Genomic DNA, 120,513 nt, shown 5'->3' with positions numbered 1-120,513 from the left:
TGTCACAAGGCAAACCCTTTCTGGTCAGAGGGACAATTATATGACATCATGGGACCTGTTGTCTTATATCTTTGTCCCGGCAAGGATTAAATGTCAGCATCACTTTTGCCATGACAGGCTCTGATGACTGCTGGACTGACATCCACCTACTCTCCTCTAATTTGTCCTATCTCCAAAATGTTACTGTTGCCAGAAGTGCACCCCAAAGAACTTCAGTGTCAACGTTTTTAAACACCCCACCATGCTGGATGTTCTAATACAACATCTCAGTCTGTCAATTCCAAGCCTACAGAAACCGCAGAATGTTCACAGCTTGTGACTTGCCCTGATGTTTCCAGTACTCGAAAGCATGAGCCATATGTTGGGCAGGCTAAGACTTTATTTCTTGTAGCGCAACAGGCTGAACAGTGAATTAATAAAGGTGCATAAAATCACAAGAGGAATAGATAGGGTGAATAACCATTTTTCCTGGGGTAGGGAAATCAAGATCAAGATGGCAGAGGTTGAACGAGAGTAGAATTATATAATAGGAACACGAGGGGCAAAGTTTTCCACACAGAGGGTGGTTTCCAAATGGAACAAGTTACCAGAGGACGTAGTTGATGCAGGTACAATAACAACATTTAAAAGATATTTGGGTAAATGTCATCAGCATCTTGTTTGGCATGGACAAGTTGATGTGAAGGGCCCGTTTTGTGCTACATTTTACTTTGATTCTATATAACTGAACAGTTCTAATCAGGGGTATTCCCGTGAAGTCTTGTGCTTTTCCACCTTGTGAAAAAGTAGTTTGTTATGACAAAACTAGGCATTTCTTAAGGCGAAAACCTGTTAATGTTAACTTTCCATGCTTACTCTTTATTAACCATGCCCTACTGAAAGATTTATGTTGTTTCCAGCCCTGGCATTGAAGCTATCTGGAGGGTCAATTTGTGTCCTTCTGCAGACAAGATTGCAGTAGAAGTCCCCATGGACTCGTGTGTAGTTTCTAGGGTTGGGGTACATGCTGATGTTCATAGCAAATAGGTACAATGCTGGTATTTTATTGGGTGAGCCAAAGGCTCATGAACTGTTCACTCAACAGGAAAAGTCACTCATTTAATCCAATGTGCCTGCATTCGGTCCTTACCCTTCGAAACCCATCTGATCCATATATCTATCCAGATGTATTTTTAAAGTTGTGATTGGATTTTTTTTTCTGTAGTTTCATCAGTCAGCTCATTCCAGACACAATCTACTCTCTGCATGAAAAAGTTGCCCTCAAGGTCCCTCTGAAATATTTTGCCTCTTCCCTTAAGCCTATGCTTAAATCCAGCCTCTCTATTCCCAGTAAATATAAGACCTTCAGTTCAGGCAAAGTTCTTGTGAACCTTTTTTGCGTTCTCTCTGTTGCTGCCACATTCTTCCTGTTGTGTAGCAATAAGAATTGTACGTGAAACTCCAAGTGTAATCTAACCAATGTTTTGTACAACTGCAACATGATGTTCCAACTATTATACTCAAAGCTTCAGCCTATGAAGGCAAACTTATTAAATGCCTTCTTGATTACATCATCCACGTGTGTCACTACTTTCAGCAAGCTATAAACTTGCACCCCAAGTTCCCTCCAAACATAAATGCTCTTGTCCCTGCGATTTATTCCACATGTCCCACCAGAATTTGACTTCTCAAACTGTGATACCTCACATTGGTCTGTATTAATTTCCACGTGCCCACCCATCTACCCAACTCTCCAGCTGATCTATGTCCTGCTGTATCTTTAAACAAACTTCTTCATCATCTATGACTCTACCAATTTCCACGTTGCCTCTAAACTTACTAATCAGACCACCTACACTCTACTTATTACAGACCCAGTACAAACAACGCCCATCCACTATTACCCTCTTCCTCTGATCTCCGGTCACTGAGTATGGATGAGCAATGGATGTTTGGACACGGGAAGTCTGAAGGCAGAGGTTTATCTAGGTAAAGATCAGCCAGGTTTTGTGCAAGGGTAGGGCAGGGCAGATATGTGGCCTATTGCTGTTTCTATTTTGTATTTTCTTATGTTTCAGTCATTCTTCCTTTACATCTAAAGTATTATCATTGCTGAGATTATTACTTAAGAGTGCACAGTGCCAGGGAGGTGGTGAAATCGGCCACTCCCAGTGCTGGGTGGAGGGGTTTAGTGAACGCTTGCTGCCGAAAGGTGTGTAACAGAGATAATTTCTTGTCCACTACACTGTAAAAGGAAATAATTCCAGCTTCAAAGTCCACAAACACACCCACCCTACTGGGCAGGGGAACAGTCAGCCTGGTAACGTTGTCATCGTACAAGGCTGCAAGACTACCAGGTTCAGAGTACAGGCACCATGATTCCTTGTTCTGTCCCAGAGAACATTGTTTCCCCTCTCCCTTCCGGCTCAGGCTCTCGTAACACACTCCGATGTCCCAGCGGCGGCGCTCTCCGCCCACCTCCACCTCCCAGTAGCAGCGGCCACAGGTTACTCTCTCCGTACACATAACCTGCCACCAGTAGTCAAACCTCTTGGGGCTGTCCGGGTAAGGCTGCCGGTGTTTGGAACCCGACACAGAGAGGTTGCCAGTGGACAGGATCAGGTGTGGAAATGCCGTGCGGGGATCCATACTTGGCGTTTGTCCATCTGTGAAGCAAAGGAGTATCTGAATGAGCTCCAGCTGTCTGCCTCTGTCAGAGTGAGGGAGAGGCTGCTTAGGACAACATCAGAGCATCTACATTGCAGAGACCAGATAGCAGCTCTCTGGGCACCTCATCATGCCTGCCCCTGGACCATGGCTCCACCAATGAAAACTAGGCATTGTCACAGGCCTCATCACATCAGGGGATCTCCCCACCACTGCCTGTAATCTGATAATTAGCCCATACTCTCCCTTCTATCACTTACAAGGTCTATCATTGGGACTTTCCTAGCAGACTCACTGTTTCTGCCTGCTGTTGCCCTTCTGAACATATGAACATCTCTTCATATCTTGATTCTATCCTATCTCCCCTTGTCTAGTCCCTTACAAACTGCGTGAAGGAGACCTTGCATGGCTTCCACCATTTTCACAACTTCTGATTCCCGGCCCACATAGCCTCACCTTTGCTGTGGACGGCCAGTCTTTCTACACCCCATCCACAAGGTCCTAAAGCCCTCCACTTTACTACGACAAAAGATACAGCCAGCTCCACTCTACCAACACTCTCATCCTCTTGGCTGAACTTATTCTTACCCTGAACAACATCTCTTTTGAACTTCAACAAATCAAAGGTGTAGCCATGGGCATTCACATAGGTCTGAGCTACACCTGTCTTTTCAGTGTCTTTCAACCATCAGAGCCCTTCCTGGCTCACGTTCACCCTTCCACTGCTGTCGTGTCACCGGCTTCAAGAGATGGCTAACTCTCCCCTTGGCCCCACATAACACATCAACGTGTATCAAGAAACTCTGTTTTAAAGCAACTGCTCCATTAAAATATCAAAACATGCCGAGATCTCATGACACATTGCGAATCAGATTCATGTAGGTTCAGGTCAGGGAGGCAGGCTCCTTGGTGACTACGCTCAAAGACATTGCTCCGACTGCTCGTTGGGAATGTCATGAATTTACGGGAACAGGCCCATTTATTGCCTGTATTTCTACTCCCCATACTTCCATCCATCTTTTACCCCATCATTTACTTGACCAGAGGTAGAGTCAGGTTGACAGGACTCCGCTAACAGGATCAATTTATGCACAGAATCACAGCATGGAAGGTCTTTTAGCTCGTCATGCCTTCAGCCCCTCCATGTCATAACAATCTACCCTCTCCCCCCACAATGAGTAGGAAGGGTGTAGAGGGATATGGGCCAAATATAAGCTGCCATCTTTTGAGACAATAGGGATCACAGCTCTGAGAACATCCAAAACTTCAACTCACATCGCTGTATAGAAACCCATCCCAAGGAATACTTAAAATAGGAATTGCAAAATTTACTGATTCTTGAAATATTTCTCCCCAAGCAGTTAAAGTCTGGCCTTTTGAAATTTTGCCCTATGTAGGGAATTGAATATTCAGTACTTCGGACATGATGGCAGAAGAATGAAATGTACATGTTGGGGTGTGTCATGCTCTTTGCACATGATAAAATCATTTTATTTGCCTAACATTTTCAATTAGAGTTTTCCCACTGTCAACATGCAGTGCATCAGAAACCTCACATCCTCTCTGCTGCTTACTATATGAAAATAATGCTACACAGGTGTGCAAGTCCCTATAATCCATTGTTCCAGGCATAGTGCAAGTGGGCAGGACTGTGAGTGCTCTCTATCCAAATATTTCTATAGGTACTTACACATACTGACCAGGAAGTTACTCCCCAGAGTTGGTGGAGGTGCTGCCACATACTGTCCCTGGACCCAGTCTGCAAGCCTTTCCACAACAGTTTTACCCAGATCAAAGGTAGGAGTCTCTGCCACGAACGGTTCAGAAGCTTCCTTCAATCTAAAGATAAACAACTTGTTTCATAACATTCCAAACTACTTCACAGATGATGAATTATATAATAATAATAACAATAAACTTTATATCGGACTCAAGGTCCAGATAAGGGATAACATTACATAAGAATGTATTGCATATTAAAAACATCATAAAGTACATATAAAATCCTAGTACATTATTTATAAAAGCATCATAAATTATATACTTAAAAAAAAAACAATACATGAATTAAAATTCAGAATAAAAAGAATGATAAATGTCCTACAACGAGACAACGATACCCGTGTCTCCACAACTGGGATTCGTAGCGTGTAGTGCTAAACCTTATGTTTGACAGTGCCACAATAATTACATTTTTATAGTCATTTATCCTGCAGATGCATTTATACATATGATTTCTTAGGATAGCTTCTAAAGTACTGACTCCTGCAGCCACAAACATGTTACTACATTTGAATTATGATTTGTTTTTGTAATTTGGAAGATCTAACTGCCAAGATGCACCCAAGCTTTCCAACTACAAGATAATCTTCCCCAGTTGTATTGATCAAGGGACAAACAATAGCTACAATAGCTTACATTTTAGAATTCCGGTCTTTGAATAAACCCCCGAGATGTTTTCAGTCTGAAAAAGGGTCCCGACCCAAAACGTCACCTATCCATGTTCTCCAGACATGCTGCCTGACCTGCTGGGCCTAAGGGGCTGTCCCACTTGGGCGACCTAATTGGCGAGTTTAGAAGAGTTTGAAAAAAATACCATGTTGAAGACCTCCTTCGACTTTGTAGAAGACCAGCTTCGACTAGCTATGACTAACTTAGGGAAAATTGGACACCGAATAGTGGAGAGTGAAGACGACCTACTTCGATCTCCTTCGACCTCCCTTCGACTATGATGAAGACTACCTTTGACTACCCTCGATTACCTACAACTAACAGGTCGACCTACTACGACCTTCTACGACTAAACCTACGAGTAAAAAAAGTATTGATTTTTCCATGGCGACCTTTTTTTACTCACAGGCATTTTTTAACATATTGAAAAAAACGCCGCGCCGCGACCTAGCTGAGGCCACTCTCGAGCATGAAGGAGAGTTACATAGACCTCCTACGACCTCGTGTCGACCATGCTGCGAGTATGAGTCGAGGGCAAACTTGCCAGAACTCGCGGATTAGGTCGCCCAAGTGGGACAGCCCCTTTACTCCAGCACTTTGTGTCCTGAGATGTTTTGTCGATCAAAGGAGAGAAGAAATCTTGGTCTGATGTCTCATACAAAAGGGCCCTCCTGGAACAGGGCAGCATTAACCTTGTATTTGTATAGAGGGTAGAAGCCCGTATCCTCAAGTCTCAGGAGAGAGACCCACGCACTTAGCTTTGGCTGACATATTCTGGCCTGCCAGTCCAATTTCAGCCTGTAGTTGCTACATTGCCCTTAATGTCACTTGTCTAGTGTCTACAGACAAAATGCTATTTGGAAATGCTTTGATGTAAGTGACCATGTTACTTTAGTGAGCACAATACTAATCTTAATGTAATTATTTGCATTTTAAAGCGATTACTGGATACTCATCGATACTCAACCACAAACAAACAAATGTCGATAAGTACTAAATTACAAGCACAAGAAATGCAGAATTACACGATTTCAGGAGAATTTCAGGAGAATTGTCATAGTGAAGTACATAATGTTTCTGCCTGTTACCTGTCTGCCATCGAATTCAGTTGCTGAAAGGAAACACACATTGAAAATGGTATAAATAAATGTATCAGAACCATGTGTTTTATAAAATATCCTGTCTGGCGATTTAAATACTGAACATTTAAGGTAATTTCCTGCTGTTTGTTATTCTTGTTTATTTAAGGCAGAAATGACAACTCTGCACTGAAGTAAGCAAGATATTTATTGATTTTCTAACATTTCTCAATTCTTCCAATGTCACAACATTTGTGTGCAATTGACTAACCCAAAGAAAGAGACGTGCAGGCTGCATGTTGTCATTTACTGCTTTCCCATATTTCCCTTTTCCTTACAATGTAAGGAAATTAATTCTATCAGGTTTATGCCAACTCTCAGTGCAATCCCATCTCCCTACTTATTTATTGTATCTCTCTCTATCGTCCACAAATTTGCTTCCCCCGCCCCACCCCGCCCACCCAATTCCCCTACCACCCGAGGGGTAATTTGCAGGTCAATTAACCTACCAGCACATCTTCGGGATATGCAAGGAAACTAGAGTATCTGGAGGAAACCTATATGGTCGCAGACAAAACGTGCAAACTCCACAGACTGTACTGGAGGTTAGGATTGAATTTGGGTCTCTAGAGCTGCAAGTTAACAGGTGATTTTATTGTTTTTGTTGCCACTTTGCCCACTTCTCAGAGTTGCAAGATGCATTTAGACCTTTATCTTTTTCATTAAACATTTTTAATTTCTAGGCAGTTTATTGAGTGGGTTAAACTACCAGATGCCCATGTTATTTTATAAATCATTAATGATTTGGAAACATAAGTATCTATAATCTGTTAAATGTATGAATTTAACATATTTCTTTACAGAAACTCCAGAAACATGTGAACCAATGATTTTGGCCATCCTAAATTCATAAACTCTTATCCTTTGGTCAAATATCTATCAACTCCTGTGAAGAGATTAGACTGGTAGGACATTACCTGGATAAATGAAAGCTCCTCATTGTGCTTCAGAAGTTCACCGAGATCAGAAAATGACTTTTCAAAGTCTTTCACTTTCCCTTCCAGCTCAATGATTTCGCCATCAATCTCCGTAGCGAAGCAATTATGTTCACTTTCCAGGAACCGCAGTACTCTCCTCTCCTCCTTGTCGATGTGTTTCCTCAGGGTCTCATATTTCGCTTTAATTTTCACTTGTACATTTCTTTTTATGCTCTTAAAAAATGCAGAATACATTTTTAATCACCCATTGTTGAAAACTTCCTCAGAATAATTGTTGAAAATAGACGAGTATTGCAGGTGAGAGAGTTGTGCAGTCCTGCTACAAATGAACATCTCTTGATTATCCATAGCAGCTCACCAAAGGTTTTGGTGCCGAGTGGCACGTTGTTCTCAACTATTTTTTTTCACTTTGCAGCCGTCTTGAAAAACAACAATGTTATTTACTTAGGTAAACACAAAATGCGAGTGTAACTCAGCAGGACTGGCAGCAACCCGAAACGTCACCCATTCCCTCTCTCCAGAGATGCTGCCTGTCCCGCTGAGTTACTCCAGCATTTTATGTCTTCCTTCGATTTAAACCAGCATCTGCAGTTCTTTCCTACACAGTTATTTACTTGTGATTCTATGGAAAAATGCTTACGTATCTCATTTGAGTGTCATTTGGCAACTCAATGCCAATATGGGCCAAGTCCACTGTTCACTTACAAATGCCATCCTCTTTATGGATATTGGATACAGAGAGGATGGAGAGACACCAACTGATTCAGATGAATTACGGCTTATTTTTGGTTCCCCCAACCAATTAGCTCAGCACAATGCATACACAATACTTGGGACCTGAAGTCTAATATGGCTTCATCATGCACAGCACAAGTTTGCTGAGTAATCAGGGAAGATTTAGTACTTGCTATGACTGGATAGGATCCTACCTGTGCATTCTTCTTCTCTTTGTGAAGGTTGCTCAGAACTAATTGAACAGCTTCAACATTATTTCGGATCTTCTGGAGCTGATGTTGCAAATGATTCTAAAGTGAGGCATTGAAAACACAATGAGAGTCAACTTTATAGGCATAGGATTCTTGTTAGCAATTTCACACACACACACACAAAATATGTATTTAACCAAAGCACATGGAGGAAAACATAACATTGTCACTGACATTGCTCACCACTGAGCAGAAACAATGTCTGGCATCGAATCTGCAGGTGAGAGGAGCAGTGTGCCCAGGCAATTCAATTAGTTCACAAAATGAGCAACCAAGTCATTCGGCAATGACACACCACCCGAACCATTCAGAAAAAGAGGACCACGGTCCCTGATGAAAGTGACTTCCAGGAGGACACATGCATACTTGCAGCAAAAACATCATGCAATCTAGTCTTCAATGGTGATGGAAAATTAAACAGCTCACAAGAAGAGGAAGCTTCTGAAAACACCCCCATTCTCAACAATGGCAAGACGGTGTGTGTCTGCTAAAGACAAGATCAAAGCATTTGAAAGACTTTCTTCCGAGATCCACATGAAAAGAAAACCTAATGGCCAATCAATTCAATGCAAAAAGTAGCTGAGACCACTGAACATAGATTCTGGAGTAGTTCCTGAGGATTGGAGGGTAGGTAATGTAATCCCACTTTTTAAAAAGGGAGGGAGAGAGAAAACGGGGAATTACAGACCAGTTAGTCTAACATCGGAGGTGGGGGAAATGCTAGAGTCAGTTATTAAAGATGGGATAGCAGCACATTTGGAAAGTGGTGAAATCATTGGACAAAGTCAGCATGGATTCATCAAGACTACTGGCTCCAGGCGATTACAGCTCTGCTTAAAATATGGACCTAGACATTGAATTGCAGAGATGTGATGAAAATTACATCAAGGCAACATTTGACTGAGTCTGACATCGGGCATTTGGTGAAACAAGTCAATACAGGAAACACATGGAAATTCGCCGGGCAGTTGGAGTCATACTCTGCACAGATGGCTGTGGTTGGTGGAAGCCAATCAACACATTCCCAGGACATCAATGCAGTTCATACATTTCTGGTAGTGGCTTTGCCCCCGTGCTAAAGGTGCTCATCAGCTCCTGTAAATTGCCCCCTGGTGAAGCAGGACATATTTGGGGGGGTCGTGGGGAAGGGGTAGTTAGTTAAAAAGCACGTGGAAATTGGGATTGGATTTAACGTAGAAAGATGCTTGGGGTCAGTGCGGACATGTGGCTTGAATGCTTTGTTTTCGAGGTGTGCAAATATCCACAACAAAGCAATCTGCACAACTGGCACCCCATCGACTCCCCCCCAACGCTGATTGAGGGAGATGTCTGCAGGCACAGAGATGAAGTAGCAGGTGTGAACCCCCTCGTTATCTGGGACACATCCTTACCCTCAGCTCCTTCTCTCCCTCACCGATGCTCTCGCAGCTGTGGTCCTTGTGTTTGCCGATTAAAGTGCACAGGGTGCAGACACACACTTGGTCATCTTTACAGTAAATCTTCAGTAGCTCCTGGTGCTCCGTGCACTTCCACCGGGATACGTCGGCAGTGGGGTCGACGAGGAGATGGTTCTTGAAGACAGCACTCTCGGTGTGATGCCTCAGATGCTCGGCACACATCGAGGCTTCGCACTTGAGGCAGGTTTTTACAGCCGGTCGCCGTTTTTGAGTGCAGTAGTTGCATAAAATCGCATTCCGGGAGACCTCCAGAGCCAGGTATCTTTGAACAATATTTGCCAGTTTGAAGTTCCTCTCCAGCACTGGCCTCTCGCTGTATTCCGCCCTGCATTCGGGACACGAGTAGCTGACTATGTTCGTCTCATTCCAAGTTTCCTCGATGCAGGCACAACAGAAGCTGTGTTTGCAGTCGAGTACCACAGGGTCCGTGTAGATCTCCAAACAGATCGCACAAGTTAATTCTTCCCCTAAAGCGTCCTGGGCTAAGCCGGTTGCCATCTTCAAGGCGGAGATCTGTGAAGTGTTGAACGCGATTGTGTTTTTGGCATTTGTTCGAATAACAGCAGATCAGCAAAACATCCAGTGATTGTACCCCGGGGGGATAAGGGCGTGTAAAGCGCAGCTGGTGACACCGCTCCTGGGTTGACTACAGAGTTTTGTGTGCTTACGCCCAGATCTGAAAACAAAATACTCACAAATTGACACATGTTAAACAATTAAATGATGTACCATTTTATTGACGAACCGTCAAGTTTAATTGTTCAGATGCAAATACAGTCAGAACTGGAAAATAATCAAATCAAACACCTATTGAGGAAAAAAAGTTAATTATTCGAGAGTACACATTGATCAAACTGTAAACTGATGGACAGCCGTTTGCAATGGCAGGAATAACGGCGAGATTCCGAATCATTGTGAAAATGGAGGATTGTGTCCGTCTAAATGTTCATCTCAATAAATTGCATCGACATAGGTTGTGATTTTAGCGTTCGTGCAGATGCGACCACTACAGAATGGATCATTTTATGAACACCAGATTTTTTCCTTAAAACATCAAATTCATACGCTTGGAAACTAATAATTTGACACGAGCATGGTGTCCAGTTTTTAAAGAGGCAATAACCATCGTTTACAAAAGGATAACCACCTATCTTTGTTTGGTATCCAAGACATGGTCATCCCCCAGTCCTCTACCTTCTTCTTCTTTCGTGTGGCGTGCACAGCCTAAAGTTGTTGGACAACTTGTTCTATTTGATCCTCCGTTTGTGCACGTCGAGTTGATTGCATTAGTCTAAACAGGGCGGACCATGTGAAGGTTGCAATCTCCCCCCTCCCCTCCCCTCCTACCTTCAATGTCCTGGGAGTCACTGATGACAGAAACTGAACTGGATCTGCTATATAAATACCATGACTACAAGATCAGGCGGGGCTGGGCATGACCCACCTCCTGACTAACGAAAGACTCCACCATCCTAACACTGCAAAGTGATGCTCCATCAACACTCAAGAAGTTTGATACCATCCTGCACAAAGCAGCCCACTTGAATGCCATCCTACCCACCGCCCTAAACACATACCCCCTCGACCATGAAGGCTCGGTGGCCTAAATGTTTTGGGTCAGGACTCTTCAAATTGATGGAGAGGGGAAGGGCTGGGACAACATGTGCAGCATTACTCAGCCAGACTACTCCTGCACCCATCAAACCCACACTCCTCATCAATACATGGGCAAATGGGTCAAGAGATTTACAGGTTCACCTGCAAGTTGACATGGAAATGCATCATGTATTCATTTTCGTCCTGGCACTCTCTTCCCAGCAGGACTGTGGGGATACTATCGCCAGGATTGTCGGGGTACAAGGTGGCCATTCATCAGTTTGTTAAAACAGTACATAAATACAGCTGCTAACATTATTCCAGAGCTGGGGTAAAGAACAGCAAAGGAAGGCCCACAAATGCTGGCCTTGTCAGCAAAGGGCAGATTCCTCAAAACAAGAACAGAAAACACTGCTGGAGAATCCCAGAAGGCCAGGCAGCACCTGTGGAGGGAAATGGGCAATGTTTTGGGTCGAGACCCTTCTTCAGATCGATGGAGAGGGAAAGGTGGGTGGTAGAAAGAGGTCCGAAAAAGGAGTGCGCAAAAGCTGACAATAGGAGTATCCAGGTGGGTTGTGAAATGTAGAACCAAAGGGAGGATGATGGGTAGAAGGGAATGGGGGGAGGGAACGGGACGGTTGGTTAAATGGTGGGATGGCCGGAGTAGAGAGCTGTGGGTGATGAGTGGGTGGAGACAGGAAAAGGAATTGTGTTGGAAGATGAACAGGGAAACAAAACTGGGTTGGAGGATATAGGAAAGGAACTTTCCTTTCCCCCCCCCCCCCCCCCCCCTCCTCCCCCATGTTCCCTTCGACCTACCATTCTTCCCTCAGTCCCACATTTCATTTGGTGCACGGAAGAGAGCATTCTGACAGGTTGCGTCGTGGCCTGGTTTGGCAACTTGAACGTCCAGGAGCGAAAAATACTACAAAAAGTTGTGACCACTGCCTAGTCCATCACCGGCTTTGACCTCCCCACCTTCGAAGGGATCTATCGTAGTCGCTGCCTCAAAAGGCAGCCAAAACCATCAAGGACCCACACAATCCTGGCCACTCACTCATCTCACCATTGCCATCAGGAAGAAGGTACAGGAGTCTGAAAACTGTAACGTCCAGGTTCAGGAACAGCTTCATCCCCATAGCCATCAGTCTATTAAACACAACAAATAAGCTCTGAGCTCTGAACTACAAAATACTATATTATTATTTGTTATTTGCACTATATTTGTATTTATTGAACTTTTTCTTTTTTTTTCTTGTTATATACAATGTTTACATATTCACATATTCTGTTGTGTTGCAGCAATTAAGAATTTCATTGACCCGTCCGGGACATATGACACTCTTGACATTTCATTCTCCACCTTATTTTCTCATTACAATCCACCATTTACACCCTTTGTCTTTCCACCTTCACCGCTTTTCCCCTCCAGACTTGATCATTATCCCCTCCTATTCCTCACCTGACACATCTGCCAATCAACCCTCCTTACCTGGATCCACCTATCACTTCCACCTCTTACTCCACCTTTTCCCATCACCTCCATATGCTTTCTCTCCTTTACCCCCATTATGAAGAAAGGTCCTGATGAAAAACATCAGGCAGGTGGTACTGTTGCAGCTGGGACATATTGGCCAGCGTGGGCAAGTTGGGCCAAAGGGCCTGTATCCACACTGTATTACTCGATCGGCCATTTCTCTTAACAGACACTGCCTGACCTAATGAGTTCCTCTAGCAAATAGTTTTTTTCATTGCTCAAGATTCCAGCATCTGCATCTTGTGTCCCCAAAGTAGAATTATAAGAAAATAATTAACAAGAGCCAGTGGTTTGGTCCAAACTGTAACATTGTAAATTTTCTAAATGAGGTAAAGAAGCTTGAACGACAATTATACAAAGTGTGGGATTCAATATTGCAGGAAACATGTTCCCAATGTTGGGTGAATCCAGAACCAGGGGCCACAGTTTAAGAATAAGGGCTAAGCCATTTAGAACAGAGATTCTCTCTGGAAACTTTCAAGAGAGATAGATAGGGCTCTTAAAAATAGCGGAGTTAGGGGATATGGGGAGAAGGCAGGAACGGGGTTGTGGATTGTGGATGATCAGCCGTGATCACATTGCATGGCAGTGTTGGCTTGAAGGGCGTCCTGCACCTATTGTCTATTGTTCTGCTGCTGATATTTGACGATAGCAAGTTGAATTGTCTCCTGTTGGAGAGTCATTGGCCATCACAATTGTTATATGTCCATGTTCAGCCTGATCACAAATGCCTTCCAGATTTGAGAAGCTGCAAATAAAACTGAAGGCTATGCAATTATTTGCAAACATTACTTCTTTTGATTTGTGATGGAAGATCTTCAAAGAACCAACTGAAGATGGCCAGACCTAGGACACTGACGATAAAATAAGTGCAGCAATATCCCGAGGCCAAGATAACTTAGAAGCCTCGAACAGTAATACCCATCTTCCTTTGAGTTAGCAAAACGTCCAGGCAATAGAATTTGCTTTCTCTCTGACATTTATTGACTTTGTTTTAAAATCAGTTTTTCTTGAGGATGTTGAGGAGTCAGTCTTGTCTCTGGAATTTGACTGTTTTGTCCACACTCAACCATGTTTTTTTAATGGTACAACCCAACCGAGCATTGGTGAATAAGTTACTGGTAAGTGCTGCTTCATAACACCATTGATAATTCTCGGGATGGTAAATGATCGGAATATATTTGGTTTTTTTGTACATAGTTCTTCATTTGAGTGAATGATGTAGCATATCAGATTTAGTTGCCATCTCTTAATCATAAGAGGTCAAATGGGCTGACCACCACGTTTTGCCCTTTTGAAATATTAAATGTCCTAATTATATACCAATGTAATACAATACGATTTTAAATATAGTTAAATTACACAGAACTAAAATGTATTAACACAATAGTTAATCTGATAGGAATGTTTGGTGAGATATTCTTTACTGCACCTTCACAATATGAATGGAGATGACTGGCACTAATCTTCTGGAATAAAAATCATAGGCTAACTTTAAACTTTACTTTCAAACAGTAAAATCACAGAGAAAAGCTGGCAATCATTTCTATACAAAAGCACACATTTCCAGCTTTGAAAAATTATTCAACCTGTAAACTGATCTTAATTTCAAGTTACTGTGCTTCTGTCCACAATAGTGGGAGAAGATGAGACCCTCTTGATGGCAATGAATAACCCATTACCTGGAGGCTGGGGCAGCAGCAGATACTCCTGCATAGACGCGTGTTGTCGAACTGTTGAGATTCAGTATTTCATCCATTTCCTAGACTCACTGAGCCTTGTTGACAATCACCGGAAATATTGATGTAGACACAAAAAGCTGGAGTAACTCAGTGGGATAGGCAGCATCTCTGGAGAGAAGGAATGGGTGATGTTTCGGGTCGAGACTCTTCAGATGTTGTGGCTCATGAACACTCATACATTTAATACTGTTGATGTGTACAAATCAGTCCATTGTCAATGCCAAAATCCAGATTAGCACGGTTCCATCAACTGCTTGCTGGAGGTGTAGCCTCCAATGCCAAACTCACTCCTCCCAAAATGGCGGGTCATACTTTAATGATCTCCCAATAGTCTAGCCAAATTGGAGAAACCTTTTAATAAGCTTTTAATTCACAGCAGGCGCACAATAGATGGTACCATTTATATGTAGCCCTGAAAACTCGAGGTTGAGGTTTAATTACCCTCAATTATCAAAGGAATGGCTCCTCTCAAGTCTGCCGTATCTTCAGAGCAAGTGGAAAATACATTTGCTGTCAGCACCATGGCTGCAGACTTCAACGTACAAATAGTTACAATGGAATGACAGTTCACTTTACTGTTGTTCACCTCACAAAACATGGATACTGGCTAAAATCCACATTTTATAACCCCACTGGGAATACATTGCTTTGTGATTACCTGTAGTCATTTAAAATTCACCACAGTCTAATTAAGGCTAGCTTTCCCATCCCATTGATAATAGAGCTATAAAAGTTCTAAAAACCTCAAGGGAAGTCAGACGTTTGCATCACGGTGGGACTACAGAACAACCCAGGTGTCTCAAGAGTCTGGTCAGTGTCCAAATCGGTCGACCTTTAGATTCAAAGCACCTTTCAAGAGAGCACATTCCCTCAAGGACCCACCCAAATTCTTCAGAACAATTTCAAACCACAACAACTAATGTTATGTTCATGAATTATCTTTGGTTAATAGAGTGCCCTCCATAATGTTTGGGACAGAGACCCATCATGTATTTATTCAGGGATTAATTGTGGATTTCAACTGGCTCAAATTGGAACATCCGATCAGGTGGATGAGAATGATTATCCCAGCCTCCTCTCCCTGCTGTAATGATGTCTAAACTCATCCCCTCGCAATGCCAATGTCAGGCTGAATGATTAAGAGCTCATTTAATGACATTCCAAATATTGAGTTGGCTTCAAACTCAAGAATGCCACTGTACAGACCACACCGTGCCTCTCTTTCAAGGTGATTTGTGACCGCAAAGTATACGCAGTTTTTGACAGAACTCTCCGGAACCCAAGATGGTTTTATGTGAAAGTCACTAATAAGGAAATCAGTCAAACTAAATGTTACAAATATGTTTAAAATAAGGCTTGATCAAAACACAAAGGTAAACAGAATGATATGGCATGTGGAGTGAAGAGGCTGCAAGAACCAGGTGGACCAAACTACTCAATTCTACAGTATTGATTCCCAGACAAGGGCGGTTGAACACACCCATCACTAGTCCTGGTCAATATTTAGTTCTGTTGTAATTAGGCTCTTCAACTGTTCAAGGGTCTTATGACATCCCTAATGTTCTAAAAAGGATCTCAACTGCATACTAAACTAGCTAATATTTATACATTTGTATAACACAATGTACTGGAATTAATGTGTAGCCCAAACATCCACAAACAAGCCACCTCTTCAAAACATTCAAAAATTGGATGTTGAAAGATTTTAGAAATGAGTTTACTGCAGGAAGACATGAACATTGGTGAAGTTGCGGTTAGTGGTGAAGTCTATAGCTCCCTGAAAGCAGCACAGATAGATTTGTAAAGAAGCCTTATGGTATGCTTACGTTCATCAGTCGGGGCATTGAGTATACGAGTCAGGAAATCACGTTGCAGATTTATTAAACCTGATTAAGCCCCATTTTGAATATTGTGTGCTTTCTGGTTGCCCCATTTAAAAAAGGATGTGGAGGCTTTGGGGAGGATATAGAATTGGTTTCCCAGGATGCTGCCTGGATTAGAGGGTATTTGCTCTAAGGGGAGGTTGCACTGACTTGGATTATTTTCTCTGGGAACGTCAGAAGCTGAGGGGAGACCTGATAGAAGATTATTCAATTATGAAAAGCATAGACAGTCAGAACCTTTTTCACCCAGGGTGGAAAGACAAGAAGGTATAGCCTTAAGGTCGTGAAAATTTAAAGGTCCTGTGTAAGGCAGGTTTTGCACACGGAGAGTGGTGGATGCCTGGAATGCTTTTCCTGGGTGGTGGTGGATTCTCCAGTGGTGTTGAAGAGGTTTTATATAAGCCCATGAATATGCAAGGAATAGGATCATGTGCAGGCAGAAGGAATTAGTTTAATACAGCATCGAGTTTGACACTGGCATCCTTCAAAGGGCCTGTTGCTGTGCTGTATTGTTCCGTTACATAAAGGCAAGTTCTGTAAATTCATCATCCTCCTGTCATACAAATTAGTTTGTTTGAGGTGGGCTTCACTATAAGCTGCGTTATCAGTTTGGATAAAATATTCCTCAGCATCAAACGCAAAATGCAAGTGTTCACAATAAACATAATGTGTTTAATTACGAAGAAATTACCAATCGAGAAACTTCTGCAGTTCCGGTGAAAATATTAAAATGATCCACAGAAGTTATTACATCATGTCTAATCTAGATGATGATCAAACAAGAGACTATTAACAATTCAGATACAACTCCCTGTAACTGAACACAAAAGGGCATGTGAAAACACTTCAAGAGTTCAGAGTCTTTCCTTTGAACATCACAGAGGACACTATCAAGGTGTCCTATTTTAGGCCAACATAAACATTACAATTCGTCAGTATAAAAATTCTCATCCTATCACTGATGCTCACAATTTCACACTGCTTCACTTAAAAAAAAAAACAGGGAAAAACACATCATTGTTAAGCAGGTAACGCAATTGAAAGGGAGTATATTCAGATCTACAATGAGATTCTTTAGGAATCTAGTCCTTTGCTCCTGTCTCAGCCCCTCAAGCATGAAAGGCCCTACCCCGTCCCCACCCCTAAACCCCAGCCCTGTGATCAATCAGTCCAGCTTGGGTGTTTATGTCCTTATTGAGTTTATAGGAGTGATGCCACCATCTAAAGCAGAACAGCTTTGTCTTCTCTTGCAGACTTCACTCCGGCGGCGGCGGCTGCTCCTGAATCTCCTTCTTCACTGCAGTGACATGGAAAAATAATGCAAATATTAAATTCCCAACAATGGCTTTATAAATGGTATGTGATAAATTCTTATTTGAAAATAGGTTAAAAATCTTCTGCTGTCACAAAAGGCAAAAGTATACTCCCAATACATTTTTTTTGAAATAGCTCATAACCCATATGTTAATTTTATAAACATGTAACAGAGTGGCACAGAAGAACTGTAGTTAGTACCACAGTTCCAGTGAACCAAGTTTGATCTTTACCCCCTGGTGCTGTCTTTGGGGAGTTTGTACCTTCTCCCTGTGACCAAGTGTGGTTCCTCTGGGTGCTCCGGATTCCTCCCACTTCCCAAAGAGGTAAACTACCCTTGACGCAAGTGATTGGGGAAATTGGGAATATCAATGGGAACGTGTGCGAGTAGGATGCAGGGAAATGAGCATTCAGAGCCACCATCAACTAGATGGGTCAAATGACATTATTTTCTGTTGACAGGAAACACAATATGTAACGTAATTAATAACAAAGAATCTCCACAATATTATCACTAAACACATCAGTAAATAAGTGAGAGTGGATAAAATGAGAATTATGTTGAAAAGTAACTGGTAAAGTTCAAGTGAAACCATTGGCCAACCCCAATTTGTCTACAACATTAGGCACACCAATTCAAATTGGACATCAAACCGGATGAATTCCCAAGAGTAGGAAACAGTCATATTTCTTACAAGTCCCATTCTTACTGCAGGAACTTAGTATGATGATGATGAAGGCATTCGAGAGTGGATAGCTAAGTCATCAGTTTTCTTCTGCTCATTCAGGACCAGAGAAGACCAGACTCAAACATCAGGGCCATAAAGCGCAGCTTCTAATCAAACATCATACTGTTTGAAGACACAAAGGGCTGGACAAACTCAGCAGATCAGGCAGCATTTCTGTAGAATATGGATAGGTGAGGTTTTAGGTCAGGATTTATGTTCTCCGGAGATGCTGCAGACCCGCTGAGTTATTTCAGCACTTTGCGTCTTTTGTAAACTCGCATCTGCAGTTTCTACCAGACTCTTTGAATATGGGGGCTTGCTAGGTAAAGAAAGCATCACATCGGACAGCTCGTGCTGTAGAAGATATTAAGAGATATGAGGACATGTCACTTGAAACAAAGATTCAGCAATATTTACAAATGATGCACTAAACAAAGCATCAGCCTGTATTTATATTTTGCATGTTGTGTCGCTAAACAAATTAATATCCAACATAGGTGTATTCATCAAAATTTAACAGAGAACTAAGAAGATAAACAAAAACTTGGACAAAAATGTAGCATGAAGGAAGACAGAGAGTAGACAAAGGATCACTGGCTGTAGCAGTTGAGACATGGTTGCCAATGGTGATGTTATTAAATTATGGACAATAAATAGGCCAAAAAATGAGAAGCACAGATAGATTGTAGGCTGCAGGAGATTACAAAATCAGGGAGTTGTGAGGCCATTGACATATCTGTGAAATCAAAGGTGGAAATTATAAAATAAAGGCATTGCTTAATTTAGAGCCAATGAATGTTCAGAGGTGTCAATGAACGATATTCGTGGATGGTTCAGGCAAGAGCAGCAGAGTTTTGGATACAAAATCCTCCAAAGTTGACAGTAGCACAAGCGGCAGCTCAGTCACAAACGTGGGACTCAATTCACTGATCCCACTTACTTTCATCTCTTGCTTTCATCCGAGCTATGAAGGAGTAGCTCTTATTTCTTCGATAATTCTCATACGGATCGTCGAGTGGGACCCCTACTCCTTTATACTGGTCCCACTTATCACGGATTTCTCCTCCTTTAATTGGGTCCTGGATACCTTGCTCCTTTGCTCCAAGTCCTCCTGATCCACTCCAACCTGGAAAAGACCAAACAATCTAATGACTCTCAAGTATGGAGCACTTGTACGTTCACATGCATTTTAGTTCTAGTGACTTCAATTATCTGGTGGCTTATTTAGCATTGCATTTCTCATCAAGCACAGTTTGCCATTTTTAATTAATTTATATATCTCTCAGAAAATTTAAAGTGGGTGATTCAAGGTCTAAATACTCAAAAATGTATTAAAAAAAAAAAACTTTACAGTGTCTAATTGCTGACTTACATTGTTATCCGACTTTTTGGAGCACCCTAGTTTAGCTTACCAGAAATTAACTTTCCAGTTCAGAAGTAATAACATGGGAACCTCTGGCCCCTAAATAGAATTACTGGGAAATTCATAATTGAAAGCAGAGTCAACCATACCCATCTTCATTAACAGCTGATGGCCTTTGTTTTCCTCTCCCAGTCTGTAATCAGGTGTGAGAGAGGCAGAATCACTGCCAAGTCCAGTGGTGGTTCTACAAGAGAACACATTAATAAATTAATCCAAATGCACAGTTTACAACTCGTATATGACAAGAGCTAGAAAGATGCTAAAACACTTTTTACTTGTGAACAAAGGCACATGGCTGGTTCCCCGAATAATCTGAGACCAAGTCACCAAGAATCACACCAGAAGTAGATATCGGAGAATTTTGGATGAAAGCACAATGCACAAGATATGTGATGGGACATGTTTGGACAGATTTCCACCTAAAAATGTATTGATTACGAGTGAATGGGAAGTGTAAATTCAAGTAACAGAGTACCTCACATAACTGATGAACAGTGCAGTATTTTAAGCCTGCACTTTGGTTATACACTTTGGTGGCAAGAACAGGAAGGCAGATTATTATTTGAATGGTGTCAGATCAGGAAAAGGGGAGGTGCAATGAGACCTGGGTGTGCTTGTACATCCGTCACGGAAAGTAAGCATGCGGGTACAGCAGGCAGTGAAGAAAGCTAATGGCATGTTGGCCTTCACTGCGAGAGGATTTGAGTTTAGAAACAAGGAGGTCCTACTGCAGTTGTACAGGGCCCTGGTGAGACCGCACCTGGAGTACTGTGTGCAATTTTGGTCTCCTAAGTTAAGGAAGGACATTATTGCTATTGAGGGAGTGCAGCGTAGGTTCACCAGGTTAATTCCAGGGATGGCGGGACTGACATATGCTGAAAGAATGGGTCGACTGGGCTTGTATTCACTGGAATTTAGAAGGATGAGAGGGAATTTTATAGAAACATATAAAATTCTTAAGGAATTGGACAGGCTAGATGCAGGAAAAATGTTCCTGATGTCAGGGTCGTCTAGAACCAGGGGTCACAGTTTAAGAATAAGGGGTAGGAGTTTTAGGACTGAGATTAGGACTTTTTTTTCTTTCACCTAGAGAGTTGTGAATCGGTAGAATTATCTGCCACAGAAGACAGTGGAGGCCATTCACTGGATGGTTTCAAAAGAGAGTTAGATTTGGCTCTTAGGGCTAAAGAAATCAAAGGATATGGGGAAAAACAGGAACGGGGTACTGATTTTAGATGATCAGCCATGATCATATTGAATGGCGGTGATGGCTCGAAGGGTCAAATGGCCTACTGCACCTATTTTTCAATGTTTCTACATAAGATGGGTGCCTCACTCCACACAAGTCACTGGCGTATTAAATAAACAGTAACATTTCCTGTAAAAGTAGAAATAGGGAATAGGAAGAATTTTTTGACAATGTGTCGACAATAGATTATGAACAGTGAATTATTTTGAATCATGAGAAGCAAAGGAAACCACACAGAAGAACACACCAACTGAACACAATAATTTTCTCCCAAGTGTGAAGTACTTGTGATCAAACTGTGTCACGTGATTTCTCTGCTGGACAGACTACCTGGGGATGATAATACCCGGGCGATAACTCAAGGTTACAGATGTGACAAGGAGCGTACATCTTGGACTGAAGATCTACAGGGGCAATCAGCTATCTTTATTGCAATGTGATCAGCATAAAGATCAACACGTAACCTCGTGCTCTTTCACAAGATATCCCTACTAAGAAATTAATTAAAGTCCAAGTTTTGCGAAATAGGAGGTGGTGCTCCTCCAATTTACGGTGGTCCTCACTCTGGCCATGGAGGAAGCCCAGGACAGAAAGGTCAGAATCGGAATGGAAGGGGGAATTGAAGTGCTTGAGCCACCGGGAGATCAGCTAGGTTAATGCGAACCGAGCAGAGATGTTGGGCGATGCAATCGCCAAACCTTCGATTGGTCTCACCGATGTAGAGCAGCTGACACCCAGAGCAGCGGTTGCAATAGATGAGGTTGGAGAAGGTGCAGGTGAACTTCTGCCGCACCTGGAAAGACTACTTGGGTCCTTGAATGGAGTCAAGGGGGGAGGTAAAGCGCTAAGTGTAGCATTTCCTGCGGTTACAAAGGAAAATGCCAGGAGATGGGGTGGTTTGTGTGGGAAAAGTTACGGAGGGAGCGGTCTCTTCGGAAAGCAGACAGGGGAGGAGATGGGAAGACGTGGCCGGTGGTGGGATCCCATTGGAGGTGGCGAAAATGTCGGAGGATTATTTGTTGTATGTGACGGCTGGTAGGGTGGAAGGTGAGGAGGACAAGGGGGACTCTGCCCTTGTTACGAGTGGGGAGTGAGAGCAGAGTTACGGGGTATAGAAGAGACCCTGGTGAGATCCTCATCTATAGTAGAAGAGGGGAACCCCCATTCAAGCACCTTGAGTATCTAGAAAGGCGCTATATAAATCCCATCCATTATTCCTTGAAGAATGAGGACATCCCTGATATCCTGGTGTGGAACACCTCATCGTGGGTGTAGATGCGGCGCAGACGGAGGAATTGGGAGTAGGGTGGGAAGAGGTGTAGTCCAGATAGCCATGGGAGTCAGATGGCCATGGGAGTCAATGAAACAATGACTCTACCTGTCCCCTGGGGATGATAAGAGAGATAAATATTGGCCCGGACTTGAGGGATGACTTTACCAGTTGCAAACCCGTTATTTTTAAACAAAATATTTTGATCATTTGAAGTCTCCATTCTCACATTGTCCAATATTTTAATAACAAATAGCTTTATTTTTCTCACAAATTAAAGCCTTGTTCAAAATGTTTGTGATCACAGGCCACAGATTACGTGGAAATGCTTGTTACTATGGTTTGTGCCTATGATTTTGTTACTGCACGAAAGCACGTGTGCAGAACAGGAAACACGAGCATAGGTGCAGACCGCTGTAATAACGCACTCTTTCTCAATCACTCAAAGAATGTTCTGAACATCCTACATTCTCCATGGTTTATTGCTAATCACCGAGAAGTCTTGCTTCAAACAACATACATCATTACACATACTTACGGTGGAGTCTGGCTACGTGACCTTGATACCCGCCTCTTCCCCGGTGAGAACGATCGTGACCGTGAGCGAGATCTTGAACCCGACTGACTGCGAGACGAGCCTGATCTGCTACGACTTAAAGAGGAAAGCATTGAGACTGTAGACACCATTATTTAAGATTTAAAATTTGAACATAGTTTATGGTACTTCACAGCAATGTATTGGGATTAGTGCAGCACCAGGCTTACTGGGTGATGTTTTCCACATCCATTAAACTCAGTTAGCAGGGCCCCTTCCCCACCCTCCCTTTAAACTCATTGGAATACTATTCCCATCTTTCCTATACAATTCCAGAAACCATGCTTCTGCTTCTTTTAAACTGACTGGAACTCCATTTACCATGCTCCCTTTAAAGTCACAGGGACCGCATTCCCACGCTCTATTTAAACTCATTGGGTTTTGTTTCCCACCTCCCTTTAAACTCAACTGGTTTACTGAAAATGTATTACACTACTGGATAATACATAAAAAAAGTAAATTAAAAGTGAGTCGAAGTATTAATTGGAATCCTATCCAACTGTCCAGAAACTTTGCCAGTCCTGCATTATCCCAAGCGCGCAAGATTATTGGAGCTTTTCTGCAGGTTTTCCACACACATTAGCAATAGTGGCTAAATACCCTGTATGTGAATAGGGAAGAAAAAGGTACCTTGATTAGAAAGCAATTTCTTTGCTCTTACCTGGAACGTGAAGCAGAATATGAATGAGAACGTGAGCGGGATCGAGACTGCGATCTCGATCTGGAATAAGAGCCAGAGGACCGTGAAGATCTTGAACTGGAGCCAGAGGAAGAACGTCTGCTCCGTGACCGACTGCGGGACTTCGATCGTCCACTGGATGAAAAACATTACCTAATTTAGGTCTCAATTAGTCATATAAATGGAATTACAGCTCAGGGATTGTATTCCCTACCTAGCAAGACAACAGGGTAAGACACAAAGTGCTGGAGTAACTCATGGGTCAGGCAGCAGTTCTGGAGAACATGGATAGGTGATGTTTCGGGTCAGGATCCATTATCACATTAAGAAGGGTCCTGACCCAAAATGTCACCCATCAAATATTCTACAGAGATGCTGCCTGACCCGCTGAGTTACTCCAGCACTTTGTGTCTTTCTTTGTAAGCCAGCATCTGCAGTTTTTGGTGTGTCCAAGACAACGGTATTCAGGTGGCAAAGCTTTTAAATTGTTAATGTCATTTGGAAATCGCAAACTTTGATGATAAACATAAATCAATGATTTTTCATTGCTGACCCGGAAAAGTTCCCGACTCTCCTGATGCCTAATCTCATACCACAACCCACAGTGGAGGTCCCACAAGGACTCCATCAGCTCAGAAGGCTATTATCTTTTCTGATGCCAGGCAATACTGCTGGACTTGCTGGTATGCTTCAGATAAACTTAAATTGTGTCAGAAGTCTTCAGTCACCACTGTGGACAACTCAAGTTGTCTGCTGTCATTTTTCAACATCTCACTAAAACCACATCATGTAATTCTATAGAAACCTTGCTGCTTCTGGCAAGGATTTCAAACATGAAAATGTTTCCGGTCAACATCTTAGATATTCAAGCCCCAATTCAGAATAAACAACTATCAGAAAGTGCATGCATAGAAACATAGAAAAATAGGTGCAGGAATAGGCCAATTGGCCCTTCAAACCAGCACCACCATTCAATATGATCATGGCTGATCATCTAAAATCAGTACCCCATTCCTGCTTTACCCCCCATATCCCTTTAGCCCTAAGAGCTAAATCTAACTCTCTCAGAAAACATCCAGTGAATCGGCCTCCACTGCCTTCTGTGGCAGAGAATTCCACAGATTCACAACTCTCTAGGTGAAGACGTTTTTCTTCATCTCAGTCCTAAATGGCCTACCTCTTATTCTTAAACTGTAACCCCTGGTTCTGGACTCCCCCAACATCAGAAACATTTTTCCTGCATCTAGCCTGCCTAATTCTTTAAGAATTTTAATTTTCTAAAAGATCCTCTCTCATCCATCTAAATTCCAGTGAATCCAAGCGCAGTCGGCCCATTATTTCCTCAACACAAGTTCCTGTGCTTTATTTGAAAGACGATTTAAAATATCTGTAAACCCCCACAAAATATGCACATCAGCAACTGCTAACATCATATCCATGTGAGCAATGGAATTTCCCTCTAATCAGAGGAGACAAATGAATTCACAACGTATTAACTACTGGAGTCACATAAATCTATCTCCCATTTCCATTTTTGTGGAGGTTGATATTTGTCCTCAACGTAAAGATGAGGGAGATGGGAAGCAACAAAAACACTCAGTTCCAGACAACATCCCATTATCCCCTGTTTAGTGTACATGGACATTGAGCAGTCAGATTCTAGCAACACAGCACTGGCGAATGTATAAAGAAATGCAAATTGGGTGAGATACAGACAGGCATGTAGCACCATGATTTCAGTCAAAGAATCATAGATGTTGTGAGAACAGGACGGAAGGTGCAAAAAATTATGAAGAAATAAAAATAAAGCTGCTTGAGCAGACACAGCCAGCTATGAGGCATTGCACCATCAAACATCATTACAGGTGAACTTCAACATGCTGATTGACACAATCTGCTCATGCCCGTATTTCCTTCATAATTGCAATGGTCTCACAGTGAATGTAATAATTTTTGTCTCTTTAGACTACTTCCTTTCAACCAGTTACTAATCAATTCCTGATGTGATCTCTATCTCACTCATTATGTCGAGCCATGCATACCAAAGCCTCATTACTGTGTGTACAATGTTCCCAGTCATAAGTTTCTTGTCCAGACTTTGATAAACGCAGTTTCTACTAACCGTTTCTCCACTTTAGGTCCACTAGGTTCATGAGGTTCTGAACGGGCTCCTGGTTTTAACGTTCCGGGTGTAGCTGTGTTCGGACCTCTGCATCACGGAAGATATGGGAAATTAGAATCATATTTTGTCAATTAGAATATCTCTCAGCTGCACAAATTCAGAAATCTTTCTACTATCTTTTCATGAGCTCCCACAACTGCCAGGAAGAAGAGGAACTACTTATTAATTACAAATATTGCAGGAATTCTAGACTTTTTCAAGACACAATAAAGGAGGAATATCTCAGGATATTACTTTTATGAATTTCTGGTAGGCATTTGATGACCATGTTCAATAAAGCTGAAGTTGATGTAATTGGTGGCAATTTGTTGACATGACTAATATTGGCTGAGCAGCAAGCAATAGAGTAGGGCTGATGGGAAGGCATTAGGAAGGATGAGACACATGGGATACTTTAAGGACGTTTTAGGGCTGAAATTCTTCACCATATTTTAAGTGAGTCACATGATAAAGAAATCCTTATATTTAACACTTTGACTTCACGAGAGGTGATATTCATTGTACAGACATCAACATTAAATCACAACATTAATAAGTGATTGGTCAAATGAATTTCATAACATTAGCTAATGTGAGGTCAGAACCTTTGGACCATGAACATCCTTACAATGTCAGACTGGTACGGAAAAAATATTGAGAGTGTTACTGGATTTTGTTTTACAGACATTATTATAGCAAGTTGATGTTATGCTACAGTTTATAAAGCTGTAGTTCGACATTTAGATCACCAAGAGCAATTCTAGATATTGGATAAAGTGGAGCAAAGAATGTTGACTTCAAGGGTTAAACTTCAAGAAGAGATATCAAAGACATGTTTTGGATTCCTTGGAGAAAGATGCAGTGACTCGAATGAAGTTTAAGATAAAAGTGAGAACTAAGTGTAGATAGAAATGATTTTTGTTGGTGGAGAAATCCACAATCAGTAAGCCTTTCAGAAGTTAGGAAACAATTTCAAATACAAATGGTAACAAAAATCTGGAACACTATCACATGTAATAATCATTCATTTTAAATGTGAGATTTGCAGACTTTTGTTCATCAAAGATATGTTGAGAAATGAGAAACCAGCAGCTATGTAGAATTAAGTCATAAATTAACTATAACTTTATTGAATAGTGGAAAAGTCCTGAGGTATTAAATGGTCATATCTTGTTCTCAACAATGAAGGTATCAAAGTTTGATAATGACACTAAAATAGATGACAGGGCATGATGTGACGAGGGCATCTAGTCTCAATATAAATAGAGTGTGTGGGCAAACTCGTGGCAAATTAAGGTTAGTGTCAAAAGGGGAGATTGTGCAGTTTGGTAATAGGAAACAAAGGATAGACTGTTACCTCTATGGAGAGAGGTTACCAAAGGTGAGTACAGAGTAATCTAGGTAATCTTATGCATCAATCACAAAAGGTGAGCAGAAAGATGAAGTATGGGCCTCAAGAAGATAACAAGTATCATCATAGATCCTCACCACCCGGGTCATGCTGCTACCCCCAGGGTGGAGGTATAGAAGCCTGAAATCCCACACCACCAGGTTCAGGAACAGCTACAAATAGAGCCAAAACATCTCACGATACAACTGACATAATGCAACTATTAGCTATTACAAGTTTAAAAGAATTGTTTACATTTGATATTTCGAATGGCTTTCAAAGCAATCTCCACTTTCACTCTTATTGCTTCCAAATACTTGCCTGTTTCTCTTATCTTGCCCCTTTTTTCTCCGTGCTCGCATTTTGGCTCGGAAGAATTCATAGAGTCCATTTTGCTCCCAGCCTTCACTGCACATGGAAACCAGAATTTAGCACAGTCCAGGCAACTGAACGACCATCCATCCAGAAATCAACAGAATGGAGTTTTGCATTTCTTGCATGTAAACAAGTTGTAAGAGGCACAGAGGGATACATACTGCAAACTGTGATGAGGCCTGTGACTAATGTATCTCTTTGGGTTCACTGCTGCCCATTGTTGTTTGCATTCTATATCAATAATTTGGATGAAAACTTACATGGCACATGATAAGGAAGTTTGCAGATTCCACAAAAGTGGGTGGTGTTGTAGATGGTGAAGATGGTTGTCAAAAATTGCAGCAGGAACTTGATCAGTTGGGCTGAGGGAATGGTTGATGAAATTTAATACAGGGAAATGTGAGGTGTTGCATTTTGGGAAGTTTAACATGGGCAGGACTTACACAATGAGTGGTAGGGCTCCAGGGAGTGTTGTGGAGCAGAGGGATCTATGTGCAAGTGCATAGTTCCTTGAAATTAAAACAGGTAGATAGGGTGGACAAAAAAGCTTTGGCACATTGGCCTTCATCAGTCAGTCATATAAGATGTTGGAGCGGCCACAGTTAGAGTATTGTGTTCAGTTTTGGTCACACTGTTATAGAAAGATGTTGTCAAGCTGGAAAGGGTGCAGAGAAGATTTACGAGAATGTTGCCAGGACTCAAGCTATATGGAGAGGTTGAGCAGGCTAGGACTTTATTCCATGGAGCGCAGCAGGATGAGGGGGTGAACCTATAGAGGTGTTCAAAAGCACGAGAGGAATAGATTGGGTAAACTCTTTTGTCCAGAGTAAGAGAATCAAGAGCCAAAGGGCCTCTGTCACGCTGTGTAGATGGGCATGTTTCGTCACCGTGGGCAAGTTGGGCCGAAGGGCCTGTTTCTACACTGTATGAATTTATGAACTGCAGGAGAATGGACACAGAACAAGGCTGGGCAAACAAATTGCAAAAGCAGAGTAATGAGCCTAATTGTGAAGCATGATTTGTAGAAATAAAAACTGAATGGAAATAGACTCTTGACAGTGCAAATAAAGTTCTCTGTTGGATGGAGGTACTGAAAGGTTAATGAGGTAGCACAAAGAATTGCGTCGCACAAAATAATCCATTTGACTCATTATCACTGTGGAAGTTCTTTTTCAGATGTAGCCATTTAATCTCACTCCTTTGGTCATTTCCTTTCTACTGCAATTTAAAAAAAATTAAGAAAATATCCATGTTCGCATTTGCTACAACATTAACTTCCGCATTAAATTCCACTACCTGAGCAGATGTAAAGCGGTGGTCGCCTATGTAGAGAAGCACTAAAACAAGCATAATACAATGGTATTGAATAGGGGTATAGTAAAGACTGGAGCATGTGTGTAAAACACTGGTTGGAGCCAAAAAAGACATTACACAGAAAGGAAAAAATTGGTACAAGAAAAACAGGATTTTGTGCACAAGGAAATGTAAGGATTTACTAAGTGCTTGCTTACTATCTGAGTAACTACTGCGCAATTAGTAAAAAGGTATTCCAATTTATAAATTGTAGTAGAGTACGCAAAATATTGTCACAAGCAGTTTTTGAAGGAGAATCATCCACACCCATTACAAAAACAATATATACGTGAAGAGGAATAAAATTAATCAAGGGAGGAACAGAGCTCAGAAAAAAAGTATGACACAATGAGCAGGTGGCAATAGTATTGATACAATGGTCTCTTTCTGTGACCGAATTTCTACAATGCTAGAAAGACACAAAGTCCTGAATTTATGAGAGACTGTGGCGTATACTACTTTAGCACATTATTATGTGAAGCAGAGTAAATTATGGGTAACATTAGAACAGGCTGTAGTTAATGAAATTGGGGTGAATTATCAAAAAAAAAGATAAAAATGACATTTAAGATGGAAATTAATATGCACCATCTGAGGGTGAGGATGAATAAACCAACCAAACACAGACAGAATAAACTCTCTCTGCAGAAATACACTCACGCATGTTAAGATACAAGGATTTATTTCTAAACCTCTGAGGAAAGAGAAAATTAGGTTAAATCAAAAAATATATATTTACATGATGGCATGAGAGTAATTGGCCAAGAAAGGCACAGAGGTTATGCTGAATGAAGACAGTGAAGAGGTAGTTACTTTACATCATGAATACTGATATGGTGCATTTGAGAAGAATGGTCTGCTTTAATAGCGTTTTCCTTTTACTGAACCCAGTGCATGATCACCGATAATAGTAAACATTTCTTACCAGTCTGCCGGAAGGGCAATGACGATATGTAAGCTTTACAAGACTCCTACCTATTTCTTGGTCTGTCATGAGATGGCGGACTATAAAATGCCTCAACTGCAGCAAGCAGCCTCTCATTAGGTGGCATTGGAGGTGGAAGGCGCATATCTTTAGGCTCCAGAGCCTTGTAGTCATAGTCTTCTAACTATTATAAAACAAATGATAAGTAATCGACAATCCAAAGTTAATGGCACGCTTGTAGTCAGTTTAGTCATTGTGTGTGTGTGTGTGTGTGTGTGTGTGTGTGTGTGTGTGTGTGTGTGTGTGTGTGTCTCTGTGTGTGTATGTGTGTGTGTGTGTGTGTATGTGTGTGTGTATATATATATATATATATATATATATATACACACACATATATATATCAGGTTGCTTCTCAGCTTCACACGTGAATGATTTTTGTTTTAAATAAAGAAAGCAAAAGAAAAACAAATGGGAGCTCACTAACACATTTTTAATTAGGAAATCATAATCCATCTTTTAATAATGTGTGTGCAGTTCAGGTCATGGAACTATGGGAAAGCTATTTAGACAAAGTACAGAAAGATTCACACAGACATTGCCTAGATTGCAGGGCTTGGGTTATCAGGTGAGATTATATAAACTAGGACTGTTTGCAATGGAGTGAAGGAGGCTGAGAGGTGACATGATTGACGTATATACAATTATGAGAGGCATAGATAGGGTGGAAAGCTAGTGTCTATTTTCCATAGGAGGTTAGAGAGACCATATGTTTAAGATGAGAGGGAGAATGTTTAATGAGGATCTGAAGGGCATTATATTTTACAAAAGAGTAGTTGGTACCTGGAATGAGCTGCCTGAGGATGTGATGGAGGCAGGAACAGGAAACATTTAGGAAACATCATGACAAACATTTGAATGAGCAAGGCATAAAGGGATATGGAATTAATGCAAGGAAATTGGGTTAGTATAAATTGGTGTGATGGTTGGTATAGACACAGTGGGTTGAGGGCTTGTTCCTAATACTATACAACTCTGACTATAAAGTCAGCCATGAGCAGGAATTATTTTACACTTTGCACTCTGTGTCACAAAACCAAAAATGAGTCTAGTGTGATTTATTATAATAATTTGAACCCAGAATTTAAACAACATTTCAGTACACAATAATATCTATAACCTCATCACTTGCACAGCAGTCCATGGTTAATTTGTGGGAAGTGAACACATAATTCAGGCGAGCATGAATGCCGTAAAGGAAGTACTAAGTGTTTTAAAGAGAGATCAAATGAAGTCCTAGTTTGTCCTGATATAAAATGTACACGTTACCATTTGGAGAGATCTCCAACATCATGTAAGAGATCAAGACATCTCGACCAATACTGCCATTCCAACATGACTGAAGAAGGGTCTCGAAGCGAAACGTTGCCTATTTCCTTCGCTCCATAGATGCTGCCTCACCCGCTGAGTTTCTCCAGCATTTTTGTCTACCTTCGATTTTCCAGCATCTACAGTTTCAGAACGGAAACAGGCCCTTCAGCCCACCAAGTCCGCGCCAACCAGCAATCCCCACACATTGACACTATCCTGCACACACAAGGGATCATTTACAAATTGAAGCCAATTAACCTACAAACCTATATGCCTTTGGAGAGTGAGAGGAAACCAAATAACTCAAGAGAAAACCCACGCAGGGAGAACGTACAAACTCCGTACAGTCAGCACCCATAGTCAGGATCGAACCACGTTCTCTGGGGCTGTAAGGCAGTAGCTCTACCGCTACGCCACCGTGCCGCCCTTATTTATTTTACTGCTGTTTGTGGAATTTGCTGTTTCACTGATTAGCCATCTACATTTCATCAGTGGTAATATTGCAGGTTATTGCATTGTTTGAAAACCACTTTGGAACATTGTGTGGTTGCTAAGGATCTTAAATGCAATTTTAGAAGAAAAATTAGAGTGATACTGAAATCTAAGATATACCCGTCTAACTATTATAAAACAAATATTAAGTAACCTACAGTCTAAAGGTTAAATTAGTTAAGCAATTGGTAATCCTATGCATACCACAGCCAGTCCTTGCCCATGACGGTCATTTCTATCTACATCAATCAATTCCGCCCTTCTCTCAATTCATCTGCTGTTGAAACTCTCACACAAGCCTTTTTTCCCCCCAATCTATAGAATCATTGGAGTAATATCTTCTGTTCTCTATCTACTTAAAGTTTACTCACAATTCTGCAGCCCTTCTCTTATTCCATTACAAATTAATACTGTTCATGTTGACCTGGTTTAATTCCTGGTCTACCAACATCTCCGATTTAAAATTTTGATCCATGTTTAAATCCCTACCTGGTTTTACCTCTCCCTACTGAAGCATATTTTAACCCTATGAGCATCCAAGAAATTGGTGTTCCTCTAACTCAGACCACTTACATATCTTCACTTATGCCACCACTGATCGACATGGTTTCAGTCAACAATGCCTTAAACCTTTAAATTCTTGCTCAAAGACTCTCTGCCTTTCCCTCACCCTACCTTTAAGACCATGCACAAAAACAAACTTTCAATCTCCTTAGATCTACATTAACGTTTGACTGAAATACTTCCTGTGAGGCATTTTGTGATTATTATTTTGTGCAGTTAGATCATTCTAAAGATGGAAGAACAAATGGCTTACCTTCACCAGAGGTGCCATTAATCCTGCTGGGAGATCAAAATATGGCACATTGGGCACCAAACTAGGGTCATCAGGAGTGATCTGAGGTGGAGGTGGCCCTTGACGTCGGATATGTGGCGGCTGTCCATTAAAACCTGGGGGAGGACCACCAAAATCCTGATGCTGCGGTCCACCCCATGGAGGTGGTTCTCCCATGCCAGGTGGAGGCAATCTGTGTGGAGGATGGTGCGGGGGGCCCATGTCTAGAAATATATGCAAGAAGGTGTTTAAGTCAAATGTTGCAAAGGAATGTTCGCATTTTCTAACGTAGATTGGCAAAAATCACTAAGAATTTGGTTGATAGTAAACAACAAGGTTGTATTGCTACAAAACAGATCTCATATCCACACTAAAATATTGTCAGCACCTTAAAAAAGATTTGTTTTTGAAGCACACATATAGTTCACAAAGTAAATATGAACCATACCAAGGCAATATTCTCCCCATAGAACCCAGCTCTGCTTTCTTCTGTATCCAATTTGAACTCCTCCCTTATTCAGGACTGTCCATGGCCATTTCAACCAATCGATGCCAGCTCATAGAGGACTCCTATTCCACACTAATTTCCTCCAAAATTATTATTTCTACATTCCCAACTTCTCGCAGGTTTTACCAATCACTTGTACTCTGGAGGAATTCTCCAGCAGCCAATTTACCTCTCAACCTATGGAGATGTGGGAGGATACCATATCACCCAGTGGAAACCCATGCTGCCACTGGAAGAATATGCAAACTCCTCAAAAACAGCGAGGCCAACTTTGAACCACTGGAGCTGTGAGGCAGCAGTTCTACCAGTTGCATCACCCTGCTGCTGCCCGCTGTCTGTATTGCACAAGTAAAACTGGAAGGTAGACGTCAGCCTCGCCCAGAATTTCCTCCAATTCTGTAATGATGTGGCTGCAATGTACAGTGCCCTCCATAATGTTTGAGACAAAGACCCATCATTTATTTATTTTCCTCTGTACTCCACAATTTGAGATTTGCAATAGAAAAAAAATCACATGTGGTTAAAGTGCACATCGTCAGATTTTAATAAGGATTGCTTACCTGGTGGAAAGTCTCCCTGCTGATAGTCGAAATGGTGGGGAGGATAGGGGGGACGATCAAAGTGGTGCCTGGGAGGGAAGTCATCCTGCATGAACCGCGGCGGGATACGGTTGAAGTTGTGGGGATGTGGTGGCTGGTTAAATGGTGGGTGCTGTTGGTGTTGCTGGAAGGGCGGCTGCTGGCGGAAATGGGGGGGCCGTTGCATTCTAAATGGTGGATCCCGCTGGCCTCCCCAGGAGGGCTCATGCTGGTTGTTCCAGGGGGGCTCATACTGGTTATTCCAGGATGGCTCATGTTGATTGTTCCATGGAGCATCCCGCTGGTTGTTCCAATTTGGTTCCCGCTGGTCATTCCACATTCCTTCATGGTTGTTATTCCAGGGCTGGCAATGAGGTGGGCCCTGGTGTGGAGCATTAAAACCCTGGTCAAACTGGCAGTGGAAAAGAAAAGACACACTCCAATTATTAACTGAACATTAAACTTACATGGATTTAAATGCAATTATTGACTGTTCTGCATTTCTTTTAACTATAGACCTAGATGACAATTAGCAGGAAACATCATGGTGATGATAATTAATATCATGGCTGCATTCACTGAGAACATTTTGGTCTAATACAGCTAACAAGAGTGGACATATTTGTGTTGAACACCCAATTTATATTCTTGCCCAATTTTATGCTGCGATTAATGACTGCTACACCATTACAGCTGTGGTCCTAAAACATAATTAGGGCCGGAACCAGTGGCCATGTAATGAAAAGTTAATCAATTGACAATGTCGGAACCCTTCTTCAGACTGGGGGGGGGGGGGGGGGAGTTGGGACAACGCCTGGCATGTGGTAGGTTGAAACCCCTCTCCTCCAACTATCTCTTACTGTTAAAAATGCAAGATCTTTCTATTCATATCTTTAATTGACTTTAACAGTTATGAACCCTGGAAACTGGTTGCATTGGCACAGAATGCTTTGTTATGAACAAATTTCGAGTTAAATACATTGATGTGCTCACATGGCTTGCTATCTAAACAGTCGTCAGGGAAAGTTGATGAATGGGAAGTAACTCATCAGTGGTTGACATTACATGCTGAACATTTTGGAAGCAGCAGAAATATGGTAGTCATTAAAGACAAATTACACAATATATTGAAAAAAGTCAAATAGACCAAAACAAATTCATTGCTGAAATGAGCAAAGAAAACAAAATCGGCAGTTGCCAAACATTGCCAAATGTTACAAACATTGCCAAATAGACCAGTGAGGAAACCATTACCATTGGGCCCCACCACCAATTCCAGAAATATGCTTTTCCTAAAGCTTCATCTCATATGGGCAGAACTTTGGAATAAAGTTTGGCAACAAAGGACATCAAACAAACTTGATTGGAGCACTGCTTTGCTGGATGGTGTGCAAGATAAGAAATCTAGTCATTTGTCTCCTTCCTTTCAAGATCCTGATTGGGGTGGGACACATCTTGGCAAGTGATATGTGCCAGATGAGCCTCACCTGTATCTATCTATAAAATACTGCAAAATCAGAATGGAAGCAGGCAAAATTAAGAAGATCTTGCTGAGTTCTGGTTGTTGGTCACATTTCAATAAGGAATTGTGGAAATGTGATATAAGACAATGAAGAGGAACACCTGCAGGGGCTCTAAGATGATAGGATGGTGTGAATAAAGACCTGAAAATGAATAAAGATAGGAACAAATACAGTTCATGCATTTTAAAATGTTTTTGTATCTCTACAATAACTGTAAATGATTTGAATATCTATATAATTAAAAATATAATTAATATTTTGCATTGTAGATTTTATCAATTCAAGAGACCCTGGGAGTGAAAGAAGTGCTCCAGCCAACTTATGCTTTATTAATCTCTTTCTGCAGTAATTACTCCTATTCTATCACGCTCTTCTTAAACCACTGTTCTAGCAATGCATCTCCCCACTGCTTGCTATCTTGCAATAAAGGTCATACAAGGCTCCCCCACTGGTTCCATATTTCCATATGTGCACAGTCAAGTCAAGTCAATTTTATTTCTATAGCACATTTAAAAACAACTCTCGTTGACCAAAGTGCTTTACATCTGTGCAGGTACTAACGTGCTACATACAGTGGTACATAGATCTAACAATACATACATACATACATACAGCGCTCCCTCACAGGACCTCAAGAAACGCTTGTGAGTAGAAATAAGTTTTAAGTCTAGACTTAAAGGAGTCGGTGGAGGGGACAGTTCTGATGAGAAGACGGATGCTGTCCCACAGTCTAGGTGCTGCAACCGCAAAAGCTCGGTCGCCCCTGAGCTTATACCTGGACAGCGGGATAGTCAGTAGCCCCAAGTCGGCCAACCTGTGGCACCTGGAGGTAGAATGGTGGGTTAGTAGATTTTGGATGTAGGTTGGGGCAAGCCCGTTAAGGCCTTTGTATACATAAAGGAGGAGCTTGAAATTGATTCTGAAACGCACTGGGAACCAGTGGAGAGAGGCCAGAATCGGGGTGATGTGGTCCCTTTTCCGGGTGCCCGTCAGGTCTCGCTGCGGTGTTTTAGACCAATTGTAGGCGGGACAGGGATGATTGGCTGTTGCCAGTGTAAAGGAAGTTGCAGTAATCAAGGCGGGAGGAGATAAATGCGTGGATGATCTTTTCAAGGTCGACGAATTAAGAGGAATGGTTTGATTTTAGCTATCGTGCGAAGCTGGAAGAAGCTAGCTTTTACCACAGCCTTGACTTGTTTGTCAAACTTCAATGCGGAGTTAAATAGTTTTTGACGTGAGGTTTCAGTAAGGAGGTTAGGCTTCTAAGGCTGCTGGAGATATTCCTTCAATCAATACCTGTTGTTGTTGCTGTTGCCCCCAGAGAGGCATTGCAGGCCGTTCAAACCAAGGTGGCTTGGAAGAAGAGTGTTCATGTTGCCCTGGTCCTCGCTGTCCCACTGGAGGCGGCTCCTGCCCTCCACTTGGCACATTGTCAGGAAGGGGATGGGGCGGCTTGGCCTCCTCTGTAATACATTCAGTAGCTGTTAAAAATGGTTTTCCCACAAACTTATATAAACACACCTCCGAATGCTCTTGTGAGCTTACATTCCTTGCCACAAAACATGAAAAGCTAGCAGCAAGAGATTCTATATTCAACCAAAACTTACCAAGACCAGCTTACATGCTATAAACACTCCTGCCCAATGAAAATAAAATCACAACTGGAATGAAAACACTTCAGGGTCAGCTGAGATCACAAAGTCTATGATTTTAAACAAATATTTTCAGGAGAATTACTCATCCTGTGAGGGGATAAATGTGGGTCCTTCAATCTGATGAGTTTTCAGCCCAAAATGCCCCATCTACACAAGTCCTTCCTGCTTGCATTTGGCTCATATCCGTCTAAACCTTTCCTATAGATGTCCCTGCCTATTAATTGTTGTTATAATACATGCCCAACTACCTCCTCCGTCAGCTCGTCCACATACCTACCATCCTTTACGTGAAAGATTTGCCCCTCAGGTTCATGTTAAATCTTTCCCCTCTCACTATAATGCTATGTTCCCTGATTCCCCTACTCTGGGCAAAAAACTCTTCACCCTATCATTCCCCTCTTGACCTTAATACCCCTCATCCTCCTGCACTCCAAGTAATAAAGTCTAAGCCTGCCGATCTATATCTGTTTCACCTTGAGTATATCTTAAAAACATTTCACTGCCACAAAAGAAAAATGCCGTTTTGTTCTAACACAACTTCCATTTGCGACAACTGCAAAATTATTCCATCTGTTGTCTTACTCAGAAGCAGAAAATTAAAAGCCCCATGTCGGAATGCAGAGTACAGGTGCTCGCAGATTAAAATGAACTTAACTGGTTCTCACTCGTTTCAAATTTAAGTTTTTGAATGGTCATTGGAAGATATGGACTGACGAAATGCACTTAGAAGCTACAATAGAAAGGATATACATCTAAACTTCATTTTTCATTCGGTTCTCATACGTTTTCAATATAACAAAGAAAGAACATTCTGTCCACAAATTTCCTCCAAATTCCGACTGTTACCGCACCTGGTGAGTCTGTTGGTGAGAGGTCCGGCAGATCCTGATTTTGGGGCATTGGGATGTGTGGCGGTGGTGCCTCAGGTTCCAATAATGGCTGTGGTTGCGGCTGTGATTGTGGCTGGGGCGGTGGCTGTGGAGGAGGCTGGGCCTGTTGATGTTTGGTGAGACTGTCAACAAATTCCTGATGTTGAGCCTTCAGGGTCTGGATCTGCTGCTGGAATGCCATTTGAATAGGCTGCACCACGGCTGCAAACTCTGTGATGAGAGAGGCCTGTAGGAAGCAATTGCACAAAGACAAACAAGATGTCTTTAGATTCTTGTTGACATTAGATGAGATCAAACCAGAGTAAGGGCCTCTCTCATCACGGAGATGAGAGAGGCCCTGTGATACATTCTCAGGATAAAGTTTAGTTTTAGTCCAATTTCGGAAACTCTCAGGTCATTTTAAATAACAGATTCACAGTTAAAAATACAAATCAATTGTCCCCTTCCCAAATCTGACAAAGGCTTTAATAACGGAGTTCAGCACGATGCAGTTTTTGATCTATTGAAGCATCTCTCAATTTATATCTTTAAAACAGATACAGTGCCCTCCATAATGTTTGGGACAAAGACCCATCATTTATTTACTCCACAATTTGACATTTGTGATTTTTTTTTAAATCACACGTGGTTAAAGTGCACATTGTCAGATTTTATTAAAGGGTATTTTTATACATTTTGGTTTTACCATGTAGAAATTACAGTTGTGTTTATGCATAGTCCCCCCCCATTTCAGGACGCCATATTGTTTGGGACACGGCTTCATGGGCGTTGTGTTTAATTGCTCAGGTGTGTTTAATTGCCTCCTTAATGCAGGTATAAGAGAGCTCTCAGCACCTTGTCTTTCCTCCAGTCTTTCCATCACCTTTGGAAACTTTTATTGCTGTTTATCAACACGGGGACCAAAGTTGTGCCAATGAAAGTCAAAAAAGCCATTATGACACACAGTCAGGAATATGGAGTCAAATGGGGTTAGAGACTACTTATACAAATATACTAAACAAGCTAATGGAGCAGCAAATGAATGGAGAAAGTCTGACGGAAAAAGGAGAAAGATATAGAGAATAAAGACTCAATGAGGTAGGGCTGGATAAGGATTACTAACTGTACAAAGACGTTTGATAAGTTTTGCAGAAGAGCAGGTTTGGTTGGTCAGTTGAAAACCAAATACTGCTTAGTTTAAAAAAATGACTAATATTTATTATATGGAGTATTCTTTAGATAATATGAAATTAAACAGTGGTTTTGTTCAGAAGGATGTGCACTAATCACCGAATATTGGCTTTTATTGCAAATGGATATAAGTACAAGAGATATATAATTATTCAATTATATAGGGACTTCATGAGTATACATTTGATATATTGTGAATACATCTGATCTTCCTTCCCCCAAAGAGGATTTATTTATGATATAGGAAGTGTTAACAAAGTTTCACCATATTAATTACTGGGAAGGTCTGTCATACGAGGAGATATTCACAAAAGGATTTTAGAAGAGTGAGAAGTATCTCCATTCTTCCAGGGATCGACATATTGGGTGTGGTAATTATGTTAATGCTGGGTAAGTATATCAAGATAAGGAAGATAGACACAAAAAGCTGGAGTAGCTTAGTAGTTTAGGCAGCATCTCAGGAGAAAATAAATAAGTGAAGTTTCGGGTCGAGACATAGTTGGCCATTCATGAGTGAATTGAGGGTACAAATTCATTTGAATTATCTATCTGAGTGGGCGGTGCAAAGTTATTGAGTATATCCAGACAGATTTAAATATTTTTTAATATTAAGGGAACCAAGAGATAGGGGATTACTACAGGAAAGTGGCACCAACGTAAAATATCAACTATGATCTTACTGAATGGTGAAGCAAGCCTGAGAAGCAAAATGGTCTGCTCCTGTTTATTTTCTGATACTTTAACGAAAAACATAATATGATCCACAATCCTTTTTGGAAAAAAGCCCATTCAGTATGTTCAACATTTAGATTTTCCTGCTCTAACATTGCCTCTTCTTAAGTTACAAGTGAATCTTCAATACGTCTAGACCTTTAGTTCCAACCCAATAGATGGAGTGATCTCACGTTACAGGCATTCTCAAATGTGGCAACATGCCAGGTTATTTTAAATGGTTGTTGGCTATACCCTTGATATTTTTGCAGCAACCATAACCACGAGGACACATGTAGCCAATGAAGGTTAATGTGACAGATATTTTGACATTTGAGAAAGCTCTTCTACTTTAAAAGCTAATGTTACTCTCTGTGCCATCAGCAGGCTGGCAGTAATACATATGGAAAGCATTATTTTCATTGTCGCTTATTTTTCTAGATTAATATATTTTAATCAGGATATAGCATATGAGAAATTTATGTCATCGCATGCAGCAGCTGTAGCAGGCTTAGGAGGAAAACAGGACCTTGGACTCATGGTTCCCATAGTACTCTGTCACTCTGGGGTTTGTAGTCCCAGTAGAATAAAATGATGAGTCAAGAATTCCATTATCATTGTTGTTACATAACTAGCTCACCTGCTAGCAACTACCAAGTTGTTCTGAGGTGTTAGCTGGATTATTTTATGGCCAGCAATTTCAATGTTTTTTTCCTGAAATTGTGTGAACTGGGGTGTTATCACCAAAACACCTCAAGGCTTTCGAGAACACTGCACTATAAACTAATTTCAAGGTTTTATTCTTGCCTGCCACTTGAAAGGAAGGTTTAGGCAAGAGTCATTTTCAATTGAATAGTGAGACACAAAATGCTGGAGTAACTCAGGACAGGCAACATCTCAGTAACACTATTCAATTGAATAGTGTTTAGTTACCCCACGATGTAACCTCTATAGAGCAAAGACTTAAACCCTTTACTTTATGATCCCACAATTGACCAGTAGCTCAGTAAACCTGTGTAAACAAATAAGGGTCCTAGCGATCTGCAATCTTCTGAGGACCAGATCTCAGATGTTGATCTCAAGCATTCAAGTCTGGCGATGTGGATTCATTTTAGAAGATCAGATATAACCTTGATAAGGCAATCAAAAAGACTAAAAGGGACTTTTGCTCTAAACTGGAGTATGAAACCGAGGTTCAGCAGCCATGGGAGGGCTTGTACTCCGTCACTTCCCACAAGGCAAAACCATGAGGCAGCCCAAGCAACAGTGAGGCATCACTTCTGGACAGGCTCAAAGCATCTCAAAGCATTCTGTGCACGCTTCATTGGGGAATTACTAATGCATCTTCTCAGACAATCATAGCCCCTGATGGTATTATAATCTCAGTTTCCGAAGCCGACATCAGAAGATGCTTCAGGAAGGCGAACCCTTGGAAAAAGTCTGGACCTGATGGTGTAACTGGTGACTTTCTCAAAACCTGTGTGGACCAAATGGCTGGAGCGTTTGTGGACATCTTCAACTTCTCATTACTGAGGTCTGAGATTCCCATCTCATTTAAAAGGGCATGAATAATAACAGTGCTCAAGAAGAATTAGCTGACATGCCTCAATAACTTCCGTGGTGATGAAGTGCTTTGAGAGGTTGGCTCTGGCATACATCAACTATTACCTCAGCAAGAATATGGACCCACTACAATTTACCTATCAACAAGAGATCAACAGAGGATGTGATCTTGCTGGCTCTACACTCTGCATTGGACCACTTAAGACAATAAAAACACACTCATCAGGCTGTTCATCGGCTACAGCTCAGCGTTCAACACTATCATCCCCTCCAAACTTTTACCAAGCTCAGAGAACTGGGTCGCTAAGTATCCCTTTGTAAGTGGATCCCAGACTTACTCATCAATAGAACATAATAGGTATAAATTGGCAACACCACCTCCTCCGCGAAAACCATCAACACAGGGGTGCTTCAAGGCAGTGTGTCCAGCCCCTGATCTGCTCCATACCCATGACTGTGTAGCCTAACTGACACAGTTTCACAACTCAATCTTTAAATTTGCTGCTGACAGATTAGTTGTTGGACAAATTACAAATGATGAGTCAGACTATAGTTTAGTTTAGTTATTATTGTCATGTACAGTGAAAAGCTTTTGTTTGGCTGCTATCCAATCAAAGAAAAAACTATATGTGAATACCATCAAGCCGTCCAGAGCACAGATAAAATAAAGGCTATAGCATTTAGTGCTAGATACAGTGCCCTCCATAATTTCTGGGACTAAGACCCATCATTTATTTGCCTCTGTACTCCACAATTAGAGATTTGTAATAGAAAAAAAATCACATGTGGTTTAAGTGTACATTATCAGATTTTAATAAAGGCCAATTTTATACATTTTGGTTTCACTGTGTAGAAATTACAGCAGTATTTATACATAGGCCCCCATTTTAGGGTACCATAATGTTTGGGACACAGCAATGTCATGTGTCTATACACTTCAGAATTCATTATGCTACTACCATCATCAGTTGTTTCATCAATGAAGATAAGTGAGCCAAGTACCTTCAACACCCATACATGCCCAGACCAAAACACCCCCACCACCGTGCTTCACGGATGAGGTGGTATGCTTTGGATCTTGGGCAGTTCCTTCTCTCCTCCATACTTCGCTCTTGCCATCACTCTGATATTAGTTATCATCTCATTAGTTATTTGTCTCACCTATCCACAACTTTTTCCAGACCTATGGTTGCTCTTTTAAGTACTTCTTGGCAAACTGTAACCTGCCCATCCTATTTTTACAGCTAACCAGTGGTTTGCATCTTGCAGTGTAGCCTCTGTATTTCTGTTCATGAAGTCTTCTGTGGATAGTGGTCATTGACAAATCCACACCTGACTCCTGAAGAGTGTTTCTGATCAGTCGGACAGGTGTTTGGGGATTGGAAGAAGCAGCTGTGGAGGTCTTCCTGGGCCTGCCAGTCCCTTTGCGATTAGTAAGCTCACCAGTGCTCTCTTTCTTCTTAATGATGTTCCAAATAGTTGATTTTGGTAAGCATGTTTGGCTGATGTCTCCAAGTTTGATTCTTGTTTCTCAGTCTCATAATGGCTTATTTGACTTTCACTGGCACAACTTTGGTGCTCATGTTGATAAACAGCAATAAAAGTTTCCAAATGTGATGGAAAGACTGGAGGAAAGACTAGGTGCTGTGAGCTCTCTTATACCTGCATTAAGGAGGTGATTAAAGACACCCGAGCAATTACAAATACAAACACCTGTGAAGCAATGTGTCCCAAACATGATGGTGCCCTGAAATGGGGGGGGGGGAAACCATGTATAAACACAACTGCAATTTCTACACGATGACACCAAAATGTATAAAAATACCCTTGAATAAAATCTGACAATGTGTACTTTAACCACATGTGATTTTTTTTTCTATTACATATCTCAAATTGTGGTGTAGAGGCAAATTAATAAATTATGTGTCTTTATCCCAAACATTATGGAGGCTGCTGTGAGTCCCTGTTCATTTATTTCAATCGAATAGGACTTTGCCATGTGCAACAGCACCTCATATTCCGCTTGGGGAGTCTGCATCCTGGTGGCATGAACATTGATTTCTCACAATTCTGTTAACCCTTGCTGTTTCCTCCCCTTCCTACCTCAGCCCTCGGGCTCCTCCTCCTCCTTTTTCCTTTCTTCTCCCTGCCTCTCCCCACCCCCATCAGTCGGAAGAAAGGTTTTGGCCCTAAACGTTGCCTATCTCCTTCGCTCCATAGATGCTGCTGCACCCGCTGAGTTTCTCCGGCATTTTTGTGTACCTTTGCCATTTACAAATTGGCAGCGCCATTTGCTTATGTTACAATGACTTGCTCCCCCTTGGATGAAAATTGTGAGAGGCAACCAGAGATCACGACAGGAACAGCACAATTCCAGCCTTCCTTACATGCACAATTAAAAAAAAAATGTCAACCTGTAGATTCCATTTATATGTAGTGCAATCTTGCTTCATTCTATGACAGCAGTATTGTTCCAATTTATTTTTAGCATTTACCGTAGTTGGAAATTGGCCTGACTTTTCCCCCCCAGAAAAACCTTATTAAATGAAATGTGTCTGATCTGCAATCTCTAATTCCCTGCTCGAATCTGCATTGCTGCCAGGGTTGGAGGTTGAAGCAGACATGAGACTGGCATTTAAGAAGCTTTTGCATTGGCATATGGATATGCAAGGAATGGAGGGATATGGATTATGCGTAGATAGATAAGAAATGGTCTTGGCATCATGTTTGACATAGACACTATGGGCTAAAGAGCCAGTTCTTGTACTGTACTGTTCTATGTTCTATTTGAAGAGCTCAAGAGACATGTGGAAAAGGCAGAAACGTCTGCTTAACTAGATATCAGGCATGATCATGTTGAACGTTTTGAGCAGGCACGAAGGGCCTATTCTTGCTCGAATATTCGGTCTCTAACACCACAACTTCTGGTTTTCAGGAATGCCATTGGTTACTAACTTGGTATTGCCCAAGTCCAAGAGCAGGGCTTTGTAACTGTTGAATAATGGATTCATCAAAATAACCGTTCTTCTCCCACAGTTGTAACAGCTGCAAAAAAACAACAAAAACAATACTGTTAGGAGCTCAGTGGAGAAAGAAAATGCAATATATTTTGTGACATAACATGCACATCACATCAAAGTAAATGCCCGTTTTATGACTGTTTTTAGAGACCATGGACTCTGCAGCATTTACCCAGTGCAGGTAGTGCCATTTCACTGGATATTGGTGCAGGCCTTTCATTGAAGGTCATCAGCATTACTTTGCACATATAATGCAAGCAAAACATGCTGCAAAAATACAGCAAGCTTGTCAGCATTCACAGTGGGGGGAAAAGAAAATGGTTGACACTTGTATGGGCACTGTTTACATTTTCTCCTTTATCCTCAAATTCTGACCACTAGTTGTGCATTTTGTAGCATATTCCAATTTAGCCTCATACTTCCTAAACTAGTCTTTTACACTTAGCCGAAAACTGAGATAGTATCTTGTCAGTTCCAAGACAGTTTGCTTTTGTCAGATCATTTAAATAGTTAAAACATAAAACAATTTAATCCCCTTCGACTTTGCTCACTGAAAACCATGGCCTTCTACAGTAAAAGGAACAGAATGGTCAAGTGCATTTTGATATATGCTTCATGGCTGCTGCCTAACAGGATGTAAAAGCCATGTCTTGCTTGCATTCCTCCCATTTCTGAGGGTAACAGCAACAAAAAACAACTTAAAGACAGATTGTCCACTGTGAGCAGCTGCATTTTCAAACCCACATAATATCAACCTGTAGGATGATACTTTGATATTATGACACTTCATACCAGCACTACAGCATCATGGAATGTTTTCCTCATATAAAGAATTGTTTTGTAGGAAAAAGACAAACAGGACAATCTGCTTCCCAACAAGTCTGTGGGCTTGACAAACAGATACAGGGTGGAGGTAAGTACACTCAAGAAAGACTTGCATGTGATTTTTTTGTTTGCCTTTACCATCACCCTATTAAAGATAATATTCCCTCGTCACCTTTCACTTAATAGTGTCACCTCAGAGTGCTCAAAGTTACACACAATCTGAGGCAACAGGAATCATGTTATTTATACAAAAGTACAATATGAAAACAATCCAACTAAGTTTTTCCTTGAAGGTACACAAAAATGCTAGAGAAATTCAGCGAGTGCAGCAGCATCTATAGAGCGAAGGAAATAGGCGACGTTTCGGGCCGAAACCCTTCTTCAGACTGATGGGGGGTGGGGGGGAGAAGGAAGGAAAAAGGGAGGAGGAGGAGCCCGAGGGCAGGGGGATGGGAGGAGACAGCTCGAGGGTTAAGGAAGGGGAGGAGACAGCAAGGGCTAGCAAAGGGGGTCAACCTCCTCTGGACTCTCCTCCAAGGGCTTGTTTTTCCTTGACATCGATTGTCCCGATTCTGCCTTTTCTGCTCTCTTTATTTTTCTTTCCTTTAATTGCTTTTCTAATCCAGGCATATACATTTTCTCTGCATTCATCTCTATTTCTAGTATTGCATTCCACATGCTTTCAGCTCCTGTGAGAACTTTCCTCCTGTTCTGCATAATAGCTTCATTTTGTATCTGAACTAATCAATATCTGGGTAAACTGGATATCGATCTTGGTCCATCCTTTTATAACTTCACTGCCCCTTCCAATTACACATCATCTCATGTTAACACAGAATTTCAGTTTCTCATATTGTTCCCATTTATATTATCCAGAACCTTGCATCTGAACCTAAAGCAGTAGAGGTTGTATTAGGTTGAGATGCCAGGTACTGGATAATATAAATGTATATTAAAAAGTTCTCCTGTCTTCTCTCCATAAGCCTGGATACCCTTACTATCAATCTCCGCTTTAAAAATACCCAATGACAGCTTCCACAACCGTCTGTGACAATGAATTCCACAGATTAGCCACCCTCTAGTTGAAGAAATTCCACATCTCCATTCGTCCTTTTATTCCAAGGGTCTGCTGTTTGGTTCTAGACTCTCCCATTACTGGAAACATCGTTTTCATATCCACTATCTAAGCCTTTCATTATCCAGTAGGTTTCAATGAGTTTCCCCCTCATCCTTTTAAACTCGTAAGGCCAGGATCAGAGACATCAAACACTCATCATGCATTAACACAATCAACCCCAGAATCATTCTCGTAAACCTCCTCTGGACTCTCTCACAAGCCAGCATATCCATCATCAGATTTATATTTTATAAAGCCGTAACATTACATGCTTGCTTTTATATTCCAGTCTGCTCAAAATGAATGCAAGCGTTTCATTTGCCTTTCTTACTGCCGAATCAACCTGTAAATTAACCTTTTGGGAATCGTGTACCAGCACTCCTAACACCCTTTGCACCTCCGATTTCTGATTCCTCTCCCCACTTAGAAAGTAGTCTACACCTTTATTCCTTCTATCAAAGTGCATGACTGTACACTTTGCAGTGCTGTATTCCATTTGCCACTTCTTTGCCCACTCTCCTAACCTGTCCGTCCTTCTGCAGACTCCCTATTTCCTCAACATTACTTGCTGCTCCATCTATGTTCATATCATTTGCAAACTTGGCCACAAAGCCATCAATTTCATCATCCAGATCATTAACATGTACCGTGAAAAGGAGCAAACCTAACACCAGGCCCTGTGGAACACCACTAGTAATCATCAGCCAACCAGAAAAGGCCCCCTTTATTTCCACTCTTTGTCTTCTGCCAGTCGGCTAATCTTCTATCCACACTAGTTCCTTGCCTCTAATACTATGGGCTCACGCTGTGAGCAACAAAAAAGAAAATGAATTTGACTGTCATAAATAGCTATACTCAAATTTAATTTCCAGTCGTTTGCTGTAATTTAAAAAATAAAAAACAACATAAATTCCTACCAGGAAGAGAAATTAACAAGCATATGTTGGGAAAATTACCCTTGCAATCTTCTGTTGTTTGTCCTCTTCCACAGCAAGAAAACTGGTGCAGTAAATGGGAACCACAACTTTCTGCAGAGCTGCGAGCAGGTCTCGAGCTTGTTTCCGTTGACTGTGTACACAAAACAGATAGGAAAGGTAAGTCATTGAAGCCCGAGGAAACAATTCTGTTATTTACAATAGAATTGGAAAGTTTCTGTTGATACATACACATTATTAATAATATTAAATATGTAAGAAGCGTCACACTAATCTTTGCTCTATCGTCATCTGGGAGCTCAAAGAAGCGTTGCAGTCATCGGTAGGTGAGTAACAGCCAGTATTTACTGGCAAAGTAGGAGAAGCAGCACATGAAGTATTTGTTTCTACCATAACTCACATAAGAACTTCAGAATAAATACTCACCCAGAACTAATTACTCAATAAAATGTCAGCCTGTATTAATGTAGTCCTTAAACTTTTTACATAAAATTTATACCTTCTTAAGTATGTAAGTCCAGAAATACATGCCGGCAGCAGGACTAGGCATCCTTAAAAATATGCCCAGTGAGGCTGCAATATACCACCACGTGTTCATTAAACAATGCACAATAGATGCACCAAAGTGATGTAATTGTAATTGTAATTGTAATTGTACTATTGATGTTGATACTACGAATGGATCAGATCAAAGCTACTGTTGCAGTCATCACATAACTGTGAACAACAGTGGACATATAAACAGCTAATTACAGGTCATGGACTCCAAGTATGCCCCAGTCCTCTATTTGAGGGTAATGCTTTTGAGTGCTACAGAAAAGGCTAAAACAATTGCAATTATGTTTAACTAGAAAATCCAAATTGATGAAGGCAGCCTGACAATACAAAAATTAGTGCTGCTGTCTCACAGCTCCAGGTTTAATCCTGACCTTGGTGTCATCGATGCGGAGCTTGCATGCACATCCTGTGACTGCCCAGACCTTTGCTGAGGCTCTGGTTTCCACAACCCAAAGACATGCTGATAGATAACTGGCTATGGTAAATTGTCACTTAAGAGTAAGTGGGAAAACAATCAAAAGGAAGGTGAATCTCAGTACATGGGACAATAATAAAATACTGCCAATACCCAAGGTCACTATCTGATGACTGTAATGCAATTTTGAGCTCCGAGGTACCGATAGAGCAAAGCTTAATTTGATGACTAGAATGCTTCTTATATGTTTAATATTGTGAATAAAGTGTGTGTATCAAGGGCATTACCACCAACTCAAGGACAGAATGTCAAAAACTGCAGGCATAGGATTGCTCTGTTGGGAACAAACATGAACTTCTGGCTCAAATGGTTACCATCTGTGTCATAATAATTAATCAATAAAGTCTTAAGGGAACTGGAATGGAATATAAATGCTGGCCTTACTAGTGACATCCAGATCCCATATATGTACACAAAGGATCCGTATGACTGTTACCTATATCTACACTTCTTTATATACAATGCCTTCCATAATGTTTGTGACAAACACCCATCATGCATTTATTTGCCTCTGTACTCTACAATTTGAGATTTGTAATAGAAAACAAAAATCACATGTGGTTAAAGTGCACATTGTCAGATTTTATTAAAGGTTATTTTTATACATTTTGGTTTCATCATGTAGAAATTACAGCTGTGTTTATACATAGTCCCCCATTTCAGGGCACCATAATGTTTGGGACACATGACTTCACAGATGTTTGTAATTGCTCAGGTGTGTTTAATTGCCTACTTAATGCAGGTACAAGAGAGCTCTCAGCACCCCGTCTTTCCACCAGTCTTTCCATCACCTTTGGAAATGTTTATTGCTGTTTATCAACATGAGGACCAAAGTTGTGTCAATAAAAGTCAAATAAGCCATTGTGAGGCTGAACAACAAGAATAAAACTGTTGGAGACATCAGCCAAACATTAGGCTTACCAAAAGCAACTGTTTTGGACATCATTTAGAAAGAGAGCACTGGTGAGCTTACTAATCGCAAAGGGACTGACAGGCCAAGGAAGACCTCCACAGCTGATGACAGAATAATTCTCTCTATAAAAAAGAAAAATCCCCAAACACCTGTCCAACAGATCAGAAACACTCTTCAGGAATCAGGTGTGGATTTGTCAATGACCACTGTCCGCAGAAGACTTCGTGAACAGAAATACAGAGGCTATACTGCAAGATGCAAAGCACTGGGTAGACGCAAAAATAGGATGGCCAGATTACAGTTTGCCAAGAAGTACTTAAAAGAACAACCACAGTTCTGGAGAAAGGTCTTGTGGACAGATGAGACGAAGATTAACTTATATCAGAGTGATGGCAAGAGCAAAATGTCGAGGAGAGAAGGAACTGCCCAAGATCCAAAGCATACCACTTCTCTGTGAAACACGGTGTTGGGGGCGTTATGGCCTGGGCATGTATGGCTGCTGAAGGTACTGGCTCACTTATCTTCATTGATGATACAACTGCTGATGGTAATAGCATAATGAGTTCTGAAGTGTATAGACACATCCTATCTGCTCAAATTCAAACAAGTGCCTCAAAACCCATGGCGGTTCATTCTACAGCAAGACAATGATCCCAAACATTATGGTGCCCTGAAATGGGAAGACTATGTATAAACACTGCTGTAATTTCTACATGGTGAAACTAAAATGTATAAAAAATGGCCTTTATTAAAATATGATGATATGCACTTTAACCACATGTGATTTTTTTCCTATTACAAATCTCAAATTGTGGAGTACACAGGCAAATAAATAAATGACGGGTCTTTGTCCCAAACATTATGGAGGGCACTGTATGAACCAATGATAATTCATGATCTTCGGTTTCCTTCCACATTCCAAAGACTTACAGGTTTGTAAGTTAATTGGCGGGGATCGCTGGTCGGCGCCGACTCGGTAGGTCCAAGGTCCTGTTTCCGCGCTGTATCTCTAAACTAAAACTAAACTAACATCAGAGTAGCACTGTAACTCATACCTGAATGCAGACACATTTTTGGATTGCCCCCAACTCAATTTCCATCCCCACCTATATCTCCAATTTTGGATATCTTCTGTAAAGTACTTAAGACACTAACCAGTGATGAAGTACATCATTTATCAGGTAGATCAGATGGAGCCGCAGTTCAAAATGGGCTCCTTCAGCTGTGATTCGGTTCCTCAAATGACCGGACATCAGCTCACAATGCTGTGAGGTTTTTGCATTGTTAAACATCCAGTTCTTACCAGCCTAATAAAATAAGGAATAAAATAACAAATTATAGAGAGGCTGTCTGTGCAAATGTGAGAACCAACTTAAAGGACCACCTTCAACATCACGCTTGAAAAAAAAATGAGATTGTCAATATCCATATGGTTTTTTTTACACTAGCTTTTGTTTTATTTTAACTCAGGAAGTGAATGTAATAAGCATGGAGCTGAGTGATGCTGCATAAACAAGAGCTGCAACATTGTGATGATTCCCAGGGAGGGTGGGGGAAGGAGGTTGCACTAATGTTCTTTGTGTCAGTTATTTTAATTTGACTCTATTCCAAACTGAAGACAGAGTTTTATTGTGATAATTAAGATATGTAAACAACAGGCACAATTCCCAGACAACATCATGAGAATCAACAGATGTTTTGATTTGATCAACCTATTTTAGCATTGACATTTTTTTGGTATAATGAGAGAAAAGTGAGGGATCAGATTGGTGGAGGACATTACTGATTTTAGTCCAAATAACAGTAAGTCGCAGGCAAGACAATATTCAGAGCAGTATCTGAATTTCAAGCACTGCATTATTATCATGAATAATCTGGTTAAAGGACTATATGTGTTCAGTACATTTACCTAAACTGAGAAATATACTGTTTCAGCATTCTGGATGTTGTCTCACTTTGGGAGAATGAGAGAAGTCACTTTGAATTATTTGACACAATGGCCACAGTTTTTAGTTGTGATAGTAGTCGAAGCCGATATGAAATAAAACAATATAACATTAGAGAACTTTTTATAATTAGACCAATTGAATGCATTTGTGTACATGCCCTGTGTTTGCTATTGTTTAAATTACTTTTAGGAATGAGGAGTGGTGGGGGCCATTGCTGTAGTGTAACGGAATCAATCCAAGTATCCTTTTGCTTTTTACACATTTTTCGTGGTGAGTAAAATCAGGGCGAGGGAGCAGAGCATTCTATGTTTTCTAACCTTTTTTCACAAGCTTCTTTCCCCAAAATGAGGAGGGAGATAAGAAAAATCAATACAATACAACAAACTCACTCATTTGCTTGGGTAATGTTGAAATAGTGGCAATCTTCAAGAAAAGTCAAGTAATCATGACTATCAAAATGGCTACAGTGGAGGTAATTTCATTATATTTTCTATTCCGATCTGTTCTGTGCCATCACAGACTGGAACATGGTTAGAACATTTGGCAAATTACCATAATTGTTCATATGAGAACCCATTTTGTAACTGTAGACATGTAATTACTGCTAACTTTGAACATCCACATAAACATGCATATTCTGGCACTGCTGATCAATGATGGAATTCCAGCCCCCAATTACTGCCAGAAACACAGACCAGGGATTGAACTTTTACAGCCTGTTTGCCTTAGCATCATTACAAGATATGATGGAAGCAACTTTAAATCGCTCACTGGGATACAGCCCATCAACTTGAATACCTAAAAATGCAGTGTTTAGCCAAGTTGTAATTTTCATTTCATAGCTAACATAAATATTGATGTTGTTTCTACAATATAAATGCATGTTTCAAAAAGGTAACAAGAGGCATCATACAGAAATAGCATCTTTGGTACAGGTGTCAATAATTGGCTGCAAGAGATTGTCAAATTCAGTCATGTCCAGTTGTGTCTCGGATAGAAGTTTCTGTATTTGTTGCTCCATTGCCAAGGCGATCGCTGCTGTTATCTGCTCCTGGGGAAAAATAAACAGTTTCATTAGAGATGGAAAAGAAATTGTGGGATAAAAAGGGCATTTCTGATGTTGGGATCTGCTCGCTTCCTAATTTTAAATATCTGGAATTTTGACATCCCTGCTGTTCTGTTTCTCTGCAACTCGCATTGTTAACCGCTCTGCACCATACTCCTACCCTCACAAATAATTGCTATCGTGTCCTAACCTTTCAAATCTTGTGGTGAGCAAAACAGGACAATAATGACATAAAAGAGCGGAACTTGGACATTCTACTGGTCTGCGACTCAGATTCAATTTAATTGTCATTGTCAGTGTACAGTACAGAGACAACGAAATGCATTCTCGCCCATGAGCTTTGTTATATACGTTGAATGCAGAGTTTTGTGAAAGGCCCTAGGACACTGGAATTCATCAAGGTGTTACAGACATGTGGTTTGTTGATTCAAATCCCTCAACACTGTTGCGGATCAAAATCTATTGATCTCAATTTTGAAGGTTTTCATGCATGCACAACCCTTTTGGGGAAAATAACTTTAAATTCCTGCAACAATGCATGTAAAATGTGATTTTTAGCTTTAAGATCAAAATGTGCCTTTTTGTTTCGGATGCCCCCATGGGAGGAAATATTTTCTCTATCAAATCAAGTTATGATTTTGTCCTGACAATCAGATCATCCTAAGATAGCACAAAAAGCTGGAGTAACTCAGCGGGACAGGCAGCCTCTCTGGAGAGAAGGAATGGGTCTTGACCCAAAACGTCACCCATTCCTTCTCTCCAGAGATGCTACATGTCCCGATGAGTTACTCCAGCTTTTTGTGTCTATCTTTGGTTTAAACCAGCATCTGCAGTTCCTTCCTACACATTCAGATTATCCTTCACCCAGATTGTTTAGAACATGTGTAGAACTATTGCCTGAGTTTCTAATTGGTACACCGTTGAATGTGGCTGATAACACAAAGGGCTTGTTCCATTCAACTGACTTACTCTCTTGTGTGAAGCCGAGACTTGTGTGAAGCCGAGACCACTGCAACTGTGGTAACTCACCTGTCTTTGCATGAGGAGATGCTGCTCCTGTTGTTGCAGATTCCATAGGCTCTGTTGTATCAACTCCTCCAACTGTGGCTGGCCTGGACCTGGAGGTGTGGGAGGCTGGGATAGGGCTGGAGCAGTAGCTGGGCCTGGCATAGTGGTGGAAGGTGGTGCAGGGAGTTGGCCTGGGATTGGGGCTGGCACGGGGACCTGAGTTGGTGGCTCGTTTTCTTGTCCTGACGGATTGCACAACACTGCAAACAAAAAATAGAACATTGACATCAGATATTCACACATTCATTCATTTACTACAACATTAAACAAACACTCAATTATACTTTCTATAACTGTATTTGTTCTACATTTCTTCTGCAAACAAAACAAAACAGAACGTTAACATAAATTATTCACACATTCTGGCACTCATGACAACATTATACACTCAACTATACTTTCTATCACTGTATTTGTTTGACATTTGTTCTCCAAAAGCTTTTTCAAATCCAACTTGCAGGACACTGCGTGGCTTCTCAAACTCCAAACAACATGAGTGGGAACTGTGATCACACTTGAATAATTTAAATCTCAGTAACATCAAAGTTTATGCCTGACATGATCTCAGGAATCTCTACAAATTTCTAAATACGCTAAGGGCACTATTTTCTCCAGAGATTAGTTAACTCGGAAATGTAACTGCAAAATGCTTGAAATTCTCAACAGGTCAGGCGGCATCTGTAGAGGGAGGAAAAACTGGTGATGTTTCTGAAACAATTATAAGAAGCTATTCCTAGTATTATGAACTTAAAAAATGGGTTTTAGTTCTTTGCTGTCATATTTGCTAATTCTGTAATGCTACAGTGATCTCACGACAATCAGCCCGTATCAACTGAGCTGGCTGGAAGTTTATTATTTCTCACAAATTAAGGGAACTTCAAAAACACATCCTGAAATAATTGTATTCTGGTTCATATTGCATTTACTAAACAAATGCCCCGACTTAAAATGAAAAAAATCAAAACAACTTTGGGCAATGCTACAAAATGGATAATATTGTTTAGCCATATTTTTTTATACACAGGTTAGCAGCAAACAATGGGCAACTGATTAATGTTAAAACCACATCCAAAGAAACTTTTAAAATTAACTTACATATAACAGAGATTACAGTTATGCAGAATTTTGTATTTTTTTCATTCAGCCTGTATCGTCGTCAGGCTTAGATATCACTAGCCTTTTCTATTAAACCTGCGAGAAAAAAGGCCATCAACCTGAGACAGTGGTCACTCAGGATTACAGCTAAATTAGGTCACTGGGTCTGAATATGGGAGAGAGGCCAATAGAATTTTGCGGCAATGTGGCGCAGTTGATAAGAGCACAGCGCCAGAGACCCGGATTCATCCCTGGCCTCAGGTGCTATCTGTGTGAAATTTCCATATTCTCACTGTAACCGAACAGATTTCATCCGGTTGCACTGGTTTCCTCCCATTTACCAAAGACGTATGGATTTGTAGGGTAATTGGCCCCTAGTATATAGGGAATGGATGCAAAAGTTGGATAACAGAATTAGTCTGAATGGGTGATTGATGATCAGCATGGACTTGTTTGGCCGCAGGGCTCGTTTCCATGCTGCGTCTTTCAATCAATCAATTCAACCAACCAATCAATCATCTATCACTTGTGATATCCGTGTTTCAAATGTTTAGAAGGTGGGTGCCTTATGAAATATATTCATTCCTGTCAACATGAAGTAAGAAACATACTTTTTCCAATGTGAACCGAGAACACTGTGTACTGTTTTGCACAATAACCATTAATCTAAAATAATTATGTTTCATTGAGAAACAATTAACTTGCCATTAAAGTGTAAATGTTTGAGTTGTATGGTTTTCAATAATGTTTTTTTTTTTAAGGTTAGCGTAACTTATTTTGTGTTATCTCGAGACGTTACAAACATTATATATGTTTACACAATTAAAGTCTTATTGCTTTCAAACAATTCAAGATTTGATGATAAATCATAACTGAATTAATCACATTTTTCATACCCAGAAGGGAATTTGTTCAGCTTTGACTAAACTGCTTTTGGAAATTATACAGAAATTTTAGCAATATGGACAAAACAGTAATGGGTACGTGCATTGTAAATGGATAAAATTTCAGACAAACTTGTCTTGCAGCCTCAGTTTGCCTTTTCATTAACATCAAATTTAATTAACTATAATATTTATACTGTCCTATCTTTTAGTTTGACTAAGAGCAAACAACTTTTCTAGCTTGTTACCAAACAGCTACACAGTTATTGCACTGACAACACTTGCCACTCTGAGGGTGAAGATTTTTTCCTCATCTCAGTCCCAAATGGCCTATCCCTTATTGTTCGGCTGAATCTAGTTTCTGCATCTAGTTGCCCAGTCCCATCAGGATATTAAAAGTTTCAGAGGTCATCTCTCACATCTTCGAAACTCTGTCAAATGTAAGTCCCATCATGCAAAGTTTATTTATCTGTCAGTGCTGCCTACCCAGAAATCATTCTAGTGAGCCTTTGCTGAGCCTGCGGAGTCAGAGCATCTTTCCTCAGATAAGGAGATTGTTACTGCACATAATACCCATGTTGTGGTCTCACCTATAACCCAGCCCACTAACCCATGAAGTATGTGCAATCGAATATTTTCGGCACCAGCAGGATTGATGTTCCAGCTACTTCAGGGCTACAGACACCTTCTGCCATGTGAGAACTTGTTTATGGACGCATTTCCATTAGCAAATTATTTGGGTTACAAATAGTTCTCAGGAATGGAATCCTGCTTTAATCTGGGGACATCTGTATTGCTATAGTCAAGTCCTCTTGCCTTGAAGACCAAAATACCCTTACATTTCTTAACTGCTAATGCACTTACCTGCATGCTTACTCTAACTTACTAGTGCAAAAGGTCACCTGAATCTCATCTCCCCCTAGCCGAATCCCTTGTCACTCAGAAAATATCTGCCTCTCTGGTTTGCCAAAGTAAATAACCTTGCATTTATCCACATTATACTACTTCTGCCATGCCCACCCACTCAACCTGTCCAAATCACTGCATCCTTATCATGGCTCATACACCCAATCAATCACCGACTTGGACAAAATATATATAAATCTCTCATATAAAGTACTAATATATATTAATGGCAAATACATGCCGACCAAGCACAGCATCCTGCATTACCAAACAAAGCACACTTTGCAATTTGGAAAATGAGTCATTTATTCTTATCATTGCATGGTTTGTTATTTAAGGAATACATGCTACAGAGGGTTTACATTCATAGGAACCATCCACATTATGATTTTCCACAACTTAAGACTATTTATCTTTAAATCCCCAAGTTATAACAGGAGATGCACGTCTCAGGGATGTTTTTCTGCACAAGCATCAAGGAATGCAAGTTGAGAAATATAAAAATTGACACATTTTTTTGTTTCTTTTAGATTTTGTGTTTATTTAATTTCCCTTCACATAAATTCAGTAAAATCAAATTTTATTCAATATCTTGGATTTTTGGATGGTGACTTGGGCATTCCGTAAGGGCGAATATCTCTAACCCCAGCGGCCGTAAATCAGAGATTGCCTATCTTCAGACGTGGTCTCACCCAAACTCTGCAGTATTATTACAAGACTTCCTTCCTTTAGTATTCCATGCCCCTTGCAAAAATGGCTAACACTTATTTGACTTCTAAATTACTTGTTATGCCTACTTGTTGACTTTATGTTTGTTGTGCAAGAACATTCAGTCCTTTCTGAAGCGAATATTCAATAGCTTCACGCAATTTATATAATGTTCTTACTTTTCGATACTTCCTATTGAAGTAAATAATCTTTCATTTCTACTCGTCCTCACATACTCCACAATCCAATAGCTAATCTCTGGGACTGTACTTTAGATTGGACAAAAGGAGCCCCAACCAGTAAGGTCCTACAATGATATATGGCAGTGCATTGTCATATGTGGCAGAGACAGGTGTCTCTCAGATAATTCTGAACATAAATAATAAAAGACTCAACTTCCTATAGTATGGACGTGAATGCTCATGTCTCAGCTACACTGTAATATCATACCAGTTATCTCATAGATACTCTACACTATGAGCACACTGGGCTTATACTTACCAAAGGTTAGATGTTGTAATCATATTGAACCATACACAATTTCATACCTTTACAACTTCACGTTGGACCGAAGCGCCTGTTTCCACACTGTATCACTCTTATGAAAATTGTTATGGGGCCCCACAGGATAGAAGCAGAGATGATATTTCCTCTGGTCTGAATGTCCACAACCAGGGCTCATCTCAAAATGAGGGGTTGGCCACGCAGGACCACAAGGAGACAGTTTTTTTATATTGAGGGTCGGCAATGTTTCTACCCAATTTGAGTGCAGTCTCAGTCATTGAGTAGATTTTTGAATATCAAGGAAATTGAAACAAGGAAATAGAAAACATAGGCCATTCGGCCCTTCAAGCCTAGCCATTCAATAATCATGGCTGATCATGCAGTATCCCGAGTATACCCCCTGATCCCCTTATTCAGGGGCTTAAATATAGCCAATGAACTGGCCTCATTCAGAGAGTTCCAGAGATTCACCACTCTCTGTGTGAAAAATGTTTTTCTCATCTCGGTTTTAAAGGATTTCCCCTTTATCCTTAAACTGTGACCCCTTGTCCTGGACTTCCCCAACATCGGGAACAATCTTCCTGCATCTAGCCTGTCCAATCCTTTAAGAATTTTGTAGGGATTGGACAGGCTAAAAAGGCTGACATCCCAGGAATCAGTCTGGTGAACCACATCTAACTCCCTCTTGGCAAAATCCTTCCTCAGATTTGGAGACCAAAACTGTAATGTGGTCTGGACCCTCAACTGCAGTAGAACCTCCCTGCTCCTATACTCAAATCCTTTTGCAATGAAAGCTAACATACCATTCGCTTTCTTTACTGCCTGCTTCCCCTTCACTATATACGGGCAAGCACAGAAAAGGCAAATGGGAGTTCATCAACAAGGAAAAGGTAACAATTTCATACTCCACAGATGTTTCACAACTGTCTATTATGTTTTAATGCAAAATACTATTATGCTCTGTATATCTTCTATCATAAGATAATGTTATCCATTACATAAACATCACCAACTGTCCTTGTTTCCTTCCCGTTTTTTCAACGTTCTGCTGTTGCTGAAATCAAATCCTACCACTGCTTTCCTTTTCACACTTCAAAAGCAGCTCAGAACCATTTCCATTTTGAATGTGATGCAGGAACGTGGAAGATAGAGGCAAATAAATAAATAAATAAATAAATAAATAGACAAATAAATAGGAGGAAACAGATAACAAAAACAAAGTTTTTAAAAATGCCTGTGGCAATGCTTCTGATGGGGAGGGATAGGAAATAATTATCAATGCGAGTTGGAATTGTGATTGAAGGGAAAAAAAGATCAGTCAAATGGGGTTAGAGACTACTTATTCAAATATACTAAGGTTAAAGCAGCAGCAAATGAACGGAAAAAGTCGGATGGAAAAAGGAGAAAGAGAGAGAATAAAGACTCAATGAAATAGGGTTGGATAAGGAAGTCCAACTGTACAAAGACATTTGATATGTTTTGCAGAAGAGCAGGTTATATCAGTTGAAAACCAAATACTACTCAGTTAAAAAAAAAGACTAATACCAATTATAAAGTAATTGTCTATGTATCAAAAACACTGGCAGAAGAAAACTAGAATGGAGTATTCTTTAGATAATATGAAATTGAACAGTGGTTTTGTTCAGAAGGATTATTGTGCACTAATCACTGAATATTGGCCTTTATTGCAAATGGATACCAGATAAGAAATTATATATAATTATTCAATTATATAGCGTCTTCATGAGTCTACATTTGATATATTGTGAATACATCTGATCTTCCTCCCCCAAAGAGGATTTATTTATGATATAGGAAGTGTTAACAACGTTTCACCATATTAATTACTGGGAAGGAGGTTTGTCATACGAGGAGATATTCACAAAATTATTTTAAACGAATGAGAGGTATCTACATTCTTACAGGGATCGACATATAATACCTGATGGTATTATAATCTCAGTTTCCGAAGCTGACATCACAAGATCCTTCAGGAGGGTGAACCCTCGGAAAAAGTCTGGACCTGATGGTGTAACTGGTGACTTTCTCAAAACCTGTGCGTACCAACTGGCTGGAGCTTTTGCGGACATCTTCAACCTCTCATTACTGAGGTCTGAGATTCCCATCACATTTAAAAGAGCATCAATAATACCGATGCTCAAGAAGAGTCAGCTGACATGCCTCAATAACATCCGTGGTGATGAAGTGCTTTGAGAGGTTGGCTATGGTACATATCAACGATTACCTCAACAAGAATATGGACCCACTACAATTTACCTAATGACAAGAGATCAACAGAGGATGTGATCTCGCTGGCTCTCCACTCTGCATTGGATCACTTAGACAATAAAAGCACACTCATCAGGCTGTTCATAGACTCGAGCTCAACGTTCAACACCATCATCCTCTCCAAACTTTTTACCAACCTCAGGGAACTGGGTTGCTGAGCATCCCTTTGTAAGTGGACACTAGACTTCAAGGCAGTGTGCTCAGCCCCTAATCTGCTCCCTCCATACCCATGACTATGTAACTTGACAGTTCCACAACTCCATCTTTAAATTTGATGATGACACCATAGTTGTTGGACAAATTACAGATAATGACGAGTCATAGTTTAGTTTAGTTATTATTGTCATATACAGTGAATAGCTTTTGTTTGCCTGCTATCCAATCAAAGAAAAAACTATATGCGAATATCATCAAGCTGTCCAGAGCATAGATAAAATAGAAAGAATATAGCATTTAGTGCTAGATATAACAGTGATGTCCAATAAAAGATAGTTCATAGATCTCCAATGAGGAGGATGGGAGGCCAGAACCACACTCTAGCCGATGAGAGGATGGTTCAGTTGCCCGATAACAGCTGGGAAGAAACTGTCCCTGAATCTGGAGGTACAGTGCCCTCCATAATTTTTGCGACAAAGACCCATAATTTATTTATTTGCCTCTGTACTCCACAATTGGAGATTTGTAATACAAAGAAATCGCTTGTGGTTTTGTATTGTATTCTTTGTATTGTATTCAAATTTATTGTCATTGTCTCAATTTGAGACAACGAAATGAATTTCCCTTACAGGCAGTATCATTAAAAAAATCACAAAGAAATAATAAAAATAAATAATAAATAAATAATAAAACATATTAAAAATAAAATTGAAATTGAATTAAAATTAAAAAAAAAGCACAAACACAGAAGGTCCACGACACAACATAACATATATGGCACCAAGGTGAGGAAGGCACCATAGTCCAGCCAGCCTCCCCTCCGTGTTCATCCGTGGTCGGGGCCTTCCGAGCACCCGCAGTCGCCGCCCCGGGTGGCCCGATGTTCAGGCCCTCACGCCGGGCTGGTGGAACGCCGACGCCGAACCCCGACGGTGAGCATCTTCCTCCTCAGCAGCCCGGACCTCCTGATCAGCCGCCTCCCGCTGCCGGAGTCTGCAGCTCCTGAGTCCACAGGTCGAGCCGGGCAGAGTCACAGGACCCCGCGTTGTAGTCAGCGCCGCCCGCGTTGGGAGCTCCGCAAACCGCAGCTCCATGATGTTGGTGCAGCAGGTCCAGCACTCCGGGCTCCAGACGGCGACCACCGGTAAGGCATCGCCAGCCCCGCGATGTTCCAGCGCTGTCCCGCCGCTGCTGGAGCTCCGGTCGATCCCGGCAGGAAAGGCTGCGCCAATCCAGGTAGGTAGGCCGCTGTGGGGGGGGGGGGGGGGCGAGGACGCGACTCGAATAATAGTCGCGTCCTCACCAGGAAGCGGCTGAAGGACGGTATCCCCCGCACCGTGCCCTCTTCCCCCACATAAAAACACCAAAAAAACACAAAAAAAAACACTTTTACATAACTAAATAAACAAAAAAACAAAAAGATACCGGGCTGTAGGTGGAGGCTGCTGGCACCAGCGCCACCGGAAGTGCACATGGTCAGATTTTAATAAAGGCCATTTTTATACATTTTTGTTTAACCATGTAGAAATTACAGCAGTGTTTATACACAGTTCCCCCCATTTCAGGGCACCTTAATTGTTGGGACACAGCAATGTTATGTAAATGAAAGTAATCATGTTTAGTATTTTGTAGCATATCCTTTGCATGCTATGATTGCTTGAAGTCTGCGATTCATGGACATCACCAGTTGTTGGTTGTCTTCTCTGGTGATGCTCTGCCAGGCCTGCATTGCAGCCATCTTTAACTTATGCTTGTTTTGAGGGCTAGTCCCCTTCAGTTTTCTCTTCAGCATATTAAAGGCATGCTCAATTGGGTTCAGATTGGGTGATTGACTTGGCCACTCAAGAATTAACCATTTTTTAGCTTTGAAAAACTCCTTTGTTGCTTTAGCAGTATGTTTGGGATCATGGTCTTGCTGCAGAATGAACCTCCGGCCAATGAGGCATTTGTTTGAACTTGAGCAGATAGGATGCGTCAAAACACTTCAGAATTCATTATGCTACTACCATCAGTTACTACTAGCAGTTGTATCATCAATGAAGATAAGTGAGCCAGTACCTTCAGCAGCCATACATGCCGAGGCATAACACCCCCACCACCGTGTTTCACAGATCAGGTAGCATGCTTTGGATCTTGGGCAGTTCCTTCTCTCCTCCATACTATGATCTTGCCATCACTACGATATGTTAATCTTCGTCTCATCTGTCCACAAGACCTTTTTCCAGAACTGTGGTTGCTATAAGTACTTCTTGGCAAACTATAACCTGGCCATCCTATTTTTGTGGCTAACCAGTGGTTTTCATCTTGCACTGTAGCCTCTATATTTCTGTTCATGAAGTCTTCTGACAGTGGTCATTGACAAATCCACACCTGACTCCTGAAGAGTGTTTCTGATCTGTCGGACAGGTGTTTGGGGATTTTTCTATATAATAGAGAGAATTCTTCTGTCATCAGCTGTGGATGTCCTCCTTGGCCTGCTAGTCCCTTTGCGATTAGTAAGCTCTCTTTCTTCTTAATGATGTTCCAAACAGTTGATTTTGGTAAACCCAACTGTCTCTAACAGTTTTATTCTTGTTTCTCAGTCTCATAATGGCTTCTTTGACTTTCATTGGCACAACTTTGGTCCACATGTTGATAAACAACAATGAAAGTTTCCAAATGGGATGGAAAGACTGCAAGTAAAGACTACGTGATGAGAGGTCTTTTAGACCTGCAGTAAGGAGGCAATTAAACACACCTGATCAATTACAAACACCTGTGAAGCCATGTGTCCCAAAAATTATGGTGCCCTGAAATGGGGGACTATGTATATACACAGCTGTAATTTCTACATGGTGAAACCAAAATGTATAGAAATGGCCTTTATTAAAATCTGACAATGTGCACTTTAACCACATGTGATTTTTTTTCCTATTACAAATCTCAAATTGTGGAGTAGAGGCAAATAAATAAATGATGGGTCTTTGGCCCAAACATTATGGAGAGCACTGTATACGTTTTCACACTTCTGTACGTCTTTGCCTGATGGGTGGGGAACAGGGATTGACCAGGGTGAGACTGGCTCTTGATTATGTTGGCGGCAATGCCAAGGTAGAGTGAAGTGTAAATGGAGTCAATGGAAGGGAGGTTGGTTTGTGCGATGAACTGGGCTACGTCCACAACTCTTGAAGAGGGAGTTCACCTGATTGAATAGTGCTATTACAAAAACCTTGCTCTTAACATTATTAAAACCAAGGAACTTATTGTTGACTTTAGAAGAGGAAAGCAGAGGATCCGCAAACTCATCTTCATTGACGGAGTGAGTCAATTTCAAGTTCCTGTCAAAAAGACATTAGCTTCCCAATAGTTACAATTTGAAAATTCAAATTTTATTTTTTCTTATTTCTGAAGATCCATTTCTACCTTGACTGAAATAACCCTTGGCTGCAGTGTGTTTAGAACAATCAAATGTACTTAAATTCCCAAAAGTAGAACATTGTATTTTTTGTAATAAATCACAAATTACCAGTATCCAAAACATCAAACAAAGAGAACCTTGAGCCAGTGTGCTAAATGAGGCTGATGACTCATGTAGCACTTGAAAATAGTTCTGACAACTAATCCCAAAGAAAGATGATCATGTGCGCGAGAATGCAGACTGCCAAATATTCTGCTGTCTAAATAAGAGGACAGCATTCAAAAATAATATTTTGCTTGCCCTTCACTATACTGAAAAGTGCCAGTTATGCAGTGATGCAGGTTAAAGGTCTCATGACACAAAAGCCTTCAAAATATTGTTTTTTTATTTAAACTGAGAGGCATATTTTTAGTGAAAGCAGTTCAGAGAAGTTTCACAAGCTTGATTCCGAGGGGTTATTTATGCAGAAGTGGTGAGCTTACATTCAGTGGAATTTAAAACTTTGGAACAAAACCTTGTTTGTTGAAATATATAATGCGAGGTGGGAGGTGGCAGGATCTTGAGAAGGTACAAACTGACAGGATATTCATCCTGGTAAGGTAACAATGAACTTGACACCGTTCCACAGAGGAGATTGATCCAAAAGGTACAAATTCATGGGATTCAGATAAATTTAGCAAATTGAATGTGCAATTGTGTAAGTGATTGGAGATAGAGGCCGATGGTAGAGGCTTGCATTTGTGATTGGAGCCCTACGACCAGTGGTGTACTACAGGAATCAGTAGTGGAACTCTTGCTGTTTACTTTACATTCGAACAACCTGAATGTGAATGTAGATCTGATAAAAATGTTTGCAGTATTGTTAATAGTGAGTAGGGTAGTCCTCAGTTACAGAATGAGAGGCACAGTGCAGAAGCTTTTGGAGATGATTCCGATTGATAAGATTTCCTCACATTTGGAAGAGAATGGGCTACGTTGGGCCAGTCAGCATGGCTTTGTCTAGCATAGGTGATGTTTTACCAATTTGATTACATTTTTTGAGGTGACAAAGGTGATTGATGAGGGTAGGGAAGGACGCAGAAAGGTTGATTGAAGTTACAGACAGTAAATAAGGCTGTCAAAACACACAGCAGGATACAGATCAGTTATAAATATCGACATAAATGGCAAAAGGAGTTTGATCTGAGGTATTAAACTTTAGGAAGTCAAACGTAAGAGGAAAGTATACAATTAATGACAGGACCCTTAACAGCACTGATGTCTGATCTTGGAGTCTGAGTCCATAGGATACGTGAAAGTAGTAACACCAGTATATAGAGTGCAGAGCTCTCACCTAACTTTTTTTCTCTGTTGTCAGCCGGGCAACCTAGGCAGCTTTTTAGGTTGCCAAATGACGGTTTAAGTGGTCATTTAAGACGGCTTGCATGAAGCGTGCGATAATGTGCTCGGCCGAAGTGCGTAGCTACCAGTCGGAATTATGCTCAATGAAGCATTCACATATTATTTCTGCTTCAAATAAAGTCACAAATTAAACATATTCACCAATCAAGACATATTTACCACAATGACATGCAGCAAAATTATAATACAGTATCTCAACTCTTTTTACACGTTGCAATGAAAGCAATTTCTATTATTCCTTTCCTCTTCCAAACAAAAATGTGGTTGGATTATTCAGCGTATGATCAACCTGTGTTAATATATCCTGGTAACATATATGTTAACCATGCACTACAGATTGATGCAAGCATGTTTTCCGTGAATGACCGAAAATTATCATGACATGGCCATAGCATGGGTCGTTATTGCTATTGGTACATAAACACTTTCACTTCCCACATAATTTATCCACAAAATATACAGGTTGCAAGGACATTTCTAAATGCATTTTATGATAATAGCTGTTAAAACCGACTATACCCATCTGATATAACACTAACTGACAAGAGATGGCCAAAGGACATAACTGCACTAAATGTTCTTTTGGCAATATGTTTAAAGGTGTCAAACGCCACATTACCGGACATTCAGATTAGATGTGTGTGTTGTGAACAGCAATGAAGATACCCAGTTTGTACGCACCAGATTTAATTTTTTTTATTGATAAACGCTGTTTCCACCATTCCCACTTCAGAATTAACGTTAACATTTCAACTGAAATAACTACTGACCAAATTAGTGATATATATGACCGACTGTAGAAGTAAAACCTGGATAAACCCAACGAATAATTGTGAATGTTCATTAAATAAGTACAGTACTGATACTCCATATTAAGAGCATTAATTTGCCATTAAAATTAATTCTGTAATAACGTGTTAACGGCAGCAGTGACAATCGAACAATGAGGTTTTAATGTTTCACGTGTTCACAATTTAATTAATCCATCTTTATGGATTAAAACAAATAATAACATTGGGAATTAAAACACATTTGATTGCATTCCGTTATCAAACATAGTCAATGTTCGCTCTGAAGACATTTCCAGCGTAGCAGGGGGGGGGGGGGGGGGGGGGGGAATCAGTGCGGGATGGATAGATAGGGGGGTGGGGGGGGGGGGGGGGGGTTGAGTGAATCATCGGTGCGGGATGGATGGATTGATTGAGGGGGGGTGGGGGGGGGGGGGGAGGGGCAAAATTGGGGGGAGAGCGGGGGATGGGGGTTCAGTGCAGGATGAATGGGGGGCAATCAGTGCGGGGGGGGGGGGGGGGGGGGGGATGGATTGATTGAGGCAGGGTGAATTCATGCGTGTTGGTTGGAGTAGGCAAAATTGGTGAGGGGGGATGAGCGCGGATGGAGGGATCAGTGCAGGATGAATGGGGGGGGGGGGGGGGGATGGGGGGGTACAGGATTAATGGGGGGGGGGGTCACTACAGGATGGATGGGTGGGATCACTACAGGATGGATGGGGGGGGGGGATACAGGATGGATCATACAGGGGGGGATCACTACAGGATGAATGGGGGGTTCATTACAGGATGAATGCAGGATAAATGGAGGGGGGGATCACTACAGGAGGATGAATGCAGGATGGGGGGGGATCACTAAGGGATGGATGGGTGGGAGGAGGTACAGGATGGATGGGTGGGATCACTACAGGATGGATGGGGGGGGATCACTACAGGATGGATGGGGGGGGGATCAGTGCAGGATGGATGGGCGGATCAGTGCAGGGTGGAGGGGGGGGGGGGGGATCAGTACAGGATGTCAGACGGCAGTTGGGGGGTTCACTACAGGATGGATGGGGGGGGGGGGATGCAGGGAGGGATTGTTTGAAAGTGGGGGGGGGGGGGGGCGAAGGTGCAGCAGCCGATAAATGGAGGGGGGGGGTCAGTACAGGATGAATCGGGAGATGATGCAGGATGAATGGGGGGGGGCATCAGTACAGGATGAATGGGTGGAGCAGTGCAGGATGGATGGGAAGGGGAGTCAGTACATGTCACTTCCTTTTCTCCAGAGATGCTTCCGGGGGACCAGTTGTAGGGTGGATCTTCGGAGAATCAATGCGAGGTGGATTTATCCGGTGATCAGTGAAAGGATCCGAATAGATTTTTTCGGGATGGGGGGGGGTTTGGCGCCAAACTTGACGGGGACGGGGAGTCAACCCAGGGGACTGTCAGTGAGGACTGAAGAGGCTGGAATGGGTAAATCATTGCCGGATGTTAGGAGTTAGTTTAGGGGCTTTTATGTGAAGGGGGGGGTGGAAGGGGGGCGTCCCCAAGAGACAGGCGGGGAGCGGTCAATGGGGGGGTCGGGCAGTAAGAAAGCAGGGCAGAGGCCGGTGGGGAGGAAGGAAGGTCAGCGCTCCGACCCCGGCAACTACACCTGGCTCGAGGCGCTCCAAACCCCGCTGCCTTAGCTGCCCCGCCCCAGCACCGCCGAGTGCCGCCACTATATGGGGAGGCAGCGCTGGGATCTCAGCGCCAGCGGGCAATGCCTTACCGGGTCACCCGCAAGCTCCGGAGCGCTGTGGCCGCCGACACACAACACCGCGGGGGGTGGCTGGATGAAGAGCCGCGCAGCCAGGGGTAGAGTTGCCGGGGTTGGAGGTCCAACCGGCAGACGGCAGAAGGGGTCCCCCAACTTCGCGGCTCCAAATCCAGCGACGCTCCGCGATGTTCGGTGTGCGGGAGCGTTTGCTTGCCGAAAGCGACCCGGTAAGGCATCGCTGTTCCCCGGAGTATCCCAGCGCTGCTACGCAGCCGCTCCCGACATGAGCTGGGACGTCCGCGCGGGCGGCGCTTGGGAGCGCCTCACAGCCAGGGTGAGAGTTGCCGGAGGAGGTCCAACCAGCGCCGCCCGCCGTCGCCCCTGCTGCTGAGGTTGGGGTCCCGTCAGGTTCGACTCAGAATTAAACCCTCCATCACCCCGACTCCACTACACCACATTGCCGACCCGAAATGTAACATTTTGCCTTTTCTCCAGAGATGCTGCAGACTTTGATCCGCTGTGTCACCTAACTACGCTAAAAATCTTCCATTTTGGTGTCCATCTGGTCAAGGTATAAACCAGTATCTGCATTGTCAAGCCGGGCAAAATGACTGGGCTTTTAGGTTTCCCGGCGGGTCTTTAGGTGGCCATTGGCACCCGGGCAACCGTTAATTTCTAGCCCTGGAGTGGTAAAGGAGATGTAAGCTATGCTGTATGCAGGAACTGCAGATGCTGGTTTACACCAAAGATAGACAAAAAAATGCTGCAGTAACTCAGCGGGACAGGCAGCATCTCTGGAAAGGATAAATGGATGACGTTTCAGGTCGAGACCCTTCTTCAGAAGACATCATCCATTCCTTCTCTCCAGAGATGCTGTCTGTCCCGCTGAGCTACTCCAGCATTTTTTGTAATCTATGCTTGCCTTCATCAGATGGAGCATTGCGTATAAGAGTTAGGAAGTGATGTTGCAGCTTTATAAAACTTTGTGCAGTTCTAGTTGGTTAGGTTTATTATTGTCATGTACTGTGAAAAGTGTATTTTGCACGCTACCCAAACAGATCAGATATACCATACATAAATACTATCAAGTCAAACTCTAGTACACCGATAAAGGGGGAGATACATTGTGCAGAATATAGTTTTCAGCATTGTTGTGCATCAGTTCTATAGACAAAGTTCAATGTTCTAAATGGGGAGTGGTGCATCAGACAGTACGCTAGCTAATGGAAGGACTGTTCAGAAGTCTGATAACAGAGGGGAAGCAGCTTTCCCCAAGTCTGGCGAGCACGCTTTCAAGCTTCTGTACTTTCTGCCGGAAGGGAGAAGGGAGAAGAAGGAATGACCAAGGTGGGACAAGTCTTTGATAATATTGGCTGCTTTACAGGGGCATCGTGAAATGTAGTTGGAGACAATGATAGGAAGTCTGGTTTGTGTGATAGACTGGACTACATCTACAACTTTCTGCAATTTCTTGCAGTCTTGGGCAGGGCTGTTCCCAAACCAAGCAGTGATGCAACCTGCAGTATACTTCCTATGGTGCATCTGTAGATGTTGGTAAGAATTACTGGAGACATGGCAAATTTCCTCAGTTGCCTCAGGAAATAGAGGCATTGGTGTGCCTTCTTATCTATCACGCCAACGTGGTTGGTCCATGGCAGATCATTGGTAATATTGATACCAAGGAACTTGAAGATTGGGGCAAGTACTCCACCGTGCATCCCGAAGTCAATAATTAGTTCCTTTGTGGCGGCACCTGATGACAACCCAAGGTCACAACAAACCATCGGCTCTAGAGGGCAGCGTCTTGGTGTGGGAGGCGCTAGTCACGGGGTCGGTACCTGATTTGGTATTTAAGGTCGGGCAATGCCCGTGTCCTTGAAGGAGTAGGGAGCTGTATTAGAGAGATTAAACACGTCTAGTGCACACAACTCATGTCCGACTAGTTTTTGGTTGCACTCCTGCGAGTCCCCGCTACACTGGTGACCCCAGGCGCCCAGGAGTGTAATCCTGGAAGAGAAATTTGAGGAAACAATGCATTCTGCCGCTGCCGCCTACGAGGCCGACCTCAACGCGGTCTCCCTAAAGCTACTGACATTTTGGACCTCGCAGCCGGTGGTTTGGTTTCGACAGGCCGAATCCCAATTTTACATCCGTGGCGTTACAGCCGACGAGACGCGCTATCAATATGTGGTAAGCGCCCTTGACCAGCAGACGGCCGGTCGGGTCATTCCTTACCTGGATAATCCGCCGGCGCTGGGTAAGTACACAGGCCTCAAGGAGCTGCTGCTCCGGATCTACGGGCCGAGCCGAATGCAACGCACCCGTTAGGTCCTTAACATGGGCGGGCTCGGCGACCGGATGCCCTCGGCACTCATGAGCGAGATGCTCACGCTCATGGGCGACCACCTGCCCTGCCCGCTCTTTGAATTTACTTATCTGGCGGACTATAAGATGCCGGCGTACTGCACCGCAATCTCTGGCTTGGTGCTTGAGGCGTGCCGTTGGGTCCTTCGGGTTCCATCCTCTGTGACGTATCCACGGGTCAGCCGAGGCCTATCGTTCCGGCGGCCTGGCGCCGTCACATGTTTGAGATGATCCTTGGGCTGGCCCACCCACCCATCCAGGCCACGGTCGCTATGGTGGCCACAAGGTTTATGTGACCCGGACTTCGGAAGCAGGTTGCTCGCTGGGCCCGGGCGTGCATCCCATGCCAGGCATCAAAGGTGCAGTAACATGTCTGGACGCCCATTCAAGACTTCGCAGTGCCACGCCGGCGGTTCGATCACGTGGACATCGTGGGGCCTCCGTCCCAGGGCGTTTCACACCTGCATAAGATGGTAGACCTTTTTACGCAGTGGCCGGTGGCCATCCTGCTCACGGACACTTCAACCCAGCCGTGCGCTCGTGGCAACTTGGATTGCCCGCTTTGGGGTTCCACTTCATTTGGGGTTGGTCAGCCATGGCACACCTGTCGGGGACACAGCTCCACCACGCGACAGCGTACCATCCCCAGTCAAATGAGTTGGCGGAGTGGTTCCACCACTGTCTGAAGGCCGCCCTGAAGGCTCGTCTCACAGGCCCTGGGTGGATGGACGAGTTGCCATGGGTCCTGTTGGTGATTCAGACGGCCCCCAAGGAGGATCTGTCATCGTCCTCCGCGGAATTGGTATATGATGCTCCGCTCACCGTCCCCGGGGAGTTTGTCCCTGCTGCTAATGGGTCCCAGGAACCCCCCGTCATCGGTGCTGTTCTGCTTGCGGGAGGGGGTCGGTACCCTGTCTCACATCCCAACATCGCGTCATGGAGTGGCCCCTCCCCATGTGCCACTGATGGGCTGCCCGTACGTTTTACTTCACCACGACTCTCACAGGTCGCCCTTGCAGCTCCTATATGAAGGACCCTTTGCGTGCTGCAGCACGGGCCTACTACGTTCGATTTGGACATGGGAGGCCGGCGTGAAGCTGTGTCTATGTCTCGTTTGAAACCAGCCCATTTGGGCCCAAGCAAGATAGTCCATGTGCTCAACCGCCCCGTCGCGGGCGTCCGCCGTCCAGGGCTTCACGGAGAATCTTCCGAACCGAGCAAGCCCCCGGGGCGTGGGATTGTATCTACGCGTTCGGGCAGCCTCGTTAGGCATCCCGCCCGGTTCGGTGCCCTGGTTCTGGGGGGGGTCATGTGGCGGCACCTGGTGACAACCCAAAGTCACAACGAACCATCGGCTCTAGAGGGCGGCATCTTGGTGTGGGAGGCGCTAGTCACGGGGTCACGATTTGGAATTTAAGGCCGGGCAACGCCCGTGTCCTTGAAGGAGTAGGGAGCTGTATTAGAGAGATTAAACATGTCCAGTACACACAACTCGTGTCCGACTAATTTTTGGCTGGACTCCTGCAAGTCCCCGCTACATCTTACTGACATTGAGGGAGAGATTATTCTCCTGACATTATGTGCTAAGTTCTCCATCTCCTTCATCTATCCCCTCTCATTATTGTTCATGATTCAGCCCACCAGAGTAATGTAGTCTGCAAACTTGTAGATGGAATTAGAGCAAAATGTGGCTATATAGTCATGAATGTATAGGGAGCGCTAGTATGGGTGTTGTGGGCTGAAGGGACTGGTTTCTAGAGGGCTAGTATGGACATTGTGGGACAAATGGATTCTTGGGCTGGCGGCTCAGTCACTCAAGACTGTTGTGCTGGCAGCTCACTCACGGCTGGTGGGCTGGCAGTTGACTCACGGCTATTCCTTGAAATTCCATTTCAAGCAGGGTGCAAGGCCACCAAATTCAAGTGCAGTTTCTTACCACTTCAAACAAGGTGCAAAGCCACCAAATTCAAGTGCAGTTTCATACCACTTTGGGTGCAAGGCCACCAAATTCAAGCAAGGTGCAAGGCCACTAAAGACAGCGAGTCGTCTGTGACAAATAAACTTGACTTGACGTGAAGGGCTTCAGCCCGAAACATTTCCTTCGCTCCATAGATGCTGCCGCACCCGCTGAGTTCCTCCAGCAATTTTGTCTAACTTCGATTTTCCAGCATCTGCAGTTCCTTCTTGAGCGAGTTGTGACCTCTCCCTCCTCCATCTTGCAGAGACTGAGCCACGCCCACACTTCTGGGTTTTATAGGCCCTCCCACCAGAGGGGCGTACTTCCGGTGGCGCTGGTGCCAGCAGCCTCCACCTTCAGCCAGGTATCTTTTTGTTTTTTTAGTTATGTTGATGTGTGTTTTTTATGATTTTTTAAATGTTTTTATGTGGGGGAAGAGGGCACGGTGCGGGGGATACCGTCCTTCAGCCGCTTCCTGGTGAGGACGCGACTATTATTCGAGTCGCGGCCTCTTAGGCAAGGCAACTTTAATTAGGCAAGGCAACTTTAATTAGGCAAGGCAACTTTAATTAGGCAACACAGCTTTAGCATTTCCAAACCAAAAGCAACACAGCTTTAGCATTTCCAAACCTTAGGCAACACACCTTTAGCATTTCCAAACCAAAGGCAACACATCTTTAGCATTTCCAAACCAAAGGCAACACAGCTTTAGTATTTCCAAGCCGATAATGAAATTGTTGGGAGAATAAAATAACTTTTGAGTAGGATTTGTGTCAATGGATGCTTAATGGTCAGCGGACTCCATGTACAAACTAATGTCAAAATGACATGCTGATGCTCACCATCATCATCATCATTCAGGAGAAAACATTTTACATTGATTAGTATATTTGTAATTCATTCCCTTCAGCACTATCACACTGTAACTTCACAGTTTATCCACAACAAAGGACATTGCATTTCAGCTCTGAAATCTGTGACCAGTCAGTTTTCAGTTTAGTTTATTGTCAAGTGTACCGAGGTACAGTGAAAAGCTTTTGTTTCGTGCTATCCAGTCAGCGGAAAGACAATGCATGATTACAATCGAGTAATTTACTGTGTATAGATACATGACAACGGAATAACGTTTAGTGGAAGGTAAAGCCAGCAAAGTCTGATCAAGAATAGTCCGAGGGTAACCAATGAGGTAGATAGTAGTCCAGGACTGCTCTCTGGTTGTGGTAGGATGATTCAGTTGCCTGATAACAGCTGGGAAGAAACTGTCCCTGAATCTGGAGGTGTGCATCTTCACACTTCTATACATTTTGCCTGATGGGAAAGGGGAGGAGAATGCTGCTGGTCTTGCAGAGGCAGCGGGATGTATAAATGTCACAACCCTTGAGTCAATGGAAGGGAGGTTGGCTTGTGTGATGGTCTGGGTTATGTCCACAATTCACTGCAATTTCTTGCAGTCTTGGATGGAGCTGTTCCCAAACCACACTGTGATGCATCCTGATAAAATGCTTTCTAAGGTGCATCTGTAGAAGTTGGTGGGAGTTGTAGGGGACATGCCGAACTTCCTAAGTTCCAACAAGGAAGGCAATAGGTGCATGTGAACACCACCACTTGTATGTTCCCCTCCAAAATCCTGAATTGGAAATATATTTCCATTACTGCAGCAGTTCAAAAATGTGGCTCACACCAACAACATTTCAAACCAGTTTTGACAAGAGTAAATTAATCATTTTGGGCATATTTACTTACTCAGCAGTTGTGTGCGGAGAAAAAAAAGAACTCCATCAGAGACTAAAGGAAACTACAATGCCATTCACTAGAAATATAATACAGTAATCACAACCCTTGAGTATTAAGGAAGCAAGTACAATTTCCAAGACAAGTATATTTATAATCTACTTTGTACCAATTTAAGAGTGCAATCATAATCTTTTTACTTACATTGCTGCTCAATTGCCAACTTGTACTGGTAGTAATTGTAGTAATCTCCTCCAAAAAGAAAAGAAAACTTGGGATTATCTTTTTGCTTCTCCATTGTCATCTTCTCAAATTCTGGACCATTCCGGGCCACAAACTGTGCCAATTTGTCAATAACATTCCTCAATTCCTGGTCTGCAACAATAAAAATATTACAATGCACAAATTGTATTTAAAGCTCACATTTGCTTTAACTCAAAATGCTAGCACAAGATCAAAATCAGCATAGATTTTCCTACAACGCTATACATCAGATACTATTTCAGTATTTGATGCTGGTCCACAGATAATTATCCTGACCAAGTTTTAGGGCAGAATTCAAGAGTTGGTTGACTTCAAATCATAATTTAATTTTGTTATTATATGACCAAAGCCTGTACTGCAGGGAGAATTAATTAATCTGTTGGGATGAATACACAAAGTAAATAGAAATCTCACAAGGCATAATAATTATATCAAATGCATTTTGCGGGTCGTGCTCTTTACACACCATTTCAAACAGTTATCTTAATTACCAACACAGTGGTAGACTTACAATCATCAGTGCATGACGAACATTTGAACGCTTATAAGACTCCTAAACACAGTTCAAATGAGCAACGAACTGATCTGCGCCATCCTAATTGTGAGATTCTTGTGTATGCACAAATTGACTGCCACTATTGTCCCCTTAATGACGAACACCATGCTTCAAAAGTTCCATAATGTCTACAACATACAAGGCAAGAGAAAGACCTTTACCGATAGCCTCTTTGGTCATCTGCCAATGCTTTACCCATTTTCTGAAGATGCACTGACACATTTGTTGGAAGGCAATTTTGTTTATTAATTATTCTTTTTCCTGGATCTAGGTGTTACTGAAGGCACAACATTTATTTCCCAAGCCTAATCATTCATGAGAAGGTGGCGGTAAGTTCACATCTTGAACAACCTTGCTTTCTTGTGGAAGTGTTTTAAAAGTGCTATGGAGAGGGGAGGGGAGGGGGTGTTCCAGGAATTAGAGTTAGTGAGATGAAGGATGGATGATAAATTCTGGCTGATTGTGGTGACCTGAAGAGAACCTGCAGATGGTTGTGCTTTCATGCATTTGCTCCCCATATCTTTCTTGGTGATAGACTTTGTGAGTGTTATTGTAGTAGTCCAGGCACATAACCGCAGTAGATGGTGCACATGGTGGTGACCGTGCCTGTGGTGGAGGAAGTTAATGTTTAGGATGGTTAATATAACACCAACTGTTCAGCCGTGGATGGTGTCATGCTTTATCCAAGCGAGTGGAGGATATTCTATCACATTGCTGACTTGTACCTTGTAGAATGTAGAAAGATTTTTGAATGTCAGGAGGTTCATTAAGCAATAGACACCAGATTTCTGATTTGCTCTTATATCTCATAGGTTGTAAGCGACCCAAGCGGAATACAAGGTGTTGTTCCTCCAGTTGCTAAGATTGTAAGCTACTCAAGTAGAGCATGAGCTGCATTTAATTAGGTTGTAAGCTACCCAAGCAACAAGCAAACTTGAGGAACAGCACCTCACTTGGGTGGCTTACAAGTGGTATGAACATTGAACGTTCCAAACTTATGTAACTAACATAAACTAAACCCCCCCCCCCCACCACCACACGCAGTTGCACCTATTTCTCCCTTTTCTGCAAATTCCTTCCACCCACATTCCTTCCTCTGGCTTCATAATTCACACATCTTCTATCCTAATCTCACATCTTTTGCATCCACCTATCACTCACCACACTTTGTCCAGCCTCTCCTATTTTCCAGCTCTCTTACTAACCCCCCCCCCCCCCCCCATCACAATCAGTCTGAAGGGTCCTGACCCTAAACATCATCTATCCATGTTCCCCAGAAATGCTGTTTGACCCGCTGTGTTACTCCAGCACTTTGTATCTTAATCAGGATTTTGTCTGGATTAGAGAGTATTACATACAAGGAGAGGTTGAACAAAATTGTTTTCTCTGCCCTCTCTTGGTGGTTGAGGGCAACCGGCTAGAAGTATAAAAAATTATGACGGGTCAGAGTCCTTTCCCTGGGATGGAAATGTCAAATACTAGAAGGTATAGTTTTAAAATGAGAGGAGGAAAGTTTAAAGGAGATTTATTTGATAAGCAAATTTTAGCTTATATAGTGATAGGTAGATGCCTCAAATATGCTGTCAGGGAAGGTGGTGGAAACAGATATAATAGCAACATTTAAGAGGCATTTAAACAAGCACATGAATAGGCAGGGCATGGAGGGATAGAGGCCATGTGCAGACAGATGTGATTAGTTTAAATTGGCACAAATGGCACAATGGTCAGCGCAATTAGTGTGGCCCAAAGGGCCTGTTCCTATGCAGTGATGTTCTAATATCCAGCTTTAGCTCATCACAAAATGCTGGACCCATCCATAAGTCTGAGACTTACAATATTGAAAAAAAAGTTATTTCAATCAAATTGCCCTTGGTCCTCTTCATGAAGCCCGTTTTCAAACCACCACCTCCATCGGCATTCCTCAAACTGATTGCAACACTTAATACTTGATCCAAAATTTAGTTTCAGATCACATGCATTCTATCACAAAGCTCATCACAAAGACTGCTATTTTCAACCTTTATATCATCTGACTACATCCCTGCTTCATCTCCCCTCATTCATGCATTTAGTTTTTCTAGTAGACTTCCAAAACACTCTTGACTGGCCTTTCTGTAAGCGAGAGGTCGACCAAGCCCATCTAAACGCATCTAACATACAAGTTTTGTTCAATCACAATTCCATGCCTGCTACCACCATCGGCAGCCTGTCAAGCAACATCATTACTTTGAAACTTCCCCAGTCTTTCTTCCAAATACCCTCCTTATGCATATTCTACTTTTCCTTTATCAGATTCAGCTCTACCCCCTCTGAATTAATACTCTCTTTCAATTTTGGCCCTCAGCTTTACCAAGTTTAATTGTTCCATCAATGATAACTGTCTTTACAATTTCCTCCCAGTATCTCTCTCACTTTTTACCTCTTGGTTTTCCTTTAAGGTCCTCTTATACTTGATTTTGGGTCATAAGTTTTAAGATATCACATAGCTCAGGATATTTTGCAGTATAATAGTAGTATTTAGTTCATCAGATTTTTTTTTGCATTTGATGTGCTAAATAAATGGAAGTTGGTGTTACTGGCAAAAAAAACCAAACCAGATTAAGCAAAGTAGTTTCCCTCTGAGCAGCCAAAATTATCTCTCTGGCAAACCCAAATCCACTTAACATTGAACAGCCTTTCCATCTTCATCTTCTACATGTGAATTATTAATTGTTTTTCCAGTATATGGATAAGATACTAACTGTAAATGTATTATGTATTTGTTTGTTCAACATTTGCTGAATTTGAAGGATTCTCAAGGAGGCATGTAGTCTCAAGTCAGTACAACATTCTCAAATTGTAAAGTTCAAAATTAGAATGGACAGCAGACATATGGTGAGTGGAGATAATGGTTTGAAAAGAAGCAAAAATATGAGATTGAGATGAACCGTTTATACAAATGTGGCTGAAATAATGTACACCAGTCATATTAACAGATTCTGAAGGTTTACCACAAAGTACTAGAGGTACTCAGCGGGTCAGCATCTGGGGAGGGAATACATAGACAATATTTCGGGTTGGGACTCAAAATGGGCTTTGAGGCCAAGTTTGCAGATGATGCTAAGATAGGTAGAGGGACAGGCAGTGTAGAGGAAGCAAGGACTGCAGAAGGACTTTGACAGGTTAGGAGAATGGGAGAGAAGTGGCAGATGAAATTGAGTCTAACAAAGTGTGGAGACATGCATTTTGCTAATAAGAATAAAGGCATAGATTATTTTCTGAATGGAGAGCAAATCCAGAAATCGGAGGTGGAGGACTCCCAAAAAGTTAATTTGCAAGTCAAATCGGTAGTAAGGAAGGCAAATTCAATGGTAGCATTTATATCGAGGACTGGAACACAAAAACTGAGATGGAATGCTGAGTGTATAGGAAAGAACTGCAGATGCTGGTTTAAATCGAAGGTTGGCACAAAATGCTAGAGTAACTCAGCGGAACAGGCAGTATCTCTGAAGATCCTTCTCCCTAGAGATGCTGCCTGTCCCGCTGAGTTACTCCAGCATTTTGTGTCTACCTTTGATGTCATGCAGTCGCTCTATAAGGCGCTGGTCAGGCGGCATTTGGAGTACCGTGAGCAAATTTGGACCCCATATCTGAGGATGTGCTGGCTCTGGAGAGGGTCCAGACAAGGTTTACAAGAATGATTCCAGGTATGAGTGGGTTAGCATATGATGAACGTTTGACAGCACTGGGCCTCTACTCGCTGGAGTTTAAAAGGTTGAGGGGGACCCTCATTGAAACTTACGGAATAATGAAAGGCAAAGAGTGGATGTGGAATGGATGTTTCCACTGGTGGGGGAGTCTAGGACCAGAGGTTATAGCCTCAGAATTAAAGGGTGCTCTTTTAGAAAGGAGGTGAGGAAGAACTTCTTTAGTCAGAGGGTAGTTAATCTGTGGAACTCATTGCCACAGAGGGCTGTGGAGGCCCAGTCTGTGGATATTTTTACGCAGAGATAGACAAATTCTTGATTAGAACGGGTGTCAAGGGTTATGGGGTGACGACAGGAAAATGGGATTATGAGGCAGGGATCAGCCATGATTGAATGGTCGAATGGCCTAATTCTACTCCTAACTTGTGAACTTGTGACTCTTCTTCAGCCTGGCTTTTCCCTAATTCTGCCTGAACGACTGAGTTACTCAAATACTTTGTGTCTTCCTCCAGATTCCGGCAAATGCAGTTTATTCTGTCTTCTGAGGGTTTACGTTGGACAATGGTCCACGTTGTGGGCTCACAACCTGGGCTCCCAATCTGCCCCCGGAGATCAGTTGCTGCCGACGGGGCCCAAACCCGACCCGCGCCCGACCCGACCACCTGCGTGCGCATGCAACAGCCGGAGTAACAGCCAACAGCGGCGCTCTGCGCATGAGCAAGGGGGGGTCCCAAATCCACGCGCGTGCGCCGTGGACCGACTGTCTGTCCTGGCCGCATGCGCACTGCGGCCGCGGGACGTACTTGTCCAACTGCAGCGGCCAGTTTGCGGGGCCCAGACGCTGCTGCACGAGAACATCAATCACGCTCGCTAGCAACGGCTTAGTTATAAATCAGACCGTTTCCGCACTTACCCTCAGGAGGCACCGGTATATCCATGGCTGGCGTCTGCTCTCACTCGGCGCGTCTAGAAAGAGTGTTTAAGCCACTATGTCACACTTGTAACTCAGGCGCACCGTCCGCGGCGGCCGCCAACCGGAAGCGAAACTGATTGACGGCAGAGACTTCGCGACACCGGCGCCTTTCCCCCGCACATGCGCAGTAGCGACCGCTCGCTGTCACTGGGCAGCGGGGCGGCGGCGGCGGAGGGAACAGCCAGCGTGGGCGGGGCTTCAGCGTCGGAACGTCGAGGTGGTAGGTGTTGCAACGTGCTGGCATCTACGCACGTGTCCTCATTCAAATCCTACCGGCTAATTCTTGCGGAACCGCTGCCCCGGAGACCCGTGTTCGTCCCTGACCTCGGCTGCTGTCTGCGCGCAAGCTCCACGTCCTCCCACATCCCGAACACGTGCGGGTTGCGAGGCTAATTGTCCGTTGTAACTAATGCGTGGGTGGTTGATGTGAACATGGAGAGAGTAAAATGACGATGTAGGATCAGGGTCGGGTCAGCATGGACTCTGGGCCGAAGGGCCTGTCTCCATACCATATCTGTGCATTCCAAAGATACATCAAGCTGTCTCTGCCACACTTTATGCGTCGTTTTTATAATAGTCTGTAAAGATGTTTCTCCAGAATTATTAGATTGCTTCCCATAGCCTTCACATCCAAGGACTCTCGTTAACTTTTCTCATTACCGTCTGTCTGAAGAGTCATGGCTAACCTAACATGTTTGGGACACCAAATGCTGGAGTAACTCAGCGGGACAAGCAGCGTCTCTGGAGAGAAGAAATGGGTAACGTTTAGGGTCGAGACCCTTCTCCTTTAATTTGCCCCGAAACGTTACCCAATCCTTCTCTCCAGAGATGCTGCTTGTCTCGCTAAGTTTCTCCAGCAGTTTGTGTCTACCTTCAATTTAAACCAGCATCTTTCCCTACACGTTAGGGACACCAACGGACATGGACTAATAAGTGATATCACATTCACAATACAAACGTGCCAGACAATTAATATCTTCAGAATAGCCATTAGCAAATTTGCAGATGACACAAAGCTGGGTGGCAGTGTGAACTGTGAGGAGGATGCTATGAGAATGCAGGATGACTTGGACAGGTTGGGGGAATGGGCAGATGCATGGCAGATGAAGTTTAATGCGGACAAATGTGAGGTTATCCACTTTGGTAGCAAAAACAGGAAGGCAGATTACTATCTAAATGGCGTCAAATTGGGAAAAGGGGAAGTAAAATGGGATCTGGGGGTCCATGAACATCAATCTATGGTAGTAAGCATGCAGGTACAGCAGACAGTGAAGAAAGTGAATGGCATGTTGGCTTTTATAACAAGAGGAATCGAATATAGGAGCAAAGAGGTCTTTCTGCAGTTGTACAGAGCTCTAGTGAGACCAAACCTGGAGTATTGCGTGCAGTTTTGGTCCCCTAATTTGAGGAAGGACATTCTTTCTATTGAGGGAGTGCAGCGTAGGTTTACAAGGTTAATTCCCGGGATGACGGGACTGTCATATGCTAAGAAAATGGAGCAGCTGGGCTTGTACACTCTGGAGTTTAGAAGGATGAGAGGGATCTCATTGAAACATATAAGATTGTTAATGGCTTGGACACGCTTGAGGCAGGAAACATGTTCCCGATGTTGGGGGAGTCCAGAACCAGGGGCCACAGTTTAAGAATAAGGAGTAAGCCATTTAGAACGGAGACAAGGAAACACTTTTTCTCACAGAGAGTGGTGAGTCTGTAGAATTCTCTGCCTCAGAGGGCGGTGGAGGCAGGTTTTCTGGATGCTTTCAAGAGAGAGCTAGGTAGGGCTCTTAAAAATAGCCCTATTACATCTATCACATCTATTAGCAAATACCTGTTGTGCATTTTGTGGATGGCACACACAGCTACCGATAAATCATCAACCTCCTGGCCTGTGCCTTGGAGATGAGACATTAGAAAGATTTTGGGATGTCAGGACACAAGTCACTCATGACAGGGTATTCAGCCTCTGAACTGCTATTTTAAGTACAGTGTTTATGTGATATCTCATTTGGGTTTCTGTATAATGGTGATGGCCAGAATATTGAAGCTATAGTACTTGATAATACGAGTCTATGGTTAGCATATTTGTTGCTGAAGGAAAAGTAAGGATTCTTTGGCAAAGTGGTGGTCTTTTGGGAAAGACTTTGCAGGATGGCTGAAAGTCAAACATCTTGGAAGCAAAGTCTGGTTACCATTGGTCTTCAGGAAAACAAATTATATTAATAATTGTATAATCAAATTGATGTCTGAGCAGTAAACTTTTGATGAAACACTTGAGTCTTTACTGTTGGACAGCTGAATTCAACGGCATTTAAAGAGAAATCCTAAACTTTGCAACCATTTTTATTTCTAAGGTTGTGGGCAAGAAGCTGAATTTATTGCTCATCCCGACCTATCCTTCGGAGATTAAGGAGTGCTACTTCTTGAATGTTGCTGTCCATGTGGTGAAGAAAGATGCTCCAAAAGCCATATTGGCTAATTAATTCCAGAAACACTGATACATTTTCAAGTCAGGATATTGCATGGCCTGAAGTCGGGTGTGTTGCAATGTGACTACTGCTCTTTTAAACTAATAGAAATTATGGTTTGGGATGTCCTCTTCACACATTTTCATTGCTCGTTTTGTGGTTGATGTACACTGCAATCATGTTGTAATGGTGAAGGAGTGGTGAGGATGTAACTAGTAGCGTGGATAGGTGAGAACCAGTGGATGTGGTGTATCTGGATTTCCAGAAGACTTTCGACAAGGTCCCACATAAGGGATTAGTATACAAACTTAAAGCACATGGCATTGGGGGTTCAGTATTGATGTGGATAGAGAAATGGCTGGCAAACAGGAAGCAAAGAGTAGAGAGTAAACGGGTCCTTTTCACAATGGCAGGCAGTGACTAGTGGGGTACCGCAAGGCTCAGTGCTGGGACCCCAGCTATTTACAATATATATTAATGATCTGGATGAGGGAATTGAAGGCAATATCTCCAAGTTTGCGGATGACACTAAGCTGGGGGGGGGCAGTGTTAGCTGTGAGGAGGATGCTAGGAGACTGCAAGGTGACTTGGATAGGCTGGGTGAGTGGGCAAATGTTTGGCAGATGCAGTATAATGTGGATAAATGTGAGGTTATCCATTTTGGTGGCAAAAAAACAGAAAGCAGACTATTATCTAAATGGTGGCCGACTAGGAAAAGGGGAGATGCAGCGAGACCTGGGTGTCATGGTACACCAGTCATTGAAAGTAGGCATGCAGGTGCAGCAGGCAGTGAAGAAAGCGAATGTTATGTTAGCTTTCATAGCAAAAGGATTTGAGTAAAGGAGCAGGGAGGTCCTACTGCAGTTGTACAGGGTCTTGGTGAGACCGCACCTGGAGTATTGCGTACAGTTTTGGTCTCCAAATCTGAGGAAGGACATTATTGCCATAGAGGGAGTGCAGAGAAGGTTCACCAGACTGATTCCTGGGATGTCAGGACTGTCTTATTAGAGGGGATCTTATAGAAACTTACAATATTCTTAAGGGGTTGGACAGGCTAGATGCAGGAAGATTGCTCCCGATGTTGGGGAAGTCCAGGACAAGGGGTCACAGCTTAAGGATAAGGGGAAAATCCTTTAAAACCGAGATGGGGAGAACTTTTTTCACACAGAGAGTGGTGAATCTCTGGAACTCTCTGCCACAGAGGGTAGTCGAGGCCAGTTCATTGGCTATATTTAAGAGGGAGTTAGATGTGGCCCTTGTGGCTAAGGGGATCAGAGGGTATGGAGAGAAGGCAGGTACGGGATACTGAGTTGGATGATCAGCCATGATCATATTGAATGGCGGTGCAGGCTCGAAGGGCCGAATGGCCTCCTCCTGCACCTAATTTCTATGTTTCTATGTAGTTGGATAGTGGGTGGCAGCCAAACAAACAGATTACCTTTTCTATGTGGTGTCAGGTTTGTGACAATGAAACATGACGTTTAAGACCTGATTGGTAGTTAAAGTTGGATAATTTCCAGATAATCCTGAAATGTTACAAGATTTAAATTGCCTTGAAGTCTAGTGTCCACTTACAAAGGGATGCTCAGCAACCCAGTTCCCTGAGGTTGGTAAAAAGTTTGGAGAGGATGATGGTGTTGAACGTTGAGCTCTAGTCAATGAACAGCCTGATGAGTGCGCTTTTATTGTCTAAGTGATCCAATGCAGAGTGGAGAGCCAGCGAGATCACATCCTCTGTTGATCTCTTGTCATTAGGTAAATTGTAGTGGGTCCATATTCTTGCTGAGGTAATCGTTGATATGTACCATAGCCAACCTCTCAAAGCACTTCATCACCACGGATGTTATTGAGGCATGTCAGCTGACTCTTCTTGAGCATCGGTATTATTGATGCTCTTTTAAATGTGATGGGAATCTCAGACCTCAGTAATGAGAGGTTGAAGATGTCCGCAAAAGCTCCAGCCAGTTGGTACGCACAGGTTTTGAGAAAGTCACCAGTTACACCATCAGGTCCAGACTTTTTCCGAGGATTCACCCTCCTGAAGGATCTTGTGATGTCAGCTTCGGAAACTGAGATTATAATACCATCACGTATTATATGTCGATCCCTGTAAGAATGTAGATACCTCTCATTCGTTTAAAATAATTTTGTGAATATCTCCTCGTATGACAAACCTCCTTCCCAGTAATTAATATGGTGAAACTTTGTTAACACTTCCTATATCATAAATAAATCCTCTTTGGGGGATCAAGATCAGATGTATTCACAATATATCAAATGTAGACTCATGAAGACGCTATATAATTGAATAATTATATATAATTTCTTATCTTGTATCCATTTGCAATAAAGGCCAATATTCAGTGATTAGTGCACAATAATCCTTCTGAACAAAACCACTGTTCAATTTCATATTATCTAAAGAATACTCCATTCTAGTTTTCTTCTGCCAGTGCTTTTGATACATAGACAATTACTTTATAATAGGTATTAGTCATTTTTTTTTAACTGAGTAGTATTTGGTTTTCAACTGATATAACCTGCTCTTCTGCAAAACATATCAAATGTCTTTGTACAGTTGGACTTCCTTATCCAACCCTATTTCATTGAGTCTTTATTCTCTCTCTCTTTCTCCTTTTTCCATCTGACTTTCTCCGTTCATTTGCTGCTGCTTTAACCTTAGTATATTTGAATAAGTAGTCTCTAACCCCATTTGACTGATCTTTTTTTCCCTTCAATCACAATTCCAACTCGCATTGATAATTATTTTCTATCCCTCCTCCCCATCAGAAGCATTGCCACAGGCATTTTTAAAAACTTTGTTTTTGTTATCTGTTTCCTCCTATTTATTTATCTATATCTATTTATTTATTTATTTGCCTCTATCTTCCACGTTCCTGCATCACATTCAAAATGGAAATGGTTCTGAGCTGCTTTTGAAGTGTGAAAAGGAAAGCAGTGGTAGGATTTGATTTCAGCAACAGCAGAACGTTGAAAAAAACGGGAAGGAAACAAGGACAGTTGGTGATGTTTATGTAATGGTTAACGTTATCTTGTGATAGAAGATATACAGAGCATAATAGTATTTTGCATTAAAACATAATAGACGGTTGTGAAACATCTGTGGAGTATGAAATTGTTACCTTTTCCTTGTTGATGAACTCCCATTTGCCTTTTCTGTGCTTGCCCGTATATAGTGAAGGGCAAGCAGGCAGTAAAGAAAGCGAATGGTATGTTAGCTTTCATTGCAAAAGGATTTGAGTATAGGAGCAGGGAGGTTCTACTGCAGTTGTACAGGGTCTTGGTGAGACCACACCTGGAGTATTGCGTACAGTTTTGGTCTCCAAATCTGAGGAAGGACATTATTGCCATAGAGGGAGTGCAGAGAAGGTTCACCAGACTGATTCCTGGGATGTCAGGACTGTCTTATGAAGAAAGACTGGATAGACTTGGTTTATACTCTCTGGAATTTAGGAGATTGAGAGGGGATCTTATAGAAACTTACAATATTCTTAAGGGGTTGGACAGGCTAGATGCAGGAAGATTGCTCCCGATGTTGGGGAAGTCCAGGACAAGGGGTCACAGCTTAAGGATAAGGGGGAAATCCTTTAAAACCGAGATGGGGAGAACTTTTTTCACACAGAGAGTGGTGAATCTCTGGAACTCTCTGCCACAGAGGGTAGTCGAGGCCAGTTCATTGGCTATATTTAAGAGGGAGTTAGATGTGGCCCTTGTGGCTAAGGGGATCAGGGGGTATGGAGAGAAGGCAGGTACGGGATACTGAGTTGGATGATCAGCCATGATCATATTGAATGGCGGTGCAGGCTCGAAGGGCCGAATGGCCTCCTCCTGCACCTAATTTTTCTATGTTTCTATGTAGTTGGATAGTGGGTGGCAGCCAACTTTTCTATGTGGTGTCAGGTTTGTGACAATGAAACATGACGTTTAAGACCTGATTGGTAGTTAAAGTTGGATAATTTCCAGATAATCCTGAAATGTTACAAGATTTAAATTCTGCTTCTTTCAATATTGTTCCATGTTTTGGCCAGAAGGAGGTTAAGGAAAAGTCAGGCAGATGATAGTCAAACGATCAATAATTCCCTTTAAAATTTGGGTATCAATTATTTAAAATCTAGAAATCCCAGTATAGGCTACAACAGAAATGACAGCACAAATATTAGTTTTTTGTTTCAGCTGGTTTATGCCAGTGTTAAGACACTGCACAACTCTCAACCCAAAACGTCACCTATCCATGTTCTCAAGAGATGCTGCCTGACCTGCTCCAGCACTTTGTGTCCTTCTGCCTCCCATGAGTTTACTTTTAGACTTTAGAGATACAGCGTAGAAACAGGCCCTTCGGCCCACCAAGTCCGTGCCAACCAGCAAACACCCCATACACTAGCACTATCTTACACAGTAGGAACAATGTACTTTTTTTAATCGAAGCCAATTAACCTACAAAACCGTACGTCTTTGGAGTGTGGAAGGAAACCGTAGCACCCAGAAAAATTCCACGCAATCACAGGGAGAACATACAAACTCCTAACATACAGCACCTGTAGTCAGGATCGAACCCGGGTCTCTGGCGCTGTAAGTCAGCAACTCTAATGCTGCACCAGTACTGCCTTCATCTACCTTATGACTTTCTGTTTCTTCATCTACATGTCCAGTTTCCCCTCAAAATACATTTACATAGTCCTCCATAATGTTTGGTACAAAGACCCATCATTTATTTATTTGCCTCTGTACTCCACAATTTAAGATTTGTAACAGAAAGAAATCACGTGGTTAAAGTGCACATTATCAGATCTTAATAAAGGCCATTTTTATACATTTTGGTTTCACCATGTAGAAATGACAGCAGTGTTTATACATAGTTCCCCCATTTCAGGGCACCATCATGTTTGGGACACCGCAATGTCATGTAAAAGAAAGTAGTCATGTTTAGTATCTTGTTGCATATCCTTTGCATGCAATGACTGCTTGAAGTCTGCGATTCATGGACATCACCAGTTGCTGGGTGTCTTCTCTGATGTTGCTCTGCCAGGGCTGTATTGCAGCCATCTTTAGCCTATGCTTGTTTTGGGGGCTACTTCCTCTTCAGCATACAAAAGGCATGCTCAGTTGGGTTCAGATCGCGTGATTGACTTGGCCACTCAAGAATCGTCCATTTTTTAGCTTTGTTGCTTTAGCAGTATGTTTGGGATCATTGTCTTGCTATAGAATGAACTGCCGGCCAATTCGTTTTGAGGCATTTGTTTGAACTTGAGCAGATAGGATGCTTCAAATCACTTCAGAATTCATTATGCTACTACCATCAGCAGTTGTATCATCAATGAAGATAAGTGAGCCAGTACCTTCAGCAACAATACATGCCCAGGCATGCCCCACCACCGTGTTTCACAGATGAGGTGGTATGCTTTGGATCTTGGGCTGTTCCTTCTCTCCTCCATACTTTCCTCCATATGTTAATCTGCGTCTCATCTGTCCACAAGACCTTTTTCCAGTACTGTGGTTGCTCCAAGTACTTCTTGGCAAACTGTAACCTGGCCATCCTATTTTTGTGGCTAACCAGTGGTTTGCATCTTGCAGTGTAGCCTCTGTATTTCTGTTCATGAAGTCTTCTGCGGACAGCGGTCATTGACAAATCCTGACTCCTGAAGAGTGTTTCTGATCTGTCAGACAGGTGTTTGGGGATTTTTCTATATTATAGAGAGAATTCTTCTGTCATCAACTGTGGAGGTCTTCCTTGGCCTGCCAGTCCCTTTGCAATTAGTAAGCTCACTGGTGCTCTCTTTCTTTTCAATGTTCCAAACGGTTCATTTTGGTAAACCTAAGGTTTGGCTGATGTCTCTAACAGTTTTATTCTTGTTTCTCAGTCTCATAATGGCTTTTTTGACTTTCATTGGCACAACCTTGGTCCTCATGTTGATAAACAGCAATAAAAGTTTCCAAAGGTGATAGAAAGACAGGAGGAAAGACTAGGTGCTGAGAGCTCTCTTATACCTGCATCAAGGAGGCAATTAAACACACCTGAGCAATTACAAACACCCATGAAGCCATGTGTCCCAAACATTATGGTGCCCTGAAACAGGGGGACTATGTATAAACAGACATTATGGTGGCCGGGGGATGTGATTTTTTACCATTACAAATCTCAAATTGTGAAGTACAGAGGCAAATAAATAAATGATGGGTCTTTGTCCCAAACATTATGGAGGGCGCTGTATATTATTCACCAAGTATGTTGTCTCAAAGTCCATAATATGGCTTAAACCTTAATAAAAGTAAAATGTTCATTAACATTTAGACGGTCCGAAGGCCCCTGACCCAAATTGTTATCTGTGTACTTCCCACCGCACATGCTGCCTGACCTGATGAGAATATACGTTTGAATTCTCACCAGAGGTAAATTGAAAAATGGAGTTTGAAACCAAGAAAACAACTGATATGAAACCTCCACAAGATTTGGTTGATTGATTTGAGTCAGAACTAGGCAAGTAGATAGTTTTGCCCACAAGCAATAGCACCCAACCAATGATGTTCCAATGTACCCTCTTCACCATCTACTGTCTGCTGTATTAGACTCAAGCTGTTTGTACAAATAAAAGACTCATGGCAGCACCGGCTTCTCTTTTCACTTTATTATCACATTTTCTTTCATTAACACTTGTTATTAAGTTAAAAATAGTCTGTAGGTAGACATGATACACCAGTGAGCATTGGCACACACACACACACACATACACCTTCACCTTCAAGGGCTTCCAGCCACTGAGCTTGAGAAACAATACCAGTGTCGGGAAACCTGTAATACATAGAACCTGAAATTTCTATATTATGCACACAAATTCTAACACAACCTATGTCTATCACAGTAAGATCAAAAAGTAAAAAAAAATAAATGGGAATATCTGACCAAAATAGTTATTTCAGATTGGATGTACTGGCTGGCTGCATTCCAAACATGCAATGATGAGGGGGACTATGATCAGTTTGCAGCGAAGATTTAAATTGTACAAATATCTCACTGAATCCCAGGCTAACTCCCTTTCAGGATGAGACATTCAACATTTACATAGCTAATTGTATTTACTGTGCTTGCCCTTAAGGGCAAAATTCAAGGACCAAAATGTTGGTATGAAGATGGGTACAATGTAATCCGAGAAAAAATGACAAATTCCACCAGGGAAGTAAGTTTGCATCAGAAAATTCTGGTACTCTTAGGCAGTGACTTCAGGCTTTGTTACTGTAGTACTGGCCTTCTATTGGAAGCATGTGCTCTTGTTCTGAATAAACATTTTAATGGAAAAACCACACCACTGCCAGAAAAAGAAGACACGAACAAATCCGATTTACCCCCCAAACCATATTTTAAATAATTAAAAATTCACCAAATGGTTCGAGTCAAAACCAGGTCGAAAATAAATTTACTTAATCCCATAATACTCATTAGAATATGAAGCATAATTTTAATTGTGTCAAAGGAGACATACGATAACATTTACTGTTGTTTATATTAATGGAGAAATGTAAAATTTTGAGCAGCAATGAATTGCACAGCAGCACTCCCTCCTTTAAAAAAAAAGGAGTTTTTCTTCTTAAATTTAGGACGGGACGTATGAGGGTTTTATTGTTCAATTATTTAATAAAAAGATGAATCTGTAGATAGGAGGAAGAAAATGATGAAATGGCACCACATCTGTTTATAACCTTCCTGGAATAAACTTTTTATATATCCTCAATCCTTTTACCCGTAAACCTCTTGGGGTATCCTTTCCTTGCTGTGGCAAGCACCATCTATTGTGCCCTTCACTGTAGCCATTAAACTCCTCAAATTTCAAAACTCTCCACACCTATTAATTCCCCATCTCATATGTATCTGTATCAGTCAAATGTTATCAAACTTCCATTATTCAGCTTCAGAAAATGTCAACCTGATATCTGGTAACGTGGTGCTTTTGCACTTGATTGATTACATGAAACTGCACAAAATAAATACTTCCAAGTTCAATTAGAAAAACCCTGATTTCCTATATTTTTTATCACAGAATTCCCATTTTACACATGATGCTCCACTCCAAGAGAAGTAATCTGTCCAACCTTTGAGATAGATTAGTTCTACCCATACCCCAGTGATACAACCGTTAGAAACATAATTCAAATGCACCTGCATATCCACAATTAAACCCTGAGAGGTAGAATTAATTCCATATTTACAGAAGAAATATTGCACAACACATTTAAAAAATGCTATTTCAAAGCCCGATACAACTGTTTCTTGTGCTTTAGGAAGGCAGAAAATGTGGAAATCTGGCCCAAACCAAACCACTGTCAGGATGTGAATTATGAATGGTCACACACTCTAGCTACATTCAGAACATTCACCACTGGGTGCTGAGCAGATTATTAAACTATTTTAAAGATATGGTCGAGGTCAGCTTGCAACTGAGCCAAGCTTTTGTGAGTCAATACTCAGATATGTTTGTTTTAAAACTGGGAATAGTGGTCATGTCACTGGATCAATGAGTGTTTCTCAAGCATTCAATGCAGGCTGCACTATAGTTAACTGCAAGCAGAGGAACATAATGTGAACATCACTCAGAGCAAAATTAAATACATGGTAAACAATGGAAGGCAGCTCCAAGCTAAAAGCATTCTGCAGCTGCAATCCTGTGTCAACCCTATGCATCTACCAATTTATTTTAAAAAATGTTCATTCATCTCATGTTTTTCATGAGAGGATGATCCAAAATACCTTACAATCAATTGGGTACTTATGAAGTTAGGATTTAGTCAATTTGAGATGTATCCTCTGATAAGTTCTTCCCCTTCAAGGAATAGACTGCATAGTTCAACCAAAGAGCACTGTCTTATGAGCCAGGCAAGGAGTATCTAGGGGCAGGAGTGGAGATCAAAAATAGGAATTAATTATCAATAAAAAGGTTTTACTGAAATCACAAAACTTAGATTTCATTTTAGATGTACTGCAAAATTAGATTTTAAGTTACAACCTAGAAGAATTAAAGCAGATGGATTGTGAAACAGGACTAAAACAGAACATTTTAATTTGAAAAGCATCCCATAGGGCTGATTTATTCAGCAACTTGTTAAAGAGATTGGAGTAATTATTGTGATGATGTGTAGTGCTGCTCATCATCTCTGCTAATGCTGAAACCACAATGAAAAACTATAGGGCACAAGAAAATGGAATGCAACACAAATATTTGTTTCCTAGTAATGAATTACAAAAAGAAAAAGTCAATTTATAACGTTGAAAATTGTGTTGCACATCAACCTTGCAAGTTTCTCCCCTTTATGAGTTGCACATGCATTGCTATTTCCAATATTCAGTATTGGCGTTAAACTGTTTGGGATGGGGAGAACAGTAACTGGGGGACTTGGAAAATATCTGTGAACAAATCAATTATCAACAACAATTATAATGTCATTCAACACATGACAGAGACAAAGTAAGACGGACAGTAACAATCAGAGAGAAAATTTTAATGCAAAACACAAAATGCTGGAGGAACTCAGCAGGTCAGGCATCTGTGAAGGGAAATGGACAGACGGCATTTCAGGTTGGGACCCTTCTTCAGGAAAAATATAATTACTGACAGCGAAAGGTTGTAACAGTACGGAAGAAAAAGAATAACAAATAAATTGAATTGAATAATGACATAAAGCAAGGCAGAATGAAAAGAGAAGCCTCTCAAATATAAAGCACATACAAACTATAGAAGAAGAAACACGCACAAGAGGACTGTATGATGAGCACGTATAGAAAACACTTCCCTTTTATTTAGTAATAACACTGGTATGACCATTGATCACCTGTTAAAGCATTTATGTCTCTTTTTCGGTCACTAATGAGTGACAAGTCAACCCAAGGTCAACAACTTAGTCAGCTGAGACATATTTGTTATCAAAGGATTTGCAGCCAATTTCCTTTATGACTGCAGCTAAGCAATAATTCTGCTATACAAAAAAGCAAAACAGAATGAAAGAATATTTGGAATATGTGACTATCAATATTAGAATCGTTCCTTGGTTGCACATGTGTAAAATCTAGATTCTTGAGAGGATACGAATGGCACAGAACAGGCTTAAAACAAGGGACTGCTGGAAACACAGTGAGTAGGTCTGCATCTATAGATAAACAGCAGAATGTACACCATTCACAAGAAGATAGAAACTGAAAATAGTGCTCATCTTTCTTCTTCAAGTTGCTGTGTTTTCTAGTAACTTAAATTTCCCCTCAGTTTTCATCATTTTAAAGAAATTTGTTCCCATCCTGGAGCTTGCACACTTATCCTTTTATGGACACCTGCTTCCAGTTGCAATTGTAGACTGACATCTCACTATTTGACACGCACAAGTAAACACTTTCAACACTAGTCTAGTTTTAAATATTACAATATTCGGGACTGCCTGAATATAGAAAAGACCCACATTCATCCAGTGCCTTGTACCATTTCAAAACCCCCAAAAAACTTTTCACACAATCACTTATGAAACGTATTACTGTTAAAATGCATGAATCACAATAATCAACTTGCACAAAGGTCCCACAAACAACCTTCAGATAGTTGATACAAAAGTCTGTTTCAGGTAACTTTAGTTGACATAACGGACAACTCCCTTGGTCTCTTCACATTCAGCAATCAAAATTACAAGGTCTTGCAAAAAAAGGACTTCTATGTTCTTGAGCTCTGTATTGTAGCCAAATGCAGCTCAGATTCTCTTCTCAATTTTCTGGAGTAGGCTAGAGCCCATGATTTCCTGGATCTGAGGTTCGTTAACCTGTTGTGATTTGATTGTAGTAATATGGCTCAGTATGTGATCTGCAGTTTGATCACCATGTGTGTTTGTTTATTTAAGTTGCTAGCAGAAATTTGGGATGTGAAAGTGGATTATTAAGATCTAGTTCTGATACGATAAGGATCAAAATCATCCATACTGTAAGGACTATCAAATCAGATTACCAGGAAGTCTATAGTTAAAGACGACAGCCTGGATAATTAAGTGCCATGCAGGACAGAGGTAAACCTCAACATCAGGATGTCAAAACCTCGCTTCTGCCAACACGCACATATTTACATACAGCATGGCATTTACAGCAACCAATTGATCAATACTTTCCAATTCACCAATCACTGATAGTTAAATATATATATATCAACAGAATATTACCACCGATTTGTCAATCATACTCTCTTTATACCCATATAAAGAGAATATGATTGACAAATAAGTAGTCACCCCAAAAGTGAGAAACTGTATCATTGAATAAGATGCTACACTAATATTTGTGATGATTTGGTCAAGTGCATTGTAACTGAAACACAACTCAGAGACAACAAAGGGATGTATCGGGTTGGAAGAGCAGGATTATAAATCTTTCATGTACTCAATCAACCTCTAAGAAATGGGCGTTGTGGCGGGACTTGACCGAAGCAGAACCCTGCTCACTTTGAAGTAATCACTTGATATTTGTCTACCATCCCACACTCTATCACCACAAATGCTAAGCAGAGTGAATGCTAGATAAACAGTGACATAACACAGAATGTAAAACAGATCGTCATCCAGTCCAAATTACAGAGTTCCCTCCATTACCAGAAAATTAAAATGATAGTACCTCGGGTGAGGTCTCTTGATAAAATCTATCAGTTGACAGAGTTTCCGTTAGTGCACAGAATAAGTTAACGGATGTTTCTGTTCATAAGTCTAGACATCAAATCGATTGGACACAAAGGTGGTTCCAATGCTGGTCTGCCGATTGTACTGTGACTGTTCTGCCAGCAGGCCAGTCCGTCCGTACTGGTATTCAGTGTGCTGAGGATACAGTGCAGTCCCATTCAGCAGCACCTTCTGCTCAGCAGACAGTTCTTGATGTCGATTAAGGGAAACAAGATCCCCTGAAGATACTGGGAGCAACTTCCTCTTGGCCTCTTGATTGGCATCATATTTAGCCTGTTTGAAAAAGAGGAAACAAATGGATATTGTTTAAAGATTTAAAATGTTAAATAGTTGTGAGCAATTGAATTCTCAAGCTGAAGGATGGTATTACTTTTTCTTTATTAACGTTAGGTGACTTAAAGAATTAAAGCAGAAACTTCAACGTTGTAGCCTCAGATTTACAAAAAGATAGATCTCATCAATAAACTTGATTCACAAGAGAACTCTTTGCTCCTCGCCTGTGTCAATGCACATACTGTGAATCTCTAGGAGCAATGATCCACACACTGGGATTCCTTAATTAGATCTACTCATGTATTTATTGCTCCAAGTATATGTAAGACTGTTAAAGATAGGAACAGGCGTGATGTTGGCTTATCACCCTCTGTCCTCCAATAATTGAGTAGATGACAGTACTCAGCGTCGAGTCTTGCAGCTGAAGGATATACATGTACCAAAGTAGAAGAGGTCAGCTAATCCCTTGAAATTTCAACTTAGTGTCAATAAGCAGCTGTAGGTAAAAATATAATGAAGAGATAGACTGACCTTATTATAGGCAAACACTCCGACAATAGCAGTCATCATCCCCATAATGTTGGTACTCGTGACTGGGTTTTGCAGCATTAGGAGGGACACAGTGATCACCATGATCCTCTTGGTAGCATTGGCCACAGAGTAGCTCAGCGGGCTGATGAGGTTCAGGATACTGAAGGCAACCATGTTCTGAGCAAAGTTACAGAAACCACTGATGATCAGCAATATAAGGGTCCAGTGCCAGTGCGAGGTATCTGTCTGGAAGGGGAGAGCAGGAGCTTGGTTACAGGGTCAATTTCTGTGCATATAACAAGGTAAATTACACAACTAAAAAGAGTTTGCTCATTTCAAATGGCTTGTTCGCAGTCAATATTCAAGTTCCTTCACAGCTGAACTATCTTTACTAATCTTATAGTCTTATAAACTATAATCTTATAAACTATAGTCTTATGTCTTACATCCCACTCCTCCCCACTCAGCCTGCTTCAAAAATTGACATCCCTCCACTTTCACCCCAATTCAAAGGGAGGGTCCCTGGTCCAAAATGTTAACTGTTTTTTTCCTCCACAAATGTTGCATCCAGAATTTTAGTTTTGTTTCACTGGCCTAAATGGATGCATCAGGGATATTAAATGTTAGGAAGAACGAAACTGAAGCACATGATATATATAATATAATATATATAATATATAAATAATTGAAAAAGTGGATTATCACAGCAGATTGGTCAAGAGTTAAGGTGATTATTATATTTAAAAGGGACATACAGTGACCTCCATAATGTTTGGCACAAAGACCCATCATTTATTTATTTGCATCTGTACTCCACAATTTGAGATTTGTAATAGAAATAAATCACATTTAAAGAGGATAATTATTTTCAGTCTAATTGCCCAGTTAATCTTCATTCTACTGACTTCTTGGTGCCTTTATGTACTGCTAATATGTTTGCTGTAATAGGTCACACAGAAAGACACAAAATATTCCAGCCATTTCCTAACCATTGAACAAATTCATTGCAATTTTCTTGCTTTTAACCATGTAATTCTGTACAAAATCCTACGACCTTCTTTTTGTAATAGGGTATTCTACCTGCACTCCATCTATTAAACAATTTACATCCATTGCTCTATTTAGATGAGATTTAAACTGTAGGATGTGTTTACCAATTAACAAGAGCTCATGTCCAGTAATGTATAAAGCCAAATATGTTACAACATTACAGCTTGATGCCGACATTGCAGTAGTTCAGAACTCTATTCTTACCCAAAGGATTGAAATGTATTCCAATGGGAGATCTGGCTTGTACCAATGGCTGGTATCCACAAGCCAGTGGCCAGGCTGCTGTCTAACACTCGGGTTCAGTTCAGTTCAGTTTAGTTTATTGTCACGTGTACCAAGGTACAGTGAAAAGCTTTTGTTGTGTGCTAACCAGTCAGCAGACAGACAATGCATGATTACAATCGATCCATTTACAGTGTATAGATACTTGATAAGGAAATAACATTTATGAGGCAGGGAAAATATTCTGTGGATGACCTTCCACAGATGCACATCTATCACTGGTAAAAATGGATAATGAGGATCCCCAGTCAGTTCTGTCATGTTGATACGCTCTGCAGCTTTAGTACTGAAATAGGTGTATCAGTTCTTAAGACAGCCGAGTGTTAATACGAACAAATTTGCTCAAATAACATAAATGTCTTACTTTTTTTCATCTGTACAATGATAGAAAAAATGGAAAAGATACAAAGAGATCTCATGCTTCAATCAGTGATGTATTCACCTGCACACAATCTGATTGTGTTTCTCAGTCATGTCTCAGTCTTCCTTTAACTTATTTTCAATCCCCCATGTAAGAAAAAAACATATCTTGAGGCCAGCCCTAAACTCGTTCTCTTATTTCTGGGGTAAGTAATGTAATAGATTTAATTTTGTCATCTTGTTATGTATTGCATGTGTTTCTTCAGTCAGAACTAGCTGAGGAGCCCAGGTTTATATAATTGTCTCTCATGGACCTTGATATATTGAAACATTACAGGAAAAAGACTGCAACAAAGACAAAGACTTTGCAGTTGCTCGGCCAATGTTGAATTTTTAAATGACCTGGGGAAAAAAAGGGGCAAAATGCACAGAAACTTAGCAATAATTAGTTTTCAATAAAGATACCACTCACTACCGAGCTGTTAATAAAAAATGAAGAGAGATCAACAAGGATCCAAGTTGGAACCATAAAGATGACAGCATAACATCCAAGGATATAGAGTAGTCGGAGGTGATGCATCCTTGTATCCCTCAGCACCTGTAGGTGAAGCAAAGGTCAAAGACATAAGTAACACCTTCAAATGCACATATTTATTAGGATAAAGGTTGTTTGCAAAACAGAATTAACCATAATATCAAAGCATACACAAGTAGTTTCTCCATCAGTTTATTTTGTACTGACTCAATTGTCCTTTATTGATTTCTACACCTTTATTGCCTCTAAACTTGACTATTCAGTTTTCTTCCAGGCAATTTTCTTCCTTCCATTCTTCATCAACATGGTAATTGAAAGCTCTGCTTAACCCTGTACCACCCGATGCCTGCCAACTGATATGCGCTCCCATTTAAACATAGCATCAACATGAAAATTCTCACCTTTGCTTCCAAGTTCTCCAGAAACCTCACTGTACTCTAGATCTTTAACATAAACTTGCCCATCAAACTAATTAAATATGTTTTTTTTCATTATTTGCCCAAGTGTCTTCATTTGTAGGAAAATGGCAATTTTGTTAATAATGCACATGCAAAATATCCTGGGCCAACTTTCTACCTTAAATAGATTATGTCATATACAGTGCCCTCCATAATGTTCCATCATTTATTTATTTGCCTCTGTACTCCACAATTTGAGATTTATAATAGAAAAATCACATGTGGTTAAAGTGCACATTGTCATATTTTAATAAAGGCCATTTTTATACATTTTGGTTTTATCATGTAGAAAATACATGGTCTCCCCCCATTTCAGGGCACCGTAATGTTTGGGACACATGACTTCACAGGTGTTTGTAATCGCTCGGGTGTGTTTAATTGCTTCCTTAATGCAGGTAAAAGAGAGCTCTCAGCACCTTAGGCTGACCTAAATCAACTGTTTGGAACATCATTAAGAAGAAATAGAGCACTGGTGAGCTTACTAATCGCAAAGGGACTTGCAGGCAAAGGAAGTCCCTCAGCTGATGACAGAGGAATTCTCTCTATAATAAAGAAAAATCCCCAAACACCTGAACGACAGATCTTCCAAATTTCCACAGCAATAAATATGAAATCACTTCATAAAACCATAAATTTGAACATCCAACTCTCTATGCATATATTACTTTCAGTTCAGGCTTGCGTTTTTATTGTATTCGTCCTCATCTTTGTTTTTAATCCCCCTCATCAGGTAACTCCTTTTCATCTCTGTAAACTTTGTCCATGTAATCTCATTGACTAATTTCATGTGATACAGCTTCAAATTTTCTTTGATGACCTTTAAGTGTAGAGCTTTGGGACATTTTAATTAAATAACACTCGCCATAACAATGCTCACAAATTGTCAGTAAAGGGAACTTGCCTGGTTTTATCATTTTCTCAATGTGGAAAAAACCTATACAGAGTGGGGGGGGGGGGGGAAATGAACAGGCAGAAGATATAACCTTGCAAAGGATTACAGCTTTTATGAAGTACTCAGCTGCTCAATCTCAAGAGTAAAATGCACCTTGCAAAATTAAACTTTAGCAGAGGTATAAAGCTTTGCTGCTGAGTTGTTATAATGCTTACATCTACCAAATAGTACTTTTCAGACATCTCTCGCACTCGCATCTGCTATATAGTCCTCTCTCCAGTAAATCTTTCTCGTCTACAATCCTGGTGAATCTTTTTTGCACCCTAACTTAATGACATCTATCTATATAACTAAGTCTCATCTTGACCATTGAGCACTGTATATTGATTTTAGAAAAACGCTACCCTATATCGCTATGATTTTTGGCCATCTTAGTCACAGTCCTCCTCCGCTGTCAGCCCCGAGAATTTTTCCGATCGATGAAAAATAAACAAGTTATGAGTGTTTAAAAAATCTTGAGATCAGCTGATTGGTCCTCTTGCCTGCCAATCACCGTGACAAAGGTAACGCCCCTTCCAGGGACAGGACTATAAAACTCTGGATGCCTGGACGCGAGTCAGTCACTCTGGAAGATCGCGAGGGAGAGATCACGACTGTGATTCTAAGCTGTAAATCAACTGAACTGTGAGTCTGCAATGTACTTGCAATAAATGATTTGTTAACCCTTAATGACAATTAGGCTGTGGGCCGAGCATCAAAAATGTGTCTAGAAATAGGATTTCGTGACCCAAGTCACCAAACTACATGAAATGTTCACATATTGTGTAAAAATATTTATATAAATCACCCCTGAAACTCGATATGAAGAAGACTTGCACATTTTTATTAAATTAGAGAAAAAGGGGAAAAATGTGGGGAATGTTTGAGTCCAATCAAAGCAGATTTAACATTGAGTTGTCTGCCAGTTGGCCAATCACACGCTTTGTTTCAGGCTAGCACACAACATGGCTGAGGGGGCTTCACAGATGCCTGTTTTACTGGAGATTCCGATGTGTTGTTCTGTGGAATAAATGTGGTGGAAACTTGCAGCAGGTTCATTGTATTTAGTGGGAAAAGCATTAAAAAGGCTGAAGAAAGTGCTGCGAAGTGGATTAAAGTGCAAGAAAGCCTTCAAAGTCCCTGCTGATGTGCTGGAACACAAAGAAGGCCCCCATGAATCAACTCTAACTGAAAGGTACAAAGTCTGAATTTATGAAAATCTATCTGTATGGACTTTAATTAATTTAATATAGTGTGAATAAATTCATTCATTCATTCATTCCTTATTTATTCAAATCATTCATTCATTCACTCACTCACTCATTCATTCATGAAATTGAGGGCCTAAACTATAACACAGTCAATTAAACATTGTCACTAACGCCAGCGTGTTGTAGAGTAATAAGTCTTTAACAGCTAATCTTGGAGCTGCCTGCGAAAACTTACCGGGAAAAAGAGCTCCGTTCGCGGTAAAGTGAAGCCGCAGTCTCAATTAATAAGCGGCTGATTCGTGATCGCGGAGCCGCGGATCATCTCGCGGGCAGGGGGGGGGGGGGGGGGGAGGAGGCTGTACATAGTGCCATCTGTAGCGGTCGTTTTCAGACCCCGATAACGGGAGAAAAACGGAGGGATATCGATCGCTATCTACGGCGAGTACCTAGGTCCCGCGATCGGAGCACTTTTTCCCAGTAAGTTTTCGGAGGCAGCTCCGAGATTAGCTGTTAAATACTTATTACACTACAACAGGCTGGCATTAGTGACAATGTTTAATTGACTGTTATAGTTTAGGCCCTCAATTTCATGAATGAATGAATGAGTGAGTGAATAAGGAATGAATGAATGAATGAATTTATTCACACTATAAAATTGTATTAAATTAATTAAAGTCCATACAGATAGATTTTCATAAATTCAGACTTTAGAAACGTTTCTGTGTATCGCGTTTGAATTGTAGTTGTTTCTGGACCGCAGGCGGAGAACGAACTTGTGGCTGCAAAAGCTGCTGGGACAGGCAGGGGAGCACGGGTTTGGCGAGACATCAGTCGCTGGGCTGGGGAACCCAGTATGGGATCCCTTGCAATGTTCCTTAAGTTGAGCAGGTCTAGGTAAACGTCCGATTTTGCAAGGTATGAACGTTCCATTAGTTGTTTTGTGCTTCGGACGGCTCGTTCGGCGAGTCCGTTGGATTGCGGGGACTCAGGGCTATTGGTAATAGGTCGGAAGTCGCATAATTTTGCAACTTTTTTGAAAGACTGACTGGTGAACTGTCTGCCGTTGTCAGACAGAAGACGTGCAGGGGGGCCGTGCACAGAGAAGTGGTGCTGCAACTTCTTGATAACCGCTTCAGATGGAATGGTTTGGAGTAGATCGATGTCGAACCAGCCTTAATAAGAATCAACAAGAACCAGATAGTGTTTCCCATGCTATTCGAATATATTGGTGGCTAACGTGGACCATGGGAGAGGAGGAACCGGGTGCGGTAGTAAGGGCTGCTTCTGCTGATGTGGCATCAGGCTTTTGCAGACGGCACAGACTTCAGGTTTGTCACGTATGTACTTGGCCATACCAGGCCAGTAAAACATGCTTTTATGATCGTTGTAGGGTTGCCTCCATGCCGGGGTGGCCCTTGTGGGCGGCGTCGAAGTATTCGTTCCGGAGGACAGCCGGGACAACTACCTTGTGGCCCTTAACTATAATCCCGTCCTGTAACACCAGTTCGTCACGAACCAAGACGTATGGGCGGATTGCGAGCGGGATATTGTGTTGATTATCCGGCCAGCCACGGCGGATGACTGCGGCCAGCAATTGTAAAGTCACGTCAGCAGCCGTGTGTTCTGCCAGACTGCTCAAGCAATCAGTAGGAACATACGATACCTTCATTACTGAGAACTGATCCTGTTCAGAGAGTTGTTGTTCATTGGTTTTGTGTGGGGCTCTAGATAGCGTGTCAGCTATGTGCATGTCCTTGCCTTTCTTATAGACAATGTTGAAATCAAACTGCTGCAGCTGCATCATCATCCGTTGTAGGCAGGCTGGGGCAGCGTGAATGGGTTTATTCAAAATAGTGACCAGCGGCTGGTGGTCAGTCTCGATAGTCACAGACTTCCAAAAAATAAAGTCTTTGAATGTTGTGCGGGCGAAAACCACTGCGAGCAATTCTTTTTCGATCTGGGCGTCAGTGTCAGTTAGTGTGCGAGAGGCGTAAGAAACAGGCTTGCAGTCGCCATCGGTAGTGGTTTGCAGGCAAACAGCGCGTCCATTCTGGGATGCATTGCAGGTGAGCATCACTGGTATCTCCAAAGCAAAGTAGGCGAGAGTAGGTGCGTTAGCCAGCTGCAATTTGAGAGTGTTGAAAGCTCTTTGGTGCTACGGATACCAGGACCATGCAGCATCTTTGTGTATCAGTTCCCGCAGAGGGGCAGATATGTCGCTGAGGTTGGGAATAAATTTCCCCAGGTAGTTGACCATTCCAGGGAACCTTTGTAGACTGACAACGTCAGTCGGAACCGGCATCTCATTGATAGCTGCAGTTTTTGATGGGTCTGGTCTGAGACCATCACTTGTGAAAACATGTCCGACGTAGGTAACTTCCGGAACTCGGAACTTGCACTTCAGGGGATTGAGTTTGAGCTGAATATCTTTGGCACGGTCTAGTACTTTCTTCAGATTAGCATCATGTTCAGCCAGTTCGCATCCATAGACGAGAATGTCATCAACAATGATTGCGCATGGATACTCAGCAAACAATTGTTCCATCGTGCGCTGGAAAACTTCGCTGACGGAGTTGATGCCAAAGGGCATTCTCAGGAATTTGAGCGGCCGAAGGGGGTGCCGAACATAGTAATTGGATCCAGTGGAATCTGCCAAAACGAGCTTTTGGCATCCAGAACGGAGAACAATGATGTGTTGCCTATTTGAGCAGCAACTTCCTCTATTGTTCGCATAAGGTAGTGCGGGCGTTTGATAGCAGTGTTGAGATCTCTGGGGTTTATGCAGATATGGATCTCCTCCTTGTTTTTTTTTGTTGCAACCACCATGGTGGAAACCCAGTTGGTAACTTCAGCAATAACACCCATTGAGACCATCCGCTTGAGTTCATTGTGTCTCTGTCCTGCATGGCATGCAGAACACTATGTGGTGCTCGGAACACAGGAGTGACGTTGGGATCAACGACAATGTGGTATTTGAGGGGAAAATTGCCAAGCTCGTTGTTAAACAGTTCTTTGTATTGAGAGAGTACTTGCTGAGTTGGTCCCACAGCGAGAAAGAGTTGATGGACAGTGCGGCCAAAGTATACCAGCCCTAGATCGTGGCATGCATTGATACCGAGCAAGGTCTCTGAATCCCCCTTGACGATATAAAACTTTAGGGTATGGGGCTGCGTGTCTATGGTGCATTTTAAATTAGTCTGTCCACGTGGGTGTAAAACAACTCCCCCGTAGGCCCGAAGTGTGGCCGAGGCCTTTTCAATACGTTCAGCATTACAAATTTTTTTAAACTCTGATAACGAGATGACGTTGCATTTCGCGCCCGTATCAACCTTGGCGATCACAGGTCTGTTATTCACCAACATGGTTACCTCGGGGTCAAGTTGCTCGTTAGATGAAGGGAGGAGAGAGTGGATGGCTGAACTGTTATCTGTACTTTCAGAGAGCTGAGCGGGGGATGGCAAGTCAGGCTCTTGGTATTCGTTATCAGCAAGCTTATGTTGTAATAGGTGCAGGCTTGTCCTTGGGGCGGACTGAGTCGCACGGGAACGGAAACATCTTGCAAAGTGGTTTAATTTCTTGCAGAAATTACAGGTTTTACCATAAGCAATATAGAACTGACAACCCATAGCATGAAGATAGTCACAATAGGACATCGAGCAGCAGACGATCTCTGCTGCTAGGCCGGGGAGGGCTGGGAACGGCTGTTACGAGAGGAGGTGTCTATAAGATTGACACTATACTGCAAACAGACTTAGTGTGAGAAGATGTTATCTCAGCAATCCGACAGGCGGCTCGGCTTGATTAAGGGTCAGGTCAGTGTTACGGAGCAGCTCATCCCTTAACTTGCTATCAAGCATACTTCCAACAATTATTTCACGGAAGAGTTCATCGCACAGATCACGAAACAGGCAGCGTGCAGCCATGTGTTTTAAGACGCTGATAAAACATTCAATCGGTTCATCAATCTGTTGCATACGAGCATAAAACTTGGTACGTCCAATAATGTAGTTCGAGGACAGGTCACACAACTGTCTGAACTTTGCAAGTACGACAGCAGGGTCATCAATCGTCTCTGCAGGCAGTAGGACCTGTCCATTTGCATCTAAAACAGCAGGCACAAATGTGAAATTGTCGGCACGATTCATTGCCTCTGGGCCAGCTAAGTTGAGTAATACAGAAGCACGCACATCAGGAGGGTCATTGTGATGAACGATGCAAATATAGTGAGTGTAGTCATGCTCTAAAAGACGCCAACGTTCAGCAATGTCAGAGTCTCAGATATACAAGGATTCATTTAAGATCTTGCCCATCCCCCACGGTTCTACACTCTCCTGAGTTACTGTTTTGCTCTTAATATACTTGTACAATCCTTTAGGATTCTCCTTTACCTATCCTCTGAACTACTTCCAGGACTTTAACCTCCTTCCTTAAATAAGGTTTATTTTTATTATTGTCACTTACACCAAAAGCTTTGTTTTGCATAATTTTCCAATGGGATCAGAAACTACAATCAAGTGAAACTCAAGTACAATAGGTAGAGCAAAGGGGAAAGCTACAGAGTGCAGAATATAGCTCACAGTATTGTAGCGCACCAGTTCCTCAGACAAAGTCGAATGTCCACAATGGGGTACAGTGCCACAGCAGTGGAGTTGCTGCCTTCTAGCACCAGAGACCTGGGTTCAACCCTGACTATGGGTATTGTCTGGATGGAGTTTGTACGTTCTCCCTGTGACTGCGTGGGTTTTCTCCGGGAGCTCCGGTTTCCTCCCACATTCCAAAGGACCTGCAGGTTTGTAGACTAGTTCCCCAAGTTGTCCCTAGTGTGTAGGATAGAACTACAGTAGGGTAATCGTTATCGGCGCACTCAGTGGCCCAAAGGACGTGTTTCATGGCATTTCTCTAAACTAAAGATGAATCAGACTGCATCCTAGTTTACGGTAAGACCATTCAGAAGCCCGACACCAGAGGGGAAGAAGATGCTCCTGGTTCTGGTGGTGTATGCTTTCAAGTTTCTGCATCTTCTGCCAGACGGGAGATGGGAGAAGGAGGAATGACTGGGGTGAGACAAGTCTTTGATTATGTTGGCTGCTTTTCCAAGGCATCATGAAGTGTAGATGCATTCAATGGTGGGGAGGCTGGTCTGTTTGATGAACTGGTCTACATCTACAACAATTTGCAATTTCTTGCGGTCGTGGGCAGAGCTGTTTCCAAACCAAGTTGTGATGCATCTTGCTTTGGAAAGTTTGTAAGAGCCGTGCCAAATTTTCTCTGTCACTTAAGGAAGTAGAGGCATTAGTGTCTCTTGGCTGTTGCGACAATGTGGTTACCCTCACGATAGATTGTTGGTAATATTAACACCAAGGAACTTGAAGCTCTCAACCATAATACCCCACTTATGTTCTTTATAGATGAAACATAATCTTCCTACTGTTGTATTCGGTTTCCCTGACAGTAAATAATAAAATTATGTTTGCTTTCCAAATTATTTGCTGCACCACCATGTAAGCCTTTTACAAACCATGCACAATGACAACATTCCTTCGCTCCATAGATGCTGCCTCACCCACTGGGTTTCTCCAGCATTTTTGTCTATAGTCAGTAGGATGCTGTCACTTTCATCTGCACTTTATTAATCTCAACGCTACTGTAATGGGAATGATAAGTGAAACAAGAGCAGACATTTCCTGTCAAAAAATATAATTGTATTCAGCAAGGTTTAACATCTATTTCCCCACAGAGATAATGTCTGTGTGTAGCTCAATCCCTTAACGCGTGGTCATAGATCATAAAAGGGAGAATGTGTAAATGTAAAAAGCAGGAAACCAGCCCCAAAAATAATTTGGGCCATCGTACCTTCACCTTATCTGGACAGATGTAAAATCTCAAAAATTACAGACCATTTCTTTACCTTCTTGGAGAAGATGTTCTGAAGAGAGAAGCAGAGGGTGGCAGCAAGTGCACTAATTAGTCCCCAAATGTCAAAGGAGAGTTCAGTCACTGTTGCCAAGAAAACTCCCGATATGATAGGGACCAGTGACATGTAGACCTGCCAGAAATGGAAATTACAGTTAGCACAACACATAACACCTGAATTGTATAGATGGGGGAAACCTCGTTGACCTAAGAAATAGTCTCCTTTAAGATATGCATTAGCTTTTCTTCATTTAATGCACTGCAACTGTATGAAGGATACATGGCGTCTAATCAACATTAATTCAGTTTTCTTCTTAAAACTCAGTCATTTATCAAATTGCTTTTTATGTGCGTAAACTGCCTGTCATGCTTCCTTCATCATAACAATGATTGCACTTAAACTGTACATTATCGAAGTTCTTAAGTGTATTTGACTAGAATGAGTTCATTAAAGACCATATCATGGTACATAATCAAATAATTTATATTGGTCTCATCTTTAAAGTCTTAAACCAATGAAGAATGGATGCATTATGTAGAACTGATGCCACTTCGTGGGTGACGTTGTGTTTTTTTTGTGAAACTGATCGTCTATCTCAAGAGATGCACATGGCATACCAACTAAACTGATCTTTTGGAAACTAAATATATTTTGCTTCCAAGCTGAAGGCATCTCCACATCTTTGGGAAAGGATAGGTTGCCGTCACTGAGATGGACTTGGATACCAAAGGAAATTCTGGCACAGGGCTCCTCTCTTTCTTTAATAATGATGTCTGCCTGAATCAGTCATACCTTAGGAATTGCCTGAAATGGCGAGCTCTTCTCAGTAACAGAAGCGCAGATTTGGAAAGTGTAGAAAAGGCCAAGCTTGTGGGCAAAGGATTATCTCTAGAAATACCACATACTTCTTTGTTAAGTAAAGAAACATCATGACAACCTCACATGAATTTGGATTATTTTATACAGAATCTGTCTCACGATTTGAACCACAACATCCAACATTTTGTCCCAGTTTTTAGTTGTTCATTATCCCCAAATGATATGTAAACTATATGGAAGCTAATATAATAAACTTCTGTGTGTTTTTTTTTTACAAAACACATGAAGGTCACATACCTTCATAGTTTGCTTCTCCTTCATGATGATACGAGACAGTAACACCACCCAAATAGGCATGGTGGCCTTAACTAAGAAAAGAAACAAAGGAAGCAGTTAGAAACAATTCAGTGCTATCCAACATTTCAATTTATTCATAAGCATGGAGATCAGATGTCACTTGTGATTGGAACAAAGAATCAGTAGTAACTGAGCTACCAACAAATGCATCTTAACTTATGTATATTAAATAGCTTTGCCAATCTATCTATACATAACTAAAGCTCTGATCTTGTGTTCTTCTGGTTTGCGTGGTTTTTCTATTTGGGCAAAAACGGTACGCAATAGCGCTACTATTTTTCGCCAGCTCACTCACCGTTCTCCTGTGTTGTGAGTGCATAAAGTTTCGTTCCGATCGGTGGTATATTGTAAAAGTTAGTGAGGTTTAAAAATCGTAAAAACCGCTCGTGTGCAGATCGATCTCCGCTCCTGCCAGTAAGCGCTGCGCGGATTGATCTCTTCTCCCGTCGCTCCCCGGGACGGCCCGCCCCTTCCTGCGCCATCGCACCTTTACTGGAGCTGAGGATGGCCGGTGGAGGTCTCCAACCGGACACAATTTTCGGATGGACAGGAAGCGATGAGGCGATGTCGCCAAACGGAAAGCGGTGAATCTGATCCCGGCAGTGGAGAGCATCCTGTGCCCGCTGTGTCCCAAACTCACCGCCATCATAACGCCCCGCAGCTCCAGCCACTTCCTCTCTGGTCCCCCTTGCTGGCTCCTGCCCCCTCCCCGTGATACCCCCATGATACCCCCGTCTTTTCTCCGAGCTCTATCCCCCCCACCCCCCACCCGCCCACATGCCGGCGCAGCCGTATCTGCTGGTGCTTTCGGGCCGATCTGAGGGTGCCGACGGCTGATGCTCCTCCGGGGAACGCAAGAAGGGAGAGGAGCAGCAACCCCGAGATCCTGGGGAGGGAGGGTGGGGAAGGAAAGGGGATAGAGGGAGAGGAGGGGAGTAGGAAGGGGAGAGGAGTTATAGAGGGAGGCAGTGAGTGACTGAGGGTAGGGGAAAGGAGAGGTGAGGGAGGGATTGGGGGGGGGTAGGAGGAGGAGAGGAAAAAGAAGAGGGAGGAGGGAGAGGGGGAGAGTGTGGGAGGAGGGGGAATAGAGGGGAGGAGGGGGGGGGGGAGAGTAGAGGAGATGGGGGATAGAGGAATATGAGGTGGGTATGGAGGGGTTAGGGAGGGAGGGAGGGTAAGGGAAAGGAGAGGGAGACAGAGGTGAGGGGAGGATTTGGGGAGGGGAGGAGGAGTGGGGAAAGAAGGGGGAGGATGAAGAGGAGAGGGAGAGAGTGCTAGGGGTGAGGGGAAATGAGCTGTGCCTGTGCAGTTGGGGGCTATGGGTGAGTGGTGGAATATTGCGTTGGGGGACCAAGCCTCTGTGTGCCACTTAGTCTAGTAGAGATAAAAAGTTCATGGCAAATAGCCATGAATCAGTAGTTGTACTCACACTTCTGAGAGTTGAATCCAAGAGGCTTGAACACAAAATCCAAGTACCTTTTGAATGTTAGGATAAACTGAAGATGTCTTCTCTCTCTCAGGTAAGTTCAAAAGAAATTCAAAGAAGAATTCTCAGTGCCATGGCCAACATTTATCCCTCAGCCAGCACCTAAAACAGGTCACTTACATAATTCTTATACTGTTTGCAAAACAGGAGGCCTCCATTTGGTCTATGATGCCCATGCTGGTTCCCAGGGGAGTAATCCCATTTGTCCCATTCCCCCTTTTTCATTTCTACATACTCCAGCTACTTATTCTCTCTCATACATGCCCATCAACCCCCTTTGAGTCTTGTTTGTGGGATCTCGCTATATACAAATTAACTGCATTTCCTACAATGCAGCAGTAAAAAATAATTCAAATGTAAACTAATAATATTAGATATGTGCAGGTTACTTCTAACGATATCCAGACAGCAACACAATACTTACTGAATTTAGCTTGGGTTGCTTTATGAAATGCAAAATAGAAGATGCTGTTTTGGTTTGTGCTTTGGAGCCTTGTGCTGTTATAGTGCTTTCACCCTCTCAACTGGGCGTGGTTTACCAGTCTGCTACACACACTTGGTGGAACAGCCGATCAGACACCTTTCTGATTCCATTCCTTCCTCAAACACACCATGCTGAGCTTACTCTCAGTTGCAGAACTTGATACAAGTACCCAAATTCTCTAAAAGAAAGCCACATACTCCTTGTTCATTCATCCTCAGTTCAGGGATGTCCATATACTACGTGAAGGGTTTAATCCAGGTACATCACTGAGGGTCAAAAATGATATCTTCATTGTTCCTCGTTATTGAGTGAGGTGTATTGTTGGACATTTCCTCTACCATGGTGGCAATGAACTTGTATATTTCTCTCCTGCTTCTCCCCCCCAAAATTCATCTTCATATCAAGACCCACTTCCTGCTCCATCAATCTGCTGACCACCCAACCTCTCTTTCTGAATGTTCATAAGAATCAACCAATATCATCAAACATACCAACAACAACGTTGCCAGTGTGGTCAGGTAAACTTTACTGCACAGATGCCAAATACCAGATCTCACACACTTCCTTATAACCCCATCTGGACCATGACCCCACCATCAAATATCAGGCCACTGTCGCCCTCATTTCCTTGGGACCTCTTCTCTCCACAGATTCCAGCCTTCCAGTAATCACTTGCACATCTTCCAATCTGGTGTACTGTAATGAGTGTTCACGTGCTTTCCTCTACTTTGGAAGAACCAAGTGCCGATTGGTTAAATGTCTTGAGGAAGCTCCTGTAATCAATCTTCACGCCAACTTATAACTCCCTCCTCTCTGCCGTTTTAATTATCCATGCCACAGAATCTGTTGGCATTATTATAAGGTTGAGGAATAAAACTTAATCTTTCATCTGAATCTGCTACAGCTTTCTGGACCCATTATCGAATTTGACCACTTCAAATCATTTACTCTCTCTGAATTAATCAGATCTGAAGAGCAGGTAGAATTAAATATATAAGGAGACCTAAGTTTGTCCAGTAGGCAGTATATGCGTGATAAGAAACAATAGGGATGCAAGGCTGTATCATATTCTAATTTTAATGTAAAGAATTTGACCAATACGGAACATGAACTGCATATTGATTAGTTTATGGGAATATGATAATATTGCTATCAGTTGGTTGAGAAACAGAAAAGGACTGGCAACGACATTCTAGAATATATTTTCAAGTGTGATATCGGAGGTGTGGGCAGGGAGGGATGTTACAATAGAGGAAGTGGCATTGCAACTTAATTAAGGAGTCCATTGCTGCAATATCCAAGATGACTCTTCAAATGAAACCACATGTGGAGCTTAGAAATAAAAAGGAGCGATCATATTGCTGGAGGTATACTATAGGTATACTATTGGTCTAATAATCAGCAGCAGAAGGGCAGATATGGAGACGTTTAAAAGCAACGAGGGATCTCAAATTCCCCAGTATTAACTGGGATTGTCATGAGTGTGAAAGATTAGAGAGGGAGAGAGTGCTGCCAGGAGAGCTTCTGCTGGAGAAGGAACCTAAGCTTCAGTAATGTATGTGGGCAAGTGGTTGGAGTGTCGGCAGGTGAGTACTTTGGTGATAGTAACACATCTCTGTGGGTTTTGAGGTAGCTGTGGAAAAGGATAAGGATGAACCGGAAATTAAGTTTGATGATGAGCAAATAGATATCTAGTACAGGTGCATAGTTCCCTCAAAATGGCGAGTCAGGTGGACAAGGTGGTAAATATGGTGTTTGTAATGCTTCCCTTCTTTGGGAAGTATTGAGTGCAAAAGATGGGATATCCTGATAAACCTAAATATGTCACTGGGTAGGAAGGAACTGCAGATGCTGGTTTAAACCGAATATAGACACAAAATGCTGGAGTAACTCAGCGCAATAGGCAGCATATCTGAAGAGAAGGAATGGGTGACGCTTCGGTTCAAGACCCTTCTTCAGAGGGTCTGAATATGTTACTGAGAGACCACATTTGGAGTACTCTGTGACAGCCATTTATACATCCAAGTCATATATATACTTCCACCTCTGTCATTAATGAGCAAGCCAGTTCTGAAACCAAATGGCCAAGTCACTGTGGATCCCATACATCATACATGTGGATCAGCCTACCAAGAGAGACTATATCAAATGCTTTTCCAAAAATGCATGTGGACAACATCCACTGCCCTATCCTCATTGATCACCTTCATCATCTGCTCAAAAATCTCAAACAATTGCATGACATGACCTGCCATGGATAAAGCCACACTGACTGTCCCTGATTAGCACATTCCAATCCTAATGAGAGTAAATCCTATCCCGAAGAATCCTCTCCAATAGCTTCCCAATAATTGTCAAGGTTTACAGGACTATAATTTCTGGGATCATCTCCACTTCTTTTCTTAAACAAAGAAACGAATTTGGCTATTCACCAGTCCTCCCGTTCCTTGCCTGTGGCTAGGAAAAGTATGAAGATCTTCATCAAGACTCTTAGATTATAACCGCAGGAAATGCAACACCTGTCCCTATACCTTCCCCCTCGAGTCTGTCCAAGGACCCCAACAGTCTTTTCAGGTAAGGCAGAGGTTCACTTGCACCTCCTCCAACCTCATCTACTGTATCCGCTGTTTCAGGTGTGGACTCCTATATATCGGCGAGAACAAGCACAGACTCGGCGATCGTTTCGCTGAACACCTCCATTCAGTCTGCCTAAAACTACCTGATCTCCTGGTTTCTCAACACTTTAACTCTCCCTCCTATTCCCACACTGACCTTTCTGGACTGGCCCTCCTCCATTGTCAGAGTGAGGCCCAGCACAAATTGGAGGAACAGCACCTCATATTTCGCTTGGCTTACACCCCAGCGGTATGAACATTGACTTCTCTAACTTCAAGTAGCCTTTGCTTTCCCTCTCTCTCCATACCCTCCTCCTTCCCAGTTCTCCCAACAGTCTTACTGTCTCTGACTACATTTTATCTCTGTACTGCCCACTCCCCACATCAGTCTGAAGAAGGGTCTCAACCCGAAAAGTCACCCATTCCTTCTCTCCAGAGATGCTGCCTGTCCTGTTGAGTTACTACAGCATTTTGTGTCTATCTTAGATTATTGTGTTAAATGTTGGGTCACCCTGCTATAGGAAAGATGCCATTATACTGCATCAAATACAGATTGGCTTGAAGCTTGGTAGAGGGGCAAGAGGTTGTAAGGCCCTGCAATTGCAACATTCCACTCTAATCTTTTTCGTCCGTCCGTCTGTGAGGGGGCTGTGAGCGCGACAGGCGCTGGGGACGGGAGCAGCTGAGTGAGTCCGGAGCCGGGTCCTGGGAACCGGTGAGCCCACACACCCTCCCTTACACCCCCTCCCCCACAGCCCCCTCCCCCACACATCACGCATTGGGGAATGGGTTGCATTGGGGGACCAGGCCTCCTATGTGACTGGGACCCAATGGGTCCTACTTAGTCTGGTACATAACTAAAACTGATCTTGTTATCTGCCGATTTGTACGTTTTTCACCTCTATTGTGCGTCCCCATCGTGTCTTGGAGCCTGGGTACCGTTCTACGCGCACACACTTTTGGGTGGAGGGTCCGGTGCAAGCGGCCCAGCACCAGAGCCCTGCCCCCGCCGCTACCAGACCACCCCAGCGCTACGGGAAGATCCTCACCACTCACCGGTCTCCTGTGCTGACCAGGACTCCCAAGTTGTCGTTCTGATCTTGTTATCGGTGCGCAAAAACGGTACCCGATAGCGCTACGATTTTTCACCAGCTCACTCACCGTTCTCCTGTGCTCCAAGTTTCGTTCCGATCGGTGGCATTGTAAAAGTTAGCGAGGTTTAAAAATCTTAAAAACCGCGTGTGCGCAGATCGATCTCTTCTCCTGCCAGTCAGCGCCGCGTGGATTAGTGTCTTCTCCTGTCACTCCACGGGACGGTCCGCCCCTTCCTGCACCATCGTGTCTTTACTGGAGCTGAGGATGGCTGGCGGTGTTCTCCAACCGCACACAATTTTTGGAGGGTCCGGAAGCGGCCCAGCACAGCCCGGTCGGAAATATCGCCAAATGGAAAGCGGAGACTCTGATCCTGGCGGAGAACGAACAGCACCCAGCGCCTGCTGTGAGTCTCCATCGCACTGCCAGCTCCAGACCCTTCCCCTCTGGTCCCTCTCGCTGGCTCCTGCCCCCCTCCCCCATGATATCCTTCTCTCCCCGATGGCTCTTCCCCTGTCTTTTCTCCGAGCTCTCTCCCTACCTCCCCCCACAAGCTCCCTCTCTCACACCCCCTATGCCTACCCTCCCCCGCCCACACACCCCTCCCCTGCCCACACACCCATCTCCCCCACACCCCCCTCCCCCATACACAGCTTCCCTCCCACACCACACAACCCCCTTCCCCACCCAACCTTCCCCCCACACCACTCTCTCCCCCCTTCCTACACTTCCCCACCCACACACACACCCCCCCCCCCCCCTCCCCTCCCACCCCACTTCCCTCCCCCCCTCACACACATGACGAGGACGGGGAGTGCTGGGGGATATGGGGAAATGAGCGACGCCTGCGCAGTTGGGGGCTATGGGGTGAGTGGTGAAATATTGTGTTGGGGGAACGGGTGAGGGATAGAATATCGCATTGTGGAATGAGTTGCGTTGGCGGATCAGGCCTCCCATGTGACTGGGACCCAACGGGTCCCACTTAGTTTAGCTGCTTGTTAGAAATGAGCAAAAGAGTTTCAGATGATCTTAAGTTTACAAAGGAGTGATGAAGGAGGATGTTCAAGAGTGCAGCGGTATAATTGCATCTCAAGGTTCCAAAACATTCATGAGAGTTTATCTCACTTTCAGAAGTGGAGTTTTTAACGTGTTTGAGCTAGCATGGCTTTGTTAACTATGAATTGCACTGGAGTGTCATACGAGCATGAAATACACTGCACAGAGTTCAATCTTTCCTACTGAACACAAGGCTTCACATTTTTAATTTTTTATGTTTTATTTTAAACAATGGATGAAATTAGAAATACTAATTTTGTCAAGTTACTTTTAGACACTTACTGAAGGAAACCTGCACTGCTCAGTCTTAAATCACCTAGGACTCATGTTACAAACCACATTGATCAAAACAGGGTCAACATGTTTATTTGTTTGACGCAGATCTTCCTTAATTTTTTATAAAATTCTGCTTCATGACCCAGCACATACTTAGGCACTCATGATACTGGGAAAGAAGCCCATGGCACACCACCAATGCATTCACTTTTAAAGGGTTAGTGAAAAGATACAAGATCTAGACAGATAGACTGCATGGGAAAATGTGAGGAGTTACCTGGTGTTACAGGTCAGGTATTTATATACTTAGAAAATGAATTATCATATTAAAAAAAGTTACATTTATATAGAACTGATCAAACGGCATTTCCTAGGTAGACACAAATGCTGGAGAAACTCACTGGTTGAGGCAGTATCGATGGAGCGAAGGAAATAGGCGGCGTTTTGGGTCGAGACCCTTCTTCAGACTGATGTGGGGGTGGGGGCGCGGTAAGAAGAAAGGAAGAGGCGGAGACAGTGGGCTCTGGGAGAGCTGGGAAGGGGAGGGGAAAGTAGGAGAAAGCAGGGACTACCTAAAATTGGAGAAGTCAATGTTCATACTGCTGGGGTGTAAACTACCCAAGCAAAATACGAGGTGCTGCTCCTCCAATTTTCAGTGGGCCTCACTCTGGCCATGGAGGAGGCCCAGGACAGAAAGGTTGGATTCGGAATGGGAGGGGGAGTTGTAGTGCTGAGCCACCGGGAGATCAGGTTGGTTATTGCGAACCGAGCTTGGTCTCACCAATGTAGAGCAGCTGACAGGCATTTCCTGATGCATTTCAGAGCCAAATAAATACCTTTGGATTACAGTCATGATCATTTTGCAAGCAAACACAGCAGCCAAATTACACATAAGAAGGACTTGCAAACAGCAATGATAAAATACAATTTTTGTGACTGTGGCCGGGGTTGTACTGGCTCTTTTATACAGTTGTCAAAGAAATCCCCATCCAGTGTTCTTTCTGCTCCAGGCCAAGAAACTCGGTAATTCTTACTTTTGGATAGTTTAAATGTACCTGAGCAAGAAGATGCAATTTCTTTAAAAGTAAACAATGTTACAGAAAGGAATCTCTCTCTACGATTTATTTAACAGAAACAATGCAAGAATAGTGCTTCACCAGAGGCCAGAAGGGCCTGGCACTTGCTGGTGTTTTTTGGGCCAGTAACTGGATGGTACAACTAGACATGAAAAACACCTCTCTTGACACTTGTCCAGATGATCATGGCTGCATTACCCGCAGATTTAACTGGACTTGTCCCACCTTAGGCTCATAAAAATATCGTAACAGCAACTTGTCCTAGCAAGAGTCATCACTCAGAGAAGGAAAGTGAAATAAAACAGCAAGAAGTTCAAATAAGATGGGGTAATCACAAAAGTTGTGAAGCAGAGTGAAAGCAGTCCCATTTGGTTCAACGATTCTTTGATCACCATAACTAGACAAAATCAAGGCCCTGCAATGAGCTCGAGATGGGTGGGAGAGAGAATTGAAGACTCTGAATCACATTCCCTTTGGGTAACCTCCAGCCTGACCTCAGATAGCTGAAGCAAGCAGCTCACTTTCACTCTCAAACAGCTTGCCAGGTCTTAGGACAGCAAAGATAAACAAATGGCACAACAGTGCTTTTCACTGTCACAGCATCACTGCTTCCAATACACTACACAGTTACAAATACAAGGCACATTATGCATGAAGAAAGGAGACAGAAGTCACCTGGACCACTGCAGGAACATAATAATATACATAATATACAGGACCAGAAATTAATGACATACCACGAGACTGATTCTGAAAAATATCATATAATAATACTTGCTGACATTGGCAGGCAATATAGACGAGCATGAACAGACAAGTGACACAGAATCATACATACACATACTTTGACTAATGTGACTGCAGAGTTCATAATGTCATATGATAGGAGTAGAATTAGGCCATTTGGCCCATCTTCTACTCCGCTATTCAATCATGGCTGATCTATCTCTCCCTCCTAACACCATTCTACTGCATTCTCCCCATAACTTCTGACACCTGTACTGATCAAGAATCTCTTCATCTCTGCCTTAAAAATATCCACTGGTGGACTCTGCAGCCTTCTGTGGCAAAGAATTCCATAGATTCACCACACTCTGACTAAAGAATTTCTCCTCATCTCCTTCCTAAAAGAACGTCCTTTAATTCTGAGGCTATGACCTCTAGTCCTAGACTCCCCCACTAGCGGAAACATCCTCTCCACATCCACACTATCCTAGCCTTTCACTATTCTGTATGTTTTAATGAGGTCCCCCCTCATTCTTCTAAATTCCAGCGAGCACAGGTCCAGTGCCGACAAACGCTCATCATAGTCATTTTGCTGGGATCATTCTTGTAAACCTCCTCTGTACCCTCTCCAGAGCCAGCACATCCTTCCTCAGATATGGTGCCCAAAATTGCTCACAATATTTCAAATGCGGCCTTACCAGCGCCTTACAGAGGCACAGCATTACTTCCCTGTTTTTGTATACAAGCCCACTCGAAATAAATGCTAGCATTGCCTTTGGTTTCTTTACTACCGATTCGACTTACAGATTAACTTTTCAGGAATCCTGCACCAGCACTCCCCTTTGCACCTCCGATTTCTGGATTCTCTCCCCATTTAGAAAATAGTCTACACCTTTATTCCTATTACCAAAATGCATGATTCCACACTTTGCTACACTATATTCCTTCTGCCACTTCTCTGCCCACTTTCCCAGCCTTCAATCCCCTCATCCAAATCAGTAATAATCGACGTGAAGAGTGGGAACCGCAGCACCGACCCCTGTGGAACTCCACTTGTCACTGGCAGCCAACCAAAAATATTTCCTTTATTGCCACTCTTTGTTTTCTGCCATCCAGCCAACTTGTTATCCCTGCTGGTATCTTCACTTTGATACCGGGGGCTCTCATCTTCCTTAGCAGCCTTGCGTGTGGCACCCTATCAAAGGCTAAGAAAGAGTTTCGGATGTGAACTCACAAGAGCATTCACCACGAACATGCACACAAATTATGTCAGGTTTGTGTATGCGTATGCACACATGCACGCACTCTGTTTCACTGTTCTTGTGGACACATGCACACCACACCAATATGGGCACTTGCACACACATGGACTCCAATGTGTGTGTTCAAAAACACTATACTGGCATACATGAGCACAGACTCCATCACACAGTCTAACACGAATGGGCACAGTCTGAACATTGGCAGCCTGAACACCGGCAGTGTAAACCTGAACCTGACAGTTTGAACACTGGCTGAACATGGAGAGTCTGAACCTGAGCACTGAAAGGCAGACAGAACACCATCTGTATATCGACAAGCAGTCTGAACATTATCAGACTGAATACCAACAGGCGCAGTCTGAACCCTGATGGTCACAGTCTGAAAACTGACAGTCTGAACACCGACAGGGCGAACACTGCAGTTGCAGTCTGAACACAGGCGGACCGTCTCAGACACACCCACCGATGCTGACACGCAGGCACAATCGCTCCATACCTGTGTGCGCGTACGACACGGGTACTTTCCAGATGCTGATGTGGGCCGTCACCGAGGCGAAGTATTTGCCGAAGGCGAGCGGCAGCACCAGGCGGAGGAAGTAGCGCGGCGGCAGCTCGGCCGCCGGCGGGATGTTCCAGGCGCGGATCAGCGGCGGCATGAAGGCGCAGATTGAGAGGATGTGGAACAGAGACACGGTGACCGGATACGGAAAACTGTTCAGGATCATCTTGTTGATGACATTCCCGCCGGAGCTGACCGTGTACCAGCACAGGCAGAGGGTGAATATCCGCACCCCGTCCCGCAGCATCACCCGCTGCCGCTCCGCCATGTTGCCCCGCGCCGCCACCGCCGCCGCGTCAGCACGTCAGCGCCACCAAAGATTATAGAGCGCCACCGCGGGGCGTGGAGGAGGCGGGGATGCCTGGGAATCACTATCCCCACCCCCCGCCTTCCTGGAAACCTCTGGTCTCTGACCAGTGAAGCAAAGATATTAGAGCAATATGATCTTTGCTGAGAAGTGGAAACTTGTAGAAGGCTAGATGGCGTCTGCCTATTTCCTTCGCTCCATAGATGCTGTTGCACCCGCTGAGTTTCTCCAGCTTTTTTGTGTAACCTTCGATTCTCCAGCATCTGCAGTTCCCTCTTAAACATTTAAAAAACCCCGTAGTATTTCAAAAGTAATTTTAAACGTATTTTTTTAAATAGGGTAAAAACATTTTAGTTTTTATCCCAAAGATCTTTTGTACATAATCGTGCATTTTAATTCCTGCTTTACCGGCTACGAGAAGTGATTTTTATTTTAAAGGTCGCTCAACCAACCTGATGTTATTACATTTATTGGGACTCCAGTCAGAGATCACCTTGAAAGCGCAGATGGCAGAAACAGATTAAAGAGGAAGGCCCTTTAAAAAAAAAATGAAATAAAAACCCCTCAACAAAAAACAGTAGTAAATTTCTTGCTTTTGGGTCCGCAGTGACCAAGGAATGGCCAGTGGAACATGTTATGTAAAGATTAATTATGCTACCTTTTATAAAATTCAAAATAATTATTTATTACCTTCCCTCACATGCTGACTTCATTAAATATTCTCTCATCTCTTTGTACTAATGTTTTAGCCTCCTTCGTGACTTCAACTTTGTTTCCTTTATGAACACTTCAATTTCATACTCCACGTCTTCCTGAAGTTAGCGATTTTGATGCATCAGGCCCCTAAATCTCATCTACTGACATGTCAGGTAACGAGTTGTCAGATAGATTATCCGTACGCGCGCGCATCCCACCTCTCAAATTTGCAAGCATTAACTTCAGCACTCAACGTGCTTAATCATTCTAGGAAATATCTTTATTCTGAGGAAACCAATCTAGTTAGACACAAAATGCTGGAGGAACTCAGCGAGACGGGCAGCATCTCTGGAGAGAATGAATGGATGAGGTTTAGGGTCGAGAACCTTGGAATGGTCTCCAGAGATGCTGCCTGTCCCGCTGAGTTCCTCCAGCATTTTGTCTATCTTCGGGTTAAACCAGCATCTGCAGTTCTTTCCTACACAAACCAATCTAGTTCCCACTCATTCTCTCTGATAAAATTCTCACCCTCATTATTTATTTCGCATGTTTAGTCCAAATTTGCCCTGCTTCGGAATGATTATTGAGAGCAAAAACTCTCTCCCCTCCCTCCCCCTTTCCCCTCCAATGATCAAGCATTCTCATAAAATCCTCTTCCATTCATTTTGCCTTCATTTCCTAAAACACAAAAGGGGTAGGAATAGGCCACACATCAAACCGACTCTGCTGTTCAATATGATTATCAATGCTGATCTATGCTGGCCTCAACAACCAGTAACTTATGGTCCTCAATTTCATGATCTATCAAAAAAAAACACACACCACCTTCTAATGGCCTGGTCCCCATACGTTTTTCGGCAAGAGAATTACAACCTTCTAAGAAAACAAACATCTACCGCACCTCTATTTTAAATGCCTTTCCCCTTTTGTTTTAACCACGTCCCCTTGATCAGGATGCTCCAGCTTGTGAAAACATCACAACTACGCAGTCAATTCTTATGATTGTATATCCAAATACAGCCGCACCCTCTCCTAAATGTCAAAGAGTGGAGTGGTTATTTAAGAATGCATAAGTGCTAGGTGTTGCATTTTGAGAAATCAAACCAGGGCTTAGGAGGGTGTTGTTGAACAGAGGGATTTAGGAATGTAGGTACACAGTTCCCAACAGTGGCGTCACAGGTTGGTAGGGTGATCAAGAAGGCTTTCAGTGCATTGCCCTTCTTTAGTCAGGGTATTGAGTATAAAAGTTAGGATGATACATTATAGTTGTATAAGATGTTGGTGAGGCTGCATTTGGAGAATTGTGCTCAGTTTTGGTCACCCTTCAATAAGGACGTTGTGAAGCTGCAAAGAGTGCAAAGAAGATTGGCAAGGATGTTGCCAGGACTTGAGGACCAGTGCTATAGGGTGAGGTTGTGCAGGCTAGGACTTTATTTCTAGCGTAGGAGGCTGAGGGGTGTATACAATCATGAGGGAAATAGATAGGGTGAATGCACAGAGTCTTCTACTCAGTGAAGGGAAATCAAGAATCAGAGGATTTAGGTTAAATGTGAGAGAGGATTTAATAGGAACCTGAGGGGCAACTTTTTCTACACAGAGGGTGGTGGGTATATGGAACGATCTATCAGAAGAGGTAGTTGAGGCAGGTACCATTATAACATTTAAAAGACACTTGGACGTACATGGATAAGAAAAGGTTAGAATATGGGCCAAACCAGCCAGGTGGACTAGGGTTGCTTGGTCATCTTGGTCAGCATGGGCCTAAGGCCCATTTCTGTGCTGTACAACTTTATTACAAAAATCATGTACCCTCTCTTGAGAAGGCAATCCTATTATCACAAGAATTAGACTGGTAAATCTCCTTTAGACTGTCTCCAATACTATAAAAACAAGATGTTGGGTATTGGATTTTATTAATCTTGTTGACCATAGTGTCAGGCATCCAAACCCGTCCTGTTACCTTCCTCACAGACACTCTGCTGCATACAACTCCCATTATTTATTTTCAGTTACTTATCTTGCTGCCTCCTGCCCGTACTACTTATTTTACTTGTGTTTCCAGGATCCTCAATTACCTATTTTTTCCTTGAATTACCAGCAGCTATTTCTTCATTTATCACACATTCACCCCACAACCACCAACAATGGAAAAACAATTTTTCTTTACACTTCAACACCTATTCTATATCTCTTCCTGGTCACAGCCTTAGGGTTCTGTATTTCTGATGTAAAGTTTTGAACTCCATCTCCTGTACGATGCACACATGGCTCTTCAACTATGATCTTTTAATTTTAGACACTACCAAATCAATTGTTCTCAGAATCCATTTTTAAGGTTAGATCCGGTGGCTCAGAAGGAACAACTGTCCCTTGTTCTTAGGATATGGTGTTTCACAGCTGGATACTACTTTATAGTACCGGCATTGTTAAATCTACATGAAACAAGACATAAATAGCAGTCAGATGGATTAACTGGGCAAATATTAGCCAGGAGATTAAAATACAATGTTTAACAAAGGTGTTTCTCAACATACCCAACTACAATTCATACCCGAATAAATTGGTTCAATGTTTCATTGGAAATGTAATAAGTAATTTAATAAATATGATAATGGAGCCAGGATTATGTACTATAATTGTAGGGTGAAGCTTTAACTCTTATCTATTTAAATTATGAGGTTAGGGAATATCAGCCAAATAAAGCAGGCTTATAAACGTAGTCAAAACTGAAGCATATGGTCTACAATTAGTGCATACATCCATTGCCTAATCACTCACTTAGAAATTATGTAATCACAGTATGACTGTCCATCCAAGACACGTCTGGATATTAAATCGGTTCTGTCTTTGATATTGTTCCTGATAGTTAACTCGCTGTTGAAGTCTGATGACAACTTTTTAGCTGTTAAAACAGAACAGGAAAGCACAAAAATAGTCCCTTTGACCTACCATATCTGTGCCGACCGTGATGCTAATCTAAACAAATCCCATCTGCCGACACATGGTCTGTATCTCTATTTCCTGCTTGTTCACCAGTTTGTCTAAATGTCTCTTTAAAAAGTTGCTGTTAATTCTGCTTCTATCATCTCTCCTGACAGCATGTTCCACATACCTTTCACTCTGTATAAAAATAATGCCTCACAAATCACCTTTAAACTTTCCTCTTAAACCCTTGCCCTTTTGTATTGAATATTTTCACCCCTGGGAAAAGACTTATCTACCATATTTATGTTTCTCTTGCTATTGATTTAGTCATTAACTTATTTGGTCTGAGCTCAAGTATATACAAGTTTGAAAAAAATAATTTCACTTAGTGGTTCATTACACTATTTTGTGCAGAGATAAAGTATCTAAAACTTTTGTGATTGCATAAACGTTACATGTTAAAATCTAATATACATTTGCTAAACCTTTATCTACAATTCCTTTTAGAAGATGTAGCACAAACAAATGAACACCGTATAAATATTGATGACAGTGGACATTCCAGGTGAAGAGATCAGGAAATTCTTCTAAAAATCATCTTTATT

The 120,513-nt window shown here is 42.3% G+C and overlaps 3 protein-coding genes across 7 annotated transcripts; all 3 read right to left on the bottom strand.

Moving 5' to 3' along the window:
* Nucleotides 1-329: 329 nt before the first annotated feature.
* On the bottom strand, nt 330-10,934 carry LOC129711229 (E3 ubiquitin-protein ligase TRIM11-like). Its single transcript, XM_055658730.1, has 7 exons — nt 10,765-10,934; nt 9,552-10,293; nt 8,104-8,199; nt 7,154-7,387; nt 6,186-6,208; nt 4,337-4,485; nt 330-2,645 (listed from the first exon to the last, which is right to left on the bottom strand). Exons 2-7 carry the CDS (start codon nt 10,113-10,115, stop codon nt 2,101-2,103), a joined length of 1,611 nt encoding a protein of 536 aa, XP_055514705.1. The 5' UTR covers nt 10,116-10,293; nt 10,765-10,934; the 3' UTR covers nt 330-2,100.
* A 6,092-nt stretch (nt 10,935-17,026) lies between these two features.
* Nucleotides 17,027-78,554, bottom strand: cherp (calcium homeostasis endoplasmic reticulum protein). Of its 4 annotated transcripts, none has more exons than XM_055658721.1 (19): nt 78,397-78,554; nt 73,182-73,352; nt 53,018-53,256; nt 51,836-51,973; nt 50,129-50,280; nt 47,049-47,160; nt 44,086-44,175; nt 37,648-37,912; nt 36,438-36,604; nt 33,601-34,030; nt 32,515-32,756; nt 29,888-30,021; nt 27,506-27,592; nt 25,756-25,842; nt 23,616-23,768; nt 22,898-23,011; nt 19,930-20,024; nt 19,358-19,543; nt 17,027-17,682 (listed from the first exon to the last, which is right to left on the bottom strand). In XM_055658721.1, exons 1-19 carry the CDS (start codon nt 78,419-78,421, stop codon nt 17,597-17,599), a joined length of 2,973 nt encoding a protein of 990 aa, XP_055514696.1. In that variant the 5' UTR covers nt 78,422-78,554; the 3' UTR covers nt 17,027-17,596. The 4 variants fall into 4 exon arrangements, with proteins under 4 accessions (XP_055514696.1, XP_055514698.1, XP_055514697.1 ...); XM_055658723.1 differs by having other exon boundaries at nt 17,027-17,672; XM_055658722.1 differs by having other exon boundaries at nt 51,836-51,967.
* Nucleotides 78,555-90,415: 11,861 nt separating this feature from the next.
* slc35e1 (solute carrier family 35 member E1) lies at nt 90,416-116,545 on the bottom strand. 2 transcript variants are annotated; one of them, XM_055658718.1, is made up of 6 exons: nt 115,918-116,545; nt 105,289-105,359; nt 104,167-104,304; nt 95,596-95,721; nt 93,432-93,677; nt 90,416-92,900 (listed from the first exon to the last, which is right to left on the bottom strand). In XM_055658718.1, the coding sequence occupies exons 1-6, from the start codon at nt 116,246-116,248 to the stop codon at nt 92,655-92,657; spliced, it is 1,158 nt and encodes a 385-aa protein (XP_055514693.1). In that variant the 5' UTR covers nt 116,249-116,545; the 3' UTR covers nt 90,416-92,654. The 2 variants fall into 2 exon arrangements, with proteins under 2 accessions (XP_055514693.1, XP_055514695.1); XM_055658720.1 differs by having other exon boundaries at nt 95,599-95,721.
* Between the last annotated feature and the right edge of the window lie 3,968 nt (nt 116,546-120,513).

Source organism: Leucoraja erinacea, chromosome 29 (genome assembly GCF_028641065.1).
Source record: "Leucoraja erinacea ecotype New England chromosome 29, Leri_hhj_1, whole genome shotgun sequence".
Taxonomy (NCBI): Eukaryota; Metazoa; Chordata; class Chondrichthyes; order Rajiformes; family Rajidae; genus Leucoraja; species Leucoraja erinaceus.
The sequence above is the reverse complement of the archived record's forward strand: the minus strand, read 5'-3'. Positions and strand labels throughout refer to the sequence as shown.

Excerpts from the sequence above, each read along its gene's own strand:
- LOC129711229 (XM_055658730.1), bottom strand. The coding sequence starts at position 10,115 with ATGGCAACCGGCTTAGCCCAGGACGCTTTAGGGGAAGAATTAACTTGT. Across the intron at positions 6,209-7,153 it reads AGGAGCTTTCATTTATCCAG|CAACTGAATTCGATGGCAGA; the intron begins GTAATGTCCTAC and ends GTTTCCTTTCAG. Across the intron at positions 4,486-6,185 it reads CTGAATTCGATGGCAGACAG|ATTGAAGGAAGCTTCTGAAC; the intron begins GTAACAGGCAGA and ends GTTTATCTTTAG.
- cherp (XM_055658721.1), bottom strand. The coding sequence starts at position 78,421 with ATGGATATACCGGTGCCTCCTGAGG. Across the intron at positions 47,161-50,128 it reads AATGATGTACTTCATCACTG|TCAACGGAAACAAGCTCGAG; the intron begins GTTAGTGTCTTA and ends TTGTGTACACAG. Across the intron at positions 25,843-27,505 it reads GGGCAAGATAAGAGAAACAG|AGGTCCGAACACAGCTACAC; the intron begins GCAAGTATTTGG and ends TCCGTGATGCAG.
- slc35e1 (XM_055658718.1), bottom strand. The coding sequence starts at position 116,248 with ATGGCGGAGCGGCAGCGGGTGATGCTGCGGGACGGGGTGCGGATATTC. Across the intron at positions 93,678-95,595 it reads TTTTTATTAACAGCTCGGTA|ACAGATACCTCGCACTGGCA; the intron begins GTGAGTGGTATC and ends CTCCCCTTCCAG. Across the intron at positions 92,901-93,431 it reads GAGTGTTTGCCTATAATAAG|GCTAAATATGATGCCAATCA; the intron begins GTCAGTCTATCT and ends TTTTTCAAACAG.